General features: G+C 44.2%; 1 protein-coding gene across 1 annotated transcript; it reads left to right on the forward strand.

Annotated features, from left to right (window-relative positions):
* The first annotated feature begins 35,681 nt into the window (after positions 1 to 35,681).
* Positions 35,682 to 117,115, forward strand: LOC134340288 (transcription factor CP2-like protein 1). The gene is made up of 15 exons (XM_063037339.1): positions 35,682 to 35,798; positions 45,617 to 45,768; positions 51,962 to 52,038; positions 54,137 to 54,242; positions 66,269 to 66,375; positions 69,381 to 69,533; positions 75,033 to 75,143; positions 75,224 to 75,324; positions 83,797 to 83,851; positions 89,830 to 89,923; positions 94,401 to 94,491; positions 105,880 to 105,977; positions 108,113 to 108,255; positions 115,083 to 115,134; positions 116,095 to 117,115. Exons 1-15 carry the CDS (start codon positions 35,713 to 35,715, stop codon positions 116,130 to 116,132), a joined length of 1,464 nt encoding a protein of 487 aa, XP_062893409.1. The 5' UTR covers positions 35,682 to 35,712; the 3' UTR covers positions 116,133 to 117,115.
* The last annotated feature ends 22,994 nt before the right edge of the window (positions 117,116 to 140,109 follow it).

Genomic DNA, 140,109 nt, shown 5'->3' on the forward strand with positions numbered 1-140,109 from the left:
GATACAAAGCCAATGAAATGCAGTTAGCATCTGACCACCTAATACTGTGAAGTGCAAAAGGATAGTATTATTTACAAAATAACTGTGAATAAAAAGTAAGTGCTACAGCATACAAATATAAAAGTACTGAGACAGTCCAATATGGGTCCAATACTACTTAGTGCTGTGATGTGAGGTTCAGCAGGGTCACAGCCTCAGGGAAGAAGCTCTTCCTGTGCCTGCTGGTGCGGGAGTGGAGGCTCCTGTATCGCCTACCGGATGGGAGGAGAGTAAAAAGTCCATGATGAGGGTGAGATGCATCCTTGATAATGCTTTTCGCCCTGCCCTGGCAGCGTTTATGGTAGATGTTCTCAATGGTGGGCAATTGGGTGCCGATAATCTGCTGGGCAATTTTCACCACACGCTGGAGTGCTTTGCGGTCCGACACGGGACAATTGCCATACCACACTGAGATGCAGTTGGTGAGTATGCTCTCAATGGTACAGCAGTAAAAATCCCTCAGTATCCTGGAACAGAGGTGAGCTTTCTTGATGCTCCGCAGGAAATAAAGGCATTGTTGCGCCTTTTTGATCAGGATGGAGGAGTTCAGGGACCAGGTGAGATCCTTGGAAGTGTGGACACCAAGGAATTTGAAACTTGATACACGCTCCACTACAGCTCCGTTGATGTAGATGGGGACATGAGTGTGGCTCCTAGCATGCCTGAAGTCCACAATGATCTCCTTGGTCTTCTGGGTGTTAAGGGCCAGGTTGTTGTCGGCACACCACGCAGCCAGGTGCTGGACCTCGTCCCTGTAGGCCGTCTCGTTCATCCCCTCTGATCAGGCCAACCACTGTGGTGTCGTCTGCGAACTTGATTATGGAGTTAGAACCATGTACAGGAACGCAGTCATAGGTGAAAAGAGAATACAGAAGAGGGCTCAGTACACAGCCTTGAGGCACGCCGGTGTTCAGGGTGAGAGTGGAGGAGGAGAGGTTGTCTCAGTTAACTGATTGGGGTCTGTTAGTCAGAAAGTCCAAGGTTCAATTGCAGAGGGATGAGCTGATACCAAGCTGGTGAAGTTTGGCGATCAGCTTGGAGGGGATCACAGTATTGAACGCCGAACTAAAGTCAATGAACAGCATTCTGATGTAGGAGTTGGGGCTATCCAGGTGGGTCAGGGCAGAGTGAAGTGCCGTGGAGATGGCGTCCTCTGTTGACCTGTTGGTGCGATAGGCAAATTGATGGGGGTCCAGGGTAGTGGGCAGACAGGATTTCAGATGTGATAGAACCAGTCTGTCAAAGCACTTTGCAATGATGGGGGTGAGTGCAACTGGGTGGAAGTCATTCAGGCCCGTGACAGTGGAATGCTTCGGCACTGGCACGATAGTGGTGATCTTGAAGCTGGTGGGGACAACTGTCTGGGCCAGGGACAGATTGAAAATGTCCGTGAAAACCCTGGCCAACTGCCCTGCACAGACTCTGAGCACGCAGCCAGGTATTCGATCCAGACCAGCTGCCTTCCATACATTCACCCTGCTCAGGGTGGCGCAAACGTCGGAGGTGGAACGTGAGAGAGGCAGTTCACCAGGTGGGAGATCTGCTTTGACGGTGACCTCCTTGTTCTCTCCGTCAAAGTGAGCATAGATGTAATTGAGCTCATCGGGGGGGGGGGGGGGGAAGCAGAGCTGGAAGGGGGCACAGTAGTAGGTGGTTTGAAGTTTGTAATGACCTGTATGCCATGTCACATGCACAGGGGGTCTGAGGAGTTGAAATGCTCCTCGATTCTCTGTTTGTATGTGTGTTTATCCTGAGAGATTCCCCTCCTCAGGTTGGCCCTGGCCGAGCTGTAAGCCTCCCGGTCTCCAGACCTGAAGGCTGAATCTCTGGCTTTGAGCAGGAGGTGAACTTCTCTGTTCATCCATGGTTTCTGATTGGGGAAAACTTTTATTTGTTTTTGTGATGTCACTCTATCTACACACTTGTTGATGTGCTCAAGGACAGAGTTGGTATATAAATCAATGTTAATCTGAGAGTCTGTGGTGGCATGGGCAGCAATTCACTCCAGTCTGTGTGCTGGAATTGGTGCTGAAGAGCAGAGTCAGCCCCCTCCAGCCAGATCTGAATAGCCTTCATTGTGGGTTTCACACGTTTAATGACCGGGCTATACTTGGGAAGCAGAAACAATGAAAGATGGTCGGACTGTGTCAGGTGGGGGAGTAGTGGCTTTGTAAGCGTCAGCCAAAGCGGCGAAGAATTCGACCAGCCAGACGATGATAAACATTTCACGCACACTATTTTGTACACATGGAATCGCGATACTGTGGTCTGTGATAGTGGTCCCGCGTTTACAAGTATGGAATTCAAACTATTTTCACAAGACGATGGAGCTGGATAGCATCATACGCCCCCTTATCACCCATAATCAAACGGTATGGCTTAAAGAGATATCAAGCAGGGGATACAAAAGTGGAATGGTGACATTCACACCGGGATAAACTGGTTTTTGTTCCGGTACCGAATAACCCCACGGACTACCACAGGTTTCTCTCCATCTCAGGTATCGGTGGACCACAGGTTGCGTTCACGATTGGATTTATTGCACACAGAGCAGGAAGACCGAGTAAGATCAGACAAAAGGCATTTTGAAGTGCACTACGATTCAAATACGAAATATCGGAATTTTGAGCTAGAAGATCGTTCGCCGGAACCCCGAGAGCCGAAGGTGGATGAAATGCGAAGTTGCGATGAATGAGCGCCAAAAAGTTATTTCAGTACTTGAGGGTGGCGAGTGCATCAGGAGACAGCCAAGTGTCAACATTCGGTTCTGCGGCTTCTGAACGGCGCTGATCAGAACGGACCAGAAAACCGGTGGATTATCAAGCGGAATATGACTAAAGACTTAGGGGTGGAGGGATCCACCGTGTGACTGTTATCTGTCTGTCATGTGACATCACGTGATTGGTTAATTTCGTGGGTTTGTCCATCTATCGATTAACGTTGATCTATTTATCCTGTGCACGTGAACGTGTTCATTGTTTCCGTGTGACTACGAGTCAAGCAGACCTGTTCAGCTGCGCTGTACATGATAAACGTTCTGTTCCAGCCTCCGAGTTGTTCCTTCATTGCAAAGGTGGGAATCCTGCTCCTGCTAGGAAGAGACATCATGGACATGTTGAAGCGGCTTCTCCCCTGCCTGACGGCGATAAGTGTTGGTACCTGCCAATGTTCGGGGGATACCACCCTCAGAAATCCGAACAGATTCGATTCCAGTGCCCGGCACTATGGGGTGCTGCTCACGGGCGCTGGTCTGAACAGCAGTCTGCTGTGGGTGCTGCTGGGTGTCGGAAGGAAGCAGTGGCTGTTGCTGCTGACGTGCAGCAGAGTGCCCATTGCTTCTTGGTACACGAAGGCCATCGGAACTGTCTGAGCTACTTATGGTACCGCAACAACGACTTCAATGACGAAATCACGGAGATGCGGATACGCGTGCACGTCTTTGGTAACAGCCCATCCCCAGCTGTCGCTACGTACGGCCTCAGAAGAGCTGCCCTGGAGGGTGAGAAGGACCATGGAGAAGATGCTACACTTTGAACGTCTATGTGGATGATGCCTTGGTTACTGTCCTCCGAAACACCCAAGACATGCTCGCTCTTTCCAACTTGCATCGTCTCCAACAAGGTGGAAGTCATGAATGCATTTCCTCCAGACGATCTTGTAGAAGTGTTGAAGGGCCTGGACTTAGGTGCCGACTTCCCTCCCATTTAGAGATGTATAGGCGTAAGTTGGGATATTACCGAAGATGTGTTCACCTTCCAGGTGTCATCAGTGGAGGAGCCCTACACCAGACTTCCGGTTTTGTACAGTGTTTCATCCGCTGGGATTCGCTACCCCAGTAATCATTCAGGGACGGTCCTTCCTTTGAGAACTTACTTTGGTGACCACTGACGGGATGCTCCTCTGCCAGAAGAAAAGCTTGGAGAGATTCTTTAAAGGAGCTTGAACAAGATAAAATTCCACGCTCATATACCTCCATGTCTCAGGTAAGAACACAGAAAGGAAATGTGCTTTTTCTGTGACGCATCCACGATTGCCATGGTTTAGCTGAAGACAACTGGTAGGGATGGCAGATCAGACCTCGACTTTATGTTTGGCAAAGCCAAGCTTGCGCACGTCCTGAAATTACTGCCCCATGATTCGAACTCCGCGCTGCTGTCCTAGCGGTAGAAATGGCAGAAGTGATCGCTGATTAAATCGATGACAAACCCGATGCCCTGACATTCTACTTTGATTCCAAGGTGGTCCTTGGGTACATTCACAATGCAACCAGATGTTCTATGTGTATGCGGACAACAGGATGCAGCGCAAAACGAGATCGACTGTGCCAGGGCAGTGGAAATTCGTCCCTTCTGACCCTAACCCTGCTGATCATGCCGTGAGATCAATGCCAGTCAGCGATCTAGCACATGGTTAACAGCACCAGCGTTCTTGTTCAGGTCAGCTGAGCGAGAGGCCACTATTCCACAATTTGACTTGATTAATCCAGAATCTGATGCCGAACTCCGCACACAGATCACAAGCCATCCTACTAACATCTCCAGCAGCTGGTTAGACCCCAAACGCTTTGAGAGGTTCTCAGGTTGGCGATCGCTGTCACATGCTACAGCAAGGCTCGCGAATATTGCTTAATCATTCGCACAAAAGAGTGACTGGAAAGGATGGCATATCTGCAAGAGTCCCCGCTCCCTGGCTGGCTTACATCAAGCCAAGACCATCACCTTGCGCAGTATGATCTTTCTCCTCTTTTGAGAAGAGGAGGAACATAACCAGGAAGCGTCTCAATACCGGCGTCTGCGCCAAGCACGTCAACAAGCCGGACGAGACGAGCGAGGAGGAAGAGATGGACGAGGAGGATCAGGACAACGGCAGCGGCGGTATGGGAGGTAACGGCATGCAGAGAGTCTGCAGAACATGACCAGGCAAAAGCTGATCTGGGATTGCATGGAGCTGGAGAAGTGCCTGTCCAGACTGGAGGGCGTGCACAGCCGGCTGCAGTGTCGCTTGAAGGAAAGAAACTAGGCCCGGGGTAACGAGGTGATGGAAAATAAGATCACAGAACTGGAAGGAGAGATTAAGAGACTGAGAGTCGAACACACTGAGCTCCAGGAAGGAAAAGAACAGTATAAACGGAAAAATAGACAGTCGGAAAATGATTGAAACATGAACTCGGGTTACAAATCTGAAAAAAAAGAAATCAATAATTTCAGTCTGTACAGATTCTAGATTTGTTTTGGATTCTCTGTTATATATTTGATACAATCGAATTGACTGATTTTGAAGTTTGGGTTGGAATAACCGCTCTTCTTCCCCTTTTTATATTTTTAGCATCTGCCTCTGCAGAAAGTTGGAAATAATCTTAGCTTGTATTTTATACAAGTCCTTCCCCAGCCACATTATGCTACGTGCATAACCTGAACCAAACTATAGGCAGGTAGAGAAGGTGTATTCTCTACACCTTTTATAAAATGGGTTTGATTCTGGCGATGTCATTTGCCCCTTTTTATCAGTATGTTGAGTTGATTTACGTCAATTTATTGCAAACGTGATTTTCAGAAATGTTGCCAAATGTATAATGCCTATGGTACACAGCCCTCAGTTTAGAAGAAGATCTGTCCAAACCATTACATTCTGCTTTTTTTTCTAATACATGAATTTTCAACAGCTGTTATAACTAGTGGGCAGTGATCCCTGGTGAAGGATAAAAATTTCCCGCCCGTATTTCAAATTTAGTTGATGGTTTTACCATTTTTTAGTAATTGGCTGCGCTATTCAATCGATCAGAGGCATTTACTCTAGTCCTGTTTAATGGTTTGTTCTGTGAAAGCCCTGAGTTCAGGTGGTGTCAACCTTTACAGGTACCAGGCGGGGAATGTTACGTCCCTCCTGATTTGGTTTGCTATTTTATATCCAGCCCAGTAGATGTCACTGCTTACTTGTAAGTTAACAGCTGTTTTTCATTACTTAATACTGCGTTGTTAAGCAATTGACCTTCGACATCAGGTCGGCCTTTTTATAATCGCTTGTATATTTTATTCATTCATTAGTCATAAGCACTTTGTTACGAGTCAAGGAATTTTAATCAATATTTGTATTCATCTTTCATGAGCGATAATTCAAAAGGCAAAGCTGTCCATGCCCCAAGGGACGAACTGTCCTTTAACTACAAAGCTGAATTTTGGGGAATCAGTCATTTTGTCAATGACAAAACAGAGACATTGGAATATTAGTGCTGTAGTCATTTTTTTACAGCCTACATGTACAGTAATGCTTCCAGTGATTATTTTATGGTCTTTGTCAGCAGTTTGGACTGAGTGGCCACGTAAATAAATATGTTAATACAGCAGCTAATGTTTCTCAGGAAATATGCGGCGTCTTGAAAGAGAATTTCTGAATCAGGTACAGTTGCAAGAAAAAGTTTGTGAACTAATGATCTGGTATTCTGCATTAATTACCATAAAATGTGGTCTGGTCTTCATCTCAGTCACGATAATAGACAAACACAATTTGCCTAAACTAGTAACACACAAACAATTGCACTTTTCATGTCTTTATTGAACGCACTGTTTAATTATTCACAGTCCAGGCTGGAAAAAGTATGTGTACCCTTGATTTAGTAACTGGTAGAAACTTACACAGCAATAACCTCCACCAAAAGTTTTCTGTAGCTGTTGATCAGACTTGCACAACGGTGAGGAGGAATGTTAGACCATTCCTCCATTTAAAACTGTTTCTGTTCTTTAATATCTCTGGGGTTCCTTGCATGAACAGCCCTCTTCAGGTCATGCCACAGCATCTCAATTGAGTTAAGTTCTGGACTCTGACGTGGCCATTCCAAAATACAAATGTTCTTCTTTTTAAATATTCTGTTGTTGATTTACTCTTCTGTTTCGGATCTTTGTCTTGTTGCATCATCCAACTTCCATTCAGCTTCAGGTGACGGACTGCTACCATGATATTCTCCTGTAAAATGTCATGATACAATTTTGAATTCATTGTTCCCTCAACGATTATAAGCAAAACAGCCCCAAACCATGATGCTCCCTTCATCATGTTTCACAATTGGGCTGAAGGTTTTGTGTTGGTGTGCAGTGCCCTTTTCCGTCCAAGCATAGCGGTGTGCATTTCTACTAAAAAGTTCAACTTTTGTCTCACCTGTCCACAGACCATTGTCCAGAAGTGTTGTAGAACATCCAGGTGGTCTTTTGCAAACTTGAGACATGCAGCAATTTTTTTTTGGTGAGCAGTAGTTTCCTCTGCGGTGTCCTTCCACTGACACCATTCTTGTCCAGTGTTTTTCTTCCAGAGGACACATGGACAGAAACTTTAGCATTCTAGAGATTTCTGCAGGTCCTTTGCTGTTACCCTTTGGTGTTGGGCACGTGTCCAAGTGGATAATGCGTTCATCTAGTTATCTCAAGGTCGCTAGTTCGTGGGCAGCGTGTTTGTGTCCTTGAGCAAGGCACTTAATCACACATTTCTCTAGTCTGTGCGAGGAGTGGCGCCCCACACAGACTTCCAGTCTGCGCCTTGTAAGGCATGAAAATGCCCAACGCTGGCCTCTCATGGTCTGAGTCAATGTTCCCCTCCCCCCCGGGGTTCTCTTTTACCTTCTCTGCAAGGATGTGTGATCTTTGCAGGACGCCGACTCCTAGGGAGAGTAGCAACGGTACTGAGTTTCCTCCATTTGTAGACAATTTCTCTTACTGTGGACTGCTGAACCCTCAGATCTTTAGAAGTGCTTTTGTAGCCTTTTCAACTTCATGTATCTCTACAATTCTTCTAAGGTCCTCTGAAACTTGTTTTGATCGAGGCAGGGTGCACATGAACAGATCTTTCTTAAGAAGAGCAGGCTGTGTCAGTGACCTGACTTTGTATGTCTTTTATATAGCGCAGGACACCTCCACAACCCACACTTCCAATCTCATTTCATTGATTGGAACACCCGACTCCAAATAGCTTTTGTAGAATGTTGCCCCAGAGGTTCACAGACTTTTTTGAACCTAGACTGTGATGGTTTAAATGATGTACTCAGTGTTGATGAGAAGACATACAATTATTTGTGTGTTATCAGCTTAGGCGGATTGTGTTTGTCTATTAACGTGACTTAAATGACCAAACTATTTTTGAGTAATTAATGCAGAAAACCAGGCAATTGGAAAGGGATCACAAACTTTTTTTGCAACTGTATGTCTACTGTTGCTGTCGTAATAGGAGACTTTTAGGGTTATAGAGTCATAGAGATATTCACCCATCACATTACGCCATCATATTCACATGACATAATATCTCATCGTACTCCCAGTTCATACTCCCAAGATACTACCACATTATCTTCCAGCATTGTAGCTTCCTACCATAATCCCCTTCTTATTCTATTATCAAATCCACCCCCCATGGCACTATATACTCTATATACTCACTGTAGATTGATTGTATGTCCAGAAAGTGGCACTAGCTGTACATAAGTTGACTTAAATAATAAAGTAGTGGTGGAATTGGTGGGTGGAGGTGTTGATCAGTCTTGCAGCTTGGGGAAAGTAACTGTTTTTGAGGCTGGTGGTCCTGGCGTGAATGCCACAGAGCCTCCTTCCTGATGAGAACTGGACAGACAGTCCATAAGAAGGGCAAATGGGATCCTTCATGGAGTCATTGGCCCTTTTCCGGCACCTTTCTATACACACGTATAGGTTGGTGCAAGTGATGCGTTGGGCAGTTTTAACCACCCATTGAAGAGCCGTGCTGTCCGTCGAAGAGAGTTTACATGCCAAGCAGAGGTGCATTTGCAGAATGACGTGAGTCTGGATGTGCAAAGTCCAGCTGTCTTCAGTTTCTACTGCTGTCTGCTGATGTAAGGGAGGGTGTGAGTGGCACTAGTTCATCTGACATCGATTACCATCGCCATTGTCTTATTGGCATTAATGAAGAGGTTATTTGAATGGCACCAGGCCTCGAGCTCTAGCAGCTCCTCTCTGCAGGCTGTCTCATCGTTGCTGGTGATGAGCCCCGCCACTGTCGTGTTTCCAGAGACCTTGACAGTGTGATTTCTCAGGTGTTTGACCATGCAGTCATGTGTGAGCAGGGTATGCAGCAACGGGCTCAGCACACAGCCCGAGGGGACACCCGTGTTGAGGGTGATGGGGAGGGAGGATCAGTTATGCATCCTGTCTATCTGAGGTCTGTTGGTTAGGAAGCCCAACACCCAGTTGCACAGGGGTGTAGTCAGACCAAGGAGGAGAAGTTTGTTCACCAAGGTCTGTGGGACAATCATGTTGAATTCCAAACTGAAGTTCAGAAACGGCATTCTGACATAAGTGTCCTTGTTTTCAGGGGTGTGCCAGGGCCAGGTGAATGTCAGATGTTATGGCATCTGTCTAGTGTGGTTCTGTCATGGAGTGGTTCTGTCGATAAGCATATTGGTGAGTGATAACAACCTCATCATACTCTCCATCATATTCGCCCTATCACACTCACCCAACAAACTCCCATATCATACTCACCCAGCATACTCCCACATTATACTCTCCACTATCATACTCCCCCCATCATATTCCACCATTATACTACCCCCTCATCATTCACATTATACTCCCCCATTATAATCTCAGATCATTCTACACAGTCACAATCCCTCATAATACTCCCACTTGATAATCCCCGATCACACCCCCACCCAACATACTCTCCATCATACTCACACAACATACTACACTGTCATACTAACCTATCTTACTCACTCATCTACCACCCTATTGTATTCCTCCATTATACTCCCCTGTCATTTTCTGTCATTATACTGCTCCATCATATTACCCCATCAGGCACCCATCGTACTCCCTAATCATGCTGAGCCATCATATTGCCCTCTCATGCTCACACATTATACTGCCACATCATATTCTTCCAACATACCTCCTCATCATACACCTTCTTCAAGCCCTCCAATTGTATACCCCTATTATACACCCCATAATACTCCCCCATCATACTACCCCTTCTACACACCCATCAAAGTCCCGCATCACACTTCCCAAATTATACTAGCACATAATACTGCCCCATCAAACTCCTTCAACCATTATACTACCTCATTACTTTATCCGTTTATTCTCCCAAGTCATTCTCCCCTCTTCGTACTCTCAACGATATCCTCCATCAAATTCCCCCTCAACACACTTGCCCATCATACTTCCATGTCATATTCACCCACCATACTCCTTCATCATACTCTATAAGCTTAATTCCCCATCATACTCTCCCATCATATTGCCATATTATACTCCACATGATACTCCCTTACCATATCCCATTACAGTATGCTATCTCATTGTACTCCTGCATCATACTCCCCCACTATACATCATATACTTTATACTTTATTGTCACCAAACAATTGGTACTAGAATGTACAATCATCACAGCGATATTTGATTCTGCGCTTCCAACTCCCTGGATTACAAATATTAAATATTAAAAATATTGAAAATAGTAAAAAATAGTAAATATTAAAAATTTAAATCATAAATAGAAAATAGAAAAATGGAAAGTAAGGTAGTGCAAAAAAACTGAGAGGCAGGTCTGGATATTTGGAGGGTACGGCCCAGATCCAGGTCAGGATCCGTTCAGCAGTCTTATCACAGTTGGAAAGAAGCTGTTCCCAAATCTGGCTGTACGAGTCTTCAAGTTCCTGAGCCTTCTCCCGGAGGGAAGAGGGACGAAAAGTGTGTTGGCTGGGTGGGTCGTCTCCTTGATTATCCTGGCAGCACTGCTCCAACAGCGTGCGGTGTAAAGTGAGTCCACGGACGGAAGATTAGTTTGTGTGATGTGCTGCGCCATGTTCACGATCTTCTGCAGCTTCTTTATGTCTTGGACAGGACAACTTCCATACCAGGTTGTGATGCACCCTAGAAGAATGCTTTCTACGGTGCATCTATAAAAATTAGTGAGGGTTTTAGGGGACAGGCCAAATTTCTTTAGCTTTCTCAGGAAGTAAAGGTGCTGTCGGGCCCTCTTGGCAGTGAACTCTGCTTGGTTGGACCAAGTCAGGTCATTTGTGATATTAACCCCGAGGAACTCAAAGCTTTTGACCTGTTCCACTTGCGCACCACCGATGTAAGTGGGGTCGTGCGGTCCGCTACTCCTTCTGAAGTCAACAACCAATTCCTTCATATTTTCCCATCATAGGATGTATCATACTGCACCAAAAGATTCACCCATCATTCTACCCACCAATGTGACAAATTATACCCCCATCATGTCCACCACCATATAAACCATCATTCTCCTCCATCACACTCTCCCATTATACACACGTATCAGACTACACCACAATGTTTTCCCATCATACCTCCCACCAACATATTCCACCTTCATAATTACCCATCATTCTCACCACTTCATACTCCACCATCATATTCACTCATTGTACTCCCTTATCATATTCTGCCGTCATACCCACAAATTATACCTCCATGTTATATCCCCCACCATATACCCCATCATACCCATAAATCATATGGCATAAATCATATTTGCCCATCATACTCTCCCATCATATCCTGTCATCAAACCAGGCCATGATGCAACCAGTCAATATACTCTTCATCGCACATCTATAGGCGTTGCTCAAAGTTAGAGATGTCATGCTGAGTCTTTCCAAACATCCAAGGAAGGAGAGGCAATATCGAACTTTCTTTGAAATGGTGTTTATATACTGGAACGAGGATAGATCCTCTAAAATGATAACACAATAGAATTTAAAGATGCTGACCCTCTCCTCTGATCCCTGATGAGGACTGGCTCAGAAATATGATGACTGACTGAGAAACGCAATAGAATCAATCAAAGGCCACACTCAACAGGACAGACAAAAAAGCAATGTGCAAAAGACAAAAATCTATGGAAATACAGAAGAGAAAAAAAGAAATAATAATAATAAATAAACAAGCAATAAATATCCAGAACATGAGTTGAAGAGTCCTTGAAAGCGTGCCCACAGGTTATGGGAACATTTCAGTGATGGGGCAAGTGAAGTTGAATGAAGTTATCCTCTCTGGTTTAAGAGCCTGATGGTTGAAGGGTAAGAAGTATTTTTGAACCTGCTGGTGTGGGCTTCAAGGCTTCTGCGCCTTCTTCCTGATGGTAGCAGCGAGAAGAGAGCATGGCCTGGATGGTTGGGGTCATTGATGATGGCTGCTGCTTTCCTGCAACAGCGCTCCGTGTAGATGTGCGCAGTGGTGGTGGTGGTGGGGGGGGGGGTGCTTTACCCATGATGGACTGGGCCCTATCCAGTACTTTTTGTAGGGTTTTCCATTCAAGGGCATTGGTGTTTCCATAGCAGGCTGTGATGCACCAGTCAATATACTCTCCACCGATCATCTATAGAAGTTTGTCAAACTTTTAGATGTCATGATGCATCATTGCAAATTTCTAGGGAAGTAACAGTGTTGCTGTGCTTCATAATGACGTTTATGTTCTGGACCCAGGACAGATGCTCTGAAATGTTAACACCGAGGAATTTAAGTTGCTGACCCTCTCCACCTCTGATCTCCTGATGAGAACTGGCTCATGGACCTTCAGTTTCCTCCTCCTGAAGTCAATGATTAGCCCCTGGGTCTTACTGACATACAGTGAGAGGTTGTTGTTGTGGCATCACTCAGTCAGATTTTCAATCTTGCTCCTTTATGCTGATTCGTCACCACCTTTGATTTGGCCTACAATAGTGGTGTTGTCAGCAAACTTAAATATGGTATTGGAGCTGTGCTTAGCCTCACGGTCATAAATGTAAAGCAAGTAGAGTAGGGGACTAAGCACACGGCACCTGTGCTGATGGAGATTGTGGAGGAGATGTTGTTACCAATCCGAACTGACTGGGGTCTGCAAGTGAGGAAATCCAGGATCCAGTTGCAAAAGGAGGTATTGAGGCCTAGTTCTGGGGCTTATTAATTTGCTTTGAGTGGATGATAGTAATGAATGCAGAGCTGTAGTTAATGAAGAGCATCCTGATGTATGAATCTTCACTATCCAGATGTTCCAGGGTTGTGAAGAGCCAATGAAATTGCATCTGCTCTTGGCCCATTGTGCTGGTAGGCAAATTGGAGCAGATCCAAGTGCCTACCCTGGCAGGAATTGATATGTTTCATCACCAAACCCTCAAAGTAATTGATCACAGTGGATGTTAGTGCCACTGGACAATAGTCATTGAGACAGGTTGCCACGTGCTTCTTTGGCGTCAGAATAATTGAAGCCTGCCTGAAGCAGCCGGGTACCTCAGTCTGCCAAAGTGAGAGGTTAAAGATCTCAATAAACACACCAGCCAGTTGATCAGCAAAAGTCTTTAGTATTCGGCCTGTACCCCATCTGGCCCAGATACTTTCCATGGGTTCAGCCAACTGAAAGATACTCTCATGTCTGAAGTCACAGAGTCATTGGAGGCTGTGGGAGTTCACGAAGCTGCCTCCATGTTTTGATGGTCAAAGTGAGCATAAAAGGCATTGAGCTCATCTGGGAGTGAAGTCTGGTTGTCGCCTGTGTAGTTTGGTTTCACTTTGTAGGAGATGATAGCATTCCAGCCCTGCCACAGCTGTTGAGCTTCCTTCAGTGATTCCGGTTTGGTCCAGAATTGCCACTTCGCATGTGAGATGGCTTTCTGGAGGTTGTACTTGGACCCCTTGGTCGCCAAGTAAAATACTTGGTCCCCTTCAGTATGTTCCTTCCATCATCCTGAACATCTCTGATGTTGGCACAAGGGAGACAAATGACCATCTGTGGTCTCACTCTGCACTACAGAACTGGCTTTTGTGACTTTCAGACCTTAAGGATAGAAGGTAGAAGAAAGGTACCACAATGACACGTGTCACCCTCTTCAGGAGAGAAGGTGTAAAGAAGGTAGATGAACAATATCAGAACAGAGAATTATAGAAATATATTCCAACAGAGGAGGAACTGAAATTGATGAGTAGAGATAATTTAAAAGCAATACCAAAAGAAACTAAGATTTCATATAATTATAACATCGAAAGGGAGCAATGTAGAAATAAAGAACCTGAACTCTGGGGGGTTGTGGGGGGGGAGGGGGAGGGGGAAGAAATAATTAGAACAGTTAGCGATCCCCCTGATGGTTTAAAGTGAATGACTTGAAGCTATTTTAAGCTATTTTACTCATTGATGAGAGCTACATATAAAGAGCAGTGTTTGTGTGTGTTTCATTGGCTAGAGAACGAGCACAGATCCCAGTTGAATTCACAAAGAAAATCAGAATAATAATTTATCATAAGGACCATGAATTCAATCCTATTGACAGGAATTGGCTGGCACATGTGGTATGAAGAGCCAACTTTGGATTCAGAGCACCTTCCAACTTTGGATCAACTGTAGTTAATTAAGCTCAGTTGCTAAGTATAGGATCTAGGACTGCAATTACCTCTCTTTGTTTTTGGAAATCTATTTCAGTACAAATACACCGGGGATCTTACTGTAACTACGGCAATGATGCTGACTTCATCCTGAAATTTCCAGTTGAAATATCTGACCTCTAATCAATTAAAAAAATTGATAGGTCAGCTCGAGATCTGGATAATGATGAAACACAGCTATTTTAGCACTCAAATCATTCCACCTTCACTACGGCCAGGTGTGGTGGTAGAGGCAGATACGTTAGGGAAATTTAAGAAACTCGTAAGTAAGTGGATGGATGATAGAGAAATGGAGGGCTACGTAGGAGGGAGGGGTTGAATGATCTTCGAGTAGGTAAAATGTCAGCACAACATCGTGTGCCAAAGGGCTTGCACTGTGCTATAATGTCCTATTTTCAATGTCTTATCCCTTCAGTGGACTTGAGTTCCATTTGGGGCGAGTATATAAGATCTTTTTTTCTCACGAGGGCTTGGAAAGCGGAGACAGTTATCCAGCGTTCCTGCCTTCCGTCATTGTGCTACAAAGTGTTGATCTGCTCGTTGTGACTGAGCGCAGTACTGAAAGGGAAGCAACGTCTCCCTTGGTCAAGTGCCTACTGGAATCACAGGTGCTGTATGGCCACTTGGTTGAGGAACCAAAGGTATCAAAGCTGGTGGAATTGTGCAGTACTGCAAGACTGTGCCATTCAGGATAAGGTGCAAGAAAAGGGAAAATCGAGGCAAGCAAAAAATAATATACAGCTCGTAAAGTAAAGGGAACAAAAATAAAATGAACCATCCAAATCCAAGAAGTAGCTAATACAAGGAGGCATAATTTTAAGATGATTGGAGGAAAATATAGGCAGGATGTGGATGTGTGGGACACATTGCCAGTGGTGGTCGTAGAGGAGGTGCATCAGGGACTTTTAAGAAAGTCTTACATGGGTACATGGGTGATAGAAAAATAGAGGGCTATGTAGGAGGGAACAATTAGACTGATCTTAAAGTAGGTTTAAGTGCTAGATAACATCATGGGCCCAAGGGCCTGTACTGTGCTGTAAAGTTCTCTGTTCTAGATAACCTGGAGATAGAAGAAACTGCAGATGTTGTGATGTGGAGTGATAAAGCAGACTGCTGGAGGATGTTCGGGTACAATGAAAAACTTGCTTGCAGCAGCATCAGTATGTAGATTCAGGCACCACACAGAGCATAAATTAAATATAAGTTATTCAAGACGGGGAAGGAAAAGACTGTGCAATAAATATTAGTGCAATAAACACAATCAGAGACAAGTCCTTTGTAGTGCAGGACTTGTAGTGTTCTGTAGTGTTGGGCTTGTGCAGGTTAGTTTAAGAACTTGATGGTTGCAGTAAAGTAACTGAACCTGGAGGTGTGGGACTTCAGGCTTCTGTACCTCCTGCCTGGTGGAGAGAAAAACTCCTCAGTCAGCATGTCCGGAGGTCAGAGGTTGGCAAGACTGGAGGTCTGGGCCGGAGAATGAAGCTTGGTGTTCCGATGTTTGCGAATCTGAGATTCTCAGGGTGGATGCACAATCTTTTCTCTGGGGTTGGGATTCAAGAACGAGAGGGTAGGGTTTAATGTGAAAAGGGAGAGGTTTAATAGGATCCCGAGGGACAATTTTTTCACTCAATGGCTGGTCTATATATGGAATGAGCTGCCAGAGGATGTGTTTGGGGAAAGTACATTAACAACAATTAAAAGATGCTTTGACAGGTACATAGACAGGAAAGGTTCAGAGGGATAGACTCAACACAGGCAAATGGCACTTGCTTAGACTGGAATCCTGGTTAGCATGGCCCAGTGGGCCTAAAGGCCCTGTATCCATGTTGTACGACTCTATGACAACTGGGGCTCATCTTGAATAGATGGTCATGACAAAGCATTCCATTGATTCATCTCTAGGACCAGAGGCACAGCCTCAGAACAGAAGGATGTCCCTTTAGAAGAGAGATGAGGAGGAATTTCTTTAGCCAGAGGGTGGTGAATCTGTGGAATTCATTGCCACAGATGGCTGTGGAGGCCAGGTCATTGGGTATATTTGAAACGGAGGTTTATAGGTTTGATTAATAGGGTATTAACAGTTATGGGGAGAAGGCGGCAGAATGGAGGTGAGTGGGATAGTAAATCAGTCATGATAGAATGGTGGAGCAGACTGGATGGGCTGAATGACCTGCTTCTGCTCCTATGTCTTTGTGTCGTCTGGGCTCTAGTGTGTCAGTCTAGACAGCCAGGCTCAGTTCTCTGAGGCAGTACATCACCCTGTAAGCTAATTGCTCTCCTGTGCGTCCTGTGCAAAGTGTGAGGCCCGAAACTGGACAAATGGAGCACTGAACATGCAGCTGAATGTCTGCATCTCCGAGTTCTGGCCATGACTAGTCGAGATTTTGTCTGGCGTGCTCAGGCAGAGCTCATCTTTGATCTGCAGCCTGTGGATTTGCCACTGTTTATGGTGTAAACCCAGTCTCAAGCCCCTGTGTTTCCAAAACAGATATGGAGACAGGGGACTGGCAAAAATCAGGGGACATTACTGTAAACATTGGCTCTTATCAGAACTAATGGGAAAGCACAACATCAGGAGCACTGAGAGTCCTAAACAACCTATGACAGGACAGTGTGCCTCTGACTGGGATAAGCTGTATCTACAAAACAAGTACGTTATCGAGGTAAGCAGGCTGGAGCCTTGGGTGGGGAAAGGAATGTGAAGAGTTGAGGATGGACAAATAAATTAAAGGTCTTCAGTGTCATGAAATCTCTTCCCCACCTCCCCCCCCCCCCCCCACCAGTTCAGTATCACAAAAGGACAGTACAAAAGGTGTTCTCACTACATTCCCCTTGCACATACAAAATGCTGGAGTAACTTGGCAGGTCAGGCAGCAGCTCTGGACAGGAATAAGCAGTCCACGTTTCAGGCCGAGTCCCTTCATCAGGACTTGTGATTATGATACCCCTCGCTCTGCAGGTTGGTGCAGAGTTGCAGTAACTACACCTGCAGAGCTGGATTGGCAGAGTCAGTGCCAACATCTGGAACATAATGAGTGGTAGGTGTTCCCCTGAGACAGTCCTGTAATATTTGCTATGCATCCTACAAACTAAATGCAGAAGGGCTTTGGAGCATATTGCACTTTGGAGCATATTTCCAGCATCTCTCTGGATAACCGAAGAGTCTTGTTCTAAATACATCTAACATAGAACACTACAGTACAGCCCATTCAACCCTCGATGCAGTGCCAACCTTGTAGCCTACTCTTCGATCCCTCTATGTTTCTATCATTCATACACCTATCTAAGAGTATCTCTTATGTCCCTAATATACTATCTACCTCTACCACCACCCCTGGCTGGGCCTTCCAGGCACCCACCCCTTTCTGTTTGAAATAAAACTACCTGTGACACCACCCCAAAAATACTTCCTTCTGGTAACCTTAATATGATGTCCCCTCATATTTGCCATTCCTGCACTTGGGAAAATTCTCTGACTACCCACTCGAACTATGCCTCTTATCATCTTGTACACCTCTATCAAGTACTGTACCTCTCATTCTCCTTCACCCTGAAGAGAAAAGCTCCAGATTGCATAATTTTTCCTCATAAGGCATGCTCTCTAATCAAGGCAGCATCCTGATATATCTCCTCTGCACCCTCGCCAAAGCTTTCACAACCTTCCTATAATAAGGTGACCAGAATTGAACACAATATTCCAAGTGTGGTCTTGCCTAGGTTTTATAAAGCTGCAAAATTACCTATAATTACAATTAGCAGAATATATATACAGCATAAAAAATTAATTAAGTAGTGCAAAAAGAGAGGAAAAATAGTGAGGTAGTGTTCATGGAATCATTGGGCATTTAGAATATGATAGCGGAAAGACCCTTACCAGGAAATGGTTATCACAGGAGAGCCCAACTTTAAATGTATGGATGGAAATTGCAATGGACATTTACAAAATGGAGAAGATAACAGCATCTGTTAATTATAAGTTGGAACAATCTTATTCATACTGGAAAAAATGGTTTAACTACATAACACCTCATAGGCCTGATTTTATTCTCACAAGTCAATGAATATGTTGTAAAAAAAAATCACTCCCTACTCTGTACATAGTTTTCCTCTTTCGATTGTTCTTTCTTTCCTCTCCTTTCTATAAGTGTATACCTCAGATAAATATTATGTGGAGATTTGTGACAAATATGATTGTATGATATATATGTACAGTATCTGAAATACATCGACGAAGGGTCTCGGCCTGAAACGTCGACTGCGCCTTTTCCTATAGATGCTGCTTGGCCTGCTGCGTTCACCAGCAACTTTGATGTATGTTGTATGGAAATGTTTGTTTGATGATGAAATTCGATTTAAAAAAAACAAAAAAAAAGAAATATGATAGCGGAGGGGGTGAATATGTTCCTGAAATATTGAGTGTGTGCCTTTAGGCTCCTGTACCTACTTCTTGGTGGTGGCAATGAGAAGGGGGCTTGTGCTGAGAGATGGAGTCCTTAATCATAGATGCCACCTGCTTGAAGCATCGTTTTTTGAGGATGTGCTCAATGTTGGGGAAGGCTGGTGCCCATGATGGAGCTGGCTGAGTTTACAACTTTTTGCAGCTTTTTCTGATCCTGTGCAGTGGCTCCTCCATATCAGACAGTGAGGCAACCGGTTAGGATGCTCTCCACAGTATATCTGTAGAAATTTGCTAGTGTCTTTGGTGACTGACCATGTCTCCTCAAACTCATAATGAAATATAATAGCTGGCGTGCGTTCTTTGTAATTGCATTAATATGTTGCATCCAGGATAGATCTTCAGAAATGTTGACACCCAGAAACCTGAAACTGCTCACCCTTTCCACTTCTGATCCCTTGATGAGGACTGGTGGTTGTTCTCTCAACTTCCCCTTCCTGAAATCCACAATCAGTTCATTGGTCTTACTGATGTTGAGTGCAAGGTGTTGTGATGCCATTCAAGCAGTTGATCTATCTCACTCCTTTATGCCTCCCTGTCACCATCTGAAATTCTGTCAACAATAGTTATCGTTGGCAAATTCATAGATGGTGTTTCAGCTGTGTCTAGCCGCCCAGTTGTGGGTGTAGAGGAAGTAGACCAGTGGGATATGCACACATCCCTTGAGGTACACCAGAGTTCATTGTGAGCAAGGAGGAGATGCTATTTCCAATCCACGTGGACTGTGATCTCCAGGTGAGGAAGTCTAGGATCCAATTACAGAGGGACATACAATGGACCAGGAGCTTGCTGTTTGGAACAGGGACCAAAATATGATAGAATTTACCCTGCAATTTGAGAGGGTGAAGCTTAAGTCAGATGTATCTGTATTATATATGTTATAGGCATCCGTTAGTCTCATGAGACCATGGATTTTGCGCCTTGGAAGGTTTCCAGCGTGCAGGCCTGGGCAAGGTTGTACGGAAGACCGGCAGTTGCCCATGCTGCAAGTCTCCCCTCTCCATGCCACCGATGTTGTCCAAGGGAAGGGCATTAGGACCCATACAGCTTGGCACCGGTGTTGTTGCGGAGCAATGTGTGGTTAAGTGCCTTGCTCAAGGACACACACACTGTATTACAGTGGAGTAAAGGAAATGACAGAGGCATGAGAGAGGAGCTGGCTAAAGCTGATAGCAAGGGGAAACTAGCAGGGATGACGGCAGAGCAGCAATGGCTGGAGTTTTGGGGAACAATTCAGAAGGCACAGGATAGATATATCCCGACGAAGTGGAAGTATTCTAAAGGCAGGATGATACAACCTTGGCTGAAAAGGGAAGTCAAAGCCAACAAAAAGGCAAAAGAGAGGGCATATAACAGTACAAAAATTAATGGGAAGTCAGAGGACTGGGAAATCCCTAAAAACCAACAGAAGACAACGTAAAAAGCATAAGGCAGGGGTGGGGGCTGGAAGATTAGATTAGATTATGAGGACACTCAGTCCTCATTTATTGTCATTTAGAAATGCATGCATTAAAAAATGATACAATGTTCCTCCGGTATGATATCACAGAAACACAAGACAGACCAAGACTAAAACTGACAAAAACCACATAATTGTAACATATAGTTACAACAGTGCAAAGCAATACCATAATTTGTTAAGAACAGACCATGGGTACGGTAAACAGAAGTCTCAAAGTCCCGATAGCCCCAACATCTCACGCAGACGGTAGAAGGACGAAACTCTCCCTGCCACGAGCTTCCAGTGCCGCAAACTTGCCGATGCAGCATTCTGGAAACACCCGACCACAGTCCAGATCTGAGTCCGTCTGAAAACTTCGAGCCTCCGACCACCCCTCCGACACCGAGCTCCAAGCACTGAACACCATCTCTGCCAAGCGCTTCAACCCCAGCCCCGGCCACCAAGCAACAGGCAACGCTGAGGATTCGGGGCCTTCCCCTCCGGAGATTTCGGATCACACAGTAGCAGTGACAGTGAAACAGGCATTTCAGAAGTTTCACCAGATGTTCCTCCGTACTCTCACGTCCGTCTCCATCAAATCAGAATTGTGCACGGCCTCCTACTTGACAGATTACAGATATTCATCACCAGAGAGGCCGTGCATGCTGTGTTGCGCCGCCATCTTCTCCTCCTCCCGACAATAGATGACATATGAAAGTAAGCTAGCCAATAATATAAAAATGATACCAAAAGCTTTTTCAGATAAATAAAGAGTAAAAGAAAAGTGAGAGTAGATATTGGACCATGTGAACATGACAGTGGAGAGGTAGTAATGGGGGACAAAAAACAACGGGCAAACTGAATAAGTATTTTTCATCCATCTTCACTATGGACGATGCTAGCAGTATACCAGAAGTTCGAGAGTGTTAAGGTGCAGAAGTGAGTGGACTTGCTATTACTAGGCAGATGGTGCTTGGGAAACTGAAAGGTCTGAAGGTAGATAAGTCACCTGGACCTGCTGGACTACACCCCAGGGTTATAAAAGAGGTAGCTGAAGCAATTGTGGAGGCATTAGTAATGATCTTTCAAGAATCAAAAGATTCTGGAATGGTTCCGGAGGACTGGACAATTGCAAATGTCACTCCACTCTTCAAGAAGGGAGTGAGGCAGAAGAAAGAAAATCATAGGCCAGTTAGCCTGACCTCAGTGGTTGGGAAGACGTTTGAATCAATTGTTAAGGATGTGGCTTTTGGGTACTTGGAAGCACATGACAAAATAGGCCAAAGTCAGGATGGTTCTCTTCAGGGAAAACCTTGCCTGACAAATCTGTTGGAATTTTTTAACGTAAGAACAAAGGAGAATTGGTGGATGTTGTGTACTTGGACTTTCAGAAAGCCTTTGACAAGGTGCCATGCATGAGGCTGCTAAAAACATTAGAGTCCATAGTATTACAGGAAAGATACTAGCGTGGATAGAGCATTAGCTGATTGGCAGGAGGCAAAGAGTGGGAATAAAGGGATCCCTTTCACATTAGCTGCTGGGCACTACTGGTTTTCCACAGTGGCCTACAGGGAACTGCATCTTTGATGTTGTATGTCAATGATTTGGATGATGAAATTCACGGCTTTGAGGCCAAGTTTGCAAACAATACAAAAATCGGTGGAGGGGCAGGTAGTGTTGAAGAAGCAGAGAGGCTGCAGGAAGACATATCAGGAGAATGGGCAACGAGGTGGCAAATGGAGTACACTGTAGTGAAGTGTATGGTTGTCCACTTTGGTAGCAAGAATAAAAGCAGAGACCATTTCCTAAAAAGGAAGAAAAATCAAAAATGCGAGGTGCAATGGGGGAATGGTGTAGGGGGAATATAACGGGTGAGAATGATGGGAAAGCATGATGAGGAATTATAATGGGCAATGATAGTGGGGGAATCTGATGGGCAATATGATGGGGGACAATGCTAGGAGCGTATGTTGGCTGGGTAAGATGGGAGAGTATGTTGTCGGAGAATGATGGGTGAATATGATTGGACTATGATAGGGTGTATGATGGTTAAGTATAATGGGGGAGTATGATGAAGGATTTTAATAAGTGAGTATGATGAAAGATTAAAATGTAAGTATATTGGGGACATATGAAAAGTAGTATGTTGTAGGACTATAATGGTGACTATGATGTGGAAATGTGATGCGTGAATATGATAGGGAAATCTGATAGTTGACTATGATGGGGGAGTATGACATGTGAATATAATGGGGGATATGATGTAGGATTATAATGGTGAGTACGATATGGGTGTATGATGGGAGAGTATGACGGAAGAGTATGATAATCCACCCACCATTCTCTACCATAATATTCTCCCATCATGCTACCCCATCAGACTCCACTCATCATTGCCTCCTGTCATACTCTCCCATCTGACTCTGCCTTCATATTCCACCATCATACTCACCCATTGTACTCCCCCTTCATACTTCCCCGTATTACTCTACCTTCATCCTCTCATTTCATACTCCCCCATGATACTCTTCCATCCTACTCTCCCCATCATACACCCCATCATAGTCCCCCATCGTACTCTCCAATCATACTTTCCGATCATAATATGCCCATCATACTCTCTGTTCATCATGCTCTCCCCATCATACTCACCCATAGTATTCCTCCATCATAACTCCCAACATACTCACAAATTGCACTCTTCCATTGTCTCCCCACTATATTGCACCATCCTACTCCACATCATACACTACCATTCTGCACCCATATCCTACTCCACCATCATATTTTCCCATTATATTCTGCCAGCATACCAGGCCAAATTTATACTGTATACTTTATACTTTATTGTCGCCAAACAATTGATACTAGAACGTATAATCATCACAGCGATATTTGATTCTGCACTTCCTGCTCCCTGGATTACAAATCGATAGTAAATATTAAGAATTTAAATTATAAATCATAAATAGAAAATAGAAAAATGGAAAGTAAGGTTGTGCAAAAAAACCGAGAGGCACGTCCGGATATTTGGAGGGTACGGCCCAGATCCGGGTCAGGATCCGTTCAGCCGTCTTATCACAGTTGAAAAGAAGCTGTTCCCAAATCTGGCCGTACGAGTCTTCAAGCTCCTGAGCCTTCTCCTGGAGGGAAGAGGGACGAAAAGTGTGTTGGCTGGGTGGGTCGTGTCCTTGAGTATCCTGGCAGCACTGCTCCGACAGCGTGCGATGTAAAGTGAGTCCACGGACGGAAGATTGGTTTGTGTGATGTGCTGCGCCGTGTTCACGATCTTCTGCAGCTTCTTCTGGTCTTGGACAGGACAACTTCCATACCAGGTTGTGATGCACCCTAGAAGAATGCTTTCTACGGTGCATCTATAAAAATTAGTGAGGGTTTTTGGGGACAGGCCAAATTTCTTTAGTTTTCTCAGGAAGTAAAGGTGCTGGTGGGCCTTTCAGATGACATGCCAAATTCACACAATCTTCTAAGAAAGTAGAGGCACTGCCATGCTTTCTTTCTAATGGTACTTATGTACAGTACATGCTGAACCCAGGACAAGTCCTCTGAAATGATAACGTCAAGGAATTTAATGTTGCTGACCCTCTCCACCTCTGATCCCCCAGTGAGGTCTGGCTCATGGGCCTCCGGTTTCCTTCTGCTGAAGTCAATAATCAGCTCCTGGGTCTTGCTGGCATTGAGTGAGAGGTGGCACCACTCAGCCAGATTTTCAATCTCCCTCCAATATGCTGATTTGTCACCAGCTTGGATTCGGCCTATGACTGTGGTTCCATCAGCAAATTTCAGTATGGTATTGGGGCTGTGCTTAGCCTCACAGTCATAAGTATAAAGCGAGTAGAGCAGGAGGCTAAGCACACAGCCTTGTGGTGCACCTGTGCTGATGGAGATTGTGGAGGAGATGCTGTTGCCAATCCAAACTGACTGGTTTGGATTGGTCCATTTGGATCGGTCCAAGTCAGGAAATCGAGCCCATTTACATAAGGAGGTATTAAGGCCTAGGTCTAGGAGCTTATTGATCAGTTTGGAGAAGATGATGGCATTGAATGCTGAGCTATAGTCAATGAACAGCATCCTGATGTATGCACCTTCACTGCAGAGTTGAGTGAAGAACCAATAAAATTGCATTTACTCTTGACTTGTTGTGACATTAGGAAAACTGGAGTCAATCTAAGTCACTTCTCAAGCAGGAGTTGATATGTTTCATCACCAACCTCTCAAAGTACCTCATCACTGTGGATGTAAGTGCTACTGGACAATATTTATTGAAGCAGGTTACGACATTCTTCTTAGATTAGATTTGAGGACACTCAGTCCTCGTTTATTGTCATTTAGAAATGCATGCATTAAAAAATGATACAACGTTCCTCCAGAATGATATCACAAGAAAACACAGGACAAACCAAGACTAAAACTGACAAAACCACATAATTATAACATATAGTTACAACAGTGCAAAGCAATACTGTAATTTGATAAAGAGCAGACCATGGGCACGGTAAAAAAAAGTATCAAAGTCCCGATAGCCCCATCATCTCATGCAGACGGTAGAAGGGAGAAACTCTCCCTGCCATGAGCCTCCAAGCGCCGCCAACTCGCTGATGTAGCACCATTGGAAGCATCTGACCGCAGCGGACTCTGAGTCCATCCGAAAACTTCGAGCCTCCGACCAGCCCTGCAACACCGAGCACTGAGCACCATCTCTGCTGAGCGCTTCGACCCCGCCCCGACCACCGAGCAACAAGCAAAGCCGAGGACTCGGGGCCTTCCCCTCTGGAGATTCTGGATCACACAGTAACAGCAGCAGCGAAGCAGGCATTTCAGAAGTTTCACAGATGTTCCTCCGTGCACTCACGTCCATCTCCATCAGGTCAGGATTGTGCATGGCACCCTACTTGACAAATAACAGACATCACCACCGGAGTGGCTGCTGCGAGCTGCATCGTGTCGCCATCTTCTCCTTTCTCCAGTATAATAGGCACCGGTATAATTGAACCCTGCTTGAAGCAAGTGAGTATCTCAGACTGCCGAAGTGTGAGGTTAAAGATATCGGTGAGTATTCCAGCCAGTTGATCAGCATGGGTCTTTAGTATTCGGCCAGCTACCCCACCTGGACTGGATGCATTCTGTGATGTCACATCTGAAATCTCAGCATCATCGGGGGCTGTGGGAGTTCACAAAGGTGCCTCCATGTTGTGACGGTCAAACTTTAGCATAAAAGGTATTGAACTCCTCTGGGAGTGAGACCTTGTTGTCACCTATGTCTCTTGATTTCATTTTGTAAGAGGTGATTGCATTCAAGCCCTGCCACAGCCGTCAAGCGTCCTTCTGTGATTCCAGAGTGGTCCAGAATTGCCACTTCACATGTGAGATGGCTTTCCAAAGGTCGCACTTGTGTTTTACATGGTTACCGGACCAGGATGCCACTGATCTGACCCTCTGCAGATCGTAGATCTCATGGTTCATCCAGGGCTGTTTTCATAAGTCCATGACAACCCTGGCATATTGGTTCAGATCCTCTGATGAGTCCTTGAACATGGCCCAGTCCAGCAAACTTGAAGCAGTCCCTTATCCACTCTGCCTCCTGCAACCACCTCTTTGTTGTCCTTCTGTTTAGTTTCTGCCTGTATGCAGGTAGGAGGAGGACAGCTAGATGTTCGGATTTCCCAAAATGAGGTTTAGGGATCAAACAGTGGGCATTCCTAGTCGTAGTATAACAGTGGTTGAGTGTTTTGGGGACACCTTGAGCTGAAGATGACATGCTGATGATGTTTGGGCAGAGATTTCTTGAAACAAGCCTGATTGAAGTCCTTGGCATGATTTGAAAGGCATCAATGTAGGCTTTTTGTTTGCTGATCATGGCACTCAATACTTCAAGTGCCTGCTTAACATCGGCCTTTGGTATACTGTGGTCAGGAAGGTGGAGGAGAGCTCTCTTGTTAAGTAGCATGGAGGGCACTTAATCATTAGATGTCCCAGATCAGAGGAACAAGGCAACATAACAACAGGAAAACAAGCCCCTTTCCTCCGTACACAACAGGACAGTCCTCCAGTCTCCAGTCTCCAGGCTTTGACTTCCAATCGACTTGCAGGCGCCAATCTTCGGTATCATCTTTTGGGGTAGCCAATGATAGGACTCTAAAGTCCAGGCTTGGACTCCAGGTGTGCCGACTGACTGGCTATCGTGCCTCCTAGTGCCTCGTGCTCACATCCAATCCTGGGACCCATTGACCTGGGACAGCCGAAAACCCACAATGTCGTTCCTCACCCATCACCCTTCACCTGTGCACCTCCCCTTCAATATGTTCCTTTTATCATCCAGGACATCTCTGATGCTGGCACGAGGGAGACAAATGACCATCTGTGGTCTCACTCTGCACTACAGAACTGGCTTTTGTGACTTTCAGACCTTAAGGATAGAAGGTAGAAGAAAGGTACCACAATGACACGCGTCACCCTCTTCAGGAGAGAAGGTGTAAAGAAGGTAGATGAACAATATCAGAACAGAGAATTACAGAAATATATTCCAAAAGAGGAGGAACTGAAATTGATGAGTAGGGATAATTTAAAAGCAATTCCAACGAAAACTAATATTCCATATAATTATAAAATTGAAAGACAGCAATGTAGAAATAAAGAAGCTGAACTCTGGGGGAGGGGGGGAAGAAATAATTAGAACAGTTAGCGCTCTCCCTGATCATTTAAAGTCAATGACTTGAAGCTATTTAACTCATTGATGAGAGCTACATATAAATAGAAGAGTTTGTGTGTGTTTCATTGGCTAGAGAATGAGCACAGATCCCAGTGGAGTTCACAAAGAAAATCAGAATAATAATTTATCATAAGGACTATGAATATTCAATCCTATTGACAGGAATTGGCTGGCACATGTGGGATGAAGAGCAAACTTTGGATTCAGAGCACCTTCCAGCTTTGGATCAACTGTAGTTAATTAAGCTCAGTTGTTAAGTGTAGGAACTAGGACTGCAGTTACCTCTCTTTGTTTTTGCAAATCTATTTCAGTACAAATACACCGGGGATTTTACTGTAACTATGGCAATGATGCTGACTTCATCCTGAAATTTCCAGTTGAAATATCTGACCTCTAATCAATTAAAAAAATTGATAGGTCAGCTCGAGATCTGGATAATGATGAAACACGGCTATTTTAGCACTCAAATCATTCCACCTTCACTACGGCCAGGTGTGGTGGTAGAGGCAGATACGTTAGGGAAATTTAAGAAACTCGTAAGTAAGTGGATGGATGATAGAGAAATGGAGGGCTACGTAGAGGGAGGGGTTCAATGATCTTCGAGTAGGTAAAATGTCAGCACAACATCGTGTGCCAAAGGGCTTGCACTGTGCTATAATGTCCTATTTTCAATGTCTTATCCCTTCAGTGGACTTGAGTTCCATTTGGGGCGAGTATATAAGATCTTTTTTTCTCACGAGGGCTTGGAAAGCGGAGACAGTTATCCAGCGTTCCTGCCTTCCGTCATTGTGCTACAAAGTGTTGATCTGCTCGTTGTGACTGAGCGCAGTACTGAAAGGGAAGCAACGTCTCTCTTGGTCAAGTGCCTACTGGAATCACAGGTGCTGTATGGCCACTTGGTTGAGGAACCAAAGGTATCAAAGCTGGTGGAATTGTGCAGTACTGCAAGACTGTGCCATTCAGGATAAGGTGCAAGAAAAGGGAAAATCGAGGCAAGCAAAAAATAATATACAGCTCGTAAAGTAAAGGGAACAAAAATAAAATGAACCATCCAAATCCAAGAAGTGGCTAATACAAGGAGGCATAATTTTAAGATGATTGGAGGAAAATATAGGCAGGATGTGGATGTGTGGGACACATTGCCAGTGGTGGTCGTAGAGGAGGTGCATCAGGGACTTTTAAGAAAGTCTTACATGGGTACATGGGTGATAGAAAAATAGAGGGCTATGTAGGAGGGAACAATTAGACTGATCTTAAAGTAGGTTTAAGTGCTAGATAACATCATGGGCCCAAGGGCCTGTACTGTGCTGTAAAGTTCTCTGTTCTAGATAACCTGGAGATAGAAGAAACTGCAGATGTTGTGATGTGGAGTGATAAAGCAGACTGCTGGAGGATGTTCGGGTACAATGAAAAACTTGCTTGCAGCAGCATCAGTATGTAGATTCAGGCACCACACAGAGCATAAATTAAATATAAGTTATTCAAGACGGGGAAGGAAAAGACTGTGCAATAAATATTAGTGCAATAAACACAATCAGAGACAAGTCCTTTGTAGTGCAGGACTTGTAGTGTTCTGTAGTGTTGGGCTTGTGCAGGTTAGTTTAAGAACTTGATGGTTGCAGTAAAGTAACTGAACCTGGAGGTGTGGGACTTCAGGCTTCTGTACCTCCTGCCTGGTGGAGAGAAAAACTCCTCAGTCAGCATGTCCGGAGGTCAGAGGTTGGCAAGACTGGAGGTCTGGGCCAGAGAATGGAGCTTGGTGTTCCGATGTTTGCGAATCTGAGATTCTCAGGGTGGATGCACAATCTTTTCTCTGGGGTTGGGATTCAAGAACGAGAGGGTAGGGTTTAATGTGAAAAGGGAGAGGTTTAATAGGATCCCGAGGGACAATTTTTTCACTCAATGGCTGGTCTATATATGGAATGAGCTGCCAGAGGATGTGTTTGGGGAAAGTACATTAACAACAATTAAAAGATGCTTTGACAGGTACATAGACAGGAAAGGTTCAGAGGGATAGACTCAACACAGGCAAATGGCACTTGCTTAGACTGGAATCCTGGTTAGCATGGCCCAGTGGGCCTAAAGGCCCTGTATCCATGTTGTACGACTCTATGACAACTGGGCTCATCTTGAATAGATGGTCATGACAAAGCATTCCATTGATTCATCTCTAGGACCAGAGGCACAGCCTCAGAACAGAAGGATGTCCCTTTAGAAGAGAGATGAGGAGGAATTTCTTTAGCCAGAGGGTGGTGAATCTGTGGAATTCATTGCCACAGATGGCTGTGGAGGCCAGGTCATTGGGTATATTTGAAACGGAGGTTTATAGGTTTGATTAATAGGGTATTAACAGTTATGGGGAGAAGGCGGCAGAATGGAGGTGAGTGGGATAGTAAATCAGTCATGATAGAATGGTGGAGCAGACTGGATGGGCTGAATGACCTGCTTCTGCTCCTATGTCTTTGTGTCGTCTGGGCTCTAGTGTGTCAGTCTAGACAGCCAGGCTCAGTTCTCTGAGGCAGTACATCACCCTGTAAGCTAATTGCTCTCCTGTGCGTCCTGTGCAAAGTGTGAGGCCCGAAACTGGACAAATGGAGCACTGAACATGCAGCTGAATGTCTGCATCTCCGAGTTCTGGCCGTGACTAGTCGAGATTTTGTCTGGCGTGCTCAGGCAGAGCTCATCTTTGATCTGCAGCCTGTGGATTTGCCACTGTTTATGGTGTAAACCCAGTCTCAAGCCCCTGTGTTTCCAAAACAGATATGGAGACAGGGGACTGGCAAAAATCAGGGGACATTACTGTAAACATTGGCTCTTATCAGAACTAATGGGAAAGCACAACATCAGGAGCACTGAGAGTCCTAAACAACCTATGACAGGACAGTGTGCCTCTGACTGGGATAAGCTGTATCTACAAAACAAGTACGTTATCGAGGTAAGCAGGCTGGAGCCTTGGGTGGGGAAAGGAATGAGAAGAGTTGAGGATGGACAAATAAATTAAAGGTCTTCAGTGTCATGAAATCTCTTCCCCACCTCCCCCCCCCCCACCAGTTCAGTATCACAAAAGGACAGTACAAAAGGTGTTCTCACTACATTCCCCTTGCACATACAAAATGCTGGAGTAACTTGGCAGGTCAGGCAGCAGCTCTGGACAGGAATAAGCAGTCCACGTTTCAGGCCGAGTCCCTTCATCAGGACTTGTGATTATGATACCCCTCGCTCTGCAGGTTGGTGCAGAGTTGCAGTAACTACACCTGCAGAGCTGGATTGGCAGAGTCAGTGCCAACGTCTGGAACATAATGAGTGGTAGGTGTTCCCCTGAGACAGTCCTGTAATATTTGCTATGCATCCTACAAACGCAGAAGGGCTGTGATTTAAGAGAGGCTAAAGCATCACTGGCCACCACTCTCTTGCATTCCCCCCCCCCACACTTTCTTCCAGTCACCTTAAAATTTTGTCCGCTCACATTAGCATTTCCACCCTTGCAAAAATGTCTCTGACTATCCACTCAATCTATGTGTCTTACAATCTTATACACCTCTATCAAGTACCCCTCATCATCCTTTGCTCTAAAGAAAAAAGAACTAGCTCGCTCAACATGCTTATGAGGGCATGTGCTGAGTGATGGGAATATTAATAATGGATGCTGCCTTCTTGAGGCATCGCCTTTTAAACGAGTCCTCGACGCTGGGAAGGCGCGTGCCTATGATGGAGCTGGCAGAGTTGGCAACTTTCTGCAGCTTTTTCCCATCCTGTGCAGTGGCCCCTCCATACCAGATGGTGATGCAACCAGTTAGAAGGCTCTCTGTGTCTAGAAATGTGTAGAAATTTTAATTCCACTTCCCATTCCCATTCTGCTATGTCCATCCATGGCCTCCTCCACTGTTGTGATGAGGCCACACTCAGGTTGGAGGAACAACATGTTATATTCCATTTGGGTAGCCTCCAACCTGATGGCATGAACATTGACTTCTCAAATTTCTGGTAGTGCTCCCCCCACCTCCTTCACCATTCCCCTTCCCCTTTTCCCTCTCTCACCTTATCTCCTTGCCCACCCATCACCTCCCTCTGGAGCTCCTTCCCCCTTTTCTTTCTTCCATGACCTTCTGTCTCTTTCACCAGTCAACTTCCCAGCTCTTTACTTCATCCCACCCCCTCCACATTTCACCTATCATCTTGTGTTTCTATCTCCCCTTCCCCACCTTTTAAATGTACTCCTCAGCTTTTTTCTCCAATCCTGCTGAAGGGTTTCGGCCTGGAACGTCGACTGTACTTTTTTCCTAGCTGCTGCCTGGCCTGCTGAGTTCCTCCAGCATTTTGTGTGTGTTGCTTGGATTTCTATTGTCTACCTTTACCATTAAGCACCCATTTACAGAAATCACTTCCTACACGCCCATCAACTTCCCCCAGATTCTATCATCAATCTGCTAACTAGGAGCAATTCACAGTAACTGGTTAACGTACTAATTCACATATCTTTGGGACGTGGAGGGAAATTGGAGCACCTGGAGGAAGCCCATATGGTTACAGAGAGAACCTGCGAACTCTACACAGCAGCATCAGAGGTCGGGATTGAACCCAATTCACAGTAAGGCAGCAACTCTCCTACCTGAACCAGTCTGCCACTCCATACTATATTCCCACTAATCCTCTGCACACTCCTCAAAGCCTTCAGCAAAGGATAAATTATGTTCTGGGCTATCTATCCAAAAAATTCTAGTTGCAGCTATAAATTATGATTAACTGTCAGCCAGATCACTCCCTGCCCCTTGCCGGTGTGTACATCCAAATAAAAGGGACTGCGTGGTCGCTCAACAGTTAGTGCAATCGCTTTACAGCACCAGCGATTTTCGATCAGAGTTCAATTCCCGCTGCTGTCTGCAAGGAGTTTGTATGTTCTTCATGTAACCGTGTGGGTTTCCTCCCAGCCTCCAGTGATGTAAGGGTTAGGGTTAGTGAGTTGTGAGCATGCTCTGTTGCTACTGAAAGCCCACTTGCAGGCTGCCCCCAGCACAATCCTTGGACTGCGTTGTTTGTTGACACAGATTGGTGCATGTTTCAATGTTTCAACGTACATGTGACAACGAGAGCTAATCTTTTACAGCTCGTGAGCACCAGTTATCAACAAATGGAGCAGCAGCTGACTTTCCTTCCAGCGACACTCACTGATGTCTCGATACTAGGGTCACTCAGCAGGCAGTGCTTATACTCTTGTAGTTACATAGCATGGACACAGGCCCTTCAGCCCAACTTGTTGATGCTGTCAACACTTATGAGCATTGAATTTAACCTCAGACTGTGTATTAGTCCAAGGTAACACTACCTAGGACTGTGTTATTTTTCTCTCTCAACCTTGCACTAGTGTTATTTTTTTTATTCTGATGTTTATTTCCTGTAATTTATACATAATTACTTTTAATTACATTAGTGTTAACTGATTTTTGTCCTTCAGATTCAGGTTCATTTATTTATCTCATGTATATCAAAACATACAGTGAAAAGCACTATTCATGTTAGCAACATTCACAACCTGAGAATATTCTGGGACCACACATTCCATCACTGACGTAGCATGCCTACAATGTTCAGCAGAGCAACCACAGCTAAACAAGCCCCTTTCCTCCATCGTACCCACCCAGCTACTCATTCTCATGCACGAAGAGTCCTCCAACCCCAGGACCAGATCCAGCCTCCATTGGACTCATGGACCACAGTCACTGGCCTCCAACTTTCCCAGCGGACGCTCAGACCCAGGGCGATGGCCTTTGGGCCTCGACTTCCAGACTTCCAACTGACCTTCGGACTTTGACCTTTGGTATCGACTTCAGGACTTACTGATAACAGGACAAGTGAACTCCGGATCTTGTATTGTAGTGTACAGTGCTGCTGTGTCAAAATAGTTTTCATGGCATTTATATCCTGAGTATGTGTGCCTATGACAGCAATGAACTTGAACATACACTCAGTGGCCACTTTATCAGGTACACCTTTACAACTGCTCATTAATGCAAACATCTAATCAGCCAATCATGTGACAATAACTTGATGTATAAAAGCATGCAGACATGGTCAAGAGGTTCAGTTGTTGTTCAGACCAAACATCAGAATGAGAAGAAATGTGATCTAAGTGTCACATTCTCCTCTGACCTCCCTCATTAACACAGTGTTTTCACCCACAAAACTGCAACTCACTGGATTTTTTTTTTTGTTTCTTGCAATTATCCATAAACCCTGTTGTGCAGAAAATCCCAGGAGATCAGCAGTTTCTGATATACTCAAATCACCTCGTCTGAGGAAAGGTCTCCAAGCTAAAACATTGGCTCTGTTACTCTTCCAGCTCTTTCTGCTTTTGTTTTAGATTGCAGGTTTTTTTGATTTTCAGGTATACTCAGTGGCCACTTTATTGGGTACAGTTGTTGTTCAGACCAAACATCAGAATGAGGAAGAAATTTGATCTATGTGACTTTGACCATGAAATGATTGTTGGTGCCAGGCGGGGTGATCGGTCTGGTTGGCATGCAGAACAAAATGTTTCACTGTATCTCGATACATGTGAAAATAATTAACCAATATCAATTTTGACATCGAGGCTTGGTGTTCATTTGAGAGCTCTTTGACCCAGTGACAGGCTGGCATTAGGGCAGCAGTTTACAAGATTACCAACAAATTTAGTTATACAGTATCTTTCAGATGAAGGTCTATGGGACAATTGTCTCCACTGGGACCCACAAACTACTCCAAACCTCAAGACAAAAAAGTTATTCTCTAAAAATTAAGGGTGTACAGTAACTCTGAGGCTTTATAAGGCTTTGGTCAGACTGCACTTGGAGTATTGTGAGCAGTTTTGGGCCCCTTATCTAAGAAAAGATGTGCTGGAATTGGAGAGAGTCCAGAGGAGGTTCATAAGAATGATCCCAGGAATGAAAGGGTTAATGTATGAGGAGTTTTTGATGTACTCGCTGGATTTTAGAAGAATGAAGAGGGTTCTCATTGAAACCTATCGAATATTGAGAGGCCTGGATAGAGTGGATGTGGAGAGAATGTTTCCTATAGTGGGGGAGTCTAGGAACAGAGGGCACAACCTCAAAATAGAGGGACGCCCATTTAGAATAGAGATGAGGAGGAATTTCTTTAGCCAGAGGATGATGAATCTGTGGAATTTATTTACACAGATAGCCATCTCAGATATTGGGTATATTTAAAGTGAAAGTTAATAGGTTCTTAATTAGTAAGGGCATCAAAGGTTACAGGGAGAATGTGGGAGAATGTGGGAGAATGAGAGGAATAATAAATTAGCCAAGATGGAATGGTGGAGCTGACTCGATGGGATGAATGGCCTAATTCTGCTCCTATGTCTTATGGTCTTATGATTGACCAAATATTTAAGGCATTCATGACATTCTTCCTCCAATGGAGCATTACCTAATTGTTTCTAAAGAGCTTAGTTTCCTTGTCAAAATGGCTCTTCACACTATATAGAAACATAGAAAACCTACAGCACAATACAGGCCCTTTGGCCCACAATGCTGTGCCAAACTTGTACTTACTTAGAAATTACCTAGGGTTACCCATAGCCCTCCATTTTTCTGAGCTCCATGTACTTATCCAAGAGTCTCTTAAAAGACCCTATCATATCTGCCTCCACCACCATCGTCAGAAGCCCATTCCACGTACTCACCACTCACTGCGTAAAAAAACTTGCCCCTGACATCTCCTCTGTATCTATGTCAAAGCACCTTAAAACTGTGCCCTCTCATGTTAGCCATTTCAGCCCTGGGGAAAGCCTCTGACTGTCCACACGATCAATGCCTCTCATCATTTTATACACCTCTATCAGGTCACCTCTCATCCTCTGTCGCTCCAAGGAGAAAAGGCCGAGTTCACTCAACCTATTCTCATAAGGCATGCTCCCCAAACCAGGCAACATCGTTGTAAATCTCCTCGGCACCCTTTCTATGGCTTCCACATCCTTCCTGTAGTGAGGTGACCAGAACTGAGCACAGTACTCCAAGTGGGGTCTGACCAGGGTCCTATATAGCTGCAACATTACCTCTCAGCTTCTAAACTCAATCCCACGATTGATGAAGGCCAATGCAGCATATGCCTTCTTAACCACAGAGTCAACCTGTGCAGCAGTTTTGAGTGTCCTATGGACTCGGACCCCAAGATCCCTCTGACCCTCCACACTTCAGAGTCTTACCAATAATACTATAGTCTGCCATCATATTTGGCCTAAAATAAAATTAATTTCTGCTACTTTGCCAGTGATCATTTGTAATCTTATGACATAAAATGAAAATAAATCAAGTAGTTCAATGAAATAAGGAAAAGCAAAGTTGTGCCAGAATTTTTTTTCAAATTTGATTTAAATTGTTGCAAGAATATCTTGGACTGTTTGCCAGGATTTCCCTGGGCGTGGATGGATTATTCATCTGAAATGCCTGAGGGGCTTGTGTGATTTGTATTTGCATGCAAATTGCTGCATAGAACTTTCCACCCACTCCCTCCCACTGAACCTGTTGTCAGGCAGGATATAAGGGCTTGGGCTCAGGTTCTCAGCTTCCAGCTCCGGCTGACGACCTGCAGACACCTACTGGCCCTTGGAACTTTACCGCTGCAGAGAACACGCAGAAGAACCATGTTATACTGGCACAACCAGACTGAGCATTACTGGCCAGCTCAAACTGAACACTACCACCAATATGTCAATACCAGTGGAGGCAGGTGAGTAAGGGCATGTTGTATTCAGCATGATCCAATGTATTGATGTGATATTGAGAGTTCTCTTTTTGAAAGATAAATACACTTTGAGATTTGCGTTATGTGATTATAAGTGTCTCCTTGCAATATTAGACTAAGGAAGAGCCCCTCTAGAGTGCCACAACACTTGTCCAAATTACAAACTACAAAGTTACAAGGTCCCACATCAGAAGGTTCAAGAACAGTTATTATTACCCTACAACCATCAGGCTCCTGAGCCAGTGTGGATAACTTCATTCTCCTCAACGCTGAAACTGACTTCACAACCTATAGCCTCACTTTCAATGACACTACAACTCATGTTCTCAGTGTTACTTATTTATTGTTGGCACGATTGGTCATCTTTTGCAAATGGATGTCAGTCTTTATTATGTATTGTTTTTCATAAACTCAATTGTATTTCTTCATTTTTCTGTAAATACTGCTAGAAAGTGAATCTCAAGGTATTATGTGGTGACATATATGTACTTAGATAATAAATTCACTTTGAACTTTGAATGTAGGAGATGCAGAAGGTGAGATGCAGAGAGCAAGATCCCACAGACTAATTACATAGAACCTAGAACATTATGACACAGTACAGGCCTTTTGGCTGTCAATGTTGTGCTGACCTTTCAACATACTCTAAAATCAATCTAACCCTTCCCTCCACTCTCTGAGTAAAATACTTACCTCTGACATCCCCCTACACTTTACTCCAGTCACCTTAAAAGTATGCCGTCTCGTATTAGCCATTTCCACCCTGGGAAAAAGTCTCTAGCTTTCCACTTGATTAATGCCTCTTATCATCTTGTATCTCTCTATCAAATCAGCTATCCTCCTTCATTCCAAAGAGGCAAGCCCTAGCTCACTTAACCTATACCCATAAGTTCTGCTTTCTCACCAGGCACTAGTGATTAAGGACAGGTGGTTTCTGTTTGGGGGTTGGTTGAGGGGAAGCTCCCCTGCACTTTTTCAAAGTAATACCAGGATAATATTTCACGTCTGCCTGAAAGAGCAGTTTGGCCTTTAGTTTAAAGAGTCATTCAACATAAAACTATCTCTGTCCCATACCTGGCCATGTTTGCAGATGATGCAAAGATACATGGGGGGTGGGGGGGCAGCAGGTAGTGTTGAGGAGGAAGGGAATCTCCAGAAGGACTTGGACAGATTAGGAGAATGGGGAAAGAAGTGGCAGATGGAACATAGTGTTGGGAAGTGTACGGTCATGCACTTTGGCAGAAGGAATAAAGGCACAGACTATACTTTAAACTGGGAGTAAAATTCAGAAATCAGAGGTGCAAAGGGACTTAAAGGTTAACTTACAGGTTGAGCCGGTGGTAAGGTAGGCAAGTGCAATGTTAGCATTCATTTCGAGAGGACTAGAATACACAAGCAAGGAAATGATGCTGAGACTTTAGAAGGCATCAATCAGTTATACTGTGTTTGGAGTATTGTGAGCAGTTTTGGGACTCTTATCTGAGAAGAGATGTTTTAAGGCCATAGGAAACAGAGCAAAATTAGGTCATTCAGCACATCGAGGCAGCTCCACTGTTTAATCATGGTGGATTTATTTTCCTCTTCAACCTCATTCTCCTGCCTTCTAACCCTGACTGACCAAGAACCCACCAACTTCCACTTTATACCCAATGGCTTGATCTCCACAACCATCTGTGGCAATGAATTCCACAGATTTATCACCCTCTGGCTAAAGAAATTCCTCCTCATATCGCTTCTAAATGGACATCCCTCTTTTCCTGGGCTGTGCCCTCTGGTCTTAGACTCCTTTTCATATCCATTCTATCTCAGCCTTTCAATATTCAATAGGTTTCAATGAGATTTCCACAACCCCCCCCCCCCCAACCACCTTCTTCTAAACATCAGTGAGTACAAGCCCAGGACCATCAAATGCTCCTCATACGTTAACTCTTTCATTCCCGGGATTATTCTTGCGAACAACTAAGACATTTAGTTCAAGACAGTAATTGCACGACCTGTGAATAAATAAAGATTCATTGTCCAAAACTTTCCTAGTTCCATAATTCTTCTATGAAAATAATCATCATCTTTTTAAACCCAACCTTGTCTTAATTACGAAAAATCTCATTCCTGATAACTCTAGCCTGCCAATTGTACATCTTTCACACAACCATCAAAAGCAGCTACTTCAGAGTTAATTTCTCCTCTTAAACAATCTGCTGGAGGAGCTCATTGGGTCAACATTTACAGGGAAAAGGCAGGAGAATGAGATCGCAAGGGATAATAAATCAGCTATGAAGGAACACTGGAGCAGACTCGAAGAGCCGAAAGGCCTAATTCTTCTCCTATGCCTTATAGTCTTATGGGTGGAGCAGTGTCTGTGGGTGGAAAGGACTGTTGATGTCTGAGGTTAAAATATTGCTTCAGGACCTGAAACATCAGCAATTCCTGCTTCCCACTGAGTCCTCAAGCAGGTTGCTGGTTGCTCCAGGTTTCAGCATTTGTAGGTCTCTTGTAAATGAATTTCTCTTCTTTTTGCTCTGTTGGAGCAGTCAGCAGCATAGCGGTTAGTGCAGTCACTTTACAGCGCCACCAATCATTGATTGGCTCCTGCCCTGTGTGTAGGGAGCTTGTCCTTTCTCCTTGTAACCACGTGGATTTCCTCCAGATGCTTTGGTCTCCTCCCACATTCCAAAGATCTGTGGTTAGGGTAGGGTTAGTGAGCTGTGGGCACCGGAAGCAAGGTGACACATGCAGGCTGCTCCCAGTACAATCCTTTTGTTCTTCTTCCTCTTCTTCTCCGTCTTGTTTTACGGCGGTTGGCACCCAGCTTAACGGTGCATTACCGCCACCCTCTGCTCTGGAGTGTGCAATAGACTTACATTCTAAATCCCTTCACCCAATCACACACACACACACACATACCCTAACCTACACTTTATCCTCCCATCTTTGGCCATCCTAGTACCCTATTCCTGCTTATCCGTCATATCCTATAAAAAAAAAACCCTGTACCCCTTAAGAAAGCTAAAATTACCCAGACGTGCTCTCTCACCCATGCCCAGCAACTCTTTTAATGTGAATTCCTGCACCCCCAATTCCCTTAGTTTAATTCTCATCATCTATCTCTGTATCCCATACTTCCTGCAACTCAGAACTACATGTTCTACTGACTCCTCTTCCTGACATTCCTCACACAATCCTGTCTGGTGTTTCCCTATCATTTTCAATGTTTTGTTTAATGCACAGTGTCCCAGCCTTAACCTAGACCACACAGTTTCCTCTCTTCTGTATCCACTACCTACCCTAGTACCCGAAGGATTTCACTGTATGTTTCAACATACATGTGACAAATAAAGTTTATCAGCGCCCTGATAAAGCATTTCGGCCCGTTTGTTCATTGGGATCTCTTCTGGGGAAGGTATGACCTGTACGAAAGGGATGGGTTACACCTGAACCCGAAGGGGAATCAATATTCTTGCAGGCAGGTTTGTTAGAGCTGTTCAGGAGGATTTAAGCTAATTTGGCAGGTGGATGGGAACCAGAGTGATAGGGCTGAGGGTGGAGTAGTTGGTTTACAAATAGAGGCAGTGTGTAGTGAACCTGCTAGCAAGGAGAGGCAAATGATAGGACGTAGTTGCCGTCAACGGGATGAGATGCAATGTAAAAGGGGGACAGAACTGAAAGGGCGATAAATACAGGACTGAAGGTGTTATATTTGAATGCACACAGTATACAGAATAAGGTAGATGAACTTGCAGCACAGTTACAGATTGGAATGTATGATGTTGTGGGCATCACTGAATCATGCCTGGAAGAAGATTATAGCTGGGAGCTTAGCGTCCAAGGATATGCATTGTATCAAAAGGACAGGCAGGTAGGCAGGGGGGTGGGTTGCTCTGTTAGTAAAAAATGAAGTCAAATCATTAGAAAGAGGGGACATAGGATCAGAAGGTGTAGCATCATTGCGGGTAGAGTTAAGAAACTGCAAGGGTAAAAACAAACCCTGGGGGGAGTTATATACAGACCTCTGAACAGTAGCAAAGATGTGGTCTACAAATTACAATGGGAGATAGAAAATGAAAATGAATGCTACACATGCCCTTACACTTCCTCCCTTACCACCATTCAGGGCCCCAGACAGTCCTTCCAGGTGAGGCGACACTTCACCTGTGAGTCGGCTGGGGTGATATACTGCGTCCGGTGCTCCCGATGTGGCCTTTTATATATTGGCGAGACCCGGCACAGACTGGGAGACCGTTTCGATGAACACCTACGCTCTGTCCGCCAGAGAAAGTAGGATCTCCCAGTGGCCACACATTTTAATTCCACGTCCCATTCCCATTCTGATATGTCTATCCACGGCCTCCTCTACTGTAAAGATGAAGCCACACTCAGGCTGGAGGAACAACACCTTATATTCCGTCTGGGTAGCCTCCAACCTGATGGCATGAACATTGACTTCTCTAACTTCCGCTAATGCCCCTCCTCCCCCTCGTACCCCATCCGTTATTTATTTATTTATTATTATATTCTTTTTCTCTCTCTCCTTTTTCTCCCTCTGTCCCTCTCACTATACTCCTTGCCCATCCTCTGGGCTTCACCCCACCCTTTCGTTCTCCCTAGGCCTCCCGTCTCATGATCCTCTCGTATCCTTTTTGCCAATCAACTTTCCAGCTCTTAGCTCCATCCCTCCCCCTCCTGTCTTCTCCTATCATTTTGGATCTCCTCGTCCCCCTCCCACTTTCAAATCTCTTACTAGCTCTTCTTTCAGTTAGTCCTGACGAAGGGTCTTGGCCCGAAATGTCGACTGTACCTCTTCCTAGAGATGCTGCCTGGCCTGCTGCGTTCACCAGCAACTTTTATGTGTGTTGCTTGAAATTCCAGTATCTGCAGATTTCCTCGTGTTTACAATAGTCATGGAGGTTTTCAATATGCAGGTAGATTGGGAAAATCAGATTGGCACTGGATCCCAAGCGAGAAAATTTGTAGAATGCCTATGTGATGGCTTCTTAGAGCAGCTCATGGTTGAGCCAATTAAGGGATCAGCTATTCTGGATTGAATATTGCGCAATAAACCAGAACTGATTAGAGAGCTTAGGGTACAGGAACCCTTAGGAGACAGTGATCATAATATGATAGAATTCACCCTGCAATTTGTGAAGGAAAAGCTAAAGTCAGATATATCAGTATTATAGTGGAGTAAATGGAATTATGGAGGTATGAGAGAGGAGAAGGCCAAAATTGATTGGAAGGGAACACTAGCAGGGATGACGGTAGAGCAGCAATGGTAGGAGTTTCTGGGAGCAATTCAGAAGGTGCAGAATAGATACATCCCAAAGAAGAAGAAATATTCTAAAAGCAGGATGATGCAACCATGGTTGGCAAGAGAAGTCAAAGCCAACATGAAAGCCAAAGAGAGGGCATATAATGCAACAAAAATTAATGTGAAGTTAGAGGGTTGGGAAGCCTTTAAAAACAAACAGAAGGCAACTAAAAAACTCATAAAGAAGGAAAGGATGGAATACAAAGGTAAGCTAGCCAATAATATTAAAGAGGATACCAAAGGTTTCTTCAGATATATAAAGAGTGAAAGAGAGGTGAGGGTAGATATCAGACCGCTGGAAAATGATGCTGGAGAGGTAGTAATGTGGGATAAGGAAATAGCAGATGAACTGAATAAGTATTTTGCACCGGTCTTCACTGTGGAAGACACTAGCGGTATGCTGCAAGTTTGAGAGTGTCAGGGGGCAGAAGTGTGTGAAGTTGTCATTACTAGAGAGGAGGTGCTTAGGGAGCTGAAAGGTATGAAGGTAGATAAATACCTGGACCAGATGGTTCTGAAAGATTTGACTGAAGAGAATTTGAAGGCATTATTAATGATCTTTCAAGAATCACTAGATTCTGGAATGGTTCCTGAAGACTGGGAAATTGCAAATATCACTCCAAGAAAGGAGAGAGGCAGAAATTATAGGCCAGTCAGTCTGACCTCTATGGTAGGGAACATGTTGGAGTCAATTGTTAAGGATGTGGTTTCCGGGTACTTGGAGGCACATCATGAAACTGGCCAGTCAGCACGGTTTCCTCAAGGGAAAATCTTGCCTGACAAATCTGTTGGAATTCTTTGAAGAAATAACAAACAGGATAGACAAAGAAGAATCAGTGGATGCTGTGTAATTGGATTTTCAGGAGGCCCTTGACAAGGTGCCACACATGAGGCTGCTCAACAAGTTAAGGGTCCTTGGTGTTATAGGAAAGATTCTAGCATGGACAGAGCAGTGGCTGATTGCCAGGAGGCAAAGAGTGAGAATAAAGGGAGCCTTTTGTGGGTGGCTGCCAGTGACTAGTGGTATTCCACAGAGGTCCGTGTTGGGACCGCTTCTTTTTACGTTGTATGTCAATCACTTGGATGACAGAATTGATGGTGTTGTGGCAAAGTTTGCAGACAATATGAAGATAGCTGGAGAGACAAGTAGTGTTGAGGAAGTAGAGAGGTTAGAGAAGGACTTAGACAGATTAGGAGAATGGGCAAAGAAGTGGTAGATAGAATACAGTGTCGGGAAGTGTATGGTCATGCACTTTGGTAGGAGAAGTAAATGGAGAGAAAATTCAAAAATCTAAGGTGCAAAGGGATTTGGGAATCCAAGTGCAGGATTCCTTATAGGGTAATTAGCAGGTTGAGTTGGTGGTGAGGAAGGCAAATGTAATGTTAGCATTCATTTCACGGGGACTAGAGTATAAAAGCAAGGATGAGTCCCTTGTTTTGCCATGTACTTCTTGTTGTCTTTTCCATTGTCAAACTTTTCCTGCACTCTCTCTAAGTTGTTAATTTGACACACACGGTGCCCTTTTTCTGCTACCATCAGGCAGGAGGTATGGAAGTCTGAAGTCTCACACCAGTAGATTCAGCAACAGTTTATTTCCTATAACCATCAGGTTCTTGAACCAACCTACACAACCCGAACCCTACCTCAACAGACTGCCTCCTGTTTTGCAGTCTTTTTTCTCTCTTCAGTCATGTGTAATATATTTATGATTTATGCTTTTGTGCGTCATCTGAACCTGTGACGCTGTTATGAGCAAGCTTTTCATTGTGCCTGTATCTCACTGTAATAGTGCATATGACAATAATCTCAATTCGACTCGATTATGTCACCTCCTCCAGAACTGCCAAAATAATCGAAGACCTTTTTTCACTTGGGATATTTTCTCTTCTCCCCCCTTCCATTGGACAGAAGGGAAGAACTTCTGAAAGCACGTACCACTCAGACAGCTTCTATTCTGCTGTTATAAGACTACTGAACAGACCTCATTAACAAGGTGTTTTCACCCATAGAACTGTCGCTCACTGGGCGTTTATTTTTTCTGATTTTTGCATCATTCTCTGTAAACTCTAGAAACTGTTGTGCATGAAAATCTTAGACAAAGTGCCCAAAACTGCTCACAATACTCCATTTAGTCTGACGAACATCTTATAAAGCCTCACCATTACATCCTTACTTTTGTATTCTTGTCCTCTTGAAGTGAATGCTAACATTGTATTTGACTTCCTTAACACCAACTCAAACTGCAAGTTAACCTTTAGGGAATCCTGCATGAGGTCTCACAAGTCCCTTTGCACCTCTGATTTTTGAATATCCTCCCCATTTAGAAAACAGTTCACGCCTTTATTCCATCTGCCGAAGCACATGACCATGTTCGTCCCTACACTATATTCCATCTGTCACTTCTTTGTCCATTCCCCCAACGTCTAAATCCTTCTGCAGACATGTTGCTTCCTCAACACTACCTCGCCCTCCACCTATCTTCATATCGTCCCCAGACTTGGCGACAAAGCCATCAATTACTTCATTAAATCATTAATGTACTATACAACATGAAAAGAAGCAGTCTCACTAGGCACTGGCAGCCAACCAGAAAAGATCCCTTCATTCCCACTCTTTGTCTCCTGCCAGTTAGCTATTCTTCTATCCATGCTTGCAATACCAGGGACTCTTACCTTGTTAAGCAGCCTCATGTGCAGCACCTTGTCAAAGGCCTTCTGAAATCCAAATTAACAACATCCACTGACTCTCCTTTGTCTATCTTGCTTGTTATTTCCTCAAAGAATTCCAACAGGTTTGTCAGGCAAGATTTCCCCTGTAGGAAACCATGCTGACTTTGGCCTATTTTATCATTTTCCTCTGAGTACCCCAAAACCTCTTCCTTAATAGTTGGCTCCAACATCTTCTCAACCACTGAAGTCACTGGCCTATAATTTCCTTTCTTCTGTCTCTCTCCCTTCTTAAAGAGTGGAGTGATATTTGCAAATTTCCTGTCGTCTGGAACAATTTCAGAATCTAGTGATTATTGAAAGAATGTTACGAATGTCTCCACAATTTCTTCAGCTACCTTTTCCAAAATCCTAGGTTGCAGTCCGTCTAGTGCAGGTGACTTACCTGCCTTCAGACTTTTGAGCTTTCCAAGCACCTTCTCCTTAGTAATAGCAACACTCAATTCTGCCCCCTGACACTCTTGAATTTCTGACATACTGCTAGTGTCTTCCACAGTGAAGTCTGATGCAAAATACTTATTAAGTTTGTCTGCCATTTCTTTGACCTCTGTTACTACCTCCACAGCGTTATCTTCCAGTGGTCTGATATCCACTCATCTCTTCTTTTACTCTTGATACATCTACAAAAACTTGTCATGTCCTCTTTCATATTTCATCTTTTCTTTCGTTGTGGCTTTTTTGTTGCCTTTTGTTGTTTTTTAAAAGCTTCCCAATCCTCTACCTTCCCTGTCAATCTACCTTTGCTACGTTATATGCCCTCTGTTTTGCTTTTATGCTGTCTTTAACTTCCCTTGAGAGCCACAGTTGCCTCATCCTCCCTTTAGAATGCTTCTTCACCTTTGGGATGTATCTTCTGCGCCTTCCAAAACTGCTCCCAGAAACACCAGCCATTGTTGTTCTGCCATAATCCCTGCTAGTGTCCCCTTCCAATCAACCGTAAACTCACTAATACACAGCACCCAGTCCAGAATTTCCATTACTCTAGTGAGCTCAACCACAAGCTGCTCTAGAAAGCAATTTTGCAGGCATTCTACAAATACCCTCTCTTGGGATCTAGTACCAACCTGATTTTCCCAATCTACCTGCATGTTGAAATCCTCCATAATTACTGCAACATCACCCTTTTCTATCTCCATTGTAATTTGTATCCTGCATCTTGGCTACTGTTTGGGGTCCTATATGTAACTCTCATCAGGGTCTTTTTACCCTTGCACTTTCTTAACTCTACCCACAAGGATACTATACCTTCCGATCCTATATCCCCTCTTTGTAAGGATTTGATTTGATTTTTTTTACCAACAGAGCTATCTTATTCCCTCTGACTACCTGCCTGTCCTTTTGATACAGTGTGTATCCTTGGATGTTAAGCTCCCAACTACCATCTTCTTTCAGCCACGACTCGGAGGTGCCCACGACATCATACCTGCCAATCTGTAACAACTGTGCTACAAGGTCATCTACCCTGTTCCATATACTGCATGCATTCAAAAGTAACACTTCCAGTCCTGTATTCATCAGCCTTTTTGATTTTGGCCCCCTGTTGCACAATAACTCATCTCACTGACTGCAATTTTGTGCTATCTTCTGCCTGTCCTTCCTCACAGTCTCACTACACGCTGCTATTACTTGTACACCAACTACCCCATCTTCAGCCCTATCACTCCAGCTCCCATCCCCGCTGCCAAATTAGTTTAAACCCTCCCCAGCAAGTCTAGCAAACCTGCCCACAGGGATATTGGTCCCACATAAAGATCGGGTTGTCTTCTTTCAGGGACATGCTGCCACTACCACTTTTCAAGCAAGAGGAGTCCACGCTCTCTTCTGACCACGAGGTCGCTGCTGTCAGCTTCCAGTACATTTTGAGTGCTGCCACCTCACCTGCCGTGAAGCTGCACGAGGAGACACTCACCTACCTCAATCAAGGTACGGTGGGGTGCAAAGAGGATGTATTAACCAAGACAGGAAATCAACTCCTAACACGGGCATCCACAGAAAATGCTGCACTGCAGACCCTCAGTAAAGGGTAACACACACAAAATGCTGGAGGAACTCAGCAGGTCAGGCAGCCTCTATGGAAATGAATAGAGTTGATGTTTCGGGCCAAGACTTGAGACCAGCATTTTGTGCGTGTTACTCTGGATTTCCAGCATCTGCAGAATCTCTTGCATTTATGATTTGCTACCACTAAGATTATCCTTCCGCCAGCTGTCTTTCTATTTATTCTGTGGGGGTGCCATGTTGCAGCTCGGTATGTACTGGAGTTCAGAGTTCATTTCTGGCACTATCTGTAAGGAGTGCTTACATTCTCCCCATGACCGTGTGCGTTTCCTCCGGGTGCTCCGGTTTCCTCTCACAGTCCAGTGACGTACCAGTTAGTGGGTTAATTGTTCATTGTAAATAGTCTGTGATTAAGCTAGTGTTAAGACCATAAGACCATAAGACCATAAGACATAGGAGCAGAATTAGGCCATCTGGCCCATCAAGTCTGCTCCGCCATTCAATCATGGCTGATCCTTTTTTTTTAATCTCCTCCTCAACCCCAGTTCCTGTCTTTCTCCCTGTAGCTTTTCATGCCATGGCCAATCAAGAACCTATCAATCTCTGCCTTAAATACACCCAACGACCTCACCTCCACAGCTGCATGTGGCAACAAATTCCATAAATTCACCACCCTTTGGCTAAAGAAATTCCTCCTCATCTCTGTTTTGAAAGGGCGCCCCTCTATCCTGAGGCTGTGCCCTCTTGTCCTAGACTCTCCCATTGTTGGAAACATCCATTCGAAAGGTTTCAATGAGATCCCCCTCATCCTTCTGAATTCCAGTGAGTACAGACCCAGAGCCATCAAACGTTCCCTGTATGATAACCCTTTCATTCCTGGAATCATCCTTGTGAACCTCCTCTGGACCCTCTCCAATGCCAGCACGTCTTTTCTAAGATGAGAGGCCAAAAACTGTTCACAACACTCAAGGTGAGGCCTCACCAGTGCCTTATAAAGCCTCAGCATCACATTCTTGCTCTTGTATTCTAGTCCTCTTGAAATGAATGCTAACATGGCATTTGTCTTCCTCACCACCAACTCAACCTGCAAGTTAACCTTTAGAGTGTTCTACACAAGGACTCCCAAGTCCCTCTGCATCTCAGATTCCTGGATTTTCTCCCCATTTAGAAAATAGTCTGCACGTTTATTTCTACTACCAAAGTGCATGACCATGCATTTTCCAACATTGTATTTTATTTGCCACTTTCTTGCACATTCTCCTAATCTGTCTAAGTTCTTCTGCATCTTACCTATTTCCTCAACACTACCTGCCCCTCCGCCAATCTTCATATCATCTGCAAACTTGGCAACAAATCCATCTATTCCATCATCTAAATCACTGATGTTAGCATAAAAAGAAGCGGTCCCAACACCGACCCCTGCGGAACACCACTAGTCACTGGCGGCCAACCAGAAAAGGGTTCTTTTATTCCCACTCGCTGCCTCCTACCAATCAGCCAATGCTCTAACCATGTTAGTAACTTTCCTGTTATACCATGGGCTCTTACCTTGGTAAGCAGCCTCATGTGTGGCACCTTGTCAAAGGCCTTCTGAAAGTCCAAATATACAAATATGCACCTCATCCTTAACAATGGACCCCAACATCTTCCCAACCACTGAGGTCAGGCTAACTGGTCTATAATTTCTTTTCTGCTGCCTTCCTCCTTTCTTAAAGGCTGGAGTGACATTTGCAGTTTTCCAGTCCTCTGGCACCATGCCAGAGTCCAATGATTTTTGAAAGATCATTTCTAATGCTACCACAATCTGTAATGCTACCTCTTTCAGAACCCTAGGGTGCAGTTCATCTGGTCTGACCTATGTACCTTTAGGTCTTTCAGCTTTTTGAGCACCTTCTCTTTTGTAATAGTAACTGCACCCACTTCTCTTCCTTCACACACGACAACATCTGGCACACTGCTAGTGTCCTCCACAGTGAAGGCTGATGCAAAATACTCATTTAGTTCATCAGCCATCTCCTTGTCCCCCGTTATTATTTCTCCTGCCTTATTTTCTAGCTGTCCTATATCCACTCTTACTTCTCTTTTATTTTTTATATACTTGAAAAAGCTTTTACTATCTACTTTGATATCATTTGCTAGCTTGCTTTCATATTTCATCTTTTCCCTTCTAATGATTTTTTTAGTTGCTCTCTGTGGGTCTTTAAAAACTTCCCAATCCTCTATTTTCCCACTAATTTTTGCTTTGTTGTATGCCCTTTCTTTTGCTTTTACAATAGCTTTGACTTCCCTTTTCAGCCACGGCTGTGCTATTTTACCATTTGAGTATTTCTTCATTTTTGGAATACACATGTCCTGCACCTTCCTCATTTTCCCCAGAAACACACGCCATTGCTGCTCTGCTGACATCCCTGCCAACACCTCCTTCCAATTTACTTTGGCCAACTCCTCTCTCATACCACTGTAATTTCCTTTACTCCACTGAAATACTGCTACATCAGACTTTACTTTCTCCCTTTCAAATTTCAAGTTGAACACAATCATATTGTGATCACTGGTTCCTAAGAGTTCTTTTATTTCAAGCTCCCTAGATGCCTCAGGTTCATTACATAACACCCAATCCAGTGTAGCTGATCCCCTAGTAGGCTCAATGACAAACTGCTCTAAAAAGCCACCTCGTAGGCGTTCAACAAACTCACTCTGATTTTCCCAATCGACCTGCATGTTAAAGTCTCCCGTGACTACCATAACGTTTCCCTTTTAATTTGCTTTTTCTATTTCCTGTTGTAACATGTGGTCCACCTCCCAGCCACTGCTGGGAGGTCTGTATATAACTGCCATCAGGATCCTTTTACCCTTGCAGTTTCTTCACTCAACACGCAAGGATTCAACATCTTCCGACCCTATGTCACGTCCTTCTACTGATTTGATGCCATTCTTTACCAGAGAGCCATACCACTCCCTCTGCCTACTTTCCTATCCCTCCGATATAACATGTAACCTTGGACATTCAGCTCCCAACTACAACCACCCTTCTGCCATGATTCAGTGAAGGCCACAACATCATACCTGACAATCTGTAATAGTGCAACAAGATCTTCCACCTCATTTCTTATACTGTACGACGCGCATTTGGATACAAAACCTTGAGTACCGAATTTGCTATTCTTTTTGATTCTGCATCCCTAATGATTTGAAACTCAGCCTGTTGGCTGCAACTAAGTCCCATCACCTGCCTGCCCTTCCTGACAGTCTGACTACATGCTATCTTTACTTTTTTACCATCCTGAGTCCCTTCACTCCAATTCCCACCCCCCTGTCGTTAGTTTAAATCCTCCCTAACAGCTCTAACAAACCTGCCCCAGAGAATATTGGTCACCCTCGGGTTCAGGTGCAATCCATCACTTTTGAACAGGTCATACCTCCCCAGAAAAGATCCCAATTATCAAAGAACCTGAAGCCCTGCCTCCTGCACCAGCTTCTCAGCCACGCATTTATCTGCCAAATCATCCTGTTTTTACCCTCATTAGTGCATGGTACAGGCAGCAATCCAGAAATTACTATCCAGGAGATCCTGCTTCTCAGCTTTCAACCTAGTTCTCTAAATTCTCTTTTCAGGACCTCTTTTTCAGTTTAAATCGGTGAGCTGGTGGGCAGGACAGCTCGCTGGACCAGAAGAGCCTGTTCTATGCTATAATCTCTTAAATAAATAAGTAAATGTTGATTCATGGGATGTGAGCATCACTAGCAATGTCAGCCCTTATCTAATTTCCCTTGCACTCGGCAGTTGGTGCAGAGTCAGCCATCTTGGTGAGTCTGAAGGCCAGCCCAGGCAAGGATAACAGGCTTTCTCTCCTCTCAAACATCTTCTGTATTTTGCTATCCTTTAGTTTCATGGTTACAATTGCTGCAATGAGTATTTAATTAGTTAAACTTCACTTAAATTAATTTTGGGGGGGTGGGGTGAAGCGCTGAAGGCGGGAATCGAACTTGGGCCATTGGAGCTCTGAGACGGCAGCACCACCTGCTGCATTTCTGTGCCGCCACAGGATTCCTTCATCTTTCTAACATCTGCAAAGTCCTCTGCTTTGAATGCAACCAATGACTGAGTCTCCTCCGCTCTCCAGGGTAGAGGGTACCAAAGACTCCACACCCTCAGAGAGAAGAATTTCTTTCTTCTGTCCTAGGCAGCCTATCATTAGTCTGACCCTTGGTATAGTATTCCTCAGCCAGGAGAAACATATTCTGAACTGAGCCCTCACAGAATGTTGTATGTTTTAATGAGGATGCTTGTGAATTTACTGAATGCTCAGGAAACAAGTCCAAGTCTACTCAATGGTGGCCATTTGGTGCAGAATGCCTGTGCCTTTAAAAGAGTCTGCCCATGTAACAAACACATCATCCCCAGGACCTGTTTAATAACTGCTATTGTCCTAATTCTTTATTAAGTATTAAAGGCATCCGTTAGTCTTGCGAGACCATGGATCTGCACCTGGAAAGTCTTCACTCTCCAGGGAACAGGCCTGGGCAAGGTTGTATGGAAGACCAGCAGTTGCCTATGCTGCAAGTCTCCCCTCTCCACGACACCAATGTTGTCCAAGGGAAGGGCATTAGGACCCATACAGCTTGGCACCAGTGTCATCGCAGAGCAATGTGTGGTTAAGTGCCTTGCTCAAGGACACAACACGTTGTCTCAGCTGGGGCTCGAACTCACGAACTTCAGATCGCTAGTCAAATGCCTTAACCACTTGGCCACGTGCCCACATCTTCATTAATCATAATTTTTTCTAGTAAACAGTTACTGCAATCAATAACCTGTAACTTCCCTTTCAGAGTCGAGCTTTTGAACTGCCTGTATGAACTGGTATGTTTGTGGTGTGAACTGAAATCTCGAAGGTGCAGCGTGGCATGTACAGGCGGCGGGGCACGAGGGCAGGGAATGAGCCAATATTTCGCGAGTGCTGGAGTGAGCTTGGAGGCAATGCAATGCAGGGGAACCGAGGCGAGGTGAGCAGAAGCAAGTCGGAGTCAAGGCAGAGCCCGGGCACGAGAGTGAAAGAAGAGCCGAAGTTTGTTCAATTTAAGTGCCAGACCAAATTGGAAAGGTTGGGAACGGGCTAAATCGAGGTGGCAGGGCCCTGAAGTAGCACTGAACTGAGACTGTGCTACTGGATCGGCTGCTGGCTTCCTGGCTGTGGACTCATTTTCATGGACTTCAGTTCTGAATGCTATTAGCTTACATTTATTATTTGCACGATTTGTTTCTTTTTCTCTCTGCATATTGGGTGTTTGACAGTCTTTTTTTAATGGATTCTATTGGGTTTCTTTGTTTTGTGACTGCCTGTAAGGAGACAAATCTCAAGATTGTATATACTTTGATAATAAATGGACTTTGAACCTTGAACTTTAATCCAGTAGTAAATCGGTGGAGATTTAAGGAGGAGCACAGAGGACCTCTAAACTCCAAAGGACTAGAATATAAAAGCAAGGATGTAATGTTGAGGCTTTATAAGTTATTGGTCAGACTGCACTTGGAGTATTGTGAGAAGCTTTGGGCCCCTTATCAAAGAAAGGATGCGCTGGTGTTGGAGAAGATCCAGAGGAGGTTTACCAAGATGATCCCAGGAATGAAAGGGGTAATGTATGAGGAATATTTGATGGCTCTGAGCCTTTACACTCTGGATTTTAGACAAATGAGGGGGTATCTCATTGAAACCGACTGACTATTAGAAGGCCTAGATAGAGTGGACATAGAGAGGGTATTTGCAATAGTGCAAGAGTCCAGGACCAGGGGGCACAGCCTCAGAAAAGAAGGATGTCCCTTTAGAATAGAGACGAAGAAGAATTTACTTAGCTAGAGGGTGGTGAATCTGTGGAATACATTGTCACAGATGGCTGTGGAGGCCAAGTCATTGGGTATATTTAAAGCGGAGGTTGGGTGTTAAAGGTTACAGAGAGAGGGCAGGAGAATGGAGTTAAAAGGGAAAACAAATCAGCAATGATAGAATGGCAAAGAAAACTCAATGGGCCAAATGTCCCCATTCTGCTCCAATGTCCTATGGTCTTATGGTTTTAAATTACTCGGTCTAAACACCTCATACATTGGCTGTTTCCTTTTCAGGTCAATCATACGAGATCCGGATGCTGTGTAATCAGAATATAAGGGGACTCCTGGAGTTCAGTGGGAAGCTGCTGAAGGTGAGTCCCACACAGAGGTGGGAGGAAAGAATGCTAGCAAAGTTACACTGGGATTAAAGTCGGATGCCGATGGTCAACACGGGCCCGATGGGCTGAATGGGCTGTTTCCATGTTATATTCCCATCGAATCTGCTCCACCATCTGATCCTGGCTGATCTTTTCCCCCCTTCAACCACATTTTCCTGCCTTCTCCCTGTAACCTTTGACACACTTATTAATCAAGAAACTATGAAGTTTCGCTTTAAATATGCCCATGAACTGGCCTCAACAGCTGCCTGTGGCAGTGTGGGTTTGGTAGTCTCCAGAAAGGTGTGAGCTTGGTATTGAGAAACAGCCCCTTAAGCTAGGAAAATAGATGTGACGACTTAATAATACGTTCCAACAACTTCCAACAGCTGCTGTTCTACACCACACACATAGAAATGGCCACTGATTCTATAATTCTGCCACTGTGGAAGTCAAAATATACAACAGTAGTCAAATTCTATTATTATATAAAGCAATCTGTCCATTGACCTGTACAGAAATTAGGAACAGACACAAATGCCAGATCACCAAAGAAGGATCTCAGATTCATTTATTTAGTTCAAGGGCAAGTTCAAGTTTGTTGTCATCTGTCTGTACAACAAAAAGAAACAATGTCCCTCAGGACCACCGTGCACCCACAAAACATGTATCACACACAGCACATAAACCAAAATATTACCACAAATAAGTTAATAAAATATAATTCAAAGTGCATGTGGTGCACAGCACAGATAAACAGTGAACAGCTCACTGTCCCAGTGACGAGACCTGGGTGGTGGCAGGGTTTTAATTAGTCTCACAACCTGTGGGAAGAAGCTGGTACCCAGTCTGAGATCACATGCACATCAAAACATGCAGCAAATGCCATTATTTGGGTTACAACTGACACAGTCTAATGATGCGCTGGGGAGGCCATAAGTGTCACCACACACTCCAGTGCCCACGTCGTTCAGCAGAACAGTACAAGCAACAATAGCAAGGCGAGCTGTTTTCCAACATTCCCAGCCACACACACAGGCAGGCCCCCAACCCCAGGATGGGCTGCCTCCACGCCTCCGACCACCAGTGCTTGGCCCCAGCCTCTCGGACTCATCAAGGGCCTTTCATTTGGAGCTCTTGCATTCATCTTGAAAGGAAGGTAGCTCACAGTTGAGATGCTGATGCCGGTGCCTTGGCAGTGTAGTGGTTAGCACAATGCGTTACAACACCAGCCATGAGATCAGGGTTCATTCCTGCTGCTGTCTGTAAGGAATTTGTACGTTTTCTCCATAACCACATAGATTTCTTCCGAGTGCTCTGATTTCCTCCCACATTCCAAAGGCATATGAGCTGGGGCTAGAAAGTTGTGGCCGCCCTCAACACTCCTCACACTGTGCTGGTCATTGGCGCAAAAACAACACTTCTCACTGTGTGTTTCAACGTACACATGACAAGTAGAGCTAACCTTGATCTGTAAATCAATTAGCCTCAGGAAAGAAATTCACCAAGAGGTTTAGGAGGGAAATTCTAGAGCATAGCCCCTAACATCCGAACTGTCAGGGCCAAAGCTCTAGAACTTATTTCCTAACTCCATGACTCTATAACAGTAAAAGGCACTGCTGGCCATGGTGGAGAGAAAAGTCAGGGATAAGCAATACGCAAGAAATGGAGGAGCATGGAGATCAGAGTATCATCAGCCAGACTGAGTGGAAATGGAGGGTGGGGCGAACATTTAGAGTTGTAGAGCATTACAGCACAGAAAAAGGCCTTTCAGTCCACCTAGTTCATGTTGAACTGTTATTCTGCCTAGTCCCACCAACCCACACCTGGATCATAACCCTCCGTACACCTCTCTTCCACGTACTTATCCAAACTTTTCTTGAATGTTGCAATCAGCCTGCCTCCATCACTTCTGCTGGCAGCTTTTGCACCAAGCTCTGAGTGAAGAGGTCTCACCACAGGTTCATGTTAAATATTTCGCCTTTCACCCTTAACCTGTGACTTCTTATTCTAGTCTTGCCCAACCTCAGGGGAAAAAGCCCTGTTCTGACTTCCTCTCTCCCACCACCACCTCTTCCCTTTGATTTTGCAGAGTACAGTTAGGGTGGTCTTCCATGACAGGAGGCTCCAGTACAGTGAACACCAACAGCTCCAGGGGTGGAAATGGAACAGACCAGGAGACCGGTTGCTTGATATCGGTAGGTCCTGTCCGCAGTCATCAATCCCCTGTTTGTGCTGAGGGTTTTTGGATTTTTGTTCTTCACTGCGGGTGAAGGGCAGCATGGTGGTGTAATGATTAGCACAATCACTTTACAACGCCAGCGATCCCTGATTGGCCTTCAAAAGTTCAATTCCCGCCACTGCCTGTAAGGAGTTGGTACTTTCTGCCCATGACCACGCGAGTTTCCTCTGGGTGCTCCAGGTTCCTCCAACATCCCAAAGATGTTCAGGTCAGTAAGTTGCGAGCATGCTATGTTGGCGCTAGAAGCATGGCGAAACTTGCGGGCTGCCCCCGGCACATCCTCTGACTGTGTTGGTAGTTGACACAAAAAGAAACATTTCATTGAATGTTTTGATGTTTCAATGTAGATGTGACAAATGAAATTAATTTTAATCTCCGTGGGAGGTCCTGCTGAGGTAGGGTGGCCCATTAATATTGTGGATTCTAGAGTTCCACCTTAAATCTCAGTTTGCTATTACCAACCATTCCTCAAACATCTTTGGGATATTGAACTCTTCTAAAGCAGTTATTTCCTGAAAATAGTGACATGGGTAGACAGGATGGTGAAGAAGGCACGTGGCAGACTTGACTTCATCATTTGAGGTACAGAATACAAGAGTTGGTACATCATGTCACAGTTGTAAAAGACCACATTGGTATGCTGTTCTGTATAGAAAGGACGTGATTAAGTTGGAGAGGATGTAGAAAACATTTGCAAGGATGTTGCTGGGACTGGAGGGCTTGCGGTATGAGAAGAAATGGGATCAGCTGAAACAGTTTTCCCTGGAGCGAAGGAGGCTGAGCGGTGACCTAAAAGCAGTTTATAAAATCATGAGGGGCATTGATAAGGTGTATGGTCACAGTTTGTGAAGGTTTCCTGACACAATATGCAGATAAGCCTACAAGAGGAGAGGCTGTACTTGATCTGGTATTGGGAAATGAACCTGGTCAGGTGTCAGGTCTCTCGGTGGGAGAGCATTTTGGAGATAGTGATCACAATTCTATCTCCTTTACCATAGCATTGGAGAGGGATAGGAACAGACAAGTTAGTGAAATGTTTAATTGGAGTAAGGGGAACTATGAGGCTATCAGGCGGGAACTTGGAAGCATAAATTGGAAACAGATGTTCTCAGGGAAATGTACCAAAGAAATGTGACAAATGTTCAGGGGATATTTGCATGGGGTTCTGAGTAGGTATGTTCCAATGAGACAGGGAAAGGATGGTAGGGCACAGGAGCCATGGTGTACAAAGGCTGTTGAAAATCTAGTCAAGAAGAAAAGAAGAGCTTATGAAAGGTTCAAAAAACTATGTAATGATATAAATCTAGAGGATTATAAAGTTAGCAGGAAGGAGAGCCAGAAGGGGCCATGAGAAGGCCTTGGCGGACAAGATTAAGGAAAACCCTAAGGCATTCTACAAGTATGTGAAGAGCAAGAGGATAAGACGTGAGAGAATAGGACCAATCAAGTGTGACAGTGGAAAAGTGTGTATGGAACCGGAGGAAATAGCGGAGGTACTTAATGAATACTTTGCTTCAGTATTCACTACGGAAAAGGATCTTAGTGGTTGTAGGGATGACTTGCAGTGGACTGAAAAGCTTGAGCATGTAGACATGAAGAAAGAGGATGTGCTGGAGCTTTTGGAAAGCATCAAGTTGAATAAGTCACCGGGACTGGACAGGATGTATCCCAGGCTACTGTTGGAGGCAAGGGAGGAGATTGCTGAGCCTCTGGTGATGATCTTTGCATCATCAATGAGGACAGGAGAGGTTCTGGAGGATTGGAGGATTGTGGATGTCGTTCCCTTATTCAAGAATGGGAGTAGGGATAGCCCAGGAAATTATAGGCTAGTGAGTCTTGCTTCAGTGGTTGGTAAGTTGATGGAGAAGATCCTGAGAGGCAGGATTTATGGACATTTGGAGAGGCATAATATGATTAGGAATAGTCAGCATGGCTTTGTTAAAGGCAGGTTGTGCCTTACGAGCCTGATTGAATTTTTTGAGGATGTAACTAAGCACATTGATGAAGGTAGAGCCGTAGATGTAGTGTATATGGATTTTAGCAAGGAATTTGATATGGCATCCCATGCAAGGCTTATTGAGAAAGTAAGGAGGCATGGGATCCAAGGGGACATTGCTTTGTGGATCCAGAATTGGCTTGCCACAGAAAGCAAAGAGTGGTTGTAGACGGGTCATATTCTGCATGGAGGTCGGTGATCAGTGGTGTGCCTTAGGGCTCTGTTCTGGGACCCCTACTCTTTGTGATTTTTATAAATATCCTGGATGAGGAAGTGGAGGGATGGGTTAGTAAATTTGCTGATGACACAAAGGTTGGGGGTGTTGTGGATAGTGTGGAGGGCTGTCAGAGGTTACAATGGGATATTGATCAGATGCAAAACTGGGCTGAGAAGTGGTAGATGGAGTTCAACCCAGATAAGTGTGAGGTGGTTCATTTTGGTAGGTAAAATATGATGGTAAAATATAGCATTAATGGTAAGACTCTTGGCAGTGTGGAGGATCAGAGGGTTCTTGGGGTCCGAGTCCATAGGACACTCAAAGCTGCTATGCAGGTTGACTCTGTGGTTAAGAAAGCATACGGTGCATTGGCCTTTATCAATCATGGGATTGAGTTTAGGAGCCGAGAGGTAATATTGCAGCTATATAGGACCCTGGTCGGACCCCACTTGGAGAACTGTGCTTAGTTCTGGTCACCTCACTACAGGAGGAATGTGGAAACCATAGAAAGGGTGCAGAGGAGATTTACAAGGATGTTGCCTAGATTGGGAAGCATGCCTTATGAGAATAGGTTGAGTGAACTCGGCCTTTTCTCCTTGGAGTGACGGAGGATGAGTGGTGACTTGATAGAGGTGTATAAGATAATGAGAGGCATTGATCATGTGGATAGTCAGAGGCTTTTCCCCAGGGTTGAAATGGCTAGCACGAGAGGGCATAGTTTTAAGGTGCAGAGGAGATGTCAGGGGTAAGTTTTTTTACGCAGAGAGTGGTGACTGCGTGGAATGAGCTGCTGGCGGCGGTGGTGGAGGTGGAAACGATAGGGTCTTTTAAGAGACTCCTGGATGGCTACATGGAGCTTAGAAAAATAGAGGGCTATGGGTAAAGCCTAGGTAGTTCTAAGGTAGGGACATGTTTGGCACAGCTTTGTGGGCCGAAGGGCCTGTATTGTGCTGTATGTTTTCTAAGTTTCTATGTTTCTATCCCCTACCCTGCTCCTAAATCTACCATTCTTACAGTATATTCATATGTTAGATGTAACTTCCCTCCATTAACATCATACATCTGGAGCAACTTAGTCATAGTCATACTTTATTGATCCCGGGGGAAATTGGTTTTCGTTACAGTTGCACCATAAATAATTAAATAGTAATAAAACCATAAATAGTTAAATAGTAATATGTAAATTATGCCAGTAAATTATGAAATAAGTCCAGAACCAGCCAATTGGCTCAGGGTGTCTGACCCTCCAAGGGAGGAGTTGTAAAGTTTGATGGCCACAGGCAGGAATGACTTCCTATGATGCTCTGTGCTGCATCTCAGAGGAATGAGTCTCTGGCTGAATGTACTCCTGTGCCCACCCAGTACATTACGTAGTGGATGGGAGACATTGTCCAAGATGGCATGCAACTTGGACAGCATCCTCTTTTCAGACACCACCGTCAGAGAGTCCAGTTCCATCCCCACAACATCACTGGCTTTACAAATGAGTTTGTTGATTCTGTTGGTGTCTGCTATCCTCAGCCTGCTGCCCCAGCACACAACAGCAAACATGATCGCACTGGCCACCACAGACTCGTAGAACATCCTCAGCATTGTCTGGCAGATGTTAAAAGACCTCAGTCTCCTCAGGAAATAGAGATGGCTCTGACCCTTCTTGTAGACAGCCTCAGTGTTCTTTGACCAGTCCAGTTTATTGTCAATTCGTATCCCCAGGTATTTGTAATCTTCCGCCATGTCCACACTGAACCCCTGGATGGAAACAGGGGTCGCTGGTACCTTAGCTCTCCTCAGGTCTACCACCAGCTCCTTAGTCTTTTTCACATTAAGCTGCAGATAATTCTGCTCACACCATGTGACAAAGTTCCCTACCGTAGCCCTGTACTCAGCCTCATCTCCCTTGCTGATGCATCCAACTATGGCAGAGTCATCAGAAAACTTCTGAAGATGACAAGACTCTGTGCAGTAGTTGAAGTCCGAGGTGTAAATGGTGAAGAGAAAGGGAGACAAGACAGTCCCCTGTGGAGCCCCAGTGCTGCTGATCACTCTGTCGGACACACAGTGTTGCAAGCACACGTACTGTGGTCTGCCAGTCGGGTAATCAAGAATCCATGATACCAGGGAAGCATCCACCTGCATCGCTGTCAGCTTCTCCCCAAGCAGAGCAGGGCGGATGGTGTTGAACGCACTGGAGAAGTCAAAAAAACATGACCCTCATGTTATTTGACATGACTGCCTTGCTTTTATGTTGAGAAGTGCAGTTCCTGTTTTGTCACTCCACTTAAAGTGACTTTGTTATCCATCTCATGTTATTTGGAGTTAACCTCTGGCTGTTCCTCACATCCAACTGTCTGGTTGACTTGGTGTTGCCAATAAGTGTTCCGATTATCCAGTCAGCAAATCCTCAGAGTCCACCTGGGAACGGTAATTCTTCTAAACCCAGATCTGCTTTGTTTATGCTTATCCCCATCAGGATTTGATTTGTGATCCAGGTACATGGGACTAAAGCTCTTGTGATCACCTAATGCTTTGTTTTCACTGTGCGCACTTCCAAGTATTCGCATGTAGATTTTCATTGATTCTATTGTATTTCTTTGTTCTGCTGTGAATGCCTGTAAGAAAATGAATCTCAGAGTAATATATGGTGACATATACATACTTTGATAGTAAATTTACAACACTTTGAACTTTGAAGATTGAAATCATCACCAATCTTTTACTCAGTACCAGCTCCATACCCCTTGATTCCCTTAGTATCCAATACTCCGTTGATTCCCAGTGCTGAATACACCAGGCAACTGAGGCTCCAACCCTGCTGTGCAAAACATCCCAAAGATACACTAACCTTTGGGTGAAAAACTTCCATCTCAGTCCTCAATAGCCAATTTCGATGTTAAGGTTTAGTCAGAAGGACATCTATAATGTCAGACCTGTTAAGATCTGTGGAAGTTTCCATGAGATCACCACTCCTTCTTCTAAACTGTGGAACAAGAGTTCCCAACCTGGGGCTCGCAGACCCCCTTGGTTAATGGTAGGGATCTGCGGCATAAAAAAGATCGGGAACCCCTGTTGTAGAAGATTATTGGCTCAGTCAGTTAGATCTCCCCTCAGAGGACTATCCCAATAATCAACTGATGGAACACACTGCCAGGGGTGGTGGTAGAGGCAGATACATTAGGGACATTTAAGAGACACTTTGATAGGCACGTGGCTAAGAGAGAAATGGAGGGCTATGTGGGAGGGAAGGGTTTGATTGATCTGAGAGTAGGTTAAAAGGTCAGCACAACTTTGTAAGCTGAAGGGCCTGTGCAAAGCTATACAGTTCTATGTTTTATGTTCTATGTTCTATTTTCAATCTGGTGAAATTTCACTGCACTCTCTCCACAGCAAAGATACCCTTTCTTAGTTAGGGAAACAAAACGCGTACACTGTAGCGGTGTGCTACACACAGCACTAGAATAACCACACGTAGTCGGTGAGTTAGAGTTGCGATGTAAGAGGTTTATTCAAACTTCGCGGCCTGCTTTAAAGCCTTCCCGTTCCCGCCCTCCCTGGGCGGGACTACTGTGGGGAATGCATATTCCCAGACCCTTTCTGCGCGCGGGATTTTCCCCCTGCTGGTGAAGATGGCCTGGCGCCCTTTTTGGGGCCGGCCCTCTGCCTGCGCGCGCTGTTGTGAGCCGGTTCGTGTGTGCCAGAAAGTGGGTCGCCACATAACCCCCCCACAGAACCGGCGATACCTCCCCCAATGTCCACAGTCTGGATCGGCCTCTGTTTGGGAGGTCTGCCCCTGCGCCGCGGTGCCTGAGCCTGGACCGGCTGCGCCAAGTCCACATGGGCCGGTTTGAGTCGGTCCACCATGAAAACCTCCTCTCACCCCCAATGTCCAGCACAAACGTGGACCCGTTGTCCCTGAGCACCTTAAACGGCCCCTCGTAGGGCCGCAGTAGCGGTGCCCGGTGTCCGCCCCGTCGTACAAAAAGAAACTTACAGTTCTGCAGGTCTTTGGGTACGCAGGTCGGGCTTTGTCCGTGCTGTGAAGTGGGTATGGGGGCCAGGTTACCGAGCCTCTCCCGTAGTCTGTCCAGGACTGCTGTGGGTTCTTCCTCTTGCCCCCTTGGGGCTGGTATGAACTCTCCTGGGACGACCAGGGGTGCGCCGTACACCAACTCGGCTGACGAGGTGTGCAGATCCTCTTTGGGCGCCGTGCGGATTCCGAGCAGGACCCAGGGAAGCTCGTCCACCCAGTTAGGCCCCTCAAGGCGGGCCATGAGAGCCGATTTCAGGTGATGGTGGAAGCGCTCCACTAGTCCGTTCGACTGTGGGGGGTAGGCAGTTGTGTGGTGTAATTGTGTTCCCAACAGGCTGGCCACAGCCGACCACAGGCTGGAGGTGAACTGGGCGCCTCTATCGGAGGTAATGTGGGCCGGTACCCCAAAGTGTGCTACCCAGGTTGCGATCAGTGCTCGGGCGCAGGATTCGGAGGTGGTGTCGCTGAGCGGGACTGCCTCTGGCCATCTGGTGAACCGGTCTATCATAGTTAGGAGGTACCGCGCTCCTCGCGACACTGGCAGGGGCCCCACGATATCCACATGGATGTGGTCGAACCTCCGGCGGGTGGGTTGGAACCGCTGTGGCGGAGCCTTGGTGTGCCGCTGCACCTTGGCCGTTTGGCACTGCATACACGTTTTGGCTCACTCACTGACCTGTTTACGCAGTCCATGCCACACGAACCTATTGGCGATCAGCCGGACAGTTGTCCTGACGGAGGGGTGTGCTAAGTTGTGAATGGACTCGAAAACCCGCCGGCGCCAGGCTGCTGGGACGACAGGGCGGAGTTGGCCGGTAGCTACGTCACATAGTAGGGTCCTCTCACCTGGGTCTAGGGGAGGTCTTGGAGCTGCAAACCGGAGACTGCAGTCCTGTAACTGGGGATCTCAGCGTCTGCCTGCTGTGCCTCTGCCAGCGCTGCATAGTCCATCCCCTGGGACAGGGCCTGTATGGTTGGTCTGTATAGTGCATCCGCCACGACGTTGTCCTTTCCAGAGACATACCGGATGTCCGTCGTGTACTCGGAGATGTAGGACAGATGTCGCTGCTGGCGGGACGACCAGGGGTCGGACACCTTAGTGAACGCAAAGGTAAGCGGTTTGTGGCCTGTGAACGCGGTGAAGGGCCTACCTTCTAAGAAGTACCTGAAATGCCGGATTGCCAGGTATAGTGCCAATAGTTCCCGGTCGAAAGAACTGTATTTGAGTTCGGGTGGTCGTAGGTGTTTGCTGAAGAACGCCAGGGGTTGCCAGCGGCCCTCGATGAGTTGTTCCAGCACTCCACCGACCGCTGTGTTGGATGCGTCCACCGTGAGGGCAGTAGGAACGTCCGTTCTGGGGTGCACTAGCATCGCGGCGTTTGCCAAGGCTTCTTTGGTTTTAACGAAAGTGGTTGCGGCCTCTTCGTTCCAGGTAATGTCCTTGCCCTTACCCGACATTAGAGTGAACAGGGGTCGCATGGTTCGGGCTGCTGAGAGGAGGAAACGGTGGTAGAAATTCACCATACCCACAAATTCCTGCAGGCCTTTGATTGTGTTGGGTCGGGGGAAGTTGTGGACCGCATCTACCTTGGCAAGCAGCGGGGTTGCCCCGCCTTTAGTAATCCTGTGGCCCAGGAAGTTGATGGTGTCGAGTCCGAACTGGCATTTGGCTGGATTGATTGTAAGGCCGAATTCGCTCAGGCGGGAGTAGAGCTGGCGGAGGTGGGACAGATGCTCCTGCCGACTACTGCTGGCTATGAGGATGTCGTCCAAATAGATGAATGCAAAGTCCAGGTCGCGTCCCACCGCGTCCATTAGCCGCTGGAAAGTCTGTGCGGCATTCTTTAGACCAAACGGCATTCGAAGGAATTTGAAAAGTCCGAACGGGGTGATAAGTGCTGTTTTGGGGATGTCGTCTGGATGTACAGGGATTTGATGGTATCCCCGGACGAGGTCTACCTTGGAAAAGATCCTTGCACCGTGTAGGTTTGCTGCGAAGTCTTGAATGTGCAGCACAGGGTAGCGGTCTGGCGTTGTAGCCTCGTTCAGTCTGCAGTAGTCACTGCATGGTCTCCAGCCCCCCGTTGCCTTGGCCACCATGTGAAGGGGGGAGGCCCATGGGCTGTCAGACCGTCGTATGATCCCCAATTCCTCCATCTTCTTGAACTCCTCCTTCGCCAGTCGGAGCTTGTCCGGGGGAAGCCTTCGAGCACGGGCGTGGAGGGGTGGTCCCTGGGTCGGGATGTGGTGCTGTACGCCGTGTCTGGGCATGGCTGCCGTGAACTGCGGTGTCAGTACTGATGGGAAATCCGCCAGGAATCTGGTGAATTCATCGTCAGACAGTGTGATGGAGTCCAGGTGTGGGGCTGGCAACTGTGCTTCACCCAGGGAGAACGTTTGAAAAGTCTTGGCGTGGACTAATCGCTTCCCTTGCAGGTCGACCAGCAGGCTATGGGCTCGTAGAAAATCCGCCCCCAGGAGTGGTTGGGCCACGGCGGCCAGTGTGAAGTCCCACCTGAACCGGCTGGAGCTGAACTGTAGCCGCACCGTGCGGGTGCCATAGGTTCGTATTGTGCTGCCATTAGCGGCCCTCAGGGTGGGTCCCGGTTCTCTGTTGCGGGTGTCGTAACTCGTCGGGGGCAAGACGCTGATTTCCGCTCTGGTGTCGACCAAAAAGCGGCGTCCCGACTGCTTGTCCCAGACGTACAGGAGGCTGTCCTGATGGCCAGCCGCCGTAGCCATCAGTGGCGGCTGGCCCTGGCGTTTCCCGGGAATTTGCAGGGTGGTCTGCAGCGGCGGGCCTCTGTGCCCCACCGCTGGTGGTAGAAACACCATTGTTCGTTGGGCTCCTCACTCCCGTCGCCGGGTTTTGTAGGCTCTGCTGCCGGGCCTGGTCTGGTCTGTCGTTGGGCACGCGGCTTGGTGATCTGTGCGACGGATGCCCCTCTCTCCTTCCTGGCATTCCACAGCACATCTGCTCGGGCCGCCACCTCCCGGGGTTTGCTGAAATCTGCGTCGGACAGCAGCAGGCATATGTCCTCGGGCAGTTGCTCTAGGAACACCTGCTCAAACATGAGGCAGGGTTTGTGTCCTTCAGCCAGGGTCAGCATCTCGTTCATTAATGCTGACGGCGGCCTGTCTCCCAAACCATCCAGGTGCATTAAGCGGCGTGCTCGTTCGCGCCGTGAGAGTCCGAAAGTCCTTATGAGCAGGGCTTTGAATGCTGTGTATTTGCCATTCTCCGGGGGGCGACTGTATAAACTCCTCAACTTGTGCAGCAGTCTCCTGGTCGAGTGAGCTCAGCACGTAGTAGTAGCGAGTGGACTCCGAGGTTATCTGCCGAATGTGGAATTGTGCTTCTGCTTGTTCGAACCATAAATGGGGTCGCAGCGTCCAGAAGCTTGGCAGTTTTAACGAAACTGCGTGAACAGATGCAGCGTCGGTCATCTCTGGTCCAAATATCGTTTGGGCCGTCGGGGTCACCAATTGTAGCGATGTGCTACACACAGCGCTAGAATAACCACACGGAGTCGGTGAGTTAGAGTTGCGATGAAAGAGGTTTATTCAAACTTCGCGGCCTGCTTTAAAGCCTTCCCGTTCCCGCCCTCCCTGGGCGGGACTACTGTGGGGAATGCATATTCCCAGACCCTTTCTGCGCGCGGGATTTTCCCCCTGCTGGTGAAGATGGCCTGGCGCCCTTTTTGGGGCCGGCCCTCTGCCTGCGCACGCTGTTGTGAGCCGGTTCGTGTGTGCCAGAAAGTGGGTCGCCACAACACTATGTTTCAGATATCATCTCACCAGGAACCCATATAATTTTGAAAAGATGTCATTACTCTTACACTCAATTTTCCTTGTAATAAAAGCCAAACTCGCCACTTGTCTTCCTAATTGAGGATTCTACCAAATTAGCTGTGAGATGAGGCCGCATAAATTAGCAAATAAAGGTCCTCTCTGATGAGAAGTTGGTGCAAATAAAGCGTTAACATATAAAGAATCAGGAAAAATAAATTGATATTTCTCAAATTTATTACAGCAGCATAGGAGAAACGCTGCAAACAATTACGACACAGCAGAGCTTGCTGAGTTTACCCAGTGCAGTTTGCTCTAACCCATGACCCCAGTCCAAAGGTACCAATGGCGAAAGATGGCATACGCTGAGGTTATACGCACACATAACTTCCCCATAGTGGAGGTGTCTAAGACCAAAGGGCAGAGGGCTTAAGGTAAGGAGTAAGAGGCTTAAAGGTGATCTGAGGAAGAACATTTCACCCAGAGGTGGCTGGAATCTAGAGCACGCTGCCTAAGTGGGAGATGGAAGCAGGTACAGCATGAAGGCAAGATTTAAGAGGTATCTACACAAGCACTTAAATCACCAGAGTGTAGAAGGCTACCAATCACATGCCGGTAAGGTAGATCAGTGTGGACAGCTAGCATGGACCTGATGGGGTGAATGGCCTGTGTCTGTGCTGTATGGTGCTATAATTCTATGATACATGCCAGTGAACCCCATCATTTTCAGGGTGTGTTGTGTACTCTACATTCCTGCACACATCGTTCCCAGTAATTTTATTCTTCTTTGGACCATCTTATTTATGCTGACCATCATGCCTATGTATACTAATCCCACTTTACTGCATTAATTCCATGTTTTGTAAATTCAGGTACTTGTCCAGATGCTTCTTGAGTGTTGTTACTACTCCTGCCTCCACCACCTCCTCTGTGAGCTCATTCCAAATACCACTATACCTTGTGTGAAAAGTTACTCTTTAGATTCACTTTAAACCTCCTCCCTCGCACCTTAAATCTAGTTTTAGGCATTCATTCCATCAAAAATTATGCCTCTCATAATTTCATATACCTCTATATGTCCACCCCACAGCTTTGTTTGCTCCAGGGAAAACGCACCCAGCCTATACCGAAGTTCAAAGTAAATTTACCATGTACTACCCTGAGATTCATTTCGTACAGGCATTCACAGCAGAACAAAGAAATACAATAGAGTCAATAAACCAAAGTGCAAAAGAAGACAATCTGTGCAAATAAAAAATAATAAATCGATAGTTGGAAAAATAAATAATTACATACATGTTTGTACATAGATAGACAGATTGATAGATAGATAGATAAACCTGAAAATATGAGTTGTACAGCCCTAGAAAGTGAGTCTGTAGGTTGTGGAATCAGTGTTGAGGTGAGTGAAGTTATCCATACTGGTTCAGGCGCCTGATGGTTGAGGGGTAATAAGTGTTCCTGAGCTTGGTGGTGTGGGACCTGAGGCTCCTGTATCTCCTTCCTGAAGGCAGCAGTCTTCAATATAACTCAAGCCCTCCGATCCAGGCAACATCCTTTTGAAATTATTCTGCACCTTCTCCAGCTTAACCACATCTTTCCTCTAATGAAACCTCTAGCTTTTAATCCAATTAAGTTACACCATCTGCACTTACTATCTGCAAGATTGCAACCATATGTGGAGTGCTGACACTCCAGGTCCTTCAGGTGAAGATATGGGTCTACTAAGACAATATTACTTTCTATACTGTGCAGTCAAATGTAATGGGGGCACAATAGAGTCTCTATTATGGAGTCTTGGAGCATGTCCACCAATCTTCCTTTGGCCAGCAAACGACTCATTGGTTTGAAGAATTTATATGTAATTGAGCTAATCCATCATTTACTGTGGCTTGCTTTCACGCTGTGACATTCTTTCTTTCTCTCTTTTCCTAAATGGTTTTGTTACATTAGATGTTCCCCTGTCAGTTGGAATCATCGACCCTCGAGTAAACCCCATCTTGTTGAATGCTGCGGAGTTTCTCTGGGACTCAAAGAAACAAACCTCTGTCTCCATTCAGGTTTGTGTCTTTTCCTCCTTCTTCCCTTTCTGTTTCACTCCACTTCTCCTCTCTCCTTACTGCAATCCTCAACTTATCTCAGTCTTATTTTCTTTGTTCATCCCTCATCTCCCATTGCTTGTCCTTTCTTCTTTATTTTTGTCCTTCTTCTGGTGTTCCATTATATTGGTCTCCTGCCACGCGGTTACCTCATTTTTCGGTCTCAGTTGGTCTCTATATCTTTTGGGCAGTACATGAGGCAGGCAGTTTACTGGAGCAATGCACACAATGTGCTGGAGGATCTTACTGAGTCGAGCTGCATCTGCAGGAGGAAAGAAATTGTCAATGCTTCAGGTCGAAACCCTGCATCAGGACTGAGAGTGGAGAGGTGAGATGGACAGCATAGAGAAAAGAAGCTTGTCTTTATTCTTGCCAGCTTCTTTATGGTGACTCTCACACCAGTAGAGAGGTGTGCTGGCTCCGAAAAGGTGAAACTTTGACAGTTTCTTTACACCCACAGATGCTGCTCTGAAGGGACCTTCTTTACTCAGAGGTGGTGTGTGTGTGGAACAAGTTTCCAGTGGAATTGTTAGATGTGGGTTCATTTGCAACATTGAAGAGAGATTTAGATAGATACATGGATAGCATGGGCATAGAGGGCTACGGTCTGAATGCAGGGAGATGGATCAAGGCAGGAGACCAAGCTGGCACAGACTAGATGGGGCCATAGGGCCTGTTTGTGTGTTGTAGTGCTCTGTGACTATGACTCTATGACTTGGTGATTTCCTCCAGCATACTGTTAGTTGCTCCAGATTCCAGCACCTGCAGTCTCGTGTGCTGCCAGCAGTTTACTCCTGGTCAGTTTCCTCCCCCAAAACGAGATGATGATTGGATCTTTTCTCCCCATCTCTGAACTGCGGCAACAAACCATTTGGCCATCTTGATCCCTCTGCATGAGTCCATTGATGTCAGTTCTATTGTCTTAAAGAAACCCTTGCACAGTTGCTTGCTCGACAAGTGTCTGAGTTTCATTCAAACTACAATTAATTGACGTGCTTTAATATGTGTGGTATACTCTATGTTGGAGTTGTATTTCTAAGAGCAGCTTAGAGAATGTTTCCATTCCAAATGAGCCTTCTTATTAGTTGCATTACTGGGTATGAAGCATTCTCCATTTTCAGTCAGTGCTGTCACACAAGAAGCTGTTGCAGAGAACCCTTCCCTTATGCACAAGTAGCCAAGCTCCAGCCTAAGGAGTTCTGAACAATTATCTCCAAAACCAGTACATCCTCAGCCCCCTATTTTATTCCCTGTGTAGCCAGATTCTGCTCTAAATCCATCCAGAAGCTTGCAGATGATACTATGGTGGTGGGGCATATCTCAAATAATGATGAGTCCGAGAACAGAAGGAGATAGAGAGCTTAGTAACATGGAGCCATGACCGTAAACAAATGTCAACAGGACAAAAAGCTGGTCATTGACTTCAGGAAGGGGGGGCAGTGCACATGCTCCTGTCAGTGGTGTTGAAGTTAGAAGAGCTGAGAGCTTCAGGTTCCGAGGAATGAACATCACCAATACCCTGTCCTTGGCCAACAACGTAGACACCATAGACAAGAAAGCGCACCAGTGCCTCTATTTTCTCAGGAGGCTGAAGAAATTTGATGCGTCTCTGTCAGACCTTACCATGTTTTATCAATGCACCATAGAAAGCATTTTGCCTAGATGTACAACACCAATTGCTCTGCCTGTGACTGCAGAGGGTGTGGACACAACACAGGGAAACCAAACTCCCCTCTGTGGACTCTGTCTATTCTTCTCACTACCTCAATAAGTCAGCCAGCATAATCAAAGATCCCACCCACCCCAAACATTATCTCTTCTCCCCTCTCCCATTGGGCAAAAGATATAAAAGCTTGAAATCATAAATACCAGGCTGTCAAGGATAGCTTCTACCTAATGAGACTATTGAACAGTTCCCTAATATGATTAGATGGACTCTCACCATCATAATTCACCTAGTTATGATCTTGTACCTTATTGTCTACCTGCACTGCACTTTCTCTATAGTTGTTACACTTTATGTTGCATTCTGCTATTGCTTTATCTTGTACTATCTCAGTGCACTGTGTAATGAATTAATGTGTATGGACTGCATGCCAGACAAGCTTTTCCCTGTACCTCGGTACAAATGATGATAATAAACCAATTCCAATTCTCTAATTTTAACAGTGCAATGTTTTCAATATCTGTACCAGCCACCTTTGCCATTGACATTGCATTGCAATTATTGGCATGCTTGCCTTTATTTGTCGAGGCATTGAGTTCAAAAGTCTGGAAGTTATGTTGCAGCTTTATAAAACTCTGCTTAGACTGCGTCTGGAGTACTGCATATAGTTCTGGTCACCCCATTCTCAGAAGGGTTTGAGGTCTTTGGAGAGGATGCAGAGCAGATTCACCAGGATGCTGCCTGGATTAGAGTGCATGTGCTATAACAAGAGGCTGGACAAACTCGAGTTGTTTTCGCTGGAGGCTGAGGAAAAATCTGGTAGTGGTTTATAAAGTTATGAGAGGCATAGAGTAGACAGGGAGTATCATTTTCCTAAGGGAGAAATGTCTAATACCTGAGGGCAAATATTGAAGGTGAGAGCGGGTAAGTCCAAAGCAGATGTGAGAAGCAAGTTTTTTTACTCAGGGAGTGGTGGATGCCTGGAACATGCTGCCTGGGGTGGTAGTAGAGGCAGAAACATTAGGGGCTTTTAAGAGACATTTAGATAGACACATGAATGTGAGGGAAATTGAAGGATAAGGATGATGTGTAGGCAGAAGAGGTTAGCTTAGTAGGCCATTTGATTACTAATTTAATTGGTTTGACTCAACATTGTGGGCTGAAGTGCTCATTCCTGTGCTGTACTGTTCTACGTTCTATGTCTTGTATAGTGCAAAGCACTACTACTATTCAGCACGTGCCACTCAAGACTTACCTCTGAGCTTCAAATGATGAAAATTTTACCAACTCTGCTCCTCAGGTTCACTGCATCAGTACAGAATTCACTCCCAAGAAAAATGGTGGAGAGAAGGGGGTGCCTTTCCGAATCCAGGTCGACACGTTCAAGATGAGTGAGAATGGAGATTACACTGAGCACCTGCACTCTGCGAGTTGCCAGGTCAAAGTATTTAAGGTACCACACTTTTTTGCCACAGTTGAACCAGGATATCACCACAACCCATTTATCAATGTTAAAAATGTCTATAGCTCGGCAACTGGCTGTAAACACTTCACAATGGAGCAGGAGTGTGGTTGTTCAGCTCTTGGCAACTTAACCCAGTCATTAGATGAGGAACTCATTGAAAAATTGTTGCTGTTTATTTTCAAAAAACACAAGAGATTCTGCAGATTCTGGAAATCCAGATTAGCAAACACAAAATGCTGGAGGAACTCAGCAGGTCAGGTAGCATCTATGGAGAAGAGTCGACGTTTTGGGCCGAGTCCCATCATCAGGACTGGAAAGGAAGGAGGAAGAAGCGAGAATAATAAACAAGAGAAAACCTCCAGATGCTGGAAATCCAAGCAACACACACAAAATGCTGGAGAAACTCAGCAGGTCAGGCAGCATCTATGGAAAAAAAGTACAGTCAACGTTTCTGGCCGAGACTCCTATATTCCCTGGCCTTGATTGCTGCATTTTCATCATGGATGTCCAATTCCTATACACTTCCATCCCCATCAAGAAACTAGCTTGTATTCATTCCCCTCCTCCCACCTTATTCCATCTTCTTCTCCCTTGCTTTCCAGTCCAGATGAAGAGTCTCAGCCTGAAACATCAACTCTTTGTTCTTCTCCAAAGATATTGTTTATTCTCATCTGCCTGTACTTTATCAGTTCATCAGATCCACTAAAATCCACAGTTCCTCATCTAATGACTGGGTTAAGTTGCCAAGAGCTGTACAAACACACTCCTCCTCCATTGTGAAGCGTTGACAGCCAGTTGTCAAGCTATAGGTGTTTTTGTTAACATTGATAAACGAAATGTGGTGACGTCCTGGTTCAAATATGGCCTTGTTTTTATTCTATTTATCAAAGTGTTGGCTCAGTCTGGAGAGAATTCAGTGTAGTTGCCTGTATGCTGGTCTCTCACCTGACGATGTGCCTTTGTACCAAAACTCAAGACAATGAGAATCAGCCAACGGTTGTAGCAAAACAGGCTACAGGGAATGAATTGTCACCTCTTCTAAAATTATGGGAATGCAGTGGCCAAATTGCTCACAGGGGGCTTCCAAAAATCAGCACTGAGAGAACAATCAGAGATATTCCGTTTCTAGTGATATTCCTTGAGGGATCAGAACATGAGAAAATAAAGTAGGAGTTGGTCAGATGCCCCCTCAAGCCTGTTTCATCATCCAATCAAATCCTAGTGGATCTGATGCAACACACAAAGGAGCTAGGGGAGTTCAACAGGTCAAGCAGCATCCGTGGAGAGAAATGGACAGTCAGTGTTCAGAGTCAAAATCCTTCATCAGTCTTGGAAAGAAAGGGGAGGTAGCTATTAAAAAGAAGTACGAGGAAGGTGGTGGGGGAACAAGAGCTAGCAGGTGATTGGTGGATCTGGGTGAAGAGGGTGACTGGCAGATGAAGGAGGGAAGAGAGTGGGAATGAGGTAAGAAGCTGGAAGGTGATAGGTTGAAATGACAAAGGGCTGAAGAAGATGTAATCTGATAGGAGAGGATGGTGGAGCATGGATGAAAGGGAAGGAGGTGGGGAGAGGAACCTTTGGGGGGAGTGAGTGGATAATGGGCAGATGGAGAGTATGGGAAAGGTGAAAGAGATCAGGGCAACACACACAAAATGCTGGAGGAACTCAGCAGGCCAAGTACCAACTAGGAAAAGAGTTCAGTCGACATTTTGAGCCGAAACGTCAACTGTTTACTCTTTTCCGTGGAGTTCCTCCAGCACATTGTGTGTGTTGCTCAGATTTCCAGCATCTGAAAATTTTCTCTTGTTTGTGAAAGAAATCAGGCCCGTTTTTGTGCTGTTTATTTCCATGACCCTAAAAGAGAAACTGTTGAAACACCCGCAGGTCAGGGCAGGTGTAGAATGAGAGACAAAAGATAATGTTTCAAGTTGAAACTGCTTGTGTGCCAAGTGTCTGCAGCATTTCTTTCTTCTTTTAGTTTCTTACACATTTAGATTTTCTTGAACTGATCTCAGATCCTGTAGAAGGGTATTGAACCTAGCTTCAGTAACCGTGACCAAGAATGTGGGAAGTAAATTAGCCAAAGTGCCTGAGCCGGCTCACTAATTGGTGATCTTCATCTATTGATAAATATTGTGCGAGTTTTCCTCAGTGTTCCACCAGTTTCACACATAGAGTGGCCACCAGGCTGGGGAGACAACCTATATCACAATGGGGGATGCTGGGAACGGACCCAAATACAAGACACACACACTGAAGTACGAGGAACAGGACTTGACTAGAGTTGGGATACAACAGGATACAGACAAGGAGCAGGGACAAGAACGCAGACTTGGGCTAGGACATGGACTAGACAGGGAACCCGGACAAGGAACTATGAACTAGGAGCCTATTGCCCGTTATTAGCTTTGTATCATCTGAAAAGTTAGATATTATCACAGCGTGGGCGTTGGGAACGGACCCAAATGCAAGACACAGACACTGAAGTATGAGGAACAGGACTTGACTAGAGTAGGGACGTGACAGGATACAGACAAGGAGCAGAGACAAGAACGAAGACTTGGGCTTGCGAAGGCGGGACCAGGACTAGAAACCATGAACTAGGAGTCTGGCATGGGCTCTGAGCCCGAGACTGGACAAGGACCCAGAACCTGGGTCTTGCCTTGGTCTTGGGCCCCAGAACCAGGCAAGGACATGACATGACTACAGGACAGGAGGCTGGGGTCTTGAGGCTTGAGCTTGGAGACAGGCTGGGGTCTTGAGGCTTGGAATGCGGAGGCTGATAACTCGGAGGCTGGAGCTCAGAGACAGATTGGAAACTGTACATCAACATGGAGCCGGGACTCAACTTTAACACAACACCAACATGAGACAGGACAGTACAAAGACATAGAGCCGGGACTTCTACTTAGACAAGCCAGGACTCAACTTCATCTCCACACCAAGGAGGGACAGGACCATCCGTTGGGTAACGGCAGAACGACCAGACTTCCCCAACAGAGGCAAAGACAAGACAAGACAAGACAGATCCCCCCGCAGGGCAATGGCAGAATGGCCTGACTTACCCCATGGAGACGAGGACAAGGCAAGACAGATCCCTCCACAGGGCAACAGCAGAACGGCCTGACTTACCCCAAGAAGAGGCAAGGACAAGAAGAGACAAACACTGAAGAATGATATTCAGTTCCATCTCTGCAATGGGGTTGCTCCAAGTCGCAGTTACAGCCAGCAACCTAGGCTGGCTATGGAAACAGCCGGATCCCTACCTAGCTCGGAGTGGCTGACAACTGTTCAGCTGGCCCAGGAAACGGCCGAATCCATACTGCAAAGACAGCTTTGACTACCGACAGCAAGGCTCCATGAAGCGATGGTTCTCTAACGTGGCCTAAAGATGGCAAGTGGCCGCTCTAGCCTTCCACCAGCAGGTTGCTCTCAGGGAATCTTGACAAAACAAACCAGCCACTCACACTTGAGCCCAAGGCCACTTATATTCCAAGCCCCAAGATGGGAATCAGGTGCCTATGATTAACTCAACCAAAACATGGGACAGCTGGAAGACCCGGAGTCCTGAGTCCACGGACCGGACCGTGAACTGGAATGCAGACTTCACGGACCGGACCATGACAACCTATTCTCATAAGACCATGCTTTCTAATTCAGGATTCTGACAATGTTCTATTTTTTTTAAAGAAAGAAGCATTAAAAATACATTCATGAAAAAAATAACATTCTAATATTCATTCCCTTTCATTCCCCTTCCCCCACCCACCTACCTTCCACCTATCACCCACCTATCACCTGCCAGCTTGTGCTCCTCCTCCTCCCCACACCTTTTTATTTTGGCTTCTACCCCCTTTCTTTCCATAGCCTCAGCCTGAAACATAGAACACTAAAGCACAGCATGGGTCCTTTGGTCCACAATGTTGTGCTGACCTTTTAAGTTACCCTAAAATCAATCTAATCCCTCCTTCCTATATAGTTCTCTATTTCTCTATCATCCATGTGCCTATCTAAGAGTTCTGTAAATGCCCCAGTGTATCTGCATTTACCACCACCCCTGACAGGGTGTCCTATGCACTCACCAGTCTATGTATAAACAACTTTCCTCTGACATCCCCCCTATATTTTCCTTCATGCCCCCTGGTATTAGCCCTAGGAAAAGGTTTCCGGCTGTCTACTCTTACCTATGCCTCCTATCATCTTGTAGACCTCTAACAAGTCACTCTCATCCTCCTTCACTCTGAAGAGAAAAGCCCAAGTTCATTCAACCTATTCTCATAAGACCATGCTTTCTAATCCAGGCAGCATCTTGGTAAATCTCCTCTGCACCTTCTAAAGCTTCCACATCCTTCCTATATGAGGCAACCAGAACTGAACTCAGTATTCCAAGTGTGGTCTATCCAGGGCTTTGTAGAACTGTTTATTCCCCTCCATAGATGCTACCTAATCTGCAGAATTCCTCCAGATTTTTGTATGTTTTGTTCAAATATTGAGGTGTCTCCTAAATTGAACATTTGAATAAACAGATTCTGGACTAATAGATGTCATTTTCACAGGATTTGAATGGAAATACCCAGTGGGAATTTAAAGAAAATTGTATTTCCATTGCATCTGTCACAATTTTAGGATGTCACAAAGCAGTTTACAACTATTGAAGGCCTGTTTTGTTGACAAATGAGTACCAATGCTCCCCCTAAGGTGTGTGTATGTGCGTGCACACATCTTTTGCTACCAGCGCACAAAGGAATTTAAGCTGCGCACAAAAGGTTGTCACCCTCTACCTTGTTGGCATGTTAAGTATGTTTCACGATCGTACGCAATCATATTTCCTATTCTGGTTTCTGATTTGGACGGTGTTGACAACGTGGAGGTTGTGATGATTTGTCTGCAGATTTCAGAAATAGCTTATTTATACTGTTTTTATTGAAGAAATTATTGATTCACAATGTCGGATTCCAAAGAAGCAAAGGGCATGAAACACAAAAGTTAAAGCTAGTTCAGTTAAAACTGAATGGCTCAATGAAACAGTAGAAATTGTCACCACTAGAATTTGCAAGTGGGAAGAAGTGGAGTGATATTTGGAAACTATACTTTTTAAAGCATTATTTAACAAGCAAATCACATATGGATGGTATGCAAAAGCTCCAGTGAGAAAATCCTTCATTGCCCTGTACAGGCCTGCTACATATGTTTTGGGAGAGAGCAGATGAATGAGCGCGAAAACGATCAATCCCCGAGATCAAAATACTTAGCGTTTTGCTAGCTGTTTTAATGAATACCTCTATATAAAAAATTCAATGCGCACATGTTGTTGTCACTGGGCAAAAAATTGTACAGCACAAGATTTTTGCACACACTGGTCATTACAAATTAGCGGGAACATTGGTAGGTACTGCTGTAAAGCACGAAGTCCAGATATCAATTTGTACATAGCAAATAAGTGTAAAACACAAAATAATAACAACATGATTATTCATTAAATTCCAGACCAAAGGTGCAGACAGAAAACTGAAGACCGATAAAGAGAAAATAGAGAAACTGTCCCCACAGGAGAGGTCCAAGTACCAGTTAGCGTATGAGGCTACAGTCCTGACTGAGGTGAGGTCGGAACAGGCTCCCAGCGAACCTTCTGATACTTTCTTGGCGTTTGACTCACCGGCCTTCTTTGCTTCACTCAGTGTTCTCCTTGGCCTGACACTTTGCCCTGCTCAAGCAGAAGCCCAACCAGAAGTCCGAGCTACAGCCCAAGCTCTCCAGTCCCATTCAACAGCACTGAGGGGTAAGTCGTCCCTGACCTCATCTCTATGATTTAGTGCATAAATACTGACGGCTCCAATCTGTCAAAGCAAAGCTGCCAAATCTTGTCATCAACCCTCCCCTTCTAATGAATCATTTGAAATGTTAGATGTTGTTGACAAAGGCAACAATTTCTTCTAAAGGAGAACATAGAACATAGAACATAGAATATCAAGCAGTACACCATAGTATGGACCCCTTCAGCCCACAATGTTGTACCTACCCATATAAACCTACTCCGTGATCAATCTAACCCTTCCTTCCTAAACAGTAAATAACCCTTACTCCATTTTCTTACTTCCATGTGCCTACCTACAAGTCTCTTAAATGTCCCTATTGTATCAGCTTCTACCACTACCCTCAGCAGAGCATTCTAGGCACCTACCACTTTCTATGGGAAAAAAACTATTTATCCAACCTGATGGCATGAACATTGATTTCTCTAAATTACAGTAATTTTGGTAGCTCTGGTTCCCCTCCTCCTTCCTTTCTCCCATGGTGCACTGTCTCTCCTTTCAGATTTCATCTTCTTCAGCCCTTTACCTCTTCCACCTATCACCACCCAACTTCTTACTTCATCCCCCTCCCCATTCACCTGGTCTCATCTGTCACCTGCCAACTCGTGCTCCAACCTTCTTATCCTCGCTTCTTCGCCCACCCTTTCCAGTTCCGATGAAGGGCCTCGGCCCAAACTGACAACTGTTCATTCCTCTTCATAGATGCTGCCCGATTTGCTAAGCTTGTGTGTGTGTGTGTGTGTGTGTGTGTGTTGCTCAAGATTTTCAGCATCTGCACAATCTCTTATGAATCTGACATCTCCCCTAAAACTTTGCTCTGTTCAGCTTAAATGATGTCACCTGGTATTGGCAACGCTGATGAGACTGTTAAGAACTGTGCATTAGCCAATGTGTTGGAGACAGAATGGGGCATATATCTAGGCTCACAGCAAATATCTGCTGTGCAGAAAAGGAGAGAAAGTGAAGAAAGAAAGTACAACAATCTCTACCAATAAAAGCAGAGAAGATTCACCAAAAAAACTGCAGTGGTTGGAAGATACTCATACAGTAATTATGTGCTTCAAACCTACTGTATCTCAAAGTTCAGAACGATTTCAAAGCAAATTTATTTTTCAAGTACATATATGTCACCAAATACTACCCTGAGATTCATTTTTTGCAGGCATACACAGTAAATACAAAGAAACACAATAGAATCACACTCGTCAAAGATGGACAAACAACCGATGTGCAAAAGACAACAAATTGTGCAAATAAAAAAATTAAAGAACAAAATAATAATAATAATAAGTAATGAACATGAGTTGTAGAGGCCTTGAAGTGGAATCTGTTCAGAGATGGGTTGAGTGAAGATATTTACTCTGGTTCAAGAGTCTGATGGTTGAGGGGTAATAACTGTTCCTGAACATGGTGGCGTGAGAACTGAGGCTCCTGTACCTTCTTCCTAATGGCAGTAGTGAAAAGAGAGCATGGCCTGGACGGTGGGGCTCCTTGACGATGGATGCTGCTTTCTCGTGGTAGTGCTCCTCGTAGATGTGCTCAACGGTGGGGAGGGCTTTTCCAGTGATGAACTGGGCTCTATCCATGACTTTTACCAAGTACTTACAACAGTGCATTCACATCCAACCAGAACATTTTGGTGTTCAGGCTTAACATTTATCCATCAAGATAACTTTGCTCTAAACAGCTGTAGAATTTTGTGAATAAAATATGTGAGGGTCATTTTACGTGCTCGACAAAACCCACAGCCCTTTACTTCCATGAAGAACAAACCCAAAAACAGTCGCCTTACACTGACGTCATTACATCAGACACTGTCTCTTAAAGTGAATACAACTCAATGACAGTGTTTGTGAATTATGTCAAACAGCTTCTATTACGAACAACATGTGTCATCTGTCGCTCATTACATGACTCTACACAGCCTTTGACAAGCATGTACATATCACAGACCAACAACTAAAGAGTGTGACAGCGAACAGGACGCGTTGCCGGGGTTATTTGAGCCAGGTGGACAGAACGCAACATCCATTATCAAGGACCCCACCATCCAGGACATGCTCTCTTCTGACTACTATCATCAGGCAAGAGGTATAGGAGCCTTGGGTCCCACACCACCAGATTCAGGAATAGTTATTACGCTTCAACCTACATTTCCTCACACATCCCCCCCCTAGAATTCATCAAAACCCGCATTGTGAATCTGCCTAGAGCTCGTACGAACCACCCGGTTCGGGTCCTATGCGCCTTGGTTGGAGTAACATCAGGTGCCTCTGGCTCATCCAGGGTTGTGCTGACACACACATGGTCATGTTGTGATGCAGGGGGAATGATAGTGGAACCAGCAAGGTTTTGGTGGGCCGGTTTAAGGTGATCTACTGAAATACATTCAGGTTTACCCTTCCAAAAGTTGTTTAGCCCTGTTCCAAATTGCGGAATGGGCCACCGTAAGGGAGTTTAATGGGGCGTTGATGTGCATCGTGGCAGACAAAAACAAATGAGATGGAAGTTAGGTCAACACGAACCCAAGAGTGCTGTACACCATGGTGGGAGGCAGGAACAGGTGTAGAAGAATTGAGTTTACACGGGAGGGCAGATGCTGCTGATTAGGCAGTCGTGCCCTCAGGAATAAAATCACCTAGTACCCGTAGCAGTTGCCCCTACACCAGCTCAGCTGCAGATGACTGCAGTTCCTCTTTTGGGGCCACTCGGAGCCCCAGCAGGACCCGTGGGAGATGATCATGCCAACACTCATCAGTCAGGGAAGCTCTCAGAGCATCCTTTAAGGAGTGGTGAAACCGCTCGCATAGGCCATTGGACTGCGGGTGATACGGGATGGTGTGATGTGGCCTAACACTGAGGTTCTGGACCATCGTAGCTCAGAGCTCTGACATGAATTGTGGACTGAGGTCAGAGGAATTACCAGGTGGGGTGCTAAACCGAGAGACCCAGGTGCTGCTGAACGCCCGAACCATACCCATAACCACTGTTGACACTAGAGGGACAACCTCGGACCACCTGATAGTACAGTCCAACATGGTAAGGAGATGCATGAAATTGCAGGAGGGGTGGAGAGGACCAACCAAGTCCACATTGACATGGTCAAACTGTTGCTCAGTGACCTTGAAAGGTGCCAGTGGTGCCTTAACGTGATGGTGAATTTTCGCCCAGTGACACAACCCAGGTTGCACTGCAGTCTGGCATGTCCTTCCTAAGGCCATGCCACACCAACTTTAAAGCAACCAGTTTCAGTGAAGCCTTCCCGTCCGGATGCGAGAGGCCGTGAATGGAATTAAAAACACTAGGCCTCCGGTTTGCAGGCCTTATGGGGTGAGGGTGACCGGATGAGACACCGCGCAGGAGAGAGATTCCTGCGACCCTGAACTTGATGTCAGCCTACCGCAGGCCCGCGAATGCTCTCGTGTAAGCCTGGACCTCTGGGTCAGTAGCTTGGTCAGCTGTCATGTTAACCATGATGTGTATGGCATCGATGGCGGGCTGTGAGAAGCAATCAGCCACGCTATTATTTTTCCCTTTGATGTGCCGTATGTCTGTCGTGAATTCCGAAATGTAGGTCAGGTGGCGTTGCTGCCATGCAGACCAAGGGTCTGACACTTTGACCATCACATACACGAGGGGTTTGTGGTCAACAAAAGCTGTGAGATGGCAACCCTCTGGAAGAAAACGAAAATGGTGGTTGGCCAGATAGAGATCAAGAAGTTCACGGTCAAACATGCTGTACTTCCTTTCGGGGGCGACGGAGCGGCTGGCTGAAGAAGGTGAACAGCTGCCACAGGCCTCCAACAACTGTTTGTGCACAGCACCCACAGCGTAATCTGAGGCGCCAGTAGTGACGCCTATAGGTGTGTTGAGAAGTGAGTGCGCCAGTAGCGTCGTGTCCGCTGACCACTCGAGCATGTGATTAGGGGCGCTGCCTTTAAGGACACTATACAAGGGGAGCATAAGTTCAGCAGCTCATAGAATGAGACGGTGATAGAATTCACCGTAGCCAAAAACTCTTTGTGCTTTGGTAATGCGGGGCAGTGGAAAGTCCATAACAGCGGCAACTTTTGACGGTAGGGGTGTCGCACTTTCTGCAGAGTTGTGGTGGCCAAGAAAGTCAATAGTGGACAACCTGAACTGGCATTTCACGGGGTTAATAATCAGCTCATGATGGATCAGGCGCTTGAAAAGTATGCGGAGATGTGATCAGTGTTCGGTTTTGGATGCCCTGGCAGCAAGTATGTCATCGCGGTAAACAGAAAGAAAACCTTAAGTCTTTTAACACAGATCCCATTAGTCACTGGAAGGTCTGTGCTGCATGTTTCTGTCAAAATGAAATGTGCAGAAACTCAAATAGGCTAAACAGGGTTATGGCAGCAGTTTTGGGTACGTGCTCAGTGCACACAGGCACCTGATGGTAGCCCCTGACTAAGTCTCCTCAAGAAAAAATTATCTTTCCAGCTGAACATGCTTAAAAGCCTTGAATATGTGGGAACGGGTAACGATCGGGGTGGTGGCCTCGTTAAGGAGGCGGTAATTGCCATATGGATGGAAACCACCATCGGGCTTAGGGACCATGTAGAAGGGTGAAGCCCAGAGGCTATTCGACCTGCGTACAATGCCAAGTCTTTCCATGCTGGCAAACTCAGTGCTGGCCAGCTTTTCTGAGTCTAGTCTACGTGCAAGGGCATGGACTGGTGAGCCAGTTGTGGAAATGTGGTGCTTGACCCCGTGTTTTGTGACTGTAGTGGAAAATGTGGGCTTGGTGAGGTTTGGGAATTTGCCCAACAGGCAAGTGAATTCACATGTATGCACTAGACAGAGCCAATGTTGGGGACCTACCGAGGGTACAGGGTAACGGCCCAAAGTTCTTTACGTCCACAGGCTGGCAGTTCACAAACCAACAACTAAAGAGTGCGACAGCGAACAGGACACATTGCCTGGGTTATTTGAACCAGGTGGACAGAGGTGGAGATCAGCTTGTAATTCGCGAAGAGCAAGGGTTTGGATGATCCTGGGGCTGCGTGCCAGTTAATCACAGGCAAAGCCCTCCCCACCATTGAGCTCATTTACAAAGAGTGCTACCCCAAGAAAGCAGGACCCCCACCATCCAGGCTGTGCTCTCTTCTCACTACTACCATTGGGCAGGAGGTACAGGAGTCTTAGGTCCCACACACCACCAGATTCAGGAACAGTTATTACCCCTCAACCATAGGCTCCTGAACCAGTGGGGATAACCTCACTCGCATCAACACTGAATTGACTCCACCTAGAAACTCACTTTCAAGGACTTTACAACTCAGTATTATTTATTGACATCTGAATTTATTATTTGCCAGTTTGTTCTCTTTTGCACATTGGATGTTTGTCAGTATTTGTTAAGTATAGTTTTTCATAAATTCATAGAGTCATAGGAATGTACAGCACAGAACCAGGCCGTTCTGGCCATCTAGTTCGAGTCAAACCATTGTATTCTATTTCTTTATTTTCCTGTAAACACCCGCAAGAAGATGAAACGCAAGGTAGTATATAGAAACATAGAAACATAGAAAATAGGTGCAGGAGTAGGCCATTCGGCCCTTCGAGCCTGCACCGCCATTTATTATGATCATGGCTGATCATCCAACTCAGAACCCAGCCTTCCCTCCATACCCCCTGACCCCTGTAGCCACAAGGGCCATATCTAACTTCCTTTTAAACATAGCTAATGAACTGGCCTCAACAGTTTGCTGTGGCAGAGAATTCCACAGATTCACCACTCTCTGTGTGAAGAAGTTTTTCCTAACCTCGGTCCTAAAAGGCTTCCCCTCTATCCTCAAACTGTGACCCCTCGTTCTAGACCTCCCCAACATGGGGAACAATCTTCCCGCATCTAGCCTGTCCAATCCCTTTAGGATCTTATACGTTTCAATCAGATCCCCCCTCAATCTTCTAAATTCCAACGAGTACAAGCCCAGTTCATCCAGTCTTTCTTCATATGAAAGACCTGCCATCCCAGGAATCAATCTGGTGAACCTTCTTTGTACTCCCTCTATGGCAAAGATGTCTTTCCTCAGATTAGGGGACCAAAACTGCACACAATACTCCAGGTGTGGTCTCACCAAGGCCTTGTACAACTGCAGTAGTACCTCCCTGCTCCTGTACTCGAATCCTCTCGCTATAAATGCCAGCATACCGTTCGCCTTTTTCACCGCCTGCTGTACCTGCATGCCCACTTTCAACGACTGGTGTATAATGACACCCAGGTCTCGTTGCACCTCCCCTTTTCCTAATTGGCCACCATTCAGATAATAATCTGTTTTCCTATTTTTGCCACCAAAGTGGATAACTTCACATTTATCCACATTAAATTGCATCTGCCATGAGTTTGCCCACTCACCCAACCTATCCAAGTCACCCTGCATCCTCTTAGCATCCTCCTCACTGCTAACACTGCCACCCAGCTTTGTGTCATCCGCAAACTTGGAGATGCTGCATTTAATTCCCTCATCCAAGTCATTAATATATATTGTAAACAACTGGGGTCCCAGCACTGAGCCTTGCGGTACCCCACTAGTCACCGCCTGCCATTCTGAAAAGGTCCCGTTTATTCCCACTCTTTGCTTCCTGTCTGCTAACCAATTCGCCACCCACACCAATACCTTACCCCCAATACCGTGTGCTTTAAGTTTGCACACTAATCTCCTATGTGGGACCTTGTCAAAAGCCTTTTGAAAATCCAAATATACCACATCCACTGGTTCTCCCCTATCCACTCTACTAGGTACATCCTCAAAAAATTCTATGAGATTCGTCAGACATGATTTTCCTTTCACAAATCCATGCTGACTTTGTCCGATCATTTCACCGCTTTCCAAATGTGCTGTTATCACATCCTTGATAACTGACTCCAGCAGTTTCCCCACCACCGACGTTAGGCTAACCGGCCTATAATTCCCCGGTTTCTCTCTCCCTCCTTTTTTAAAAAGTGGGGTTACATTAGCCACCCTCCAATCCTCAGGAACTAGTCCAGAATCTAACGAGTTTTGAAAAATTATCACTAATGCATCCACTATTTCTTGGGCCACTTCCTTAAGCACTCTGGGATGCAGACCATCTGGCCCCGGGGATTTATCTGCCTTCAATCCCTTCAATTTACCTAACACCACTTCCCTACTAACATGTATTTCGCTCAGTTCCTCCATCTCACTGGACCCTCTGTCCCTTACTATTTCTGGAAGATTATTTATGTCCTCCTTAGTGAAGACAGAACCAAAGTAATTATTCAATTGGTCTGCCATGTCCTTGCTCCCCATAATCAATTCACATGTTTCTGTTTGCAGGGGACCTACATTTGTCTTTATCAGTCTTTTCCTTTTTACATATCTATAAAAGCTTTTACAGTCCGTTTTTATGTTCTCTGCCAGTTTTCTCTCATAATCTTTTTTCCCCTTCCTAATTAAGCCCTTTGTCCTCCTCTGCTGAACTCTGAATTTCTCCCAGTCCTCAGGTGAGCCACTTTCTCTGGCTAATTTGTATGCTACTTCTTTGGAATTGATACTATCCCTAATTTCTCTTGTCAGCCACGGGTGCACTACCTTCCTTGATTTATTCTTTTGCCAAACTGGGATGAACAATTGTTGTAGTTCATCCATGCAACCTTTAAATGCTTGCCATTGCATATCCACCGTCAATCCTTTAAGTGTCATTTGCCAGTCTATCTTAGCTAATTCACGTCTCATACCTTCAAAGTTACCCCTCTTTAAGTTCAGAACCTTTGTTTCTGAATTAACTACGTCACTCTCCATGTTAATGAAGAATTCCACCATATTATGGTCACTCTTACCCAAGGGGCCTCTCACAACAAGATCGCTAATTAACCCTTCCTCATTGCTCAAAACCCAGTCCAGAATAGCCTGCTCTCTAGTCGGTTCCTCGACATGTTGGTTCAAAAAACCATCCCGCATACATTCCAAGAAATCCTCTTCCTCAGCACCTTTACCAATTTGGTTCACCCAGTCTACATGTAGATTGAAGTCACCCATTATAACTGCTGTTCCTTTATTGCACACATTTCTAATTTCCTGTTTAATACCATCTCCGACCTCACTACTACTGTTAGGTGGCCTGTACACAACTCCCACCAGCGTCTTCTGCCCCTTAGTGTTACGCAGCTCTACCCATATCGATTCCACATCTTCCCGGCTTATGTCCTTCCTTTCTATTGCGTTAATCTCTTTTTTAACCATATATGGTGGCATATATGTACTTTGACAATAAATTTGCTTTGAACTTTGAAGGTATATTTGTGATGGTGTCACAGGATAGATTTCTGCATAGCTGTGACTGGAGCAGTGATCACTAGATAACATTTTCCTGCATGTGTACTTTACTGATACTAATCCTGCATCCCAAGAGGTTTGAGCTGTGTCTGACAGATGTTTCTTTTTTTGCAGGAGTTATTCACCCCCCACTCACCAGGGAGACCGGGCGGGACAAAACACAGTGGAGGTCAGCATTCTAGTTCTAACATCCGACCACTATGGTTAGCCTCAGAGGGCAAAATAAGCCAATAATGTAGACTGGGATTGGACCAGACAAGGAGCAGCAATTCCTTCGCTGCACATACAGCACAGAAATAGACCCACTGAGTCCATGTTGACCATCAAGTATACTAATTCCATTTCCTAAAACATGGTGCATACTGAAGATTCTGGAAGTTCTGGATAGAGTGGATACGGAGAGCATGCTTCCATCAATAGCAGATTAAAGAAAAAGATTTGATTTATTTGTCACATGCATATCAAAACATTGAAACATATGGTGAATTGCATCATTTGCATCAATGACCATCTTAGGATGTGCTGGAAATAGCCCACAGGTGTCACCATGTTTCTAGTACTAACATAGCATAACGTACTAATTCAAACCCTTAAGTCTTAGGAATGTGGGAGGAAACTGGGGCACCTGGAGTAAACCCATGCAGTCAGTGAGAGAATGTACAAACTCCTTACAGACAGTAGCCAGTATTGAACCTGGGTCACTCGGGCTGTAAAGCATTACAGTGTAGGGTAACGTAATTGGTGGAAACGTACATAATTCACAACATTGAGTTGGGGGTTCACTTTAAGTGGCTGGTCTGACGTGATGACGTAATTGTGTAAAGGGTTTTATCTCTGCTTTTGTGTTCAGTTTTTTGGAGTTCCATAAATGAGTTGTACATTTTTTTTTAATGTCCTCATGTCATTTTATTTGTGAAAACCTACATTGGTGACCCCGATGCTCTGGGACGATTTTAGAGTTATTGAACATGTCGGCCAATGCACTCACTTTGGAACTGCTGGAGTTTTGGGAGCACTTGAACACGATAAATACCGATCACTGAAGACTTGCCTTTTACAGACTCTTGGACTGTCGGAGTCTGAGCACACCAAACAGTTGCTCTACTTATACGTTCTCGGTGCTGGTAACCCATCGGAGCTAATGGACCACATGCTGTCTCTGCTGGGAAATCACCATCCTTGTTTTATTTTTAAAGAACTCTTCATGCAGCAAATGCCTGATCAAGTTCACATAGACTTCGCTAATGCACCCATGATGGACTATAGGGAGCTTGCTAAGATGGCTGACAGTCTACACTCACCCGGTGTATCATTTCTCCTCCTTTCTCTACCTCAATAATCCCGGTCAGCAAGGCCCCCAACACAAGAACGCCTGCGGCTGTGAAACAGACGAAGCCGGGCCAGTGCTTTTACCCAACTCGCTTTGGTACAAACGCTAGCAAGTGCTGACTACCTTGCAGCGTCAACAGTGCCAGAACGTCGGGACATCGGAGGTCTGTGAACACCCTGGGTTCCCGCTGCCGGGGACGTCTACTGTTCATTACGGACACTCTCTCAGTGCATCGCTTCCTGTGTGACACGTGTGTTCAAGTGAGTGTGCTGCCAGCATCACCTGTTAGTGAGAAGGCAAAGGGTGATGGAACCTCGCTGGAGGCCACCAACAGAAGCAAGGTCCAGACTTATGGGACAGGATGGCTGACACTCTGCTTCAGTGGGCCACGTTACACATGAGAGCTCGGCCTGGCTAATGAGGATAGACCTCTGCTCGGTGCAGATGTCCTATAAGGAGGAGATTGATAGGTATCTAATTAGTCAGGGTATCAAGGGATATGGGGAAAATGCCGGAAATTGGAAATAGATGGGAGAACAGTTTAGCTCATGGTGGAGTGGCAGAGCAGACTCGATGGGCTGAATGGCCTTTTTCTGCCCCTTTGTCTTGTGATCTTGTGTGCACAAGGGACTATCAATCAACCTTAAGGCTTGTGGCTATCAAGGGCTTAGGGTCATTACCCTGCTCCCCCAGTAAGTTCCCATATCGACTCTGTCAAGCGCATGTACCAGCACGTGTGAGTTTACTCGGCTGCTGAGTGAATTCCCAAACCTCACCAAGCCCACATTCTCCACTACAGTCACAGAACATGGTGTTGAGCACCACATTCCCACAACTGGCCCGCCGGTCCGTGCCCGTGTGCATAGACTGGACCCAGAATAGCTGGCAACATGGAAGGCTGAGTTTGCAACATGGAAAGACGTGGCTTTGTATGCCATTTTGAATAGTCCCTCGGCTTCACCCCTCCATATGGTCCCTAAGTCCGATGGTGGTTGCTGTCCATGTGGTGATTGTCAACGCCTTAATGGGGCTAGCACACACGATCATTACCCGATCCCACACGTCCAAGTCTTTTCAGCACACTTACCCGGAAAGTCAATTCTTTCCGTAGTTAATCAAGTTAGGGGCTACCATCAGGTACCTGTGTGCTCGGAGGACATTCCCAAAATGGCTGTGATAATCCCGTCTGGCCTTGGAGTTTCTGCGCAGACTTTCCAACGGCTGATGGACTCTGTATTGAAAGACTTAGATCGTCTTTTTGTTTACCTGGACGACACACCTGTCACCAGTGCATCCAAATCTGAACACATATTTCATCTCCACGCACTTTTCAAGCACTTAACCCAACACGGGTTGATTATTAACCCTGCTAAGTGCCAGTGTAGGTTGCCAAATATTGACTTTTTCGGCCATCGCACCTGCACAAAAGGTGTGAAACCCCTTCCATCAAAAGTAGCTGCTTACGGATTTCCCACCCTCCCCCCGCACTACTACTGAAAAACGACAGGAGTTTTTAGGCATGGTGAATTTCTATCACCGCTTCATTCTGCAAACTGCTGAATTTATGCTCCCCTGTACTGTGCTTAAAGGCAATATCCGTAATCAAGTGCTTGACTGGTCAGCGGACAGGACCAGGGCATTTGACAACACCAAACAAGCTCTCTCTAACATGTCCCATGGCACACCCACTCCCCAGTGCACCCATAGCCATTACCACCGATGCCTCAGACTATGCTGGGCACTGTACACTACAATTGGTCGGAGGCGTGAGGCAGCCGCTCGCCTTCTTCAGCTGCCAGCTCCATCCCCAAAAGGAAGTACCGGACGTTTGACTGTGAGCTTCTCGGTCTCTTTGTTTTCTTCTAGGAGGTCATCATTTCTCAGCATTTGTTGACCATAAACCCCTTGTGCATATGATGGGCAAAATATCAGACCTTTGGTCTGCATGTCAGCAATGTCGGCCTACGTATCAGAGTTCACAACTGATATACAAGGAGGAAAATAATGCCGTGGCCGATTGCCTCTCTGGTCCAGCCGTTGAGACCGTACACCTAGGGGGCTGACTATGCCGACCGAGCTACTGACCCAGAGGTCCAGGCTTACCAAACAGCTGTGGATGGCTGACGTTCAGTTTGGGGAAGCTAGGGTTTTCCTCTGGTGCGATGTCTCAACCAGTCGTGCCTGCAAACTGGAGGCGGACTGTTTTTGACTGCATACGTGGCCTCACGTGCCTGAGTTGGAAGGGCCTCACAGAAACCTGTTGCACTGAAGTTTGTTTGGCACAGCATTAGGAAGGACTAGTGTGACTGGACTGCAGCCTGTGTGGGTTGCCAGTGGGCGAAAATTAACCATCATGTTCAGGCACCACTGGCATGTTTTGAGGTCCCTGAGTGACGGATTGACCATGTCACTGTGGACCCTGTTAGTCCTCTTCCCCCTCCCATGGTTCCACGCAGCTCCTTACCACCAGGTGGCCAGAGGTCATCCCTCTCGCTTCAACGACGGCCGCAGACGTGGCTCGGGCGTTCATCAGCACCTGCATCGCACTGTTTGGCACCCCATTTGTATTTCCTCTGACCTCTGTCCCCAATTCACATCAGACCTCTGGGCTGCAATGGCCCAGAACCTCGGTGTTAGGCCACATCACACCACAGCATATCACCCACTATGTGAGCGGTTTCAACACTCCTTAAGGCATCTTCTAAGGGCTTCCCTGACCGATGAGCGTTGGCATGATCGTCTCCTGTGGGTCCTGCTGGGGCTCAGAACAGCCCCAAAAGAGGAACTGCAGTGGTTCACTGCTGAGTTGGTACATGGGCACCCGTTACGAGTGGCAGGTGATTTCATTCCTGACTCAATGAGTGCCCAGTCAGCCTCTCAACAGCGTTCCACCCTCCTCAGTAAATTCAATTCCTTTGCACCTATTCCTACCTCCCATCATGGCGTACAACACACTTGGGTTCCTGTTGACCCACATTCTGGCCCGTTTGTTTTTGACCGCCATGATGCACACCAACGTCCCCGTAGGCCCCCTTACGATGGCCTGTCCCACGTTTTGAAACGAGGAGATTTTAATCATAGATAAGAGGGGTAAACCTGCACATATTTCAGTCGATCACTCACCAAGATTTAGAGGATTCTGCTGCCATGCCCCCACCATCATGTCGACACCCCTCTGGACGAGCCAGAGGCATCTTCCGTTACTTCACCCACGGAGCACAGGACCCGAGCCTGGCAGCTCGCCTGAGCGCTGGCAGGTTCACAATGCCAGTTTTAGTGAACTCTTGGGGGGGGGGGGGGGCTTGCATAGGGTAATGTAATTGGTGGAAACATTCATAATCCACAACCACCAACATTGAGTTGGGGTTTCACTTGAAGGGGTGCGTCTGACGTGATGACATAATCACGTAAAGGGTTTTTAACACGCTTTCAGTTTTCTGGAGTGCAATAAATGTGTTGTACGTTTTTTTTCATAAACATAAAATGCCGCATGTCTTCGTATTGTATGTGTGAAAACCTACAACACTAACCATCACAATACCATGCTGTGGTACAGTTTACAGCAGAGTCTAAGACCTGGGGGCACAGATTCAAAATAAAAAGGTCTTCATTTAAAACTGAGATGAGGGGGAATTCCTTCAGTCAGTGGTGAATCCGTAGAATTTATTGTCAAAGAGGGCAAGCCATTGGGTGTATTTAAGGCAGAAATTGGTTCTTGATTGGTAAGGAAGAAGGCAAGAGAATGCGGTTGAAAAAAAATCAGCCATGATGAAATGCCGGAGCAGACTCGATGGCCTGAATGGCCTAACTCTGCTCCTATACCTTACGGTCTTGTGCTGTAATTTAGTGACCAAACATTGACATTGAAGGTTCCCTAAGTGCTGCCTCGATGGGATTTCAGTTCACTGACCACTCCAGTCTTTTTGCTACCATAGATCCAGCCACTGCACCATGAAACTCATTACAGGAGTATAAAACCCCAAATCAGAACAAGAGGCCTCAGAGTCACTATTAATGTTCTTCAGTTCTTGGGCCAGTCTGAATTTATTGCCTATGCCCAGTCACCTTTGAGAAGATCTGGGCAGCACGGTAGCATAGTGGTCAGTGTAATGTCATTACAGCACCAGTGGCCCGGGTTCAGTTTAGCCTCTGCCTGTCAGGAGGTTGTACCTTCTCCCCATGATGGCTTGGGTATCCTCTGGGTGTGAAAGATTAGCTTTATTTGTCACATGTACATTGGAACACACAGTGTATTTGTCACATGTACATCAAAACATACACTGAGACGCATCTTTTGTGTTGAATCTGATCAGCGAGAGTTGTGGTGGGCAGTCTGCAGGTGTTGCCGTGCTTCTGACGCCCACAACCTACTAAGCCTAACCTGGACAGCTTTGGATTGTGGGAGGAAACCGAGGCACTCGGAGGAAACTCACTCAGTCGCAGGGAGAACATACAAACTCTTTTCAGACCATAGAGGGAATTGAACCCCGATCGGTCATCACTGGCATTGTAAAGTGATTGCACTAACCGCTATACTACCGTAGACTTATGGGTTATTAAGTTAATGGCTACATGGTGTAATTGGCTGGTATGGGCTCATTGGGCTGGAGGGGCCCGTTACTGTGCTCCGCCTACTTGAACTCCTACATGCTCCAGGTGAAGCTGAAAGAGAGAATCCAATGAACCTGAAGACATAGTGATAGGTATACGAGTCAGAACGATGTATCACCTCCAACAACCTTCACCAAGAATAGAATGAATTTAAAATTCCCATTTGTGAAGAAATACATTTTACTCACATTTCGCTCTCTTTGCAGCATCTGTCACCAAAGCTAACAATTCAGGAAACACAACAGTGGCTTCATCTCCACCGATTCACCACCTTCTGTAAGCTGTTTGCCAATTTCTCAGGTAAACCTCCCAGTTTTTTTCATGATTGTGTGTGTGTGTGTGTGAGTGAAAGAGGAAGGGAGACAAGCAGAGGGGAGAGAAAGAGAAAGGGGGGAGAGGAAGAGAGGGAGGAGGGGAGGGGAGGAGGAGAGGGAGGAGGAGAGGGAGGAGGGGAGGGAGGAGGAGAGGGAGGAGGGGAGGGGGAGGAGGAGAGGGAGGAGGGGAGGGGGAGGAGGAGGGACAGGGGGAGAGGGAGAGAGAGAGAGAGATATAATGAGAAAGAGGTAAAAAATGGGATTGCGATCCAGAATGAAAGTGACCAAGATGCCAAAGTTCCAGTGGGAATTCTTAGCACAATCTAGCCTGTAAATATATGAACAATTTCAATTCCTTGTTATATTGCCTATTAATCTACCAAGTGTTATTACATTTCTGTGTTCAAAATGTCGAAATTCTCTCAGATATTTAATTACATCATATCAGGCAGCATCTATGGAAATAAAGTAATCGCCGATGTTTCAGGCCGAGACCCTTCTTCAGAACTGAGAAGGAAGGGGGAAGATGCCAGAATAAAAAGGTGTGGGGAGGGGAAGGAAGGTAGCTGGAAGGTGATGGGTGAAGCCAGGTGGGTGGGAAAGGGAAAGGGGTGGAGAGGGAGGAATCTGATAGGAGAGGAGAGTGGACAATGGGAGAAAGGGAAGAAGGAGGGGCACCAGGGTGGGGGAGGAGGTAGGCAGGTGACAAGAGGTAAGAGGCCAGAGTGGGGAATAGAAGAGGAGAGGGACAGGGAAATTTTTTTTACCGGAAGGAGAAATCGATATTCATGCCATCAGGTTGGAGGCTACCCAGACAGAATATAAGGTGTTGCTCCTCCACCCTGAGAGTGGCCTCCTCTTGGCACAGGAGGAGGCCATGGACCAACATGTCGGAATGGGAAATGGAATTGGAATTAAAATGTTTGGCCACTGGGAAGTCCCACTTGTGGCGGATGGAGTAGAGGTGCTTGACGAAGTGGTCCCCCATCTACGACGAGTCTCATCAATATAGAGGAGGCAGCACTGGACACAATAGATCAGGGGTCCCCAACCTTTTTTGCACTGCGGACCGGTTTAATATTGACAATATTCTTGTGGACCGGCCAATGGGGGGGGGGGGAGGAGGAGGGGGGGTGGGGAGTGGGAGGGGTGTTCAAGTAGGGTTGTCAACTTTCTCACTCCCAAATAAGGGACAAAAGTAGCAGTCAAATACGGGACACTTGTGTTTACCCTGAGAAAGACTACCATGACCATGAAGCCTTGCGCGGGCACCTGTGTGTGCATGCGTACATGTGCCGATTTTTTTCTCTACGAATCGGTTTTGGCTTAATCTTCCCAATTCTGTTAAGTGAAACTACACTGTACATACATTATTTCTACTTTATATAGGCTGTGTATTTATCATATCATTCCTACTTTTACTATATGTTACTGTCATTTTAGGTTTTATGTGTTAATTTGGTATGATTTGGGAGGTTATTTCAAGTTCAACAGTGCGTGACAAGGAATGAGGAAAGGTGCAGCTGACTCATATCGTTTCATATCACCAAATCATATTGTTTCCTCGCGGCCCGGTGCCGATCCGCGGCCCAGTGGCTGGGGACCACTGCGATAGATTGCCCCAGCAGATTCGCAAGTGAAGTGTCGCCTCACCTGGAAGAACTGTTTGGGGACCTGAATGGAGGGAGGAGGCGTATGGGCAGGTGTGGTACTTAGGCCACTTGCAGGAATTAGTGCCTGGGGTGGGGAGGGGGTGGGAGAATAGTGGAGAGAGAATCATGAATGGACAAGGGAATCACGGAGGGAGCAATCCCTGCAGAAAGTTGGCAGTGGGGGGGAAGGTGAAGATATGTTTAGTGGTAGGATCCCTTTGGAGATGGCGGAAGTTGCAGAGGATAATGTGTTGGATGTGGAGATTCGTGGGTGGATAGGTAAAGACAAGAGGTCACCGTTAAGGCGGCGGGAAGATGAGGTGAGCACAGATGTTTGGGAAGTAGGAGAAAATGCAGGTGAGAGCAGCATCAATATTTGAGAGAGAGAAACCTCATTCTTTGAAGAAGAAGGACATCTCTGATGTCCTGGAATGGAAAGTTGCATCCTGGGAACAGATGCGGTGGAGGTGAAGGAACTGAGAAAAGGGAATAGTTTTTACAGGAGACAGGGTCGGAAGAGGTATAGTCACAATAACCGTAGGAATCAGTAGGTTTATAAAAGACGTTGGTCGACAGTTTGTTTCCAGAGATGGAGACAGAGTGATCAAGAAAGGGGAGGGAGGTGTCAGAAATGGACCAAGTGAATTTAAGGGCAGGGTGGAAGTTAGAGCAAAGTTGATAAATTGACGAGTTCAGCATGGCTGCAGGAAGCAGCACCAGTGAAGTTGTCAATATAGCATGGGAAGAGTTGGAGAGCATTACCAAGGAAGACTTCAACATGGACTTCAAGGTTCGATGTGCTGTGCATTCAGAGATGCTCTTCTGCACATCACTGTTGTAACACGTGGTTATTTGAGTTACTGTCACCTTCCTGTCAGCTTGAACCAGTCTGGCCATGACCTCCCTGCTCTTGAATTCAATCCCTCTAGCAATGAGGGCCAACATTCTGTTTGCCTTCTTAATAACCTTTTGTACCTGCAAGCCAACTTTTTGCAATTCATGCACAAGTACTCCCAAGTCCCTCTGCACAACAGCATGCTGTAATCTTTCACCATTTAAGTAATCTGCTCTTCTATAATTCCTTCCAAGGTGGATGATCTTGCATTTACCGACGTAGTATTCCATCTGCCAGACCTTGGCCCATTCACTTAAACTATCTATATCCCTCTGCAGACTCTCCACATCCTCTGTACAATTTGCTTTTCCACTCAGTTTAGTGTCATCAGCAAATTTTGCTACGCTACACTCAGTCCCCTCTTCCAAATCATCAATGTAAGTGGTAAACAGCTGCGGGCCCAGCACCAATCCCTGCAGCACCCCACTCACCACTGACTGCCAACCGGAGAAACGCCCATTTATACCAACTCTCTGCCTTCTATCGGTTAACCAATCCACTATCCATGCCAATACACTTCCTCCGACTCCATGCATCCGTATCTTATTTATAAGTCTCTTGTGCGGCACCTTATCGAACGCCTTCTGGAAATACAAGTATACAACATCCACCTGTTTCCCTCTAATTACTGCACTCATTATGTCCTCAAAGAACTCCAGTAAGCTTGTCAAACAGGACCTGCCCTTTCTGAATCCATGCTGCATCTGTCTAATGGAACCACTCCTTTCTAACTGTCTTATTTGCTGCAAAGACAGCATGGTGGCTAAAATTTGGATGCCATCGTATTGATGCAATTTGTATCAGCCCAAGACTTTTTAAGCTTTTTTTAGGAACTAGAATTTTTTAGGACCATTTGTCAATTTTTTTATGGTTCTGGTAGCTGACGGAAAACCTCCTGTCTCCTTTCATAATCTCTATCTTTATTCTTGTGTGTGTTTCACTTCCATAGCTTTTTTTGGGGGCGCAAGTCATGACATGGCTGCTGGACCGATCACACGAGTCACCAGAGGTCTCTGTTGAGTCAGTGTTATATCCATTTTGCAATTCCTTGGAGTTTCCAAGGGGGCGCTGTTTTGGGGCCTATTCACTGTTGGCTGCTTCCAGCATAAGTGACAACACTGTTAACACCATCGACTGGGTTGGCAGAACTGCCCACCGAAGGTCCCTTGCTGTGCACAACCACTTTGTCACATTCTACCCTGCAACTCTGGATAATGCCTCTCGCTACAGATTTACTTTTCGTGCTGTTTTCTCACTCACTCATTTAACGTGGAGATTTGTTCGTTATACCCTTTAGTGCCTCTATCATACTGTTCATTAAGCATATTACATCTTTATTCCTTTTTCCCCAATTGATTAGTTAAATTATTTACTTACTCAGTCACTACATTAATTATCTACTTGATATAGTTCACACACTTAAGCTTACCTTTGTGGACTGAACAGAGGTCTTCTGCAAAATGGTCACTTCTGCTGGAATGCAGCCAACAGTGAATAATCCCCTGAGGTAAGCAGTGTGCCAGTTAAAAGATACATGTGCACAGTCACAGCACGTGTCACGTCCCAATGAAAAATGAAATGGTGGTAAACCGTTATGTAGCTGCTATACTGCTTTGCCTCCAGTAGGTGGAGACAAACACCACCAATTGTGAAAATATATGAGTTAAAAATGTTAGTAACTACAATTTTATTCTTGCTAAAAACCTTATTAATTCTACTAATACCTTATTAAAAGCTTAAAAAAACCAACTGCTTCCAACAGGTCCTAGACTCCACCACTATAGGAAACATTCTCACCACGTCGGTTCCATCTAGGCCTCTTAATATTTGATAGCTTTCGGTGAGATTCCCCCTCCCCCAGATAGCAGCTGAGGTTGCTCTAATTTTCACTGACAGTTCCATTCTTGAACCTGCAGGTGCCGATTTACTTAAACTCTCGCGTGACGACATCATCCAGATCTGCGGCCCAGCAGATGGCATCAGGCTCTACAACGCACTCCGTCTGAGGTAAAACAGCCACCCTTGAACCGGGAGCTCTCAGGCGGTCGATGAACTCTCACTTCTGTACCGTCCTATTCAATCACCACCAGACTGGTCTCAGGCGCATGGAACAGGCCGGGAGCAAGGGTGTGGTGGAAATGTTTCCCAAGTGGAGGAGGCTAGAACTAGAAACAATAGATAACTGTTCAATTTGGGAATAAAAAGTGTGACTAACATGTGAAACACTCCCACAGGGGTGATTGGGGTAAATTTCTTCAGGAGCGCTTCCAGCAGAACCTGGAGATGGGCGGCACAGAAGCACAGTGAGTGGATTAGCTGACCCGGGTTCAACCTTGACCTCCAGTGCTGTCTGTGACATTTTCCCGTTCACTCTGAGAGCACATGGGTGTTCCTATTTCCTCCCACATCCCAGACATAGGCAGGTTGGTAAGTGAGTGATTGGATGAATCCTGGGCAAGTTTACTGAAATGTAAGAGGAATAAAAGTAAATGAAGTAAAGGCATCCATTAGTCTTGCGAGACCATGGATCTGCGCCTGGGAAGTCTTCACTCTCCAGGGCACAGGCCTGGGCAAGGTTGTATGGAAGACCAGCAGTTGCCCATGCTGCAAGTCTCCCCTCTCCACGACACCAATGTTGTCCAAGGGAAGGGCATTAGGACCCATACAGCTTGGCAGCGGTGTCGTCGCAGAGCAATGTGTGGTTAAGTGCCTTGCTCAAGGACACAACACGTTGCCTCGGCTGGGGCTCGAACTCATGACCTTCAGGTCGCTAGTCCAATGCCTTGACCACTTGGCCACGTGCCCACACAAAAGTAAATGAAGGATTGATGTAAATGGGGGATTGCTGGTCAGCACAGACTCATTGGGCCGAAGGGCCTGTTTCTGTGCTCAATGACTGAGCAGACAGTTATATACTGATGGGCTGATCAAAGGGGGCAGGGTGAAGAGACATGTTGAATATAAATAATAGCCCTATTCCATAGTGTTTGTGGACAGCACTGTGGTGAAGTTTCTGGATTAGCATCGGTGATGTCTGGGACACTGATGAGTTCAAATCCCACCACAGGAACTGGGGATCGAATAAATCTGAATGTAAAAGGGAGCATCAATAGATATGACCGTGATTATTTTAGGAAGGATGTGGAAGCTTTAGAGAGGGAGCAGTAGAGATTTACTCGGATGATGCCTGGATAAGAGAGCATATCTCCTGAGGATTTTATGATTGTGTTAGGCTGGCAGCATAGCATAGTGGTCGGCATAAACACTTTCCAGCAGCAGTGATCCGAAGATCTAGGTTCAATTCCCACCACTGTCTGTGAGAACTGTTTGTACGTTCTCTCCGTGACTTCTTGTGTTTCCACTAGCTGCTCCAGTCCCTCTCACTTTCCAAAGATGTACAAGTTCGGGTTAGTAAGCCGTGGGCATGCTATTGAACATAGAAAACAGCACATTACAGGCCCTTTGGCCCACAAAGTTGTGCCGACCACGTAACCTATTCTAGATTTTCCCTACCGCATGCTATGTTGGTGCTGGAAGCACGCCGACACTTGTGGGCTTCTCCCAGCATGACTGTCCTGACTGTCGATACAGGCGATGTTTTTCACTTTATGTTTTGATGTACATACGACAAATAAAGCTGATCTTTAATCTACCTTTGGGATAGGTTGAGCGAGCTAGGGCTCTTTGGAACAAAGGAGGATGAGAGGTGACTTGATAGAGGTGTACCAGAGACATAGATAGAGTGGATAGCCAGAGACTTTTTCCCAGGGTGGAAATGACCAACATGAGGGGTCATAATTGTAAGGTGTTGGGAGGAAAGTATAGGGTGGATATCAGAGTTAGGTTACATGGAGAGTGATTGGTGGATAGAATGCATTGCCAGGGGTGGTGGTAGAGGCAGATACATTAAGAGACTCTTAGGCACATGGATGAGGGAAAAATGGAGGGCTACGTGGGAGGGAAGTAGGTTAGAAGAATGTCATCACATTATGGGCCGAAAGGCCTGTACTGTACTGTGATGTTTTTTTTATTTATTGCTTGAGATACAGCATGGAACAGGTCCTTCCAAGCCTTCAAGCTGTGCCACCCAGTAACTCTCGATTTAACCCAAGCCTAATTACGTGACAATTTACAACAACAGTGAATCTTCCAAGTGCTACACCATCAATTATTTCATGCTTTTAACAAGTATAACAAGCATCATGTTCATTGACTGTGAGATTGGTTTTGGCTGGACCATTCTGAGAGAGTTTCACCCAACCATTCTAGGGTATCTTGCCCTTAAGCACTCGAAGGAAAAAGGAGTTAAAGCAGATTTCTATGCATGATTATCAGATATTAACCAAGTAAAATTGGAATAAACTGTTTCAATGGTTTAAAAAGATAGCCCAGTGCTCAGGAATGAACAGTTGATAATGGATATTTGGATAGAGGGTGCCATCTGGTGGCGAAACTATTCATTGCTGAAGCTGCTTTCTCCCTAACTCTAGGTTGGCAACCATTTTCTTTTAGCAATTAGTTTTCTTTATTGATTGGATTAAAACATTTCTAACGCCACTTTGATCCCTTAAACTGGACACAAATTTTGATGTTTGGTTTAGCCCTTTAGAACCATCTTAGAACATGAAATCTGTGTAGCAGGTAGTGCGATATTACAACCCAGGTGTCGTAGTTCAGAGTTCGATTCCAGTGCCCTCTGTAAGGAAGTTAGTACGTTCTTCCTGTGTGCAAGTAAGTTTCCTCCGGGTACTCCAGTTTCCTCCCACAGTCTAAAGTAGTAGGTTAATTGGTGATTGTAAATGGTGCTGTGATTAGGTTAGGGTTAAATGTGTGCTGTTTGGGCTGAAGGACGTGCTCTGCACTGTGTCAATCAGTGAAGAAATAAATAGAGAGATAGATCGATAAATAAATCAATCCAGTGATTTGTTGCTTAGAGGCAGGCCACTTATTGTTAAGTTGGGAAATTGTTTTATTATTTTCACAAGGTACAGTGAAATATCTCGCTCTGCATGCTATCCATGCAGATCCCTTCAGCACATCAGGGAAAAGCAATAACAGAATAAAGCACAAATGTTCATGGCTTCGTGAATCTTCTTCCCCTCTGCCATAGATTTCTGAATGATTCATGAACCCATGGACACTACCTCATTATTCCTTTTGTTTTTGCACTATTTGTTTATTCTTGTAATTTATAGTTGTTTTGTCTTTGCACTGTAACGCTGCCACAAAACAACACTTTTCATGTCATATCTCAATGATAATAAACCGGATTCTGAGTGTTACAGTTACAGGGAAACATAGAACACAGAACAGTACAGTACAAGAACAGGCCCTTTAGCCCACAATGTTGTGCTGAACCAGTTCAATTAGTAATCAAATTGCCAACTAAACTAATCCCTTCTGCCTACACAATGTCCATATCCTTCCATTTCCCTCACATTGATGTGTCCATCTAAATGTCCCTTATAAGTTCCTAATGTTTCCACCTCTACTACCACCCCAGGCAGTGCATTCCAGGCACCCACCACTCTGTGTAAAAACCTTGCCCCTCACCTCTCCTTTGAACTTACCCCCTCTCATCTTCAATGAAAGTGCAAAGCCGGCTCGTAATAAGGAACAAGGTTAAGAGGTAGATTTTGAGACAGGTGGTATGTGCTTTCAGGCTTTCATATCATCTGTCCAATGGGAAAGAGGGAGAAGGGAGAATGTCAGGTGTGGGTGGGATCTTTGATCTTTGATCATCTTTGGTTTATCGAGGGAGGAAGAAGGTGCAGACGGAATCCACAAAGTGGAATTAGTTTACATGATGGGTTGAGCTGTGTCCTCACCCCTCTGCAGTCTCTTGCACACTCGACAATCCCATTCCGCCACTAGTTTCCTCATTAACTATCTTCTCCCAGTCCCTATAAGTTCTCCATCCCATCTGCACTGGGGCAATTTTACAGTGGCCATCTCACCTACTAACTTGGACATCTTTAAGACGTGGGAGGAAACCAGAGCACCCAGAAGAAACAGAGAGGATGTGCAAACTCCACCCAGACATTACTGGAGATTAGAATTGAACCTGGGTCACTCTGGAGCTGCAAGACAGCAGATCAACTCACTGCCCCACCATTAACTCTGGAGATTGCTATTCCAGCAATGATGTGAAAGAGGCAAGGTATAGAATTCTTTTCAAATCTTTTTATTGTATATATAGGAAAAATAACATGAGTACATTGAAGTAACAACACTTACAATGCCTCAAAAAAAACCCATCATCTTAAAGATTGAAAACAAAATTTTGTGATAACAAAAAAAACCTACTGAGCAGAAAAGTGAGAAAAAAAGAGGCAAGGTATAGAATTAAACAGTGTCTTTAAGTTAATAGGATATTTTACATTGATTCAACTGATTCCAAGCAGAAGTTTAAAGAAAGTGAAAGGAGGAGACAAGGGAGGTTATATTTGGTGATTTCAAGACTGCAGAATGTCCAAACTCTGCAGTAAATGAAGAGCTTCCAATTCCCTAATGGCCAGAAGACATAGGAGCAGGATTAAACCATTCAGCCCATCATGTCTGCTCTGCTGTTCCATCATGGCTGATTTATTATCCCTCTCAACCCCATTCTCCTTCCTTCGGCACCCTTACTAGTCAGGAAGCTATCTATCAACACCACTTTAAATATGACTTGGCCTCCACAGCCATCTGTGGCAATGAATTCCACAGATTCACCAGCCTCTGGCTAAAGAAATTCCTCCTCATCTCTGTTCTAAACATTCTTGTACTCTGAGATTGAGTCCTCTGGTCCTAGATGACCATCCCCCACTACCCACATCCAGTCTATCTAGGCCTTTCAATGTTGGATAAGTTTCATAAGACCATAAGGCATTCAAGATTCAAGTACATTTATTATTAAAGTGTATATAAATTATACAACCTTGAGATTTGTTTGCTTACAGAGAGTCACAAAGCAAGAAACCTGAAAGAACCCAATTAAAAAAAAGACCAAAAGCCAATGCACAGAGAAAGAGAGAAAACAAAACAAATCATGCAAACAATAGGAGTGGGCAATTAACAACAGCATTCCGAACTAAATTGAGTCCTGAGATCCACATCCCTGGAGCAGTCCAGAGTAGGCCCAAAGCCTCACTATTCAGTTCATCAAATTAGTGGGGCACATTGCTGCGAAGCTCACAGACGTGAAGCACAGCAGCCAGGGCAGTCTCACAGCCTCAGTGCTGCAGAGCAGAATCAGGCCATTCAACCCATCGAGTCTGCTCTGCCATTCAATCATAGCTGATTTATTACCAATGATTCACCCTTCATTCTTCTAAACTCCAGCGAGTACAGACCCAGAGCCATCAAATGGTTCTCATATGTTAACCCCTTCGTTCCCAGGATCATTCTCCTGAACCTCCTCTGGACCCTCTCCAATGCCAGCATATCTTTTCTTAGATATGGGGCCCAAAACTGCTCAGAGTACTCCAAATGTGGCCTGACCAATGCCTTATAAAGCCTCAGCTCTGTAATGTGGGACTCAGAATGACCAACTTGAACCAAATAGTAATGTGATATCGATCAGGTAATCTGCTTGTTAAAGGTGTAATAAGTCTGGCGGATGAAAACCTATTCTTTAGTTAGAACAATTGAAACAATGGTAGCAGACACCAACAGAATCAACAAACTCATTCGTAAGGCCAGTGATGTTGTGGGGATGGAACTGGACTCTCTCACGGTGGTGTCTGAAAAGAGGATGCTGTCCAAGTTGCGTGCCATCTTGGACAATGTCTCCCATCCACTACATAATGTACTGGTTGGGCACAGGAGTACATTCAGCCAGAGACTCATTCCTCTGAGATGCAGCACAGAGCGTCACAGGAAGTCATTCCTAATATAGAAGACATATCCTGTGAAATCTTAGGGAAGTCTAACTTATCTAAAAAATCATTCATATATTTAGAATCTCGAGGAGACTCTGATTGATATAAAGAAGAATAAAAATCACAAAAGGTTTGATTAATCCCCACATGATCCAGTATCAATCGATCATTTTGGTCATAAATCTGATTGATTTGAGATTTAACATAATTAGATTTCAATTGATTAGCCAGCAGCTTGCCAATTTTGTCACTGTGAACATAAAATTCACTTCTTGTTTTCTTTAATTGGTTTACAATCGAGGACGATATTAATAAACTGTGTTCCATTTGAAGTTCAGTTCTTTGTTTGTATAACTCCTCAGAAGGAGCCATAACATATTTCTTATCAATTTCTTTAATCTTGTCCACAATTGCCATCTCCTCCTGCTTCTGTTTCTTCCTCAAAGCAGCAGAATACGAAATAATCTGACCACGAATATAGGCTTTAAAAGTGTCCCAAAGAGTGTTAACCGAGATATCCTCTGTATGATTAATTGTAAAAAAAACTCAATCTGTTCATTCATAAAGTTAACAAAGTCCGAATCCTGAAGCAACAGCGAATTAAAACGCCATTGTCTATTATTTTGTATATTGGCCATAATTTTAATAGAAAGCTTAAGTGGAGCATGATCCGAAATGGTTATAGAATCATAATCACATTTAATCACTGAAGGAATAAGACGAGAATCAATAAAAAAAATAATCAATTCTTGAATAGGAATGATGAACATGTGAAAAGAAGGAAAAATCTTTTTCCTGAGGATGCAGAAAACGCCAAATGTCCGTCGACCCAGAATCAGAAAGGAAAAAGTTAATCAAAGTTGCAGATTTATTAGGTAAGGTCCGTAAAGGAGCCGAACGATCCAAAGCTGGAGACAAACAGGTATTAAGATCTCCGCCCCAGATCAATGAAAACTCGTTCAAATTCAGAAACTGATTAAACAATGATTTATAAAATTCCGGACAATCCATATTAGGAGCATAAACATTAACCAAAACTACTTTTTTATTAAATAGTAAACCACTAACCAATAAAAATCTACCATTCGGATCAGAAATAATATCCTGTTGTATAAAAGTAACTGAGGAATCTATAAAAATAGAGACGCCTCGAATCTTAGCATTGGAGTTCGAATGAAATTGTTGACCCTTCCAGAATTTAAAAAAACGTAGTCTGTCCCCCCCCCCGTACATGGGTCTCTTGTAAAAATAAAATTTGTGCTTTAAGTCTCCGGAACACTTTAAAAACTTTTTTCCTTTTAATAGGATGATTAAGACCGTTAGTATTCCAGGAGACAAAATTAATAATAGACTCCATAAATCCTAAAGTCAACCCACATCGAGGGGGATTGACGATAGGCTCGACCCACGAACCCGGAGAGGAAACAGAACATACAAAAGATACCGGGAAAAAGGACGCAACCAGTACTTCAATAATGTATATAGCCCAAAGAGAAAAAAACTAAAACGTGAAGCCCCTCCCACCACCCTCCGCCCCAAGACCCCAAGGCAAAATCTAAAGCAGACCCGCCGGAAAGAAGCAAGCGCTAAAACTACCCCCATGACTTCCGGTATACGCTCCCTAAAAAAAAGGTATAAATATGAAAAAGATCAGCTAATTGTAAAACAGTAAAAAAGTAAAAAAAAGGTAACTCAATTAAAATACACACACAACAGAACAAAAGCCAGAAAATATATATTAAAAAAAAAACCACAATAAACCCCAAACCCATGAATAAACAAAAAAACAACAAGAAAAAATAAGATTATTAACATAAACTAGTTATAAAAAGCAAAACAAAATAAAATTTTTTTAAAAACTACAAAATTTAAGGCCACACAGGAAATACGTAAGATGACAAACAGGAAGTAACCACCCAAAATCCCCTGGGAAAAGAAAGAAATGACGCAGTTAAAAAGAAAGTTTAGCAACCATATTAAGAAATCAAAAAAATAAACTTTTCTGCCCAAATAGGGCACGAAAAAGTTAAAACCAACCAATTCACAGCCTCCGATCAACGGAGATAATTTAAAAAAATAGCAATTAAGATGTTGAAGGTGACAATTGATCCAGATAACTCTGGGCATCCGATGGAGAATCAAAAAAACGAAGGACTCCATCTGACATGCGAATCCTTAGACGTGCAGGGTACAGCAGCGCTGGTCTTAAATCCATCTTATAGAATTCCGACATCACAGATCTGTAGCGAACCCGTTGGTCCCAGATTGGTTTACTGAGGCTTCCATTACTATGGATGAGATTAAGAATGTTATTTTTTCTATGAATCTGGGGAAAGCTCCTGGCCCGGATGGGTTTACCGTTGAATTTTATAAATGTTTTGCTTCTTTATTGATCCCTTGGCTCTGTAGGGTCTTTGAGGCTTCTCTGAAACTTGGTAAACTTCCTGAATCTTTTAATAGAGCGTCAATTTCTTTAATACTAAAGAAGGATAAAGACCCTGCTCAATGTGCATCTTATAGACCAATATCTTTATTAAATGTTGATTCTAAAGTTTTTTCTAAGTTATTAGCAAATAGACTAGAAAAGGTACTTCCTTCTATTATTTCGGAAGACCAAACGGGTTTTATTAAAGGTCGTTACTCTTTTTATAATATTCGTACATTGTTAAATATTGTTTATACTCCCTCACAAAATGTTCCTGAGTGTGTTATTTCTTTAGACGCCGAGAAAGCTTTTGATAGAGTAGAATGGCCCTATTTATTTAAGGTGCTTGAAATGTTTAATTTTAGCTTGAAATTTATATCCTGGATTAAACTGTTATATCATTCCCCTGTAGCCTCGGTTCGTACTAACTCTTTAAACTCACCTTTTTTTCCTCTCTTTCGAGGTACTCGACAAGGCTGTCCTCTTAGTCCCCTATTATTTGATATTGCATTAGAACCTCTTGCAATTGCTATTCGAGAATCTTCAAATATTACTGGGATAACTCGGGGATTAAAGTCCCATAAATTATCACTCTATGCTGATGATTTACTGTTATATATTTCTAATCCTGAGAAATCCATTCCTGTTGTTTTAGAGTTATTAGCACAATTTGGTTTTTTTTCAGGTTATAAATTAAATCTTAGTAAGAGTGAACTCTTTCCGATTAATAAACATCTTCCCTTATATTATAAATTTCCATTTAAATTGATTGATAATTATTTTTCTTATCTTGGGATTAAAATTACTTGTAAATATAAAGATTTATTTAAGATTAACTTTTTACCATTAATAGACCATATTACTCAACTTTCATCTAAATGGTTTCCCTTATATTTAACTTTGATTGGTCGTATTAATGCAGTTAAGATGTTTTTTTGCCAAAATTTTTATATGTGTTTCAGGCATTACCAATTTTTGTTCCAAAATCTTTCTTTGATAAAGTTGACTCTAAAATTTCTTCATTTATTTGGCAGAATAAGAATCCGAGACTGGGTAAAATACATTTACAGAAAGCTAAGAGAGATGGAGGTTTAGCATTACCTAACTTTAGATTCTATTATTGGGCTATTAATATTCAACATATGAAATTTTGGTTACTTGATCAGGATATCCTATCTATTCCTAAATGGGTAGCATTGGAACTACAATCTGTTCAGGGTTATACACTTGGCTCTATTTTAGGCTCCTCTCTCCCTTTTGATTCGAAACGCCTTAAGCAGGTCTCTAACCCGATAGTTAAATATGCTTTGCGTATTTGGTTTCAATTCAGAAAATGTTTTGATCTTAATCAATTCGGGTTAGCGATTCCTATTTTAGATAACATATTTTTTCCTCCCTCTTTTACGGATCGCGCTTTTCAAACCTGGAAGACTAAGGGTATTTTACGGTTTTTGGATTTATTTTTAGATGGTTCCCTTATGTCTTTTGAACAATTATCTAATAAATATAATTTATCAAGAATACATTTTTTTAGATACTTACAAGTTAGAAATTTCCTAAGTACTATACTTTCTTCCTTTCCAATGCTTCCTCCTACATATATTTTAGATTCGATAATTAACCTCAATCCATGTCAGAAAGGTGCATCGGCTATGATTTATAATATTATTATGAAACTTAGGAAAGCTCCATTTGATAAGATTAGGGTAGATTGGGAACAGGAATTGGGGCTTACCATTTCTGTGGATGATTGGGGGCAGATTTTACAATTAGTTAATACTTCCTCTATTTGTGCTAAACATTCCCTAATTCAATTTAAAGTGGTTCATAGAGCACATATGTCCAAAGATAAGTTAGCGCGTTTTTACTCGCATATTAATCCTTTTTGTGATAGATGTTCGGGGCAGATAGCCTCTTTAACTCATATGTTTTGGTCTTGTCCTACTTTGGAAACTTTTTGGAGAGATATTTTTAATATTATTTCTAAGGTATTAAATATAGATATCTCTCCTCACCCTATTACTGCTATCTTTGGACTTCCTAAAATTTCTAGTAATCTTTCCCCTTCAGCCCGTAGAATGATCGCATTTCTTACTTTAATGGCGAAAAGGTGTATTTTACAACATTGGAAAGAGCTTAATGCTCCAACTACCTTTTTTTGGTTCTCTCAGACGATTTTATGTTTGAATCTGGAGAAAATTAGAAGCAACCTTTATGATTCTTCATTTAAATTTGAACAGATTTGGGGACCTTTTATTCGATACTTTCATTTAATGTAATACATACCCTTCTTGTTTTTTTTTCACTGTTTTTAATGGAGGTCGGGATTGAGGACGTGATTTTAAGTTTAACTCTGTTTGGTTTCAAGTTAGCCCATTGCTTTGCTTTGCTTTTAGTTAGTTGCACGGTGGGTTTTTTTTGGGGGGGGGGTTTCTTTTTTTCTATTGATATATATATAAAATTTAGTATACTATTATGTTATCTTGGTTTCTTATGTTTAAATTATATTGTATGTAGTATTTTTTTTGGTATTGATACCTTCTGTAATTTTATTATATTTTAACATTGTATTAATGTTTATATGGCTTACCTTTTGGTATACTTATTCAATAAAAAGATTTAAAAAGAAAGAAAGGAAGTCATTCCTGCCTGTGGCCATCAAACTTTACAACTCCTCCCTTGGAGGGTCAGACACCCTGAGCCAATAGGCTGGTCCTGGACTTATTTCATAATTTCCTGGCATAATTTACATATTACTACTTAACTATTTATGGTTTTGTTACTATTTATTATTTATGGTGCAACTGTAACGAAAACCAATTTCCCTCCGGATCAATAAAGTATGACTATGACTATGACTATCTACATCCAGTCCAAGAGGGCAGATGTATTTCGATTTAATGTCATATCCAACAGTACCACTCCCTCGGTACTGGTGTCTTGGTTTAGATTATGAACATGAGTCTCTGAAATGGGACTTGGACCCCGGCCTCTGACCGATAGGTCAGACTGGAAAGACTTGCTGAGGGGCTTCTTGTCAGTAGCAGAGGGGACAACCCGTGACAAGACCAGAAAACAATCCCTTGATCCTACTGCTTGTGTCCACAGGTCCGTTCGACCGCGGCTCACCATTTATATGTGTCAGGAACCACAGCAAGGGAAAGAGCAGGACAATTCCCAAGACTCTCCCAATGCTTCTGTGTGTGGTACGTAGCTGCTCCAGTATGGTCAGTAAGTGGCTAATTGTGAGAGTGAGAGGTGGGGCAGGAATGCAAGATATGTCACAGCCCAACACAATCTTATCTTTATCCAACTTACTGCAATATCCAAGTTTGCCACAGATCTCCCCGTCACTGTAGCCCAGGAGAAATCAACTTGCCTAACAAAATCAAAATCCTGCAGATGCTGGCAATTTGAAACAAAAAAAAACGATGAACACTGAAAATACTCAGCAGGTCAAGCAGCATCTGTGGAGAGGAGAACAGACTTAATATCCCAGGGAAATGAAAGGTAATCAGCCTGAATCTTGAACACTGTGTCTCTCTTCAAAGTCAGTTTTTGAACTCTGTTTCTCTCTTCAAAGGCAGCTCCTGATTTACTCAGCATTTCCAGACATTTCTCTTTTTATTGGCTGATTGTCAAACTTATTGTGAAGTTCTTGAAGATCAGAGAAAAGGCCTCCTAGTGGCCAGAAATTATCCAGCCAGATAATTCCTTCAACCGCGTGAATGGCTAAATTGGGCAGCTAAGGGTGGATGAGCCAGAGGGAAAACTTCCATTGTAATGGTCAATTATCACTTTCCCATATTGAGAGGGCACAATTGCAGGGTCAAAGTTCAAAGTAAATTTATGATCAAAGTACATATAAAGGCATCCCGTTAGTCTTGCGAGTCCACGGATCTGCGCCTGGAAAGTCTTCACTCTCCAGGGCACAGGCCTGGGCAAGGTTGTATGGAAGACCAGCAGTTGCCCATGCTGCAAGTCTCCCCTCTCCACAACACCAATGTTGTCCAAGGGAAGGGCATTAGGACCCATACAGCTTGGCACCAGTGTCGTTGCAGAGCACCGTGTGGTTAAGTGCCTTGCTCAAGGACACAACACGCTGCCTCGGCTGGGGCTCGAACTCACGACCATATACCATATACTACCTTGAGATTCATTTTCTTGCCAGAATTTACAGGAAAAACTAAAGAAATACAGTAGAATTTACAAAAAAAACTATACACAAGCAACAAGCAATTAACGTACACAAAAAAGACAAACTGCAAACAAAAAAAAACTGAGAACATGAGTTGCAAAGAGTCCTTGAAAATGAGTCTGTAGGTTGTAGAATCAGGTCAATGTCCTGGTGACAGGAGCCTATGGATGTAGGATAATAACTTGCTGAACCTGGTGGTGTGGGACCTCTTGCCCGATGGCAGCAGCAAGAAGAGAGCATGGCCTGGATTCTGTGGGTTCCTGATGATGGATTCTGCTTTCTTGTGGCAGTGCTGCATGTAGATGTGCTTAATGGTGGTAGGGCTTTGCCTGTGATGGACTGGGCTGTGACCACTACTTTCTGTAGACTTTTCCATGGGCATTGGTGTTGCCATACCAGGCTGTGATGCAACCAGTCAGGATACTCTCCACTGTACGTCTGTAAGTGGTGCATGGGGAAAAAAAATGAATATTATCAGCTTAAACTCCCTCAGTCTCACAGTCACAAAAAAGCTGAGACTCCACCCCACCAGCACCACCATTCATATATGGAGCCCACTTACACGAAATTGGTTACTATGAATGTGAAGTGAATTGCGAAGAAAAACAGAAAGTGCGGAGGAATCTGTACTCCATAACGGCTTCCCTGTAAGTGGTAGGAAACAGACTCCAGTCTACAGACACAAGATATTCTTCAGACGCTAGAAAACTTGGGCAGCGCACACAAAATGCTGGAGGAACTCAGCAGGTCAGGCAGCATCTATGGAGAGGAAGCTTGAATAAGGAGGAGGGGGAGGGGTAGGAGTACAAGCTGGCAGGTGATAGGTGAGACCAGGTGAGGGGGAAAGTGGGTGGGATAGGGGAGGGATGATAACTGAGAAGCTGGGGAGTGATACCTGTACTCCTTCCCTTTCCTTATCTTCTTATTCTAAGTTTTTTCCCCTTCCTTTCCAGTCCTGATGAAGAGTCTCAGCCTGAAACATCAACTATTTGTTCCTCTCCATAGATGTTGTCTGACTGGCTGAGTTCTTCCAGCATTTTGTGTGTGTAACTCAAGTCCAGTAGATTTACGTTTATGTTAGTTGCTAGGTTCGTGGCATTCTTCTGATGGTTTCACTCACTCTGTCTTCTCCCCTCCTGACAGCATACAAGGAAATCTGCCTGGAGGACTTAACAAAAGCCGAACTAACGCACAAGCTGGCAGCCCTGTTCAGCATCTCTCCCAACGAGATCCTGCAGATCTACCGACAGGGAGTTGCTGGGATCCACATCCTGGTCGGGGACCAGGTGAGTTGTTGAGCACTGGCTGAGGAGGAACGAGACGTTGTCTCCACAAATAAATCATGGATGCCCATAATTCCATTCATTTATAGGGCTTCTTTGGGATACATTCTGAGATATTGGCATCGCTGACGAAGTCAGTATTCATTGCCTATCCCTGACTGCTCCTGAGGAGGTTGTATGAAATGTCATATTGAACCATATGACCATAAAATTTGGGAGCAGAATTAAGCCACTCTGCCCATCAAGTCTGTTCCGCCACTCAATCATGGCAGATTAGCCACTGCAGTCTCTGTAGAACAGGCTGTTATATCATAGAGTACTACAGTACAGAAACATACCATTCGGCTCATCTTGTTCATGGCAACCCAATACTGGTACGGGAACTGCATCAACCTTGATCGCCGGGCACTACAGAGAGTGGTACGGACAGCCCAGCACATCTGTGGATGTGAACTTCCCTCCATTGAGGACATTTATAGTAGCTGGTACAGAAGACTATCAGGGACACCAGTCACCCCAACCATAGACTGTTTCAGCTGCTTCCGTCTGGCAAACAGTACTGCAGCATTAAACCAGGACCAACAGGCTACGGCTTCTTTCTACAAGCCATCAGACTTTTAAATTCACATGTCTGTACATTGCAACAGAGTCATAACACAAAGATTTTTACTCCCTCACATTGTGGGATGGATGTAAGATTTAAATAAATTCATTCACTCTGTGCCTCGAATACATCGTGATCTCAGGACACCAACTCCTACCCCAGTGATGGTCTGAAATTGAAGTGGACTGCCCTCAGCCTTGGTGTCATGCTTAACCCCCAGCTGAGCTTTCTCAAACGACTCGCTGAAGGTTAACTTGCAGGTTGAGTTGATGGTAAGGCAGGTGAATGTAATGTTAGCAACCATTTTGAGAGGACTAGAATATAAAAGCAAGGGTGTGATGCTGAGGCTTTATAAGACATTGGTCAGACCACACCTGGAATACGGTAAGCAGTTTTGAGCCCCTTATCTACGGAAGGATATGCTGGACTTTGGAGAGGGTTCAAAGAAGGTTCACAAGAATGATACCAGGAATGAAAGAGTTAACGTATAAGGAGTGTTTGACGGCCCTAGGCCTGTACTTGTTGGAATTTCAAAGAATGAGAGGGGACCTCATTGAAAATAATTGAATATTGTGTGATGAAAAACCACGTTATCAGAAGATTGATGCTAATGAGAGAGGTAAGTCAGACAATGGAGCAGCATTCAAAAATGTTAATGAGAGAGGAGAAAGAGATAACGGAAAGAGACACCAGTCCGAGTATTAACAGACCGATTGCTTTGAACCTGAACTGTTTGAAGTTTGATGGACAGGCAATACCCCAGCAGGGGGATAAAAAGAACAGGTTCGCTAAGGCAAGAGACACCACGAGATCACGAGATAACGAGACCCTGGAAAAGCGGTGTGCCCCCACAAGTTGGTGGGAGTTTGGAGGTCTGGTCGCGGGAACCGACCATAGATGCACAGGGTGAAAAGGTACGATCGGCGGGAACCTGGTGTGTGTGTCCGCCCTTGCCTGGGTGCCAGGTTCACCGCGGAAGAACAGTCGTATCCGGAACGGAGGGGTCACAGTCGGTGACCACAGAAGACATTTAAAGGGTTCGCCCGAAAGCTAACTGCGAAGAACAAAGGTCTGTCTGAATCAGATTTGCATATTATCTCTCTCTCCAATGGCACAGCAGTGATTACTGCGAACTGTACTAAGCTGAACGGAACTCTGCATCACTTGAGACTGATCATTTTACCCCTAGACTGCGATAGAGCTTGTTTGATTCCTATTACCCTAGTTCTGTGTACATGAGTGTTTTATCATTGCTAACCTGTTGCATTTATATCCTTACGATTAGAGTACTGTGTTACTTATTTCTTTAATAAAACTTTCTTAGTTCCAGTAATCCAGACTCCAACTAGCGGTCCATTTCTGCTGGTTTGGCAACCCAGTTACGGGGTACGTAACAATTGAAAGGTCTACATACGAGCGGTGATTGATAAGTTTGTGGCCTAAGGTAGAAGGAGTCAATTTTAGAAAACCTAGCACATTTATTTTTAACATAGTTCCCTCCTACATGTACACACTTAGTCCAGTAGTCGTGGAGCATACGGATCCCTTCTTTGTAGAAGTGGTCCACAGCAGGGGTGATTGATAAGTTTGTGGCCTACAGTAGAAGGGGATGAGTTATACAGCTCTCATTACATGTACGTGCAGTTCAACTCTTTGAGTGATTATGCAGAAAGTTTGAAGTTAATAACTCATCTCCTTCTACCTTAGGCCACGAACTTATCAATCACCCCTGCTGTGGACCACTTTCTGGAGGTCCAAGACGCCGACTTCTACAAAGAAGGGATCCGTGTGCCCCACGACCGCTGGACTAAGTGTGTAAATGTAAGGTTCTAATTCTAATTCTACTGCCTTGTCCCATCTACCTGCACCCAGAACATATTCTTCCAAAACATTTTCATGCACCTATCCAAACATTCCTTAAGTATTACAAATGAATCCACATCCACCACTTCTCCTGGCAGCTCATTCCACACTCTGAGAGAAGAAGTTTGCCCTTAAATATTTCACCTTCCCCCCTAAGCCAATGACCTCTACTTCTTGTCTTACCCAGTCTGAGGGGGGAAAACCTGCATGCATTCACCCTAGCTATAGCCTTTATCATTTTGTATACCTCTGTAAGATCTTCCCTCATTCTCCAGTGAATAAAATCTTAACCTATTCAACCTTTCCCTGCAACTCAAGTTGTCAAGTCCAGCAACATCCTTGTAGTTTTTATGTTTACTCTTTTGAGCTTATTGATATCTTTCCTGCAGATTGGTGACCAGAATTGCTCACAATACTCCAAATTCAGCCTCACCCTCTTGTACAACTTCAGTATAACGTCCCAAATCCTGTACTCAGTGTCCTAATTTATGAAGGCCAGTGTGCCAGAAGCTCTCTTTATGACTCTATCTACCCTATCAACACTTTCACAGAATTATGGATCTGTATTCCCAGATCCCTTTGTTCCACTGCACTCCTCAAAGTAAATTGATATCAAACTATATACACTCAGTGGCCTCTTTATTAGGTACCTCCTGTACACCTACTCATTAATGCAAATATCTAGTCAGCCAACCACGTGGCAGCAACTCAATGCATAAAAGCATGCTGACATGGTCAAGAGGTTTAATTATTGTTCAGACCAAAGTTCAAAGTACATATATGTCACCATATACAACCCTGAGATTCATTTTCCTGTGGGCATACTCAGCAAATCTATAGAATAGTAACTGTAATAGGATCAATGAAAGGTCAACCAGAGTGCAGAAAACAACAGACTGTGCAAATGCAAAGATAAATAAAAAGCAATAAATAACGAAAACATGAGATAACAAGATGAAAAATCCTTAAACTGAGATCATTGGTTGTGGGACCATCTCAGTGGATGGGCAAGTGAGTGTAATTATCCCCTTTTGTTCAAGAGCCTTATGGTTGTGGGGTAATAACTGTTCTTGAACTTGGTGGTGTGAGTCCCAAGGAGACCAAACATCAGAATGGGGAGGAAATGTGATCTAAGTGGCTTTGACTGTGGAATGATTGTTGGTGCCAGACAGGGTGGTTTCAGAATCTCAGAAACTGTTGATCTCCTGGGATTTTCGTGCACAACAGTCTCTGGTGTTTACAGAGAATGGAGTGAAAAGCCAAAAACATCCCGTGAGCAGCAGTTCTGTGGGTGGAAACACCTTGTTAATGAGAGAGGTCAGAGGAGAATGGTCAGACTGGTTCAAGCTGACAGGAAGGTGACAGACACTCAAAAAACGGTGGTGTGCAGAAGAGCATCTCTGAACGCACAGTACATTGAATCTTGAAGGAGATGGGCTACAGCAGCAGAAGACCACAAACATGCACTCAGTGGTTATGTTATTAAGTACAGGAGGAACAGGAGGTCACTATACACTACCTTGAGATTCATTTTCTTGCATGCATTTACAGGAAAATAAAAAAATACAGTAGAATTTATGAAAAATTATACTCAGTGCCCTACCAATCACTGTGCAAGTTTTATCCTGGTTTTTCCCTCCAAAATGCAACCCCTCGCATTTGTCTACATTAAGTAGGGTTTTTTCAGGATATAGGCCCCACAACAATGAAGGAACAGAGATGACCTTCCATAATGATGTTATGGACGAAATGGGAGGTGAGGGCCTCGATAAAATCACTGTCACTAAAGAGATAATGATGAGCAAACTAGAGGGCCTGAAGGTCCCGATGGGATGCATCCCAGGGTGCTGAGGGAATTGGCGGAGGTTACAGTAGACGCGTTGGTAATCATTTATCAAAACTCCCTAGACTCTGGGCAGGTCCCAGTGGATTGGAAGACAGAAAAAATGTCACACCACTTTTTAAAAAAGGATGTAGGCCAAAGACGGGCAACTATAGGCCAGTTAGCTTAACATCTGTAGTCAGGAAAATGCTTGAAGTTGTCATTAAGGAAGAAATAGCAAAATATTTAGAAAGAAGTGGTTCCATTAGACAGGCGCAGCATGGATTCAGAAAGGGCCGGTCCTGTTTGACAAGCTTATTGGAGTTCTTTGAGGACATAACGAGTGCAGTGGATAGAGGGGAACAAGTGGATGTCATATACTTGGATTTCCAGAAGTCCTTCGATAAGGTGCCGCACAAGAGACTTATAAATAAGATACGGATGCATGGAGTCGGAGGAAGTGTATTGGCATGGATAGTGGATTGGTTAACCAACAGAAGGCAGAGAGTTGGTATAAATGGGTGTTTCTTTGGTTGGCAGTCAGTGTTGAGTGGGGTGTGTTACGTACCCCGTAACTGGGTTGCCAAACCAGCAGAAATGGATCACTCAGTTGGAGTCTGGAGTACTAGAACTAAGAAAGTTTTATTAAAGAAACAAGCAACACAGTAATCGAAAGGATAATAAATGCAACAGTTCAGTGATGATAAACACACATGTGCACAGAATTAAGATAACAGCATCAATCAAGCTCTATCGTTGTCTAGGGGTAAATGACCAAATTTCAAAATGACTCAAAGTTCAGTTCGCAGTAATCGTTGCCATGGCGATGGACAACGTGGGGGAAGAGACAGAGAGAACAGGAACAACTGATCATTCAGAACACTGCTTCACTCACAGACCAGCGAGATGGCTCACAAACAGCTTTTGGGCGGGTCCTTGGTGATGTCACCTGAGGTCACCGACTGTGACCCCTCCTCCAGATGCGGTCGATCCTCTGCAGTGAACCCGGCACCCAGGCAAGGGCGGACACACACCGGGTTCCCGCTGATCGTACCTTTCCACCCTTGTCGTTGTCTGGTACTTCTCACCCACTCGTGAGAGGCGCACCGCTTCCAGGGTCTCGTTACCTCGGGTGGCGTGTGTCCCTGTCTTAGCGAACCTGTCCCTTTTTATCCCCCTGCTGGGGTATCGCCTGTCCATCACTTCAAACAGTTCAGGGTTCAAAGGGGGAGCCGCTCCAGACAGCTCTCTCTCCCACGTCCCTTCATTACACATCTCCAGACGCTGCTCCATTGTTCCTTATCTCTTCTTCCCCTGAGGGCAGGTGGCAGACCAACTGCTGATGCCACTGATGCTAGCCCAGGCCAGCAAACATCTTAATTTTATGTGTATTCTCGTAACAGGTGCCACAGGGGTCGGTGCTGGGCCCACAGCTGTTTACCATTTACATTGATGATTTGGAAGAGGGGACTGAGTGAGTGTAGCAAAATTTGCTGATGACAGTAAACTGTGTGGAAAAGCAAATTGTACAGAGGATGTGGAGAGTCTGCAGAGGGATATAGATAGGTTAAGTGAGTGGGCCAAGGTCTGGCAGATGGAATACAACGTTGATAAATGCGAGATCATCCACTTTGGAAGGAATAATAGAAGAGCAGATTATTAGTTAAATGGTGAAAGATTGCAGCATGCTGTTGTGCAGAGGGACTTGGGAGTGCTTGTGCATGAATCGCAAAAAGTTGGCGTGCAGGTGCAACAGGTTATTAAGAAGGCAAATGGAATGTTGGCCTTCATTGCTAGAGGGATTGAATTCAAGAGCAGGGAGGTCATGCTGCAACTATACAGGGTACTGGTGAGGCTGCACCTGGAGTACTGTGTGCAGTTCTGGTCTCCATACTTGAGGAAGGATATACTGGCTTTGGAGGCAGTGTAGAGGAGGTTCACCAGGTTGATTCCAGAGATGAAGGGGTTAACCTATGAGGAGAGATTGAGTCGCCTGGGACTATACTCTCTGGAGTTCAGAAGAATGAGAGGGGATCTTATAGAAATATACAAATTCTGAAAGGGATAGATAAGATAGAAGTAGGAAAGTTGTTTCCATTGGTAGGTGAAACTAGAACTAGGGGACATTGCCTCAAGATTCAGGGGAGAAGATTTAGGACGGAGATGAGGAGAAACTATTTTTCCCAGAGAGTGGTGAATCTGTGGAATTCTCTGCCCAGGGAAGCAGTTGAGGCTTCTTCACTAAATATATTTAAGATACAGTTAGATAGATTTTTACATAGTAAGGGAATTAAGGGTTATGGGGGAAAGGCAGGTAGACAGAGCTGAGTTTATGGACAGATCAGCCATGATGTTATTGAACGGCGGGGCAGGCTCGATAGGCTGGATGGCCTACTCCTGCTCCTATTTCTTATGTTCTTATGATGTCTGATGTGGAAGGGAACCTGCAAGTGAAACGATTCCCTTAGACCTGCTGCCTTGTCTAATGTGACCAGAGAACAACATGTGGGGATTTTCTCACATTTTACTTCTCTTTTACAGATGATTCAGAACCTCCCGGACGAATCCAGCTTCATAATTAACTCATTGAAAGGTAATTGATCCAAGACCTACATTACATTAGTGAGATCAGCTCCCACAACCAGAGGACATGGGCAAGGTTGTATCCCACAATACTCAAAGTGTGTACTTGAAGGCCTACAATTGCACAGTGGTCAAGTTAATGGATGAGTATTCTGGCTATCTCTAGGTGGGGAAGGGAGGGCAAGAGAAGGAAACCAGATTCAGATTTATTCATCACATGTATATCAAAACATAGAGTGAACTGCGTCGTTAACTACCAGCATAACTTAAGGATGTGCTGGGGGCAGCCCGCAAGTATCCCCACACATTCTGGCACCAACATAGCATGCCCACAGTGTTCAGCACAATAGGATAAAACAAGGCAGCAACAGCAACACAAAGCCCTTTCCCACCCACCCCTTTACACACACACACACACACACACACACACACACACACACACACACACACACACAAGTCTCAGTCCTAGGACAGGCTGCCTCCAGGCCTCTAGTCCTTGGGCCTGGACTCACAGATATTAGGCCCCAGGCTCCAGCCTCTGTCCCTGACTCCCAGACGTGCAAACATCAAGCCTCCAATCCACAGTCCCTGACCCGGACTCACAGATATCATCTTTGGGCCACTACCTCCAGACTCGCTGACTTCGATCTTCATTTACAATCCTCTAATATACAGTAGAAAGCAACCTAACATAAACCAGTGGAGTCACAGGGGGCTGCTGATGTTGGAAGGTGGAGCAAGAAACAATCAGCTGGAGGAAGTCAGCAGGTCAAGCAGCATCTTCTGGAGGAAACAAATTGTCAACGCTTCAGGTCAGCACCCTGACTCAGGATGGACATCGACAATTTCTTATCCCACAGATGCTGCTCAACCTGCTGAGTTCCTCTAGGAGATTGTTTCTTGCTCCAAAATAACCCAGTCTCCACGGGGTCATTCTAACTTCCTGAGAGCTTTTTTGTTTCCCTTACAGTGGACAGCCTGGGTGGATACTACATGATATTAAAATAGGAGCTTTGCCTCTGAAAATGGAACCACTGGAGTGAACATATGGAGCAGCGAACAATTCTTTGAAACTCATAGCACAATCCAATATTGTAAACCAGTGCCTCCTCCTGAACAGAACACGATTACTACAGAATGGCTCACCTCAAACAATGCTTGGGATACAAGTCTGTGCCTGATGACACCTTAGATAGAAACATAGAAAATAGGTGCAGGAGTAGGCCATTCGGCCCTTCGAGCCTGCACCGCCATTTATTATGATCATGGCTGATCATCCAACTCAGAACCCCGCCCCAGCCTTCCCTCCATACCCCCTGATCCCCGTAGCCACAAGGGCCATATCTAACTCCCTCTTAAATATAGCCTTGCAAAATGCATTTTTAAACCCTTCACTGAATATATGACCAAACATTTAGATCAACTTCTTAAGATGTCTGGCTTTGCTCCAGCTACATTTGGCTATCTTTGCTTGCATGCATTGTTTTCATTGCATTGAGGACATTCTCATAGAGGTTCTTCCTCTAGACATTGGAATAGAACCATCTCAGCACTCGTGACCCCTTCATTCTTACAACACCTTCTGATGACTCATTAAATTCCATCCATCCTTTGCCCTTATACCTATGTCAGTGATCTGAGTTTAGCAGGACACTAGTAATGAGGCTCAATAATGATGCAAACTTCTTTGAAGGTGGGGAACAAACTCAACAATACCAAAACAAAAAATAATTAAATAAGATTGGCATTATTGGCCTTGAATACATGCTGGATATAGGTTAAAAGGGTGTGGGAACCAAAGTTCAGTGCTACTGCCTACTGTTGATATCCTCCCATAGGTTTTCCTGTTACACAGGAACGATGCAAGATCTCAGCTAATTTCCAACATTAACTTCAATGTAGTCCCTTGCAGATATTTCTCTTTTAAGCATTGTAAAATGTTTTATACAAGCAATGTGAAATGGCAGGTTTTTTTTACATGTACTGAAAATATAAATAAAGATAGTCCATGCCAAGTGGTCTGACTTATTTGCCAACTGGGATTACTGAGTGTGCACCAGGTTGTTCAGTGTTGAAACAACTAAAAGATACTGAGAGACTCCCATTGTGTTTCACTCAGCACACACAAAATGCTGGAGGAACTCAGCAGGTCAGGCAGCATCTGTACGGAGCAATAAACAGTCAGCTTTTCAGGCTGAGACCATTCTACAGGACTGGAAAGGCAGGTGAGAAGAAGCCAGAACGTTTTTTGTTCGTTTTTTTTTTGTGTTTATGATTTGCTGTTCCATTGTGATGTTTCTTCAAGTTATACCTTCTTTGAAGAAGTTTAAAGCTTCCCTTTGATGGGATTTCAGTGAGACCCACTCTAACTGCTTCCCCTATGATCTCTGCTGCTGTTCTGGCTTCTTCCTTCTTTCTTTCTGGTCTTGATAAAGGATCTCGGCCCAAAACATTGACTGTTAATTCCTCTCCATAGATGCTGCCTGACTTACTGAGTTCCTCCAGTGTTTTGTGTGTGTTAATCTGGATTTACAGCACGTTTAGTCCTTGTAATGTAGAAAATTGAGTGGAGATTTGATAGAGGCATACAAAATTATGAGGGGTATAGATAAGGTGAATACATGCAGGCTTTTTCCACTGAGGTTGGATGAGACTACAACTAGCATTATGTGTTAGGGGTGAAAGGTGAAGTGCTTAAGGGGAACATGAGGGGGAACTTCTTCAGTCAGAGTGATGGATGCAGATTTGATTTCAACATTTCAGAGAAGTTTGGTTAGGTACATGGATGGGAGGGGTATGGAAGGCGATGGTCCCACTGGAGGTTGATGGGACTAGGCAGATTAATAGTTCAGCATGGACTAAATGGGCCAAAAGGCCTGTTTCTGTGCTGTAGTGCTCTTTGAATCTATGATTCTACTTTCAGAATGTCTTGTGTTTATCACTTGGGTATATTTGTTTTTTTCTGTAGTCCACCTCCCTCACTTACCTTCAACCGCCCTTCCTGTTGAACATCCTTATGAAAGAAGACCACTGTGTAGTGGAGCTGTATAAAACTATGGTTAGGCTACATCTAGTATATTGCATCCATTCCTGGTCACCACACTTTAAGAGGGATGTAAAGATCCTTGCAAGGAATCTCAAGATTTACTTCTGTGCTGTAGTGCTCTATCACTCCAGCAAGCTTAAGAGCATGGTCCCAGGGGCTTTAACAACACGGTTAGGTTGGAGAAACACACACAAAATGCTGGAGGAACTCAGCAGGCCAGGCAGCATCTATGGAAAAGAGTAAACAGTCGACGTTTTGGGCCGAAACCGATGTCCTGCCAAAGGGTTTTGGCACGAAATGTCGACTGTACTCTTTTAGATGGTGTCTGGCCTGCTCAGTTCCTCCAGCATTTTGTTGTGTGTTGCTTGAGTATCCATCTTGTTTGTGATTAGGTTGGAGAAGCTGGGCATGTCCTCCTTACAGTGAAGGCTGAGGAGAAATTTGTTTAAGTCCACAAAAAGTTTTATACATACAGTGGTGGGTGCCTGGAGTGCACTGCCTGGGGTGGTGGTCGAGGTTAGATACATTAGAGATTTTTAAAAAACATTTAGATAGGCAGATGAAAGTGAGGGAAATGGAAGCATATCAACATTGTGTAGGCAGAAGGGAATAGTTAGTTGGCAAATTGAATCAAAATCAGATTTAATATCATAGGCATATGTCATGAAATTTGTTCATTTGTGGCAGCACAATATTGCAATACATAATAAAATTACTATAAATTAATAACTGTAAATTATAATAAGAAATATACAGTGTGTGTATTTTATTGCAAGAGAGCAAAAAAAATAGAAAACTAATATAGTGAGGTAGCGTTCCTGGGTTCATTGTCCATTCAGAAATCTGATGGTGAAGGGGAAGAAGCTGTTCTTGAAAGGTTGAGTGTGTGTCATCAGGCTCCTGTACCACCTCCTTGATGGTAGCAATGAGAAGAGAGCATGTCCTGGGTGACAGGAGTCCTTGGTGCTGCCTTTTTGAGGTATTGCTTTTTGAAGATGTCCTTGATGCTGGGGAGGTTAGTGCCCATGATGGAGTTGACTGTTTGCAACTTTCTGCAGCTTTTTCCAACCCTGTGCAGTGGCTCCTCCATACCAGATGTGATGCAACCAGTTAGAATGCTCTCCACAGTTCATCTGTGGGAATGTTCATCTGTGGGAATTTGCGAGAATCTTCGGTGACATACCAAATCTCCTCAAACTCCTAATGAAATATAGCCACGGTTGTGCCTTCTTTGTAATTGCATCAATATGTTGGACCCAGGATAGAAATGCAATTGACATGTATGTTCTCTGATGTGTCCAGAAGCATCAATACACAGCAGTACTTTGAACTTTGAAAGTTGACAAAAAGAAGCAGTCCCAACACCAAACCCTGTGCAATACTTTAGTTACCGGCAGCCAATCAGAAAAGACCCCTTTATTCCCACCCCTTTTTTTATATTATTGGCCAACTTACCTTCATGTTTAATCTTCTCTCTCCTTGTGGCTTTTTAGTTGCCTTCTGTTGGTTTTTATAAGCTTCCTAATCCTCTAACTTCCTACTAATTTTTGCTATATTACACACCCTCTCTTTTGCTTTTATGCTGTCTTTAACTTCCCTTGTTACCCATGGTTGCATCATCCTCCCTTTAGAATATTTCTTTATCTTTGGGATGCATCTATCCCGTGCCTTCCAAAAACAAGAGCCACTGCTGCTCTGCCATCATCTCTGCTAGTGTCTCCTTCCAATCAACTTTGGCCAGCTTCCCTCTCATTCCTCTGTAATTACCTTTACTTCACTGTAATACTGATATATTTTATTTTAGCTTCTCCCTCTCAAACTGCAGGGCGAATTCTATCATATTATGATCATTGTCTCCTAAGGGTTCCTCTACCTTAAGCTCCCTAATCAAATCTGGCTCATTACACTACACTCAATCCAGAACTGCCTTTCCCCTTATGGGCTCAACCACAAGCTGCTTTAAAAGTCATCTCATAGGCATTCTACAAATTCCTTCTCTTGTGATCCAGCACTAACTTGATTTTCCCAGTCTACCTGTATATTGAAATCCCCCACGACTAGGAAGTTGACCAAAAATTGATCAAAGAAAAACCCCTGAAGAATACAGTAGAAGGTAGCTGTGAAGTCAACTATTCAACAATTAAAGTTGGAGAGATATATGAGGCCAGAATTGGAAGAGTCAGACAAAGATGTCTAAGAGGAAGGAGCTTTCAGATCCAAGGAGGGGCAATAACATGAATGATTTAGGGAATAAAGTTTAAAATTTTAAAAGAAGGCTTAGTTGTATCAGTGCCATAATCGGTGAACATGAGCATGGCTGTTGGCCGCCATTCACTGTGAGGTGGGATATCAGCAGAGTCTAGAACTAAATTGCTGCAGAGCAGAACACTGAAAATTAGAGATCTGAAATAAAAGCTGAAATATTCAGCCAGTCTGGCAGCTTCTTTATGAGAGGACACAGGTTTAAGGTGCTTGGAAGTAGTTACAGAGGAGAGGTCAGGGATAAGTTTTTTACGCAGAGAGTGGTGAGTGCGTGCAACGGGCTGCCGGCCACGGTGATGGAGGCGGATACAATAAGGGTCTTTTAAGAGGTTCCTGGATAGGTACACAGAGCTTAGAAAAATAGAGGTCATTTCTAAAGTAAGTACATGTTCAGCACAACATTAAAAACATAGAAACATAGAAAACCTACAGCACAATACAGGCCCTTTGGCCCACAAAGCTGTGCCGAACATGTCCTTACCTTAGAAATTACCTAGAGTTACCTATACCCCTCTATTTTTCTAAACTCCATGTACCTGTCCAGGAATCTCTTAAAACACCCTATCATTTCCGCCTCCACCACCGTCACCGCCAGCCCATTCCACGCACTCACCATTCTCTGCGTAAAAAACTTATCCCTGACATCTCCTCTGTACCTACTTCCAAGCACCTTAAAACTGTGCCCTCTCGTGATAGCCATTTCAGCCCTGGGAAAAAGCCTCTGACTATCCACATGATCAATGCCCCTCATCATCTTATACACCTCTATCAGGTCACCTCTCATCCTCCGTCGCTCCAAGAAAAAATCGCTGAGTTCACTCAACCTATTCTCATAAGGCATGCTCCCCAAACCAGGCACCCTTTCTATAGTTTCCACATCCTTCCTATAGTGAGGCAGCCAGAACTGAGCACAGTACTCCAAGTGGGGTCTGACCAGGGTCCTATATAGCTGCAACGTTACCTCTTGGCTCCTAAACTCAATCCCATGATTCATGAAGGCCAATGCACCGTATGCTTTCTTAGCCACAGAGTCAACCTGCACAGCAGCTTTGAGTGTCCTATGGACTCAGACCCCAAGATCCCGCTGATCCTCCACAATGCCAAGAGTCTTACCATTAATACTATATTCTGCCATCATATTTGATCTACCAAACTGAACCACTTCACACTTATCTGGGTTGAACTACATCTGCCACTTCTCAGTCCAGTTTTCCATCCTATCAATGTCGTGCTGTAACCTCTGACAGCCCTCCACACTATCCACAACACCCCAACCTTTGTGTCATCAGCAAATTTACTAACCCATCCTTCCACTTCTTCATCCAGGTCATTTATAAAAATCACAAAGAGGAGGGGTCCCAGAACAGATCCTTGAGGCACACCTGGTCACCGACCTCCATGCAGAATATGACCCGTCTACAACCACTCTTTGCCTTCTGTGGCAAGCCAGTTCTGGATCCTCAAAGTAATGTCTCCTTGGATCCCATGCCTCCTTACTTTCTCAATAAGCCTTGCATGGGGTACCTTGACAAATGCCTTGCTGAAATCCATATACACTATATCTACTGCCCTACCTTCATCAATGTGTATAATCACATCCTCAAAAATTTCAATCACGCTCGTAAGGCACGACCTACCTTTCACAAACCTATGCTGACTATTCCTCATCATATTATGCCTCTCCAAATGTTCATATATCCTGCCTCTCAGGATCTTCTCCATCAACTTACCAACCATTGAAGTAAGACTCACTGGTCTATAATTTCCTGGGCTATCTCTACGCCCTTTCTTGAATAATGGAACAACATCCGCAACCCTCCAATCCTCCGGAACCTCTCCCATCCCCATTGATGATGCAAGGATCATTACCAGAGGCTCAGCAATCTCCTCCCTCGGCTCCCACAGTAGCCTGGGGTACATCTCATAGGGTCCTGGTGACTTATCCAACTTGATGCTTTCCAAAAGCTCCAGCACATCCTCTTTCTTAATGTCTATATGCTCAAGCTTTTCAATCCATTGTACGTCATCCCTACAATTGCCAAGATCCTTTTCCGTAGTGAATACTGAAGCAAAGTACTCATTAGGTATCTCTGCTATCTCCTTTGGTTCCATACACACTTTTCCACTGTCACACTTGATTGGTCCTATTCTCTCACGTCTTATCCTCTTGCCCTTCAAATACTTGTAGAATGCCTTGGGGTTTTCTTTAATCCTGTCCGCCAAGGCCTTCTCATGGCCCCTTCTGGCTCTCCTAATTTCTTTCTTAAGCTCTTTCCTGCTAGCCTTATAATCTTCTAGATCTCTATCATTACCTAGTTTTTTGAACCTTTCGTAAGCTCTTCTTTTCTTCTTGACTAGATTTACAACAGTCTTTGTACACCATGGTTCCTGTACCCCTACGATCCTCTCCCTGTCTCATTGGAACGTACCTATGCAGAATTCCACGCAAATATCCCCTGAACATTTGTCATATTTCTTCCATACATTTCCCTGAGAACATCTGTTTCCAATTTATGCTTCCAAGTTCCTGCCTGATAGCCTCATATTTCCCCTTAATCCAATTAAACACTCTCCTAACTTGTCTGTTCCTATCCCTCTCCAGTGTTATTGTAAAGGAGATAGAATTGTGATCACTATCTCCAAAATGTTCTCCCACTGAGAGATCTGATACCTGACCAGGTTCATTTCCCAATACCAGATCAAGTACAGCCTCTCCTCTTGTAGGCTTATCTATATATTGTGTCAAGAAACCTTCCTGAACACACCTAACAAACTCCACCCCATCTAAATCCTTTGCACCAGGGACTTGCCAATCGGTATTTGGGAAATTAAAATCTCCCACCACGACACAGCATTGTGGGCCGAAGGGCCTGTATTGTGCTATAGGTTTTCTATGTTTCTATAAAATTAAAGTTTTGGGTCAATAACTCCCATCAGAACTAGAAAACATTAGATCATAGACAGGTTCTAAGCAGCAGAGGAGGTGAGGAGAGCAAAAGGAGATGAGGAGGCAGGGAATGCTTAGCGATTATGCTGCTGGCTGTGAGAATGTGTGAATGCACAAGTGAATGGAAATCCCAGGTACAGACCTCTAGATGTAAAAGAAATCAGGGGATATGGGGAAGATGCAGGAAGACATTGAGGTAGGTCAGCCATGACCTTGTTCACAAGATGAAGTGAAGCTCACTCATAGGCTAGGTGAGGTGAAGGATACACAGCATCCTTTCCTTATAAACAGACATCAGTGCACAAAGTAGCTTCTGTACAAGAATACTTCTCTCAGCATTCAGATCAATGGCAGCGTGGCAAAGGCAGAAAATCTGCAAAAGGACAGGATGGGAGAACAGGCAAAGAGTCAGATGGAATACAGTGTAGGGTTATGTATTCTGTTAGGGTGCCGGCTGGTGGTGTAGTGGCATCAGCGCCGGACTTCGGAGTGAAGGCTCCCGAGTTCGACTCCAGCCAGCTCCCTTGCATGCTTTCCATCCATGCTGGGTTGAGCATCGAAAAATAAGAAAGCCTGCTAAAAAAAAACATCATCATGACGGCGTCCCAATGACTCCACTCGGAGTTAAGGGCTTTCTTCTCTTCTATTCTGTTAGGAAGAATAAAATTCAAAGTAAATTTATTTACAAAGTACATATACTGTATGTCACCATATACAATCCCGAGATTCGTTTTCTTGTGGGCATTCACAGTAAATCCAATAACAATAATAGAATCAATGAAAGACCGCACCCAAAAGGGCAAACAACCAGTGTGAAAAAAACAAGAAACTGCAAATATAAAAGAAAAAAAAGAAGTGGAAATAAATAAATAATAAATATCAAGAACATGAGATGAAGAGTGCTTGAAAGTGAGGCCATAGATAAGGGAATAGCTCAGTGATGGGGCGAGTAAAGTTGTTCCCTTCTATTCAAGAGCCTGATGGTTGAGGGGTAATAACTGTTCCTGAACCTGGTGATGTGAGCCCTGAGGCTCCTGCACCACCTTCCTGATGGCAGCAGCAATAAGAGAGCATGACCTGGGTGGTGGAATTCCCTGATAATGGATGTTGCTTTCCTGTGACAATGCTCTATGTAGATGTGCTCAGTGGTTGGGAGAGCTTTACCCGTGATGGATTGGGTTGTATCCACTACTTTTTGTCGGATTTTCCATTCAAGATCATTGGTGTTTCCATACCAGGCTGTGATGCAACCAGACAATATACTCTCCACCACACATCTATAGAAGTTTGTCCAAGTTTTAGATGCCATGCTGAATCTTTGCAAACTCCTAAGGAAGTAGAGGCGCTGCTGTGCTTTCTTCATAATTGCACTTACATGCTGGGCCCAGGACTGATCCTCTGAAATTTAACACCAAGGAACTTTAAGTTACTGACCCACTTCACCTCTAATTCCCCAGTGAAGACTAGCTCATGGATCTCTGGTTTCCTCCTCCTGCAGCCAATAATCAGTTCTCTGGTCTTGTTGACATTGAGTAAGAGATCATTGTTATGGCACCACTCAGCCAGATTTTCAGTCTCATTCCTATATACTGATCCATCACCACCTTTGATTCAGCTATTGACAGTGGTATCATCAGCAAACTTAAATATGGCATTGGAGTTGTGCTTACCCATAGTCCTGAGTGTAAAGCGAGTAGAGCAGGGGGCTAAGCACACATCCTTGTGGTGCACCTGTGCTGATGGAGATTGTGGAGGAGATGTTGTTGCCAATCCAAACTAATTGGGGTTTGCAAGTGAGGAAATCGATTGCACAAGAAGGTATTGAGGCTAGATCTTGGAGCTTATTGATTAGTTTTGAGGAGATGATAGTATTGAATGCTGAACTGGAGTCAATAAACAGCATCCTGGTGCATGCATCTTTGTCGTCTAGATGTTCCAGGTTTGAGTGAAAAGGTGTACACTATTTTCTAAAAGGGGTGAGAATTCAGAAATCTGTGCTGTAAAAGGATTTGGGAGTCCCAGTTCACAATCCCCTCAAGGTTAGCTTTCAGGTTGAATTGGTAGTAAGGAAGGCAAATGCAATGTTAGCATTCATTTCAAGAGGACTAGAATATAAAGCAATGGTGTATTGATGAGGCTTTAGTCTTTCGGCATTTGGAATATTGTACGCAATTTTGAACCCTGAAGAGGTTCACAGCAATGATTCCAGGAATGAAAGGCTTAATGTATGAGCAGAGTTTGATGGCTTTGGGCTGGTACTTGATGGGAGTTCAGAAGGATGATCTCATAAAACCTATCAAATATTGAAAGGCCTGGAATAGAGTGGATCCTAGGATCTAAGGGCACAGCTTCAGAATAACGGGACATTCCTTTAGAACCAACATGTCGAGGAACCGACTAGAGAGCAGGCTATTCTGGACTGGGTTTTGAGCAATGAGGAAGGGTTAATTAGCGATCTTGTCGTGAGAGGCCCCTTGGGTAAGAGTGACCATAATATGGTGGAATTCTTCATTAACATGGAGAGTGACGTAGTTAATTCAGAAACAAAGGTTCTGAACTTAAAGAGGGGTAACTTTGAAGGTATGAGACATGAATTAGCTAAGATAGACTGGCAAATGACACTTCAAGGATTGACGGTGGATATGCAATGGCAGGCATTTAAAGGTTGCATGGATGAACTACAACAATTGTTCATCCCAGTTTGGCAAAAGAATAAATCAAGGAAGGTAGTGCACCCGTGGCTGACAAGAGAAATTAGGGATAGTATCAATTCCAAAGAAGTAGCATACAAATTAGCCAGAGAAAGTGGCTCACCTGAGGACTGGGAGAAATTCAGAGTTCAGCAGAGGAGGACAAAGGGCTTAATTAGGAAGGGGAAAAAAGATTATGAGAGAAAACTGGCAGAGAACATAAAAACGGACTGTAAAAGCTTTTATAGATATGTAAAAAGGAAAAGACTGATAAAGACAAATGTAGGTCCCCTGCAAACAGAAACAGGTGAATTGATTATGGGGAGCAAGGACATGGCAGACCAATTGAATAATTACTTTGGTTCTGTCTTCACTAAGGAGGACATAAATAATCTTCCAGAAATAGTAAGGGACAGAGGGTCCAGTGAGATGGAGGAACTGAGCGAAATACATGTTAGTAGGGAAGTGGTGTTAGGTAAATTGAAGGGATTGAAGGCAGATAAATCCCCAGGGCCAGATGGTCTGCATCCCAGAGTGCTTAAGGAAGTGGCCCAAGAAATAGTGGATGCATTAGTGATAATTTTTCAAAACTCGTTAGATTCTGGACTAGTTCCTGAGGATTGGAGGGTGGCTAATGTAACCCCACTTTTTAAAAAAGGAGGGAGAGAGAAACCGGGGAATTATAGGCCGGTTAGCCTAACGTCGGTGGTGGGGAAACTGCTGGAGTCAGTTATCAAGGATGTGATAACAGCACATTTGGAAAGCGGTGAAATGATCGGACAAAGTCAGCATGGATTTGTGAAAGGAAAATCATGTCTGACGAATCTCATAGAATTTTTTGAGGATGTAACTAGTAGAGTGGATAGGGGAGAACCAGTGGATGTGGTATATTTGGATTTTCAAAAGGCTTTTGACAAGGTCCCACATAGGAGATTAGTGTGCAAACTTAAAGCACACGGTATTGGGGGTAAGGTATTGGTGTGGGTGGAGAATTGGTTAGCAGACAGGAAGCAAAGAGTGGGAATAAACGGGACCTTTTCAGAATGGCAGGCGGTGACTAGTGGGGTACCGCAAGGCTCAGTGCTGGGACCCCAGTTGTTTACAATATATATTAATGACCTGGAAGAGGGAATTAAATGCAGCATCTCCAAGTTTGCGGATGACACGAAGCTGGGTGGCAGTGTTAGCAGTGAGGAGGATGCTAAGAGGATGCAGGGTGACTTGGATAGGTTGGGTGAGTGGGCAAACTCATGGCAGATGCAATTTAATGTGGATAAATGTGAAGTTATCCACTTTGGTGGCAAAAATAGGAAAACAGATTATTATCTGAATGGTGGCCGATTAGGAAAAGGGGAGGTGCAACGAGACCTGGGTGTCATTATACACCAGTCATTGAAAGTGGGCATGCAGGTACAGCAGGCGGTGAAAAAGGCGAACGGTATGCTGGCATTTATAGCGAGAGGATTCGAGTACAGGAGCAGGGAGGTACTACTGCAGTTGTACAAGGCCTTGGTGAGACCACACCTGGAGTATTGTGTGCAGTTTTGGTCCCCTAATCTGAGGAAAGACATCTTTGCCATAGAGGGAGTACAAAGAAGGTTCACCAGATTGATTCCTGGGATGGCAGGTCTTTCATATGAAGAAAGACTGGATGAACTGGGCTTGTACTCGTTGGAATTTAGAAGATTGAGGGGGGATCTGATTGAAACGTATAAGATCCTAAAGGGATTGGACAGGCTAGATGCAGGAAGATTGTTCCCGATGTTGGGGAGGTCTAGAACGAGGGGTCACAGTTTGAGGATAGAGGGGAAGCCTTTTAGGACCGAGGTTAGGAAAAACTTCTTCACACAGAGAGTGGTGAATCTGTGGAATTCTCTGCCACAGCAAACTGTTGAGGCCAGTTCATTAGCTATGTTTAAAAGGAAGTTAGATATGGCCCTTGTGGCTACAGGGGTCAGGGGGTATGGAGGGAAGGCTGGGTTCTGAGTTGGATGATCAGCCATGATCATAATAAATGGCGGTGCAGGCTCGAAGGGCCGAATGGCCTACTCCTGCACCTATTTTCTATGTTTCTATGTTTCTAGAACTGAGATGAGGAGGAATTTCTTTACCCAGAAGGTGGCAAATTGGTGGAATTTGTTGGCACAGATTACTGTGGTCAAATCTTTGCATTTTTTTTTAAAAAGGCAAAGATTGATAGGTTCTTGATAGGTATGGGGTTAAGGGTTATAGGGTGAGAGAATGGGGTGGATCAAACAAGAATCACCATGATTGAATGGTAAAGCAGATTTGATGGGCTGAATGGCCTAATTTTGCTCCTATATCTTATAATCAATCATCTACCATAACAAACAGGAAATAATGATTCCAATAGTTTTGTCTTCCCTATTTAAAAATATAAAAGTTGGATCATATTTATTAAAGAAGGCATATGTTACACTGGTCTTCATCAATCGTGGGATTGAATTAAAGAGACGAGAGGTAATGTTACAGCTATATAGGACCCTGGTCAGACCCCACTTGGAGTACTGTGCTCAATTCTGGTCGCCTCACTACAGGAAGGATGTGGAAACTATAGAAAGGATGCATAGGAGATTTACAAGGATGTTGCCTGGATTGGGGAGCATGCCTTATGAGAATAGGTTGAGTGAACTTGGCCTTTTCTTCTTGGAGCAACAGAGGATGAGAGGTGACTTAATAGAGGTGTACAAGATGATGAGAGGCATTGATCATGTGGATAGTCAAGAGGCTTTTTCCCAGGGCTGAAATGGCTAGCACGAGAGGACAGTTTTAAGGTGCTTGGAAGTAGGTACAGAGGAGATGTCAGGGGTAAGTTTTTTTACGCAGAGAACGGTGAGTGTGTGGAATGGGCTGCCGGCGGCGGTGGTGGAGGCAGAAACAATAGGGTCTTTTAAGAGACTACTGGACAGGTACATGGAGCTCAGAAAAACAGAGGGCTATGGGTAAGCCTAGGTAATTTCTCAGGTAAGGACATGTTCGGCACAGCTTTGTGGGCCGATGGGCCTGTATTGTGCTGTATGTTTTCTATGTTTCTATGTTAACCTATTGTGACGTGTGGCCAAGTGGTTAGGGTGTTGGACTCACGATCCGAAAGTCATGGGTTTGAGTCTCGGCCGAGGCAGCGTGTTGTGTCTTTGAGCAAGGCACTTAACCACACACTGCTCCAGTCCACCCAGCTGAAAGTGGGTACTGGCAATTGCTGGGGGTTAACCTCGCGATAGACTGGCGTCCTGTCCAGGGGGAGGGAATTTCGTACTCTTGTCGCTTCATGCCACAAAAACCAGCATAAGCACCGGCCTGATGGGCCACAAGGCTCGGAACAGACTTTAACTTTTAAAATGTTAACCTATGGTTATAAGATCGTAATCTAGTTTATGTAGGTATCTCAAAACCCCAGCCCTTGCAGATTAAGGACATTATTTACAGTTCCAGCAAGTTAGTTGTCTGTGAGTTCTGTCATTCCCAGTTAAGCAAAACCCTCGAGTCCAAGGAACATCCTGGTGAATCTCCTCTGTACTCTCTCCAACACAACCTTATATTGCGGCAACCAGAACTTCACACAATGCTGTGTGGTCTAACTATCGTTTTGACAAGTTACAACGTAACCTCGCTACTTTTATATTCTTGTCCTCAGACTTATAAAGGCAAGCATATCATATGCCTTCTTCAGCACCCTATCTATCAGTGTTACCAGTCTGAGTACAATTAATGTGAAGTCAAGGTCCTTCCATTCATTAACATTCCTTTGCACCCTACTATTACGTACATGCCCTATCCACATTATGCATTACCTTGCACTTGTTGGGATTAAGTTTCATCGTCCAATGCATCACCTAACTTTCCTTCTTATCTACATCCTCCGCAGCCTTCAGCAACCTTCCTCAGTATCCACATCATCACCTTTCATGACATCTGCAAAGTTACTAACCACACCTGCCACTCTTACATCCAAGTCATTCCACATGGACATCCATCTAACTTGCTTTCTGTATCTCAGTTCTGATGAAAGGTCTTCAACCCTAAACATGATCGCTGTTTCTGTTTCCACAGATCTTGACCAACCCACAGCACATTTCCAGCAATCTCCAATTTTGGATTTGGAGTATCTACATAGAACATTACAGTACAGTACAGGTCCTTCAGTCCATTATGTTGTACTGACCTTTTAACTTACTCTGAAGATCAATCTAACCCTTTCCTCCTACATTCTTCTATCATCTATATGCCTACTAAATTTCTTAAATGCCCCTAATGTATCTGTCTCTACCACACCACCCCTGGCAGCATGTTCCACAAACCACCACGCTGTGTAAAAATCTCACCTCTGACATCCCCTCTTTACTTACTGCCAATCACTTTAAAATTATACCGCTTTGTATTAGCCATTTCTACCCTGGGAAAAAGGGACTATTCAGTCAATCTTGTATACCTCTATAAAGTCACCTTTCAGCTTCCTTTGCAGTAAAGAGAAAAACCCAGCACACTCAACCTATCCTCATAAGACATGCTCTCTAATCCAGGCAGCATCCTGCTAAATCTCCTCAGAAACCTCTCTAAATAAAGCTTCCACATCCTGCCTATAATGAGCTTCTACAGTTTTTTTCTGCCAAACAATCCCACGAGTTGATATGTGCTAGGAATGAGATGTAAAAGATTAAATATAGGCTAAGAATTGTGAAAAACATTTGACTTTTTGGAGAAGAGCTGCAGAAATGACCCTCCTGAAGATAGAGGGGAAGGAAACCAATGGAGAGAATAGACATTGTGGAGGACACAATTGAAAGCAAAACTATTGAAAGAGCCATTTATCTATTTCCTCCCTGTCTGTATTGTATTTTGTGTTCCGTGGTTATTATGGGTAATTTGTCACATGGGTTGGGGTGTGGTAGACGTGAATGAGTATAGTTATGTATTCATGCTTTGTCTTTAGGTAGTTTAGTCTGGTTACAGCCAGAGAGGCAGCCGGAATGATATTTTATTGACCACTAATGCTTAGAACATTATATTGTTATTAGACTGCTTATTTTGTTATATCGCTAGTTTTAGTTTCGTTAGTTTTTAAATCGCTATAAGATTATTTGTCTTTGCTGGTTTCTTGATAAAGGATTGAACACATTATTTTGAATTTTGTTATTGTGGATAGTGCTTCATACGATGTCAATCCTATCCTTAGTCTCTGAGCAGTTTTGACTACAACTGTTAATTTCGGCTTCAGACCCAACAGAGATCAGTAAACGCATGTATAAATCACTCAAATTCACCCTTGTTTCCAGTCTTTTATGGCGAAGAATACCATAAAATATACAGTATACTCTTCCCAGCAACACACTCAAAATGCTGGAGGAACTCAGCAGGCCAGGGATGCTGTCTGGCCTGCTGAGTTCTTTTAGCATTTTGAGTGTGTTGCCTGGATTTCCAGCATCTGCAGATTTTCTCTTGTTTGTGATATTCTTCCCAGCTTTGATATTCAACATCAAGGCAATCAATGCCAATTTTTTTCCATACCAATAGTTCCAAAAGCATCCTGTTATTTTGGTCCACACCACATCCCTATCGGGAACTGTGTTAAAATCACCACAGGTCAGAGCACAGAAAGTCACCTTTCAGTCCACTTCTCTGCTGGTTCTTGACCCTTACAACAATGGGAATAGTAAGAACTCTAAATAGAGCTTGCCTCTCTTTAGGCTCTTCATGAAGTCCAAAGGAGTTGAGAGAGAACCAAATAGATCTGAACATAATGAAATTATTGTATCAAGGTTATGTATTTTTCCAGGTCCCTAGCATTTATGTATTCTCTGTAACACACACAAACTCAGTGGGTCAGGCAGTGTCTATGGAAGGGAATAAAGAGTCAACATTTCAGGCTGAGACCCAGTCCTGATGAAGGTTCTCAGTCCTAAAAGCTAGTTCGTTATTCCTTTCTATATGTTCTGTCTGACCTGCTGAGTTCCTCCGGGTGTAGGGTGTGTCTCTGTGCCTGTGTCTGGACTTCTAGGATCTGCCGAATCTCTTAAGTATTCTCTGCTTCGGTATTTTATACATTGTTCAGGATTGTTGTTGTAAGTTTTAAAATACTTTATCTTCAAGCTCTGCAAACTACTGATATCTAGATTGGAAAACCCAGTTCCTTAGTTTAATTCTTTAAAATCAAAGAATTAATTATGCTATATCAAAATTTTCCCCTGAAAAAGAAACAAAGACACAGTAAAGGAAATACTTCACTATTTAATACATTGGCATTATATTATGAACACTCAGTGTTTGAGAATATTAGCACAGATTACAATATAATTGGAATACAGTATGTACAACACAGGTTTATATATAATATATATAGGGATTTAACAAGATTTAAACCTATTTACCAAATGTAACATTTAAATGTAACACATTTTTTGTTTTAAAGCTGAAACACAAATTATCAGATTATTTCTCATTGGTAAGGCCTGAATAGACTCTACTATAGTGACCCAATCCCTCCTGGTACTGAGAAATGAAACAGACAGCTATCTGCCTTGGTTTCACTTTAGTGGTTGAAATTTGATGAGATACAAAAAGACAAAATAAATGCAAAGGGGAATAAAAATTCAAATCCGCTGTTCAAAAAATTACACATGGAAATGATCAGATTTCAAAATTAGCAGACTTTAAATCACTGGTTTACTTTGGCAGCCAATCCATGGATGGTCTGCCAGGCACATCCTCACCAACCACACAAAAGGAAAGGCCTTATTATCCCACTCAGCTTAGCATTAGGAAGTGACCTTTCAATATCATGTTGCTACAGGCCCCAGTTTAAGCCTGTGCTGGACCTGGTTTGTCTGCGGCTTGTTCAACGTTCATTTCATTGAGGAACAAACACATTAAAACAATTATGCAGAAAGATAGTTTTACATTTACATATACTCCAACCACTGACGTCAATGAAGTGCAGCATCCCCTCCTCAAGACAGTGGTACTGGGACTAAAGCACATCAGGAATCACATTCTCAATAACTAATGACTTCAATCTCTCACATACTGTATGAACAGAAAAATCTTGATGACTGACGATTTAAGGCCGCACATCACCCTATAGATATTTTTGGGATTTTTCTTCCTTTTTACAAAATATGTACATTCTTAAAATGATTTTTTTTCAAGTAGCTTTAACCTTGCATAAATAAAATGAACTGCACTGTTTCATTAAACATATTAAAACAATCAATGCTTTAGCTCCTTAGATTATGCTGGAGCTTCAAAAGCGTAATCATTTTTCTTCTGATCAAATTAACACTTTCATCCCCTTTGCATCATCAAATTTGCTCGTACTGCACTCAATACCTCTTGCTACGGTTGTACCAGAGCTGAGGTTTGCCTATATCTGCATGTTTACTAACACACCTTGCTTAAATTTATAATCTTAAATTTGATTTACATTTGTTCATGTACCCCACCCACCCTGCCTAAAGGTTCAAGTCCTGTTGGATTACCAAGTGGCCAAAACTCTGCAGTTTTGTAGTGATCTCTCACAATCAAAACCAATTCTTTTACGTAACATGTAGTTTTGTTTTCTTTTTTGTTAGTTATGATGGGGGAGGAAGTAAATGAGTGCTGGAGAAAGGAACAAAACTAGCTTATTCCTCCGAACACAAGGATTGGAAATTAAAGCAACCAAGAACCTAGACAGGGATCACTCATACCTTTAAAATCACAAACTAAGAAGATTTTTACATGGCTGCGGCATTGACTGCTTATGCATGTGATGGCCCAAATCTACATTACCGTGCCTTTCTTAATATTAATTCTGTTTAATTTCATTTGCAAACTGAGATATCTTTGTAACAATTTGTTCACTTCAAGTGGCCCAATTGCAAAAATTTGAAGTGGAATTTTAAAAATTCAGCAAATACTTACATCTTCCACTATCTAAAAATATCTTCATTTAAAATTTGCATACAAGGTTGCGGAGATCGTGCAGAATACATTAATACTTCAAGAACTTGTTTTAAGTAGAGTCCAAAACAAATGTACTGGTTATTTGAAAAATGGAAGTGAATTATACTGCATTTTGTGAAGTGGTTTGCACTCTCTCAAATCAGGCCAACCATCTTCCCACTTCCAAACTAAAATGGCCCGATCCTAAAATGTCTAACCTTAAAATGCTGTAAAGATGAACACCAAGCTATCACCCCAAAGAATACAAGGTAGACTGGACAACTGAAATTTAACACAAACATTCAGCTGATTGAAGGCCAGGACTAAAACCCTGGATTAATTTAAGTAAATTCAACAGTAAGCAAATGTGTATACTGCATAAAGTGCAGTACACGCAAATCACAATTAAGAATTCCTGCTACGTTAACTTATGTTAACTATATGTTATCAGTCCTACCAGCAGACTACTCTGCGGTATAAATGCAATGCTGCAGATTACATTCTGATATAGTGATCATCAGAAAGTTGTCAAATTAACACTGAACTGAATAGTCATTCTTTTAAATTGTACTTCAAGTCTTGCAAAGTGTGCAATTCATAATGTTTACACAATTTTGCAAAAAAAAAGCTTTTATCAGATGAGAGGGTACATGGAAGCCATTCCATAATACTTTGTAACCCACCACTAGGCTACTTCATCCCAATAGTTTCCTGTTCTGAAACTATTTTTACCAACACAACAAAACAAACTGGTACAAAACTTCGGGTTGCCATTTTACAAGAATTCCACACAATTGTTCACCTTTTCTTTGATTACCATTGCTTTTTCTTAAACAAGAGCAGCAGCTCAGAATGCCAAAGCCACATTACCACTGGAGGACAGAAACGTCCTTTACAAGAATGTGGCAGACTATAAAATATTTTAGGTTACCACGAGGAGTTCTGCAGATGCTGGAAATTCAAGCAACACATATCAAAGTTGCTGGTGAAAGCAGCAGGCCAGGCAGCATCTCTAGGAAGAGGTACAGTCGACGTTTCGGGCCGAGACCCTTCGTCAGGACTAACTGAAGGAAGAGCTAGTAAGAGATTTGAAAGTGGGAAGAGGAGGGGGAGATCCAAAATGATAGGAGAAGACAGGAGGGGGAGGGATGGAGCCAAGAGCTGGACAGGTGATTGGCAAAAGGGATATGAGAGGATCATGGGACAGGAGGTCCGGGGAGAAAGAAAAGGGGGAGGGGGACCCAGAGGATGGGCAAGGGGGTATAGTGAGAGGGACAGAGGGAGAAAAAGGAGAGAGAGAGAGAAAGAATGTGTGTATGTAAATAAATAACGGATGGGGTACGAGGGGGAGGTGGGGCATTAGCAGAAGTTAAAGAAGTCAATGTTCATGCATTTTAGGTTATATAGAATGCCACTTCACATGTGGAGATATAGGGATGACAAGATAGTGGTCAGGTTTCTACATTAGTAATGCACAGGTATTGAGAGGAATTCAAATCTCTTACCACAGCAGCTAGGAGATCGAAACCCTATAGAAGCTGTTGGTAGTGATTGTCATTAAGTTCCAGCTTGGTTAGAAAACAAACGAGCCTGCTTGTGACTCCATGACCATGGAGTTGATTCTTAGCTACTTCTGCAATGTCTGAAACAAGCCTACATTGCCACAGAAATGCCATTAATGAAACAGCCCCACGCGGTGAAATTCAGGGTGATCAATCAATACTGGTCTTTCTGGCACTGCCCACATCCCATGTAGATACAGAAACTAGAAATGTCATCCTAAGGTGCACAGAAATAAAAGAACCTTCTTGAATCAAGATCCACTACAGTCTATCAGAGAACCCAACTGCACCAATGGGCATGATACTGTTCACAAACATACATCTAAGCCAGGTATGCACAGTGCAGGCTCTGCACTGTATTATATTAATATGCAACTGCCTGATATTAATAGGCCATATGAGAAATGGAAAACTACCAAAGCTATTGGGTTTTAAATTGCTAATATCAAAGTCTTTTTTCTGGTCTATTTCACTTTTAAGTCCCCTGTGTCTGACAGATGGAACCACCAACACCTCTCGTCTTTGGTCCCTTTTTTGTGCTGCCTCTTCACAATTATCTTCTGTGCTTCCAGCCAACTTCAGAGAGGTTTTACATACTGAAATAAAGAAAGGAATTCTGTGCTGTTGGTGGCCAGGAGATCTCTGACACTAATTTTTCAAATACTTTTCTGCTATCTTTGTGGATGTCTTAACTATTGGTTAGAAAGCCAGACTCCACCCCTAGAGATGTATGACAGACCCAAGAGGAAAGACAGAAGGGTTATGTAGGTCAATAGAGCAACATCATTTCAGTATTGGCCAGTGCCAATTGACTTTTGGGCTGTAGTAATATGGTTTGCTGACCAAGTAGATGTATCCATCAACATAATGAACTATTTTTAATATCATAGGATTCTGACGCACTATTTGGCAAGTACGATATGAACCTTTTGCAAAAACAGGAAAAATTAAAGAGAATGTATTTGTTTTCAATTGAAGCTAGATTGGTTCAAAGGTGCATTTTCTCTGCTTTGAATATACCATGCCCAACTCATTAAATATAATGGCCACGTTTAAAAACTATCATATGCCACTAAATTTACCATTGATATGCCCTTTCCCTAGCAGGCTGCTGTTATCTTAGTTAATTATGGGGCAATAGATTTAATTAAGATGTATAAAATTGAGCTTGCATTTTAATAGGAAGAGCCTTTTCCTCACAGTTAAGAGGCTAACAGAGAACACAGATTTAAAGCAATAGGTAGATTAAAAGAATTAGAAGGAAGCTGAAGAAGGATATTTCCATCTAATGAGCAAGGATCTCAAACTTATTGAGGCTGAAACCCTCATCAGAAAAAATCTAGATAAGCATTTCATATGCACTGAAGGGTAGAGTTGGAGAAGGATTTAATCTCAATGGCTTTTTCCAGATAGCACGGACTTGGACACAAGGATCTCTGTCCATGTCATATTGTTCTATGCATGGCCTTTCAGCTCTGAGCCTCCAGCTAGAAATAATCTAAATCTGGCTCCCTTTCTCCAGCTAGGCTATTGAGTCAAGACCAAAACAGACCACAGCAAGAAAGCTACAGAGAACATCTATAGCAAAGAGGACAACAAAACCATTCACAAGATGCCAAAGACAAGGCCATAGAGAAAGACAGAGCACACAGACTCACCAGTGCTAGTTCAGTGATAACAACCATTGTAAGCTATGGATATCTACAAACCTGACTGGCATTTGCCCTTGGATATTACTCAGTAGGCACAAGCAAGCCAACTACTTTAGATGCATGGGCGGAAAAGCTATGGGCTGTGGATATGTGCTGAGATAACAAGGGACATACAGGATGCACTCACATAGCTCCTTTAGTGCAGCATCCAAAGGCACTGACAAAATATGGACAATTGAATAGACTAAGAAATCAGGTTCAAATAAATCACTGAACAGATCAAATGAAACTCCAAACCCTGCCTTGTACTCGTACCTTACTCCCATCAAAACAGAAGTCACCAGCCTGAAATACTGAGCATTTCCCCCTTTGCATACGCTGCCCAACCTAAGTACTTCCAGCATTCTTGCCTTTCATTTTCAATTCTGTCAAGATGCAGAATCAATGTAGGAAGTTGTTATATTGGTTACAAAAGTCATGTTTATTTTAAACCAGGTGTTGACCGATTCTCCTATACTTATCCACTGTTGATTAACTGGATGAGAGAGTTGATAACAAGTTGTTGCAAGATGAATCAGACAGACATTTAACATTTTCTGCTGGTATGTTATGAATGTGGCATGCAAGTCAGCTGTTCTTGCAAATCAGCTGTCAATACAAATAGCAGTTGCTTAATAGACAGTCAGCTGAAAGGTATTTGCAATAGGCAATATCCAGAAAAGGGAAGAATAAAGAGGAACTGATACTTTAAGCAGACAAAGAAATCCGGTTGCAAAGGAAGCCGCAAACAACCCAAAAATAAGTAAAAAAAAAACAAGGAAGCGGTCTATGGTAGAGAAAATGCAGAGCCAGTTGTTATTATTAAAAAAACTGTACTGCCAGAATTTCCTGACTGCTTCCCTCAATCAGCTGCTATTCCTTTGGTGGATGATTTCAACCTTGTTTTCTTGCCAAAGTTATGGCAGCCAATTGGGTACAGCCTTGAGCAAATTTCCATTGCATTTTTCTTTTAAATAATCAGTGTTAATGAATGAAAAGGACACAAAGGTAATTAGCTTTTTTAATGAATTTGCTATTAAAATTATGACTAAATAGCAAAAGAGGATAGAAATAAATTAAAAGGGAACCCGTACATCAATAATAACAGACAAGTCAGAAGAAAAACTGATTTTTTTTTATCTTCATTTTATCATTACTCCCATTGGGTACATACAACTGTTGGGATATATACAATAATAAATAAGTTAATGACTCAATTACTAACTTTTTTGTGTATTTGACTTGCAAAATGTTTTTAAGAAAGAGGGACCGGGTTCAATAACTTCCTCACATTCCATGGCATGTCCTAATCCCTAATGTACAGACAACGGGAGAGAGATTCTTCATAAATTGCATGCACTAAACATGCAGTTTTAAATGGTGGCCCTGCATTGTATTCAGTTTCTAAATTTATTTCATTGGCTTCAATGGAAATTAATTCTTGAAGAAGAATCCAACATGCACTCTCTACAAATTGCAAGTTCAGCATGTGACTAGGGCAGATTACCACCCTTTGTCCTTTGCATTCAGAAGCAACTTGAATAACATGAAAATGATTACAGAGCCACCTGATACAACTGCAGAGCCATAAATACAAAGGCTCCAACATTTAAACCTCCAAAGGCCGGCCCAAATCTCATTTCCTTGTATAACCTCATCTCAAATCAAAATAATCCCTGCAGGCTAAAATATTTATAGATTCAATGGCAAGTGATCAAACTTTAAAAAGATGTTAAATGCTAAAAATTCATTTATCGGTGAATGTTTTCAAAAATTGTTCAAGAATACTAAGTCAGGAATGCAAAACTGATCTCAGAACTTTAAGCAAGTTCCTACAAGCTCAGTTTAAAATATAAAGAATGAATACATGGATACAATGATAAAACTTGCTTTCGTCCTTATTCCTTCCCACCCCTGAAATGAAAAAAAAATTTAAACATTCAAAAGGGAGATTTTTACAGTTGTTACATTTTAATTTTTAACATTTAGCTCCAACCCTCCAACAATCTGACATGTTTTAGGTCTGAGAACAGCACTTATACACATTGGTAGGTTTGTAGTGTTTTAACTGAAACAAAATCGGGACTGTTTAACACTGCGTTATACAGAATAAGGGAGGCAGATGACAGAAATGCTACAATTTCATATCACAATTACTTGGAACTGCAGAAACCACTCACCACTTCTGATACTCTGAACCAAGTGAAGAACTGACACACCAAAACACACAGGGTTAAGATGCATCATCAACTGACTGTATTGCACAATAAGTTAACAGGGCTTAAAAAATATCCACCCATTCTCGTAAACAAGCAAAGAGAAAACCCATCAGTTCTCCAATGGTTCAAGCAAGTTTATCCAATAAAGTATGATTCCTCATCTGTACCAAATCTATCAATGCTAGCCAGGAGTTATATTATTAGCTTCAGTTAAACAATCATTGAAGGGAATTTCAACTTGGGCTCCTGCTCTACATTTCTATCCCAGTTCCATCTAACTGTGACAACCAAAGATGGAATTGTGACAGAATGCACCATATTGCACTGCACCCACCCCAATCCTAATCATACTCAAAGCAGTAATGACAACAAACTGTCACAGCTCACACAGCAACACTGGACAACAGTGCATGGTACTGAAGGCATCTATTACTGCAAGGAACCATATTCTATGTGTTCAGGTAGAGAGACAATTAACCCAAACATTTCACAAGAAACAAAGTATTCAAAGTATTTCAAGACATGATTAAATCACCTTGTCACTATAGAAATCATGCTACAGTGCAGGACAGTAGCACAGGACAAGCTGTGCAAGGCTGAAGAAATGGTGAGCTGCAGAAAATAAAACAC

Source organism: Mobula hypostoma, chromosome X1 (assembly GCF_963921235.1).
Source record: "Mobula hypostoma chromosome X1, sMobHyp1.1, whole genome shotgun sequence".
Classification (NCBI taxonomy): Eukaryota; Metazoa; Chordata; class Chondrichthyes; order Myliobatiformes; family Myliobatidae; genus Mobula; species Mobula hypostoma.

What these genes read in the sequence shown, in the direction of transcription:
- LOC134340288 (XM_063037339.1), top strand. Translation starts at nt 35,713, where the DNA reads ATGTTATACTGGCACAACCAGACTGAGCATTACTGGCCAGCTCAAACT. An exon ending in ACTCACCTACCTCAATCAAG is followed by an intron (nt 45,769 to 51,961) that starts GTACGGTGGGGT and finishes TTTCCTTTTCAG; the next exon opens with GTCAATCATACGAGATCCGG. An exon ending in AGACCGGTTGCTTGATATCG is followed by an intron (nt 54,243 to 66,268) that starts GTAGGTCCTGTC and finishes TTGTTACATTAG; the next exon opens with ATGTTCCCCTGTCAGTTGGA.